Source organism: Mirounga angustirostris, unplaced genomic scaffold (assembly GCF_029215605.1).
Source record: "Mirounga angustirostris isolate CCGP_5_RB_7025 unplaced genomic scaffold, mMirAng1.0.hap1 SCAF_9, whole genome shotgun sequence".
Classification (NCBI taxonomy): Eukaryota; Metazoa; Chordata; class Mammalia; order Carnivora; family Phocidae; genus Mirounga; species Mirounga angustirostris.
The window spans coordinates 83,072,888-83,176,047 of NW_026991717.1; the positions used below are offsets into that span (position 1 = coordinate 83,072,888).

At 41.3% G+C, this 103,160-nt stretch overlaps 2 protein-coding genes and 3 non-coding genes across 7 annotated transcripts; 4 read left to right on the plus strand and 1 right to left on the minus strand.

Moving 5' to 3' along the window:
- Positions 1-756: 756 nt before the first annotated feature.
- LOC123841924 (histone H3.3A-like) lies at positions 757-1,337 on the plus strand. Its single transcript, XM_045871380.3, has one exon. It carries the CDS (start codon positions 861-863, stop codon positions 1,245-1,247), a length of 387 nt encoding a protein of 128 aa, XP_045727336.1. The 5' UTR covers positions 757-860; the 3' UTR covers positions 1,248-1,337.
- A 3,381-nt stretch (positions 1,338-4,718) lies between these two features.
- Positions 4,719-4,882, plus strand: LOC123842531 (U1 spliceosomal RNA). Its single transcript, XR_006790434.2, has one exon. It is a non-coding gene; the product is annotated as a U1 spliceosomal RNA (small nuclear RNA).
- A 3,470-nt stretch (positions 4,883-8,352) lies between these two features.
- On the plus strand, positions 8,353-8,516 carry LOC123862742 (U1 spliceosomal RNA). Its single transcript, XR_010405356.1, has one exon. It is a non-coding gene; the product is annotated as a U1 spliceosomal RNA (small nuclear RNA).
- A 1,997-nt stretch (positions 8,517-10,513) lies between these two features.
- On the minus strand, positions 10,514-67,168 carry SNX6 (sorting nexin 6). 3 transcript variants are annotated; one of them, XR_008508105.2, is made up of 15 exons: positions 66,902-67,168; positions 66,698-66,745; positions 52,489-52,593; positions 51,581-51,691; positions 49,196-49,317; positions 47,150-47,273; positions 42,058-42,153; positions 39,794-39,899; positions 33,918-33,993; positions 31,731-31,770; positions 25,379-25,465; positions 20,002-20,161; positions 19,832-19,917; positions 13,100-13,254; positions 10,514-12,228 (listed from the first exon to the last, which is right to left on the minus strand). XR_008508105.2 is itself a non-coding variant. In XM_045900694.3 (14 exons), exons 1-14 carry the CDS (start codon positions 67,148-67,150, stop codon positions 12,175-12,177), a joined length of 1,464 nt encoding a protein of 487 aa, XP_045756650.3. In that variant the 5' UTR covers positions 67,151-67,161; the 3' UTR covers positions 10,514-12,174. The 3 variants fall into 3 exon arrangements, 2 of the variants coding, with proteins under 2 accessions (XP_045756650.3, XP_064427009.1); XM_045900694.3 differs by lacking the exon at positions 13,100-13,254 and having other exon boundaries at positions 66,902-67,161; XM_064570939.1 differs by lacking the exons at positions 10,514-12,228; positions 13,100-13,254; positions 66,698-66,745; positions 66,902-67,168 and adding an exon at positions 14,345-14,591.
- An 18,650-nt stretch (positions 67,169-85,818) lies between these two features.
- Positions 85,819-85,891, plus strand: TRNAK-CUU (transfer RNA lysine (anticodon CUU)). The gene has a single exon. It is a non-coding gene; the product is annotated as a tRNA-Lys (tRNA).
- Positions 85,892-103,160: the final 17,269 nt, after the last annotated feature.

The following is a 103,160-nucleotide window of genomic DNA, read 5'->3' on the forward strand; positions in this document are numbered from 1 at the left end:
AGAATGAATGATGGAATTAGAAAGTCAACATTTGTCGGGGCGCCTGGGTGGCTCAGTCATTGGGCGTCTGCCTTCAGCTCAGGTCATGGTCCCAGGGTCCTGGGATCGAGCCCCACATCAGGCTCCCTACTCTGCAGGAAGCCTACTTCTTCCTCTCCCACTCCCCCTGCTTGTGTTCCCTCTCTGTGTCTCTCTCTGTCAAATAAATAAAATCTTAAAAAAGGGGGGGGGGCGCCTGGGTGGCTCAGTCGTTGGGCGTCTGCCTTCGGCTCGGGTCATGGTCCCCGGGTCCTGGGATCGAGCCCTGCATCGGGCTCCCTGCTCCGTGGGAAGCCTGCTTCTCCCTCTTCCACTCCCCCTGCTTGTGTTCCCCCTCTCGCTGTGTCTCTCTCTGTCAAATAAATAAAATCTTTAAAAAAAAAAATCAACATTTGTCAATTATGATGCAAGAGTCATCAATGGATGCTAAAAAATATTGTGTTAGGCGTGCCTGGGTGGCTCAGTCTGTTAGGTGTCCAACTCTTAGTTTCGGCTCAGGTCATGATCTCATGGGTGTTGATATCAAGCCCACCCCCCCCCCCGTGGGCATCCACACTCAGCGGGGAGTCTGCTTGAAGATTCTTTTCCTCTGCGCCGCCCCCCCCCCCAGCTTGCTGTGGCCAAGCGGACTCCCCGCTGAGTGCAGAGCCGGGTGGGGGGCTCGATCCCAGGACCCTGAGGTCATGACCTGAGCCAAAACCGGGAGTTGCGGTGTTCGCAGCCGCCGCTGCAACGCCGTAGCTCGCCAACGCCAGCGCCGCCTCTAGCTCGCCGAGCTCCAGCCGAAGGAGAAGGAGGGTAAGTAAGGAGGTTTCTGTACCATGGCTCGTACAAAGCCGACTGCCCGCAAACGGACCCGTGGTAAAGCACCGAGGAAGCAACTGGCTACAAAAGCCGCTCGCAAGAGTGCGCCCTCTACTGGAGGGGTGAAGAAACCTAATCGTTACAGGCCTGGTACTGTGGCGCTCCGTGAAATTAGACGTTATCAGAAGTCCACTGAACTGATCCGCAAATTTCCTTTCCAGCGTCTGGTGCGAGAAATTGTTCAGGAATTCAAAACAGATCTGCGCTTCCAGAGTGCAGCTATTGGTGCTTTGCAGGTGGGCCTCTTTGAAGACACCAACCTGTGTGCTATCCATGCCAAACGTGTCACAATTAGGCCAAAAGACATCCAGCTAGCGCGCCGCATACGTGGAGAACGTGCTTAAGAATCCACTATGATGGAAAACATTTCATTCTTTAAAAAAAAATTTTTTTCTCTTCTTCCTGTTATTGGTAGTTCTGAACGTTAGATATTTTTTTTCCCGTGGGATCAAACGTACCTAAGTATATGATTGCAAGTGGAAAAATAAGGGACAGAAATCAGGTATTGGTAGTTTTTTCATTTTCATTTGTGTGTGAATTTTTAATATAAATGTGGGGACATATAGCATTAATGCAAGTCAAAATGTTTCAGTGAAGGGGCGCCTGGGTGGCTCAGATGGTTAAGTGTCTGCCTTCGGCTCAGGTCCTGATCCTGGGGTCCTGGGATCGAGCCCCACATCGGGCTCCTGACTCAGCGGGGAGCCTGCTTCTCCCTCTCCCTCTGTCTCACCCCCTGCTCATGCTCTCTCTCTGTGTCTGTGTCTCAAATGAATAAATAAAATCTTAAAAAAAAATGTTTCAGTGAACACGTTTCAGCAGTTCAACTTTATAGCAATTATAAATAAAACTGTTAAATTTTTCGGGTGCCTGGGTGGCTCAGTTGGTTAAGCGACTGCCTTCGGCTCAGGTCATGATCCTGGAGTCCAGGGATCAAGTCCCGCATCAGGCTCCCTGCTCAGCGGGGAGTCTGCTTCTCCCTCTGACCCTCCCCCCTCTCGTGTGCTCTCATTCTCTCAAATAAATAAATAAAATCTTAAAAAAAAAACACTTAAATTTTTCTGGACAATGTGAGCATTTGGATTTTTTTAAAACAAGTAAATTTCTTATTGACGGCAACTAAATGTTGTTTGTAGCATTTTTTTTTTTTTGAAGATCTTATTTATTTATTTGACAGAGAGAGATACACAGCGAGAGAGGGAGCACAAGCAGGGGGAGCGGGAGAGGGAGAAGCAGGCTTCCCGCGGAGCAGGGAGCCCGACGCGGGGCTGGATCCCAGGACTGTGGGATTATGACCCGAGCCAAAGGCAGACGCTTAACGACTGAGCCACCCAGGTGTCCGTGTTTGTAGCATTTTTATCATACAGTAGATCCATCCATTCGCTATACTTTTCTGAGTTGTCCTACATGCAAGTACATGTTTTTAATGTTGTCTGTCTTCTGTGCTGTTCCTATAAGTTTGCTATTAAAATACATCAAACTATAAACAAACAAACAAACAAAAAACACAAGAGTTGACACTTAACCGACTGAGCCACCCAGGCTCCCCTAAGTAATCAATGTTAAGACTACTAATAATTGAACAAACTGACTTCATGTGCCTCCGAATGTGACGCCCAGAGGAAGGCACTATTAATTTGTTAGGTCTGTCATAATAAAGTACCACAAATTAGGTGGCTTAAAAGAACAGAAATGTGTTCTCTCTCATTTCTAGTTCTGGAAGCTAGAGGTCCAAAAGCAAGGTGCCAGCAGGGCCAGGTTCTCTCAGACTTTGAGTAGAATCTTTCCTTGCCATTTCCTAGCTTCTGGTGGTGACAGTCAATCCTAGGCTTGCAGCTACATCACTAAAATCTCTGCTTATGTCATCACATAGTGTTCTGTCTGCAAGTATCTTTAGATGGCATTTTCTTCTTACAAGGAAAACAGTCACATTGGATCAGGGCCTACTCTAGTGACCTCACCTTTTTTTTTTTTTTTTTTTTAAGATTTTATTTATTTATTTGAGAGAGAGAATGAGATAGAGAGAGCATGAGAGGGGGAGGGTCAGAGGGAGAAGCAGACTCCCTGCCGAGCAGGGAGCCCGATGTGGGACTTGATCCCGGGACTCCAGGATCATGACCTGAGCCGAAGGCAGTCGCTTAACCAACTGAGCCACCCAGGCGCCCTCTAGTGACCTCACCTTAAGTGGATGGTACCTGCAAAGATATTATTTCCAAATAAGGTTATGTTCATAGGTACCAGGGCTTAGGACTTCAACATATTTTGGGGAGGGACATGAGCAAACCCATAAAAGACAATATCATTTATGTGGTCTTCATGTCAAAAATGCATACCTGAGGGGCGCCTGGGTTGCTCAGTCGGTTAAGCGTCTGCCTTCGGTTCGGGTCATCATCTCAGGATCCTGGGATCAAGCCCTGCATCAGGCTCCCTGCTCAGTGGGGAGCCTGCTTCTCCCTCTCGCTCTCCCTCTGTGCGCGCTCTCTCTCTCAAATAAATAAATAAAATCTAAAGACAAAATGCATACCTGAATGTACTTACGAGGAAACAGGACAACTCAAAAACTGAAGGATATTCTATAAAATAACTGGCCTGTAGTCTTCAAAAATGCCTACATAATGAAATGCAAAGAATTACATGAGAGCTATTTCAGATTAAAGTAGGTTAAACAGACATGACAACTGAATGCAACACATGATTTTGAATTTTCCTTAGCTATAAAGGACATTACTGGGACAATTAATGCAAATGGAATAATGCTTGTAGAGTAATAATATTGTATCAATGTGAATTTCTTGATTTTGATAATTCTCCTTTTTTCAATCAAAAAGGATGCTTTACTACGTTTCCTTGGATCTTTTTGCTACTAGAACCTCAGGGAAGCCTTTGCTGACCCTATAATCTCCAGTCCTGTCTCTTGCCTTGCTTTGCTCCAGAGCAGCGATCACTCAGTGATATATAACAGTTCATTTTGCTCATATCTGCAGAGGATATTTACATTTACCTCCACTTGATATCCAGAAAGGATCTTCTTGTATAGAAGAAGAAAAGACAAATCTAGGCAGCCTGAAAGAGGTAACCTAACCCCGCAGGATGGAAATCTGACATTTCTGTTCATTTGGTTTTCCAGAGACCATTCAACACCCTCCCCAGTCCACGCATCTACTCTGTGAACGGACTCCCTGCCCTGATGCTCTCTGTTCAAATGTTCTTTCAGTGTTGCAAGATTAGGTTGCCACGTAACCTGAAAGGTCATAATGAGGGTTAAAACAATTTTATGTTAAATTGGTGACAAAACTCTCATCTTGGTATTTAACGTTTAGTTGACTCTCTGTTGTGTATTGCGTGCAATTTTTGCTGAAAGGAAGGTGAGACCAACCCGAGCCCGACTAACCCACTCCCAATGGGTCCTTCAACTTCTGGGCGCCTCGGGACCCCGCCTTCTCGGATCTCCCCTGCAGGTCCCGACACCCTCGCCGCCCGCCCGGCGCCCCGCGTCCCTGCCCCCCAGGCATCCGCGGTGTCCGCGAGGACTGGGACGGCCGGCGTCCCAGAGCGGGAGACGGGGCTCGGGGGACGTCACGACGAGGGCGTGGCGTATGCAGAGGAGCAGGCGCGCAGAGGCTGCCGGGCCCGCCCCGCCCGGGCGCGCGGGTGCCGCGTGGGGCCAGGCGAAGGCGCCCGCGGGGTTGTGCGGGCGAGCGAGGTGGCGGCGGGGGTGGTGCGGGGCGCGGGGGTCGCGGGGGCGGCGGGAGGGAAGTGACCGTGTGTAAGGAGCGCGGCGAGCGCGAGCGCGAGCGGCGAGGCAGGGCTGGCAAAGCATACTTACCTGGCAGGGGAGATACCATGATCACGAAGGTGGTTTTCCCAGGGCGAGGCTTATCCATTGCACTCCGGATGTGCTGACCCCTGCGATTTCCCCAAATGTGGGAAACTCGACTGCATAATTTGTGGTAGTGGGGGACTGCGTTCGCGCTTTCCCCTGGTTATTTTCGTTCACCAAAAAAAGATTTTTTTTTTTAGTCTTGTTGTTTGAAGGCTTTTTTTTGGAAGCGGTACTGCTGTTAAATAAGCTAGTTTTGTCCAGTGTAGTTAAAATCCTTTTTAAATTGGTGTTTGAGTACCACTCGTATGGATGTCATGTTACTTGCTCCGCGTTTCTTTTTTTTATGGCATAGGGATGTATTCCCGGACCAGAAACGGGTGGAGACTAGCAGCGAAAGCTATGGTGCTAGTTGGCTCCGCTGACCCTCCTCTGCTCACCGCTTGGGGTTCCCAAAACAGGTGAAAATTCTCTCGGTTTTCTGGAGTCGAGAGAAGAGAAGAGAACCCCACTGCCGTTTTGAGCTCTTTGCACTGGTTCCGCGTATCGTAACAAGCTTTTCAGACCCCATCTAGCGTGTTTCCCAAAACCACTACCCACCCAGAGAGTCCCGCCTTTTAGGGATACCTTTCAGCCATGAGATGCTGCAGTAATGGGAACTCACTCTGTACGTTTTCTACAATGCCTTTTCAGATTCTCCCTCTGTAGGGGATGTTTCTCTGCTTTGAACTCGTATGGGATAATGTACCATTCACATGCCATGGGTTTCTCTGGTTTTCAACTGTTGTTCCACCCAACATTTTTGAGAAGTAGAATACTCTCCCCGAGTCACTCTCCCCGATGTCGAGGAGATACCTGTTGGGGAACCCATTTTCTCTTTTCTGGGACTCATGGCTCTCCTCAGGGGGATATGCCTTTACAGTATGTTCGTTCGGCTCCTCAAAATTGGGTCATTATTTACTGATTCCCATAAACGTAAAATCGAGAGTTAGGGGTTCTAAGGAGTTGGCTATGGTCGTAGGACCTACAACAGGACAAATAAACTCAGGGAATTGCCAAATGAGACTGCCATTTTGGAGTGGCTGTTGGGGAGTTTTGTGTGCACATGACGAGCAAGCAAAGAAAAGTAGGAGTGTGTAGCAGAGAGGCTTTCCTTGACTCTCTTGTCAAAACCTTTAAGCCCTCAACCCCAGTCCCTTCTCTCCATCCCATCTTCTCTATCCCTTAACCACTTTTTTTTTTTCCCTCTTCTACTTCATATTACTTGTTTGCTTGCTTCTGTCTCCCTGTTCCATTCCCTAGCACGGCACAAAAACACCACCCCAAAACCTGAGAGCTTTGAAACAATAACAGTCATCTAGTTTGCGCACAAATATGCAACTTTGGCAGGCATGACTCTGCTCCCTGTGTTTGGGGCCTCAGTTTGAGATTGAAGCAGCTAGGGACTAGCTATGCATCTCCCTTTCTATGCATCTTTCTCCACAAAGCCTTGGACTTCCTCACAACATGGCAGCCTCAAAGTAATCAGCCTTCTTCCATGGTATCTCAAGTCTCCCAGACAGGGTTCCCAGAGACCCAAATGGAAGCGGTAAAGTTTCTCCTGACCTAGTCTCAGAATTCCCTGAACACCACTTGTGCCACATTCGGTTGGTCAAGCAAGTCACTACATTCCAGTTTCCAGGGGAAGAAATAGACCCACCTCTCCATGGACAGAGTAGCAGAGATAGGAAAGTTACCGGTTTACAGTCTAAAAAATTGTGTCCGCCTCACCATCTAAAGGCAAAATTCTCACCTGGGTGGCTCAGTCGGTTTAACTTCTGACTCCTGATCTCAGCTCAGGTCTTGATCTGAGGGCCATGAGTTAAAGCCCAGTGTTAGGCTCCACACTGGGCATGGAGCCTACTAAAAAAGAGAGAGAGACAGAGAGAGAGAGAGAGAGAGAGGAAGTTGAACAGATTAAATGGAATGTTTTGGCAATTGTGAATAGACTAGAAAACATAATAGTATACCTACGTGTTTTCAAGTGTTTTAAAATACTTTCCCTTTTAGCAGCATTATGTACTTGACCACTGCATGATTTGCTCAGTGGATGAAGTTTGCACTTTGTCCTGGTTTTCTGTCTTCGAGGTTAGACTTTCTTTCTTTGACTGTTATTTTCCTTTAGGGTGTTTTGGTTTGTTGTTGTTGTTGTTTAAAGAGGCAGCGATGGGCAGAGGGAGAGGTAGAGAGAGAGAATCTAAAGCAGGCTCCATGCCCAGGGCAAGCCAGACTTGGGGCTAGATCCCACCACCCTGAGATCATGACCCGAGCCAAAATCAAGAGTCAGCCGCTTAACCCACTGACCCAGGCGCCCCTCCTTTAGGTTTTACTAGGCTCATTTGTGTATGTTGAAGAAGTTCATATATTGAAGTAGTTTATGACAGGCTTACTCAGGAAGATACCATGAAAAAATGATCCTTGTTAAGTTGGTAGGGGGGAAATCCTATACTTAAGCGCTTAAGTGGGGGAAGTGTAACTGGACCCACGTCCATCTCTGCCTGATGCATACAAAGCCAATCACTGAGACATCAGGTGTGCTGTAAGGAAAGGGGCTTATTTGAGAGGCAGCCAAAGGAGGAGATTGGAGAGCAAGCCACAAATCCGCTTCCCTGAAGGGGGAGAGAACAAGTTTTTTATAATCATAGGGGCTGCATTACATACATATTGATGAAAAGAGCAGAGAAACTTATGACTATGCAAGAGGAAAGATGGAGCATGCGCCTTTAGGAAGTGTATATGTAACATACTCCCCATGTCCACTTTGCGTGGAGACTTACCATCAGAAAAAAAGCAAACTTCAGCCCCTCACGTCAGGAGGTTTCTCAGGATATGGAGAAGGGACTCTGGGCATGCTCCAAGACTGGATGGGGTCTTGGGTTGGTTACCTTGGGTTAGCAATACAGGTCAGAGGCTAGAGAACCATATTAGTTGACCTTGAATCCAGGCTTCTGCAGAGACAGCTAGTAGATTTGTTCGTGGGGTTAGAGGGAGAAACTGTTCCCTGATAAACAAGCTTTAAATTTTCTGCTAGCTTCAACCTCATGAATCGTATAGGACAGGTTTTCAGGAGGGGGAAATGTCCTCATAATAATCTCTCCAGTGTGGATGAGCTAGCTAAAACAAAATAGACGGAAACTTCCTTTTCGCTTAAGGGAAGGTGGTGGGGTCACTGTCTAGTTGGGCCCTCGATTGCCCAGAGCTGGGAGACCAGGCTTCTCGGGTCTCCCCTGCAGGTCCCGACACCCTCGCCGCCCGCCCGGCGCCCCGCGTCCCTGCCCCCCAGGCATCCGCGGTCTCCGCGAGGACTGGGACGGCCGGCGTCCCAGAGCGGGAGACGGGGCTCGGGGGACGTCACGACGAGGGCGTGGCGTATGCAGAGGAGCAGGCGCGCAGAGGCTGCCGGGCCCGCCCCGCCCGGGCGCGCGGGTGCCGCGTGGGGCCAGGCGAAGGCGCTCGCGGGGTTGTGCGGGCGAGCGAGGTGGCGGCGGGGCTGGTGCGGGGCGCGGGGGTCGCGGGGGCGGCGGGAGGGAAGTGACCGTGTGTAAGGAGCGCGGCGAGCGCGAGCGCGAGCGGCGAGGCAGGGCTGGCAAAGCATACTTACCTGGCAGGGGAGATACCATGATCACGAAGGTGGTTTTCCCAGGGCGAGGCTTATCCATTGCACTCCGGATGTGCTGACCCCTGCGATTTCCCCAAATGTGGGAAACTCGACTGCATAATTTGTGGTAGTGGGGGACTGCGTTCGCGCTTTCCCCTGGTTTTTGTAGTTGAACAACAGTCTTTTCAGCTTTCGCGGTTTTCTTCAAATGTGTTTTTTTTAAGTTTTTGGTATGTGTTTGCCATTATTTGCTCTTATTTTGAATGGGAGCTGTTTACGTAGTTTCATGATGCTTACATAACGCCCTGGTGGCGGTTAGAAATCTTGGTGCTTTTTTTTTTGTAAAACCTGTAAGTTTATAGTTTTTTACAGGTAAAAATATATTATGGTGTTGAAAACACGTGTTTGTTGAGTGGGTGGTAAGTAACCGTGTTCAGTGTTCAGGTTGTTCCGTGCTTAAATGGAACATGAAAAATAGTTTGTTTGGCTGGATGGTTTTAGTGCCTTGAACCACTCCTCCGATTCCCCCGCTCCCCCCCCCGTTTTTTTTTGTCTTACTTTATTTTTTCAAAGTGATCAGTTTGAGCTCAACTTCTGTAGTTTTGCTACAGTACATTAATATTATATAAGCTTTTCCAAACTAGGTGCAGACATTTTACCCAGCCTATGAAGCTATTGATCTGACCCTTTTTTCCCTTTCCTTTCAAAATTTTAATTCAATTAACATATAATGCATTATTGGTTTCAGAGGTACAGGTCTGTGCTTCATCAGTCTTAATACCCACTGCTCATGACATCACATGCTCTCCTTAATGTCCAACCTCCAGTTACCCCATTCATCAATCTCCCTCCCCTACAGCAACCCTGTTTGCTTCCTATGATTAAGAGTCTAATGGTTTGTCTCCCTCTCTGGTTTAGTTTTCTTTTTTCCTCTCTTCCCCTATGACCCTGTTTTCTTAAATTCCATATATCAGTGAGATCATGTAATTGTCTTTCTGATTGACTTATTTCACTAAGCATAAAACCCTCTAGTTCCATCCATGTCCTTGCAAATGGCAAGATTTCATCTTTTTGATGGCTGCGTAATACTCCTTGTATATATACACTTCTTTATCCATTCATCTGTCAATGGACATCGGGGCTCTTTCCATAGTTTGGCTATTGTGGACATTGCTCCTAGAAACACTGGGGTGCAGGTGCCCCTTCCCATCACTACATTCGTATCTTTGGGGTAAATACCTAGTAGTGCAATTGCTGTGACCCACTTTCTTCTGCAATTTCCTTTCTTGCCATCTTCCACCCTCACCACATAAAACCCACAACCTTCATTCCCCTGGTTCCCACCCCACTGTTCACACCCTGGGTCATTCTCACTGCCTAGGTCGCTTTCTTCCTGTCAGAGCATAGTGTCCCCTGTAGGAAACCCTATAGCAGGGCTTTGTCTCTGCTCCCAGGTGTCCTCCTGTTTCTCCTTTGTGCCCCCAGGCATACGACAGCCAATAAATGTTAAATGAATGCCACAGCTCAAGAGCAGTGAAACCAAGGCTGGCTGGTTTTTTGTTTTGTTGTTTTTTTTTTTAATCAGGAACTAGCAGTGAACTATGGAGTATTTCAATTGTTCTGGAGGTACGAAGTAGAATCTCTCCTGAAGTAGGTCCTTGAGGGAATAATATACGTTCTTTATCTTAGTGTTTTATGAGAAGGCCCTTGCATAGTGTAGTCAACTCATTTATAGGTGTATTTATTAAGCACCCTCCCACACATGCTCTAATATGTAACTGCTGCTTCCAGTCTACCCCCGCCCACACACACACTGTAAAAATGTAAACCAGGGACCAAGGGATCTACGAAGCACTCTCCTACCCCTTTCCCCAAAAAGACCTTTTTGGTACAGATTAGCTGATGGCTATGTGGAACATTGTATATAGCTTTCTGCCCTGTACTTGCTATTTTGATTTTTTTAAAAAAAGACTTTGAGAGAGCAAGCGAGCATGAGCAGGGGGTGGGGAGAGGGAGAAGAAGCAGGCTCCCCCGTTGAGCAGAGGGATCCAGGACCCTGGATCATGACCTGAGCTGAAGGCAGATGCTCAACCAACTGAGCCACCCAGGCGCCCTGTGTACTCACTATTTCTTAGCATTTACACAGCATCTTCACATTTCCAAAGCACTGTACCAATGTTTATTAATCCTCACAACACCCCTGTGAGGTAGGTCAATATGTCCTTTGTAGTAGAGAAACTGAGGCAGAGAGAGGTCAAGCGAACCTGCCTGAGGCCACAAGGGCAGTCAGCGAAGGGACTGCACCAGAATCCAGAAGCTAGGGCTCTCTGGCCCAATGTTCACCCACTGGAGAGCATCGCACGGGCATATTTTCACCAGGGAAGGAGACATGAAGGAGGACAAAACACAGAGATTTCTCAGGCAACAGAAAAATCAAGTTCAAATGGCATCAGGGAACAACATCAGTGAAAGAACATTAACCAGCACACCAGTAAGGCAAGAGAACATGCAAGGCCGGAATCATGGTGACTACCCTTAAGACCTAAACCAGGGTTTGGGAAAATTTAAACGAGGGGTGACCAACCCAAATGCTTGTGGTTTCCAACTGGAAGAGAAGTTAGTGAAAAAAATCAAACCACACAACCTAATTTTAAATTAGAAGTGACTTGATGTTAATTTACATTAAGAAGACCAGTAATATTTGGAATTGACTACTGACAATTAGTATCCTTTTTGGACCCTTTTTAGTCCAAATATTCCAATTTTTCCCCCACCAACAAATGCTGTTCCCTATATACTCTTTCTCTCTACATACCAATTTATACACTAGTGTAACGATCAAGTGGGCTCAATGGCACGTCTCACGGTTCCTTGGCTGAGCCAGAGATAGAATTCAGGAAACCATAACAGACTGTTCTGTCTGCTCCTGTGTTTTAGAAATGGCTGTTTCTAACTTGCCTCTGCTCAATTCCACCTTCTATAAAAGGCTAAAAGCACACAGAGAAGCAGTTCATCCTTTTGTAAAGGGACTGGTGAACTTCATTCAATATGCCATTTAAAAAAAGAAAAAGGAAAAACTAAGACCTGCACTGTAAAGCAGAATAAAGGAGTAGATTTATTATAGCTACTCCAAATTTTAGAGTGATACAATGACCACAGAGTTAAAAACTATCACTGTTATCACTTTATTTGATAATAGTTGGTTTAGTCTACAAGTTTAAGGCAAACATACTAATGCATTTGCTTTTCATCAGAAATCATACTTACAAAGATTACATAAAATCTGTCCCAAAACTTCTAAGAAATGTTCATTAATTAAAAATAAGTCCGATTAAGATGCTTTACCAGGATACATGAATGAACTAAGGTGGTATACAATGTTTTTTAAAAACAAAATTCAAAAAAAGGTAAGGGCAATCTTTATCTTGTTTGAACAGTGTGTTTTTAAAAGGGTTAAACTTCAGAGAGTACTTAAAAGTAAGACTGGCAGCCAGAAGGAATACTATTCATAAAATAAACACAGTTACAGAGGCTACTTAAAACAAGCCTGAACTTGGGGCTTCAGGAGAGGAGGCACGCACGGCGAGGGCCGACGGCCAAAGGGGCGCACAGGTGCGGGGGCGCGGCGTCCCACCACGCACGCTGGCAGAGCCCAGGGACAGCGCCGCTCCGTGGTTTCTCGGAAAAAAGGAGAGTAGATGCACTTTGACGGCTGTTTCTTTTGTTTCCAGTGAGCAGTAAATGCTTAATACCATTAAGAAAACAAAAATAAAATCTGAAGGAAGGCAGCCCTTTTTAACTGTAGGTGGAGTGTGGCTTATGTGTCTCCGTTGAACACCGCCAAGCAGTTCTGCAGCAACTGTAGGTTACCCTAAAAAGAAAGGGAGAATAAACGGTGACGCTCAGAGAGCTTGGAAGAACTGTACTGAAAATATACAGCACTAGAAAGCACGTAACTTTAAATTTATTAAGACAACAGAATTTGGGTTAACAGCTACTCATTATACAGAAATAACTGTTTAGAGACAAAATTATATACTTTGTTTCATGTACAATATTTTCCACATATCAGATTCTTCAGGAAATTTCCACCTAGACCACTAATTACTGTTTGGAATTACCTGGCATGATCTAATGAGAGAGAAAATATGCTCTTTGTGTCCAAGTTAAACTACTGAACATTTTTTTTTAAAGATTTATTTATTTTGAGAGAGTGAGAGAGCAGGGGGAGAGGGAGAGAGAATATCAAGCACACTCCCCGCTGAGTGCAGAGCCCCACACGGGGCTCAATCCCATGACCTGAGATCATAACCTGAGCCAAAATCAAGAGCCAGACGTTCAACCCACTGAGCCACCCAGGGGCCCCTGAACATTTCTGACTGTAAGCCATTAAAATATGTGTATTATATTACATGATTATATAATATATAACATATATAATGTATATTTTAATGATTAAAGTGATACGTTATAGCAATTTTTATAAAAATAGTAATAAGAGGGGCACCTGGGTGGCTCAGTTAAGTGACCAACTCCTGATTTCGGCTCAGGTCGTGATCTCACGATTATGAGATCAAGCCCCGCATCAGGCTCATGCTGGGTGGGGAGTCGGCTTGAGATTCTCGCTCTTCCTTTCCCTCTGCCCTTCCCCACCTTCATGATCTCTCTCTCTCTCAAAAAAAAAAAAAAAAAAAAAGGTAAGTAATAAGATCACATACAAAAGTATTCTATAAAATGCAGACCTGGGGGTGCCTGGGTAGCTCAGTCGGTTAAGCGGCTGCCTTCAGCTCAGGTCATGATCCCAGGGTCCTGGGATCGAGCCCCGCATTGGGCTCCCTGCTCAGTGGAGAGCCTGCTTCTCCCTCTCCCTGCCGCTCTGTCTACTTGTGCTATCTCTCTGTCAAATAAATAAATAAATAAAAATCTTAAAAAAAAATAAAATGCAGACCTGTGTAGCCATCTGTAAAACATGTGAACTGGCCTCCAAATTCAGATGTGTAAAGACAAATATAAGCATATAGGTCACAACTATTTATTTATTAAGATTTTATTTCTTTATTTGACAGAGAGAGACACAGCGAGAGAGGGAACACAAGCAGGAGGAGTGGGAGAGGGAGAAGCAGGCTTCTGGCCGAGCAGGGAGCCCGATGCAGAGCTCGATCCCAGGACCCCGGGACCGTGACCTGAGCCGAAGGCAGATGCTTAAACAACCGAGCCACCCAGGCACCCCGGTTACAACGATTTATAAATGGGGGTGAAGGAAAACTTCTTCCTTAGAGTAGAAAGCCAACTAAAATGTATACAATGATGGAATTAGAAAATGACCATTTGGCAACCATCACAATAACTGACTCAGGAAGTCATAACTGGATGCTAAAAACAATATAATGCTGAAATGCTAATACTGTGGTCATTAGGTACATGCAGCTACAGAACATTTAAATTTCTGTTAATTGAAATTAAATAAAAACTCGGTTTGAGTTTCTCGGTTGCACTACCCACATTTCAAGTGTTTGGCAGCCACATGTGGCTAGTGACCACCATACTGGACAGTGCTGATTATAGAGTATTTCCATTATCACATAAAATTCTGTGGGACAATGCTGGTTAAGTGCTGGGTATTTAATTGACATAGTCCCAAGTATCTCCCCACAGAATACTTAATTTCAAAGTGTAAAATAATAACTTTGCCACTGAGAAACCTGTAGACATCACTTTATTTTTTCTCTAAAGATTTTATTTATTTGACAGAGAGAGACACAGCAAGAGAGGGAACATAAGCAGGGGGAGTGGAAGAGGGAGAAGCAGGCTTCCCGCCGAGCAGGGAGCCTGATGCGGGGCTCGATCCCAGAACCCTGGGATCATGACCCGAGCCGAAGGCAGACGCCCAACTACCGAGCCACCCAGGCGCCCCCGAAGACATCACTTTAACCAAATGATCAAGATCATACACTGCCAGTAAGGCAGCTAATCAACAGCATGTGTCTCTTGATCTGACGTAATAAGGAGGTCTGAGCAACACTTTTGTGGTATTCTTGCCACAAGTGGAGAATCTAAACTCAATAATTAGACAAACCCAAATTGAGGGAGATTTTACAGACCTGTGCTTTTTAATAGTGTCCAATGTTATGAAATATGAAGATTCAGGAACTTTCCAGATTCAGGAAGTCTAAAAAGACGTGGCGGGGGGCAGTCAGGCTGGCTTAGTCAGTAGAGCATGTGACTTTTTTTAACCTTTTTTAAAAAAGATTTTATTCATTTATTTGACACAGAAAGAGAGAGAGAGAGAGAGAGATCACACGTACAAGCAGGGGGAGGGGCAGGCAGAGGGAGACGCAGGCTCCCTGACACTGACGATCCCAGGGTCCTGGGATCATGACCTGAGCTGAAGGCAGACGCTTAACCTACTGAGCCACTCAGGCGCCCTGTCTGTATTTGTGAAATTATCTTCTTACAGGTATATTCCTCAAGTGGGACTAAGTCGAAAGACACACATCCTTCATTTGATATACTGCCAATGCTCTCCAGAAGGGTGTGCACGAACCCACACCCGCCAACAGGGCATGAGGACTCCACACCCTCATAGACAGTATCATCACTTCCTTTTTTTGCATTTGATACATTTGACACTTTATTAATAAGGTATCTGAGACTAATTTCAAGGACACAAAAGTGACCTAACTACCTAATTTTCTGTTATAACCAGATTTCAATTACATGGCAAGACATACCCTAGTTGTAATAAATGAAATCCAAAATAGTTTCAAATCATCTGGCTCTAAGTTTAACTAATGTCTAATCTTTTTAGAATATTTCATATGGATTCCTGGGACTAACATGGGACTTTGTTCAGATTTACAAAATCATCAAGAAGAAACCTGACACAAGAGAGCAGGGTTTCTCAACCTTGGCACTTTTTTTTTTTTTTTTTTAAGATTTTATATTTAAGTAATCTCTACACCCAATGTGGGGCTCAAACCTAAACCCTGAGATCAAGAGTTGCATGCTCCACCGACTGAGCCAGCCAGGCGCCCCTTAATCTCGGCACTCCTGACATATTTTGGGCTCTGTAATTCTTTCTTATGGGGGCTGTCCGATGCACTGTAGAAAGTTTAGCAGCATCCCTGACCTCTACGCACTACATACCAGTAGTATCCCACCCACCCTTAGTTTTGACTACCTAAGTGGGTAGAGACATTTCTACCCAAGAAATGTCTCCAGAAATTGCTGTCTCCCAGGAGGCAAAACTGCCTCTAGTTGAGAGCCACTGGACTAGAAGACCTATCAGAAATTTCAAGACAGGGAACACTTTTCAGAAAGGATTTGAAAAGTACAATATCTGGAAGTCAGAGGCTGATATGAATCTATGTAGTAGGGGTCAGCAAACTTTTTCTGTAAAGGACTAAATATGTAGTAAACATTTTAGACTTTAGGGGCGCCTGGGTGGCTCAGTCGTTAAGCATCTGCCTTCGGCTCAGGTCATGACCCCAGGGTCCTGGGATCGAGCCTCGTGTTAGGCTCCCTGCTCAGTGGGGAGCCTGCTTCTCTCTCTCTCCCTCATTCTCTCTCTCAAATAAATAAAATCTTAAGAAAAAAAAAGTTTTTAGATTTCGAGAGACATTTCATCTCTGTTTTAACTACTCAACTTTGCTATAGTAGTATGAAAGCAATCACAGACAAAGCATAAATGAATGAGCTTCGGTGTATCCTAATAAAACTTTATTTATAGATTAAATATAAATTTTGTAAAATTATCACATCATGATATTCTTTTGCCTTTTTTTTTTTTTTAAGATTTTATTTGTCAAAGAGAGCACAAGCAGGGGGAGCAGCAAGCAGAGGGAGAGGAGAAGCAGGCTACTTGCTGAGCAGGGAGCCCGATGCGGAGCTCGATCCCAGGACCCTGGGATCATGACCTGAGCCAAAGGCAGACTCTTAACCAACTGGGCCACCTAGGCATCCCTCTTTTGCCTTTTTTTTTTTTTTTTTTTTAATTTGACAGAGAGACACAGAGAGAGAGGGAACACAAGCAGGGGGAGTGGGAGAGGGAGAAGCAGACTTCCTGCTGAGCAGGGAGCCCGATGCGGGGCTCGATCCCAGGACCCTGGGACCATGACCTGAGCCGAAGGCAGACGCTCAACGACTGAGGCACCCAGGCACCCCTATATTTATTCTTTTTAAAGAGGTTATAAACTATCAAGGATTTTGTTAATAAATTAAAGAGAGGCTGGCAAATTACAGCCTATTTTTGTATAGTCTCTGAGCCAGGAATGGCGTTCATATTTTTAAATGGTTATTTTTACTCCTTTATTTTATTTTACTAGTTTACCACTCCCCCTGCTTGTGTTCCCTCTCTCGCTGTGTCTCTCTCTGTCAAATAAATAAATAAAATCTTAAAAAAAACCACAAAAAACAAATACAGTGAACATTAGAAACCAACACAGGTGCAATAAGAATAAATCATGCCAGCTTTATCAAAACATTTTCTTTTGAGAGGGTTATTCGACCAGGAAATCATAACATGTATCTTGATTTTAGTGAGGAATTTGATACTTATATCCATCATGGATAAAGTGGAGAAAAAATGGTTGATGACAGTATAAGTAGGTGAATTCATAACTATCCAAATAACTACAAACAAATAATATTAATTAATAAGTTATTATCAGTTAGTATAGAAAGAAAGGAAGGGAACTAAAATTTAGCCTTTTTTGGGTTCTATGTACTTTTACAATTAGATGAACAAATATTGATTCCTTTGGTCCTGATCGATCCCTCCCTCCCTCTCTCTCTCTCCTTTCTTTCTTTCTTCTTCCTTCCTTCCTCTCTCTCTCACTTTCTCTCTCTCTCACTCTCTTTCTTTCCTTCCTTTTTTTTCTTTCCCTCTCTCTCTCTCTCTTTTTTTAAGAAGGCTCCACACCCAGTGTGGAGCCCAATGCAAGGCTTGAACTCATGGCCCTGAGATCAAGATCTGAGCTGAGATCAGGAGTCTGACACTTCACCCACTGAGCCACCCAGGCATCCCCTGATCAATCTTTTAAATTAAAACTTAGATAAGGACATAAAAGGGAAGTTCATACAAATTACATATGTCTATCACTTTGGAGCAATAACCACTCTAATAGTCAAGTACTACTATATGATGAAATTAAAGTTTCCAAAGGATCTCATGCTAGGCTAAAACTAGCAAGCTAAAATTTAATAGACACAAATATGGTCTACAATTACATTTTAAAACTTAAATGCTCAATAAATGAAGAAGTTCTAGAAACTGTTGCACAACAATGTGAATATATTTACCACTGCTGAACTGCACACTTAAAAATGGTTAAGACGGTAAATTTTATGTGTTTTATACCACAAAAATGAAAAAGATTACTAAAAAAATGAAACACACAATTATAGGCTGGAGCTCAAGAAAAGACTTTGAAGAAGAAGAGAAGGTGTGACTATAGGCCAAAACAAGCTGGTACGAGATGGCACCTTAAACCCTTGTAAATACAAAGCACCCTGTAAGAAGAAATGTGCACAATAATCAGCCTGTGTACAGGGGCGCCTGGGTGGCTCAGTCGGTTAAGCGTCTGCCTTCGGCTCAGGTCATGATCTCAGGGTCCTGGGATCGAGCCCCGCGTTGGGTTCGCAGCTCAGTGGGGGAGCCGGCTTCTCCCTCTCCCTCTCCCTCTGCTTGCCGCTCTGCCTATCTGTGCTCTCTCTCTCTCTACGTCTCTGTCAAATAAATAAATAAAATCTTAAAAAAAAAAAAAAAAATCAGCCTGTGTACAGAAGTGTTTCCATTTCCAGGTGTAATATTTTAAAACAGCAATGACAGGAGGTCAATAATATAAAAAGCTTATTGAAATGTATAAGATAAAAAATATTTAGCCCAAGGATATCTAGCCTGGAGGAGACTATATATACAAATATAAACTATATAAATATTTGAGGGTAAACTGTAAGAGAACTTATCTTTCTTAATTTAGATGACAAAACTTTGACCAAAGTGTCAAAGTTACACAGAAGTAGATTTGTGTTCATTATGGGGTGCCCCAAAACTCTTAGTGCAGTTTTAAGCTTTTTAATGACTTTCAAAGTATAAATGCTATCAATATATCAAAAAATAAACACTTAAAGTTTATTTAAATTTCTTTAATACTTATAGTTTGGGGAATTTTGAATATGTTTTTAGTTTTTAGTCCCTCTGAAGACAGCATATGTTAAATAAATTTTTAAGTTTATTTTTTTTAAGGAATTATTTATTTATTTGAGAGAGAGAGCGAGAGAGTGGGGAGAGGGGCAGAGGGAGAGGAAGAAAGAATCTCAAGCAGACTCCGCACTGAGCCGAACTCAGGGCTCGATCCCACAAACCTGAGATCATGACCTGAGCCAAAACCAAGAGTTGGACACCCAACTGACTGCACCACCCAGGCGCCCCTAAATTTTTTTTTTTTTAAGATTTTATTTATTTATTTGACAGAGAGAGACACAGTGAGAGAGGGAACACAAGCAGGGGGGAGTGGGAGAGGGAGAAGCAGGCCTCCCACGGGGCAGGGAGCCCGATGCAGGGCTCGATCTCAGGACCGTGGGATCATGACCTGAGCCGAAGGCAGAGGCTTAATGACTGAGCCACCCAGGCGCCCTAAATTTTTTTTATTAATGAGAGATTTATTTTTTTTAGCTAGTCAAAAAATGATACTGGTTTCCATATTAGGTACTAAAGTCTTACAGAGCTGACCATTTAGAGAAACTGTAGATATTATTCTTGTTTGAATTAGATGATTTGTAAAATCCCTCTCAATTCTAAGATTTTCTAGTTTTAAAATTACAGTAAAGTTTGGGCCAACCTTTATCCTTTAAAAAAAAATAGAGATTTATTTATTTATTTTAGAGAGAGAGAGACAGAGAGAGAGAGAGGGAGAGAGAACACGAGCAAGAGGGAGAGAGAATCCCAAGTGGACTCCACGCTAAGCCAGGAGCCCAACGCAGGGCTCAATCTCCCAACGCCAAGATGACCACCTGAGCCAAAACCAAGAGCTGGATGCTCAACCAACTGAGCCAGCCAGGCATCCCCGAAGCTTTCTATTAACTACAAGAAAGGGCTTAATTTGAAGTAAATAAACACTATAAAACCCTGGAAGAAGGATGTTTATTTCCTAAAACCAAGTTATTTTGAAGCAGTAAAATAACCTTCAAAAATTATAATTCCAATTGTAATTAATTCTAATTCAGGAATACTTCTTACAGTACGCCTGTAGAAGGAAACTGTCATTAAAGAATTATTATCAATTCCATAATGGACTCATTTCTTTCTTTCCTTTTTTTTAAAAGTAATCTCTATGCCTAACATGGGGCTCAAACTCATGAACCTGAGATCAAGAGTGACCTACTCTCCCAACTGAGCCGGCCAAGTACCCCATAACGGACTCATTTCTAAATTATAAGTCACTTAAATTATTAAACCTTTAATATGACAATACCTTTGCATGCTTCAGTTCTAACTCTGCCAGTTCCACTAAATTTTTCCTGAATGCAGCAACTCTTCTTGTCTTAAAATCTATAAGTTCTGTGAACAAAAGAAATTAGGATTAACTATTTAATTTATATATTATAAAGTATACCTTATGATTAAAGGGTAAGGTAACAGTACCTTGTTTTGCAGACTCAGATATTTTTTCAAATTTCTGACAACATAATTGTTGGGATGTTTCAGCCTGCAGAACATCTTTATTTTTCGCTCTTGCTTTATCCAGTGCTTTATTAGCATTTTCATAATCCACTAGTGACCTAGATCTTCGATAGAGGAGATCCTATAAAAGAGAATGCTTCACAATAACATACGCTGCACGTTTCTAATAGTTACCCGCAACCACCACTACCCCATCACCCCCATCATCATTAGAGTGAACACTTAAACCATGAATACCACACATGCCAGCTACTTTCTAAATGGTTTTTGTAACAGCTTTAGTGAGATGAATTCACATACGTATAACTCAAAGTGCACAATTCAACGGTTTTTAGTGTGCTCGCACAATTGTATAACCATCACTACAATCAATTTTAAAACAATTTTGTCACCCAAAAGGAAACCCCATATTCATCAGCAGTCATTCTTCATGTCCTCTCCCCCGCCCCCTCCCCCCCACCTGCTTTCTGTCTCAACAGATTTGCTATTCTGGACATTTCATTAAAAAAAAAAAAATGGAGGGGTGCCTGGGGAGCTCAGTTGGTTAAGCGACTGCCTTCGGCTCAGGTCATGATCCTGGAGTCCCGGGATCGAGTCCCGCATCGGGCTCCCTGCTTGGCAGGGAGTCTGCTTCTCCCTCTGACCCTCCCCCCTCTCATGTGCTCTCTCTCAAATAAATGAATAAATAAAATCTTAAAAAAAAATGGAATCATATAATATGTGGTCTTTTCTGTCTGGCTTTCTTTACTTAGCATAAAATTTCAAGTTCATTCATGTTATTGTGTAAACCAGTACTTCATTCCTTTTATTTCTAAATATTTCATTGTATGGAAATACCACATTGATTTATCCACTTATCAGCTGACAGACATTTGGTTTGTTTCCACATTTTGCCTATTATGAATAATGCTATTATGAACATTTGTGTATAAGTTTTTGTGTGAACATGTTTTCCTTTCTCTTTCATATCTCATTACTTAGGAGTGGAATTGCTGGGTCACTTGGTAATTCTATGCTGAACCTTTTGAGAAACTGCCAGACTGTTTTCTAAAGCGGCTGCACCACTACATTTCCAATGACTCTGTATGAGGGCTCTAATTTCTCCCCATCCTTGGCAACACTTACCTGTCTTTTTGATTAAAGCCACCTAGTGGATGTGAAGTGGTATCTCACTGTGGTTTGGTTTTGTTTTTAACAATTTTATTTTTTAAGTAATCTCTATACCCAATGTGGGGCTGGAAATTACAACCCCAAGATCAAGAGTCGCGTGCTCTACCTACTGAGCCAGCCAGGCATCCCTTGCTGTGGTTCTGATTTGCATTTCCCTGATAGCTAATGTTGAGCATTTTTTTATGTATTCACTGGCCATTTGTATATTTTTGGACCTTTGGAGAAAGGTTTATTCAAGTCCTTTGCCCATTTTTTAGTTGGGCTATTTGTCTTTTTACTGAGTTATAAGAGTTCTTTATATTTTCTGGATACCATTTGCTTATTAGGGACTCGTATGATTTGCGAATATTTTGTCCCAGTCTATGGGTTGTCTTTCCACTTTTCTTCACAGTGTACTTTGACACACACAAGTTTTTACTTTTAATAAAGTCCGTCCAATTTATTATTTTTTCTTTGGTTGCTGTACTCCTGGTGTCATATCTGAGAAACCAATGTCCAATCAGAGGTCAAAAAGATTTACATTGTTTTTTTCTAAAAATGTTATAGTTGTTACATTTAGGTCTTTGATCAATTTTGAGCAAATTTTTATACACAGTATGAGGAAGGGGTCTAACTTTACTTCCATGGACTATTCAGATGACACAGTACCATTTGTTGAAAAGTCTATTCTTTTCCCCCCAAAACTGTCTTAGCACCTTATTAAGAATCAACTGACTAGGGGTGCTTGGGTGGCTCAGTCATTAAGTGTCTGCCTTTGGCTCAGGTCATGATCCCAGGGTTCTGGGATCAAGCCCCACATCGGGCTCCCTGCCCAGCGAGGAGCCTGCTTCTCCCTCTCCCACTCCCCCTGCTTGTGTTCCCTCTCTAGCTGTCTCTCTCTCTGTGTCAAGTAAATAAATAAAAAATCTTAAAAAAAAAAAAAGAAAAGAAAAAAGAATCAATTGACTGGGGCGCCTGGATGGCTCAGTTGGTTTGCCTTTGGCTCAGGTCATGATCCTAGGGTCCTGGGATCAAGCCCCACACAGGTCTCCCTGCTCAGCAGAGAGTCTGCTTCTTCCTCTCAGTCTGTCCCTCCCCCAGTTTGTGTTCACATATGCTCTCTCAAATAAATAAATAAAATATTAAAAAAAAGCAACCAATGTGAAAAGGCCCAACTATATGACATTCTGGAAAAGGCAAATCTATGGAGATGTCACACACACATACAAAATCAACAGGGCTTAAGGGGAAAGAGGATGAATGGTGGAGCACAGAGGAGTTTTGGGGCAGTGAAAACTATTCTGTATGATACTTATAATGGTAGATACGTATCATTACACATTTCTTCAAACAAAAAAACAATGTGTAACACTAAGAGTGAGCTCTTGTGTAGACTATGGTCTTTATTGTTTGGCTTCTTTCACTCAGCAAAATTATTTTGAGATTCTTCCATATTGTTGCATATTATCCATGGTTCATTCCTTTTTACCACTGAGTAGGATTCCACTGTATATATACACCACAATTCATCCATTCAGCTGCTGGTGGACATTTAGGTTGTTGCCAGTTTTCAACTATTACAAATAAAGCTGCTGTGAATATCCGTGGGGACACATGCTCTCAAATACCCAGGACTAGAATGAATGGACTACAGGATAGATGTATGTTTAATTTTTTAAGAAATTGTAAAACTTTTCCAAAATATTGTATCATATTCCAACTAACAGGGTGTGAAAGTTCTAGTTGCTATAATTTTTGTCAGAATTTTTCATTTTAGCCAAATTCTTGTTAAGGGGCGCCTGTGGTGAGGGGCGCCTGGGTGGCTCAGTTAGTTAAGGGGCCGACTCTCAATTTTGGCTTAGGTCATGATCTCAGGGTCCTGGGATCGAGCCCCCATGATGTGCTTCACGCTCACTGGGGAGTCTGCCTGAGGATTCTCTCTCTCACTGCCCCCTCCACATGTGCATATGCATGCTTTCTCTAAAATAAATTTAAAAATCTTTTTTTTTTTTAAGATTTTATTTATTTGAGAGAGAGAATGAGACAGAGAGAGAGAGCATGAGAGGGGGGAGGGTCAGAGGGAGAAGCAGACTCCCTGCTAAGCAGGGAGCCCGATGTGGGGGATCATGACCTGAGCCGAAGGCAGTTGCTTAACCAACTGAGCCACCCAGGCGCCCCTAAATAAATAAATCTTAAAAAAAGAAAAAAAAAGGTGTGTGGTGATATCTCATGAGTTTTCCCCCCCAGCTGTTTAATAAATATTGAGTATTTTTTAATTTTTTTTTTTTTTTAAGATTTTATTTATTTATTTGAGAGAGAGAGAATGAGAGACAGAGAGCATGAGAGGGAGGAGGGTCAGAGGGAGAAGCAGACTCCCTGCCGAGCAGGGAGCCCGATGTGGGACTCGATCCCGGGACTCCAGGATCATGACCTGAGCCGAAGGCAGTTGCTTAACCAACTGAGCCACCCAGGCGCCCCAATATTGAGTATTTTTTAAACAGCTATTTACTTATTTAATTACTCACCTACATTCAAGTATAGTTGGCTCCCAATATTACATTAGTTTCAGGTGTACAACAGTGATCTGACAGCTCTATGTTATGCTGTGCTCAGCACAAGTGTAGCTACCCTCTGACACCATACAACGCTATTACACTACCACTGATTCCTATATTCCCTCTGCTGCATATAGTTTTAATTTTTGCAATTAAATTTCAATTCCTTCTTGTGGTCACTAAGAAATATGGATTTACTTTTAAAGCCATGTTCTAAAAAGTTATGTATTAACAACTATAATATTATAATAAAATAATGAATTTAAGGTCTTTATACTGAATAATTCATTTTATCCCTGCCTACCCAATGTAAACGGTTTATAGGACACAACTGGATAAAATAATCTGATATGGATAGTATATTTACAAGTACCTAAGTCCTCAAAGTTAAAAAGGTTATTTATAATTTCTTTTAAGTTTATTTATTTATTTATCTCTTCACTCAACATAGGGATTGAACTCACAACCCCAAGATCAAGAATCAAATGCTCTTCCAACTGAGCCAGCCAGGCACCCCTATAATTTTTTTTAAGTAAGCTCTATGCCCAACATGGGGCTTGAACTCATGACCCCAAGATCAAGAGTTGCATGCTCTTATCAACTAAGCCAGCCAAGTGCCCCAAGGGTTATTTATGATTTGATAAGGAATGAAAAATTGGTGTTCAAAGCACCACTGATCACATGGGAATTTTCTGTACAATGTATCAATTCATAAATTAACACTGAATTTATAATACCTTTTTTTTTCCTTAAAGATTTTATTTATTTATTTGTCAGAGAGCAAGACAGTACAAGCAGGGGGAGCAGCAGAGGGAGAGGGAGAAGCAGGCTCCCCACCGAGCAGGGAGCCAGATGTGGGGCTTGATCCCAGTACCCCAGGATCATGACCTGAGCCAAATGAAGGCTTAACTGACTGAGCCACCCAGGTGCCCTGAATTTAGAATATCTGAGCCACTGAGTTTTTAGTGCCTTTTCAGATGTTTCTGTTAAACATTTTTTGGATTAGTAAGAGTTTTAGTCTTGCAGGTAGACAGACTTCCAAAAGGAAATTTGAGTTACCTTAAAATAAAACATATCCTGGTTTTACAGCTCTCTCACCCACAATAGAGGACTTAGGAATCCTTTAGCTACACCGACTGTTATTTGGGGTTTTACTTCTTGTTTTGTAGGCATTTTATCTGAATGAATATACCAAATTCATTAAAAAAAAAATAGTTCTAGATTATACTATATCAGAAGTTTATAGAGGAGGGGCGCCTGGGTGGCTCAGTTGTTAAGCATTTGCCTTCTGCTCAGGTCATGATCTCAGGGTTCTGGGATCGAGCCCCGCATCGGGCTCCCTGCTCAGCGGGTGGCCTGCTTCTCCACTCCGCCTGCTTGTGTTCCCTCTCTCGCTGTCTCTATCTCTGTCAAATAAATAAATAAAATCTTAAAAAAAAAAAAAAGTTTATAGAGGAAACTTTTATGTGGGGTTCCCTGACCAACAATCTGTAAAAGGAGAACAAAAAATTCACACGTGAAAATCTAATTTAAAATCAAGAGATAATCATTAACAATCTTAAGCCTAACAACCTCTAAAGAGATGGCTTTTTGTAAAATAGTCCATTTTAAAAAACAATGAACAATCAAATTACCTTAGCAGCTTGAGATTCCCTTAAGTAATATTTTAAAAGGTCGGAAAGTTTGAGGTCCTCATCAGCAGATACTCGTGCTTCTATTTTCTGAAAAAGGGGAAAAAAATCCGCCATTTAATTAGCACTTATATTCTACAGCCAATGTTTCTTTCATAATTACTGTAAAAAAAAAATTAAAGTTACAAATGACTACAGTATCCATTCCTATTTAATCTAATTTTCCTTGCCTTCTCCTTTCTACTAGCCTATTACTGTACTTCAGGACTTTGACCAAAAATGAACAGAAAAAAGAATGAAATCAAATGAGACTTAGTGAATTTATGGAAGGACTCTATGTTTGACTCAAGTTCTTGGCAATAATGAGTTTCAATATTATCTTTCAGCATCACTAACTACATGTACATTACTAATATACACTTATTACATCTCTTGTTACATCATTTCAATGACATGTACACATGATTTCAAAGTGATAAAGGATGGGGCTCAAGGGTGGCTCAGTCAGTTAAACATCCGACTCTTGATTTCGGCTCAGGTCATGATCTCAGGGTTGTGAGATGGAGCATGTGTTGGGTTCCACGCTGTGTGTGGAGCCTGCTTAAGATTCTCTCTCCCTCTCCCTCTCCCCTGAAATAAAAATAAAATGATAGGGCGCCTGGGTGGCTCAGTTGGTTAGGCGACTGCCTTCGGCTCAGGTCATGATCCTGGAGTCCCTGGATCGAGTCCCATATCGGGCTCCCTGCTCGGCGGGGAGTCTGCTTCTCCCTCTGACCCTCCCCCCTCTCATGTGCTCTCTCTCTCTCATTCTCTCTCTCAAATAAATAAAATCTTAAAAAATAAATAAATAAATAAATAAATAAATAAATAAATAAATAAATAAAAAAAATGATAAAGGCTAACAATGAAAGACTAGGTAATTCAAATCAATCTTCCTACTGATAACAACCAGAAAACGTAGTCAAAACATTAACAAAATGTGCCTGAAGACACAAAAGAGTAGTAAACAGATGTGGTTAGTTTGAGTTGGGATAAAATGGGAAGCAGCCATGTCAGACTAAAAAGATGAAACTATTCAATTCAGTTTGGAGAGACAGAAAATTAAAAAAGATGTATTATGTCAACCAAATACAATATAGGGACCTTGTTTGAATCCCAGCTCAAACGAACTCCACTGTAAAAAGCCATCTGAGGCAAATGGGAGCATCTATATACTCAATATTTGATGATTTAAGGGGAAATCATTGATAATTGTATTGATTATATTAAAATTTTTAAAAAGTGTTCATTTTTAAGATTTTATTTATTTGAGAGAGTGGTGGGGAGGGGCAGAGGGAGAGGGAGAAGCAGACTCCCTGCAGATCAAGGAGCCCAACGCAGGGCCTGATCCCTGGACCCTGAGATCACGAACCCGAGCCAAAGGCAGGTGCTCAAAGAGTCACCCAGGCACCCCATGACTATATTAAAATTAATTCTCATCTTTTTAAAAAAGAGATATGCACAAAGGGCAGAAAAAATGAATATGGACTTTTTGGGAAAAAGCACTTTAAGCAATGTAGAAAATGTTAACATTCAGGAAATCTGGATGACACATGTACAGGAATTCTTTGTACTATTCTTTTTTTAAAAAATATTTTATGTATTCATTTGAGAGAGAGAGAGAATGAGTGTAGGGGAAAGGCAGAGGGAGAGGGAGAAGCAGACTCCCCACTGAGTAGTGAGCCTGACGTGGAGCTCGATCCCAGGACCCTTGAGATCATGACCTGAGCCAAAGGCAGACGCTTAGCCATCTGAGCCACCCAGGCTCCCCTCTTTGTACTATTCTTGCAACTTTTCTGTAAGTCTGAAATTACTGTTGAAATAAAGTTAAAATTTAAAAACCCTGCACATCCAGCAGGATAACTAAAATAAAAAAGATAAGTATTATAAGCTTGTGTAGCAATCCAATGCTCACATTTATTGTGGTAGGAATGTAAATTGGTACAATCACTTTGGGAAACAGTTTGGCACTGTCTATGAAAGCTTTTCACATGGAGACCATATGACCCCTAATTCTCCCCCTGGTTATACACACCCAACAGAAATACATACTTATTTTCAGCTGAAGATATGCAAGAATGGTCTTAGAAGTACTATTTGTAAACAGCCACAAACTAGAAACTGTCCAAATGCCTACCAACAGTAGAACAGATGAATAAATTTACATATATTCTTGCAAAGGAAAGCTATATAGCAAGAAGAATGAAGGATCTATACAAACATGCAACATGGATGAACAGTATGGACGTAATGTTGAGTAAATGAAACCAGACATAAAAGCATACTGCATAAAACATTTATATAAAATATGAAAATAAAATTAATCTCTGCCGTTAGAAGCTAAGGTAGTGGTTACCCTTGTAGGAGGTGGTGACTCAGAAAGCAGGTGAAGAGGGGCAGGGCATCTGGGTTGCTGGTAAGAATTCTATATCTTTTTTTTTTTTTTTTTTAAAGATTTTATTTATTTGACAGAGAGAGACACAGTGAGAGAGGGAACACAAGCAGGGGGAGTGGGAGAGGGAGAAGCAGGCTTCCTGCCGAGCAGGGAGCCCGATGCGGGGCTCGATCCCAGGACCCCAGGATCATGACCTGAGCCGAAGGCAGCCGCTTAACGACTGAGCCACCCAGGCGCCCCTAAGAATTCTGTATCTTGATCTAGGTGTTCATTATATGAGTGTGTAAAATTTGTAAAATTTCACTGAGCTGTATACTTTTTTTTTTTTAAGATTTTATTTATTTGAGAGAGAGAGAGAGAGAGAGAGAACACAGAGGGAGAGGGAGAAGCAGACTACCCACTGAGCAGAGAGCCCGAAGCAGGACTCGATCCCAGGACCCTGAGATCATGACCTGAGCCGAAGGCAGACGCTTAACCGACTGAGCCACTCAGGTACCCGTGAGCTGTATACTTCTTTTTTTTTTTTAAAGATTTTATTTATTTATTTGAGAGAGAGAGACACAGCGAGAGAGGGAACACAAGCACGGGGAGCGGGAGAGGGAGAAGCAAGCTTCCCGCTGAGCTGGAAGCCCGATGCGGGGCTCGATCCCAGGACCCTGGGATCATGACCTGAGCCGAAGGCAGACGCTTAACGACTGAGCCACCCAGGCGCCCCTGAGCTGTATACTTCTGATATGTGCTCTTTCCTATATATATAATATGCTTCAATAAAAAAACTTGAAGCTTAAGAAATATTCCTTTATAAGAGAAATAAACTTAGGAAATTTCTTAATCTAACAGATAAATGCACAAAGTATATTCAAAACTGACTTAGATAAATTTAGATAAACTGATTTAGATAAATCTAGGGAACATGCTAGATGATGTTGGGTGCTTTTAAATATGCCTCCTCTCCTTCCATTAAGAAGTAGGGTAGGTCAGGGCGCCTGGGTGGCTCAGTCATTAAGCGTCTGCCTTCAGCTCAGGTCATGATCCCAGGGTCCTGGGATCGAGCCCCGCATGGATCTCCCTGCTCAGCAGGAAGCCTGCTTCTCCCTCTCCCACTCCCCCTGCTTGTGTTCCCTCTCTCGCTGTCGCTCTCTCTGTATCAAATAAATAAAATCTTAAAAAAAAAAAAGTAGGGTATGTATCCCCTCCCCTTGAATCTGGACCCTAAGACTGTATGACCAATACAGAAGTGATGCTGTGCCAGTTTCCAGGCCTTAATGAAACTAAAAATGTCTGCTTCCTATCTTTTGGGATGCTTCCTTTTGGAACCTAGCCAGCACATTGTGAGGAAGCCGAAGCAGCTCCCTGGAAAAGCAACATGCAGGTGTTATAGCCAACAGCCCTGGCTCAAGTCTCGGCTGATAGCCAGTATCATCCCCCAGACATCTGGAAGAGCCTTCATATGTTCCCCGTTGAGGCCCAGACATCATGGAGCAGAGGCAAGCCATCTCTGCCCTGTCTTTTCTGAATTCCTGACCTAAAGACTTCATTAGCATAATAAAATGGTTGTCGTTTTTAAGCTACTTATTTTAGGATGGTTTGTTATACAGCAAATAACCACAACACTACAAAAACACTGAAAGAAATAAAGATAGTCGTGGCAATGGCAATGTGCCACCTAGAGCTCCTTTAAGAGCAACTGCTTGCTGTAAGGAGCACATATGGTTCAGAGTCTTACTTGCAATCTCTCTAGATCCAGAACAATATTCATTCCAAGGTTATGCTGATCTTCCCATGCCTGCCTTGGCTGCACCCCATGACAGAGCATGGGGCAGCAGGGCCAGCCCCTCCTGCCTGACGCAGTGCTCCCTCTAATGAGCCACTCTGGCTGACCTACACAAAACTTCCTCGGAACTATGCTACAGGCTGAAACTCTTCCTACCCAGTACCCTCTTCCTCTGCCCTCTCCTTTCACAGGTATAGACCTGCACTATGGTCTAAAGCCTCTTCATGTCTATCCTACTCCTTCCTCTTTGTTCTTCCCAATGAATCTCTTGCATATCTGATTCCATTTTACATCTACTTGCACATCTTTTGACACATAAAGCTATTTTGTAATAAATCCCTGTTCTTTTGATGTAAACACATAGAAAAACAATGATATCTTCCCAGAAAATGCTCATTGGTACAAATACCAAAAGCAGAATAATGGACCCCAGTATACAACATTTATGTATTTAATGACTCTTTCCTTTGTGAGAAAATCTCTTTTCCTTTCCTTGTCTTCACTACACATTACTCAATTGACAAAGTCCTGTTGCAATCAGATTTCTACAATGGACTAGCCACCTCCACCCTCAGTTAAGTACCCTTAAACTTCTAATAAACTTTTCACTTTTCTATCAACTTTATTAAAGTGTTTAAATATTACCGCATCTAAGACTGATCCCTGAAAATCAAGACTATGTCAACATGAAATTATTACTATGATCACACCTTTCTGCAGTTGCATATCTGTCTCGTATTGATACAACTCATTTTTATTTTTAAAATTTTTTTTAAAGCTTTTATTTATTTGAGAGAGAGAGAGCACAAGTGGTGGAGAGGGAGAAGCAGGCTGCCGCCTGAGCAGGGAGTCCAATGCGGGGCTTGATCCCAGGACCCCTGGATCACGACCTGAGCCGAAGGCAGATGCTTAACCGACTGAGCCACCCAGGCACCCCTATTTTTTAATTTTTAAAAAGATTTTATTTATTTAAGAGAGCGTGAGTGAGTGAGAGAGAGAGAGCGCAAGAGCAGGGAGGGGCAGAGGAAGAGGGAGAAGCAGACTCCCCACTGATTGCAAAGCCTGACACCGGGCTTCATGCCGGGCTTGAACTCAATCCCGGGACGCCAGGATCATGACCTGAGCTGAAGGCAGATGCTTAAGCAAGTGAGCCACCCAGGCGCCCTGATACAACTCATTTTTAAACCAGTGTCATGGGGGATCAAAAGCACTATCATCTTGGTAAAAGTATAATGAATCTAAGACTTTCTTCTAGCTTACAAAGCCCCAGAAAAAGATCATTCTTCATAAAAATAAATGCTGTTTCATAATGAACATGTTCTCTGATCAAAAATATGAACTTTCGGGGGTGCCTGAGTGGCTCAGTTGGTTAAGCGACTGCCTTCAGCTCAGGTCATGATCCTGGAGTCCCGGGATCGAGTCCCGCATCGGGCTCCCTGCTTGGCAGGGAGTCTGCTTCTCCCTCTGACCTTCCCCCCTCTCATGTGTTCTCTCTCTCTCACTCTCTCAAATAAATGAATAAAATCTTTAAAAAAAAAAAAAGAATATGAACTTTTGGGGAGCCTGGGTAGCTCAGTCAGTTGGGCGTCTGCCTTCGGCTCAGGTCATGACCCCAAAGTCCTGGGATCAAGCCCCACGTTGGGCTCCCTGCTCCTGGGAAGCCTGCTTCTTCCTCTGCCTGCAGCTCCCCCTGCTTGTGTTCCCTCTCTTGCTGTCTCTGTCAAATAAATAAATATTAAAAAAAAAAGGGGGGCGCCTGGGTGGCTCAGTCGTTAAGCGTCTGCCTTTGGCTCGGGTCATGATCCCAGGGTCCTGGGATCCACATCGGGCTCCCTGCTCCGCGGGAGGCCTATTTCTCCCTCTCCCACTCCCCCTGCTTGTGTTCCCTCTCTCACTGTCTCTCTCTCTGTCAAATAAATAAAGATTAAAAAAAAAAAAAAGAATATGAACTTTTACACAAATACCAGAAGGCCATAACAAAAAAATTTATTTCCTGAAAAAAACTCAAATTTTCAAATCTAAATCTGTCTCTTCATCCTTCTGAAGTATAGCTCATCTTTCTCAATAAAGTTTAACACAACCACAACAGGTTACACACTACTGTATGCAAAGATTGAGACTCTCAAAGGTTAACCAATAGTACTTACTCTTGTTTTATCAAACAGTTCTGAAACTTTGAGAAAAAACCTGGAAGGGAAAAATATTTCATCAGAAGCCAGCTTTGAAATGACTTTTCATTTCAAATGTTCAGAGCATATACCCCCAAAACCATATTAATAATGAACTTTCTTATTTCACTGCAGTAATATTTAATGGTCTTGTTCACCACAGACTTCATTAGAACAACACCTCTATACTTCCATATAACAGATTGAAAACTGTTAAAAAAAATCTTCCCATTTCAAGGTAACAGTCTAAGCCATACATTTATTTATGTATGTAATATATACTTTTTAAAGTAACCTCTACACCCAAGGGGGGGGTCGAACTCACAACCCTGAGCTCAAGAGTCACGTGCTCCACTGACTGAGCCAGCCAGGCACCCCAAGCCATACATTTAAATTAAAAAATTTTTTCTTTATATTCTTTAGCAGAATGTCACATAATAGTAAATAAAGCCTGTATCTTCAAAATTACTATAGAAGTATAGAACAATCGGATCCAAAAAGGCTGACTTAAAAGGAAAACACTAAAGTTGGAGCAGCTCTTGAAGTTATCTGATACTTATGTGTTAAACATCTTCAAGTAGAGCTGCTTTGTTTTAGAAAATAACAGAAATGGGGGCGCCTGGGTGGCTCAGTCGTTAAGTGTCTGCCTTCGGCTCAGGTCATGATCTCAGGGTCCTGGGATCGAGTCCCGCATCGGGCTCCCTGCTCAGCAGGGAGTCTGCTTCTCCCTCTCCCTCTCCCCCTGCTTGTGTTCCCTCTCTCGCTGTGTCTCTCTCTGTCAAATAAATAAAATCTTAAAAAAAAAAAAAAAAGAACAGAAATGAATAACCAATTTCTATCTCTGAATTCATGTTCACTTTTAACTAAATAGCCTATCTCTCAAATGCTGACACCAACTAAAAAATATTCCAATGCCAAACCATTAAAGGGGTATTCTGTGAAATTATATGTAATTACCGGTGACATTATAACTGGATTGGGCAAGTACTACTAAAAGCTAAAACACGGGCACCTGGGTGGCTCAGTCGGTTAAGCGGTTAACCTGGAGTTCCCGGATCAAGTCCCGCATCGGGCTCCCTGCTCAGCGGGGAGTCTGCTTCTCCCTCTGACCCTCCTCCCTCTCGTGGTCTCTGTCTCTCATTCTCTCTTTCAAATAAATAAATAAAATCTTAAAATAAATAAATAAATAAATAAATAAATAAATAAAAGCTAAAACACTATTTTATGACCTTTGTTTTACCAAAAAGAACTTGATTTGACAGGTTTATGTCCAATAACTCATGGCAAGGTTGGCTTTTTCTTCTTATCAAAGAGTTAGAGACTAACTCTTTGGGAAGATAGCATGTTAATTAATGTAAGCTATATATAGTATCTTGTTTTGCCAAAACACCTGGATCTTACATGTCTACTAAGACGGGATATACTAGAAAAAAGTTCAAGGATATGGTTTAGAAAAAGGCATAAAGTATGAAAATAGTTTTGCCACTTAAAATTGAAAAAAAAGTTGGATTATTTTTCAATGAAGAGTTGGGTTTAAACAATATTACAGGAACAACTAAAATTAACTATGGTTAGATTAATGTGAAAAACCAGTATAAAGTAAATAAACAACAGCTATGTATGCAAACATCCAGAGAGCATTTCTATACTAACATGCATAATACTTCCCCATCAGGTCACTCTAGGACTGCCCTAAGATTCATTAAACTTATAATCTAGAATAGCCAGCCTCTTTAAAAAGTATAAACTGATAACATCACATTTTACTTTAAAAGTCAATCTGGCCTCCAAAAAAATACATACAAATATATATTATATTCTAATTCCAAAACATTTATTTATAATAAACTTCATCAAAACCTAAGAACATTTTGACATAAATTCTGTCTTCCTCTTCCTTACATACATAAATCAGCCAATTTTCATCAAATAAAACTTTGCAAATGTTAAAATTATATAAAGCCCATTTTTACTTTTCAGATTTAAAAAATAAGAGAGAAATGGTAGAGAAAAAAATGACACTGATCCAAGTTTATAAGAAGCGCCTTATTATTGATGTATTTTGAAGAAGATATTCTAAATGACTCTCGGGTCAGAAATATTCTGTGTGTCCAGGCTGCCAACGAAATTTTTGTTTTATTTAATGTTTCAAATCAGAATCCTTACTTGCATATATCTGTAGAATCCTGAGTTCCTAAAGCATATAATGAAGAACCAATTCTATTGTAATCATCTGCAGCACCTACGGAAAAAAATTTTTAGAATATATTTATTCATTGATTCCAAAATACTTACTGAGCACCTACCTGCCAAACAATGTGTATGCAGTATGAAATACTCCAAGTCTGGTGAAGGAAATGACAACAGCTATATTATAACTTGATGAATATTATATTAGAAGTAGGAACAAACTACTCTGGGAGCCGGGGAAACAGATGATTCCACCTGAGTAAGTTAGGGAAGGATTTACAGACACTACTGAATGAGTCAGAACTTGTAGGATAAGCAAATCTTTACCAGGCAAAATGGAGGGGACAGCATGGATAAAGGCCAATGAGACATAAAAGAATACAGTATATTCAAACAGCCTTCTAGGAAGAAGGCACTATAGGGTATAGAAGACAGTGGACAGAGCTGAAGATGGAAAAATAAACTGGAAGTATCCTGGGGGGAAAAAACAGGTTTTTGTAAGACACAATAAAGTTTGGATTTGATCTTGTAAGAATGGGTATTATTAAACATTTTAAAATAACAGTAGTGGTAAAAACAACCATTAAGGATTTTAGATAAAAAATTCTGCTGCCTGGAATAAAGATTAGAAATGGAGACACAGAAGGCTGAGTAACCAACTAGGAATTTGTTGTGTCAGATACTGATGGTCAGGATCAAGTTAGCAAAAACAGTGACAGCAGAGAGGAACAAGAAAGCTAGAAGATATTTAGGAAACCTAATAGGTAGGATTTACAAACAAGAGACCTAAGGTAGGAGGGAAAATTATGGAGCTTGGGAAGCTAGATGAATGGTGGTAGCACCATTATCCTTGGGTGCTAGGAAGCGAAGTATTCAACTTCAGCACAATACTTTTCCCAGGGCTCACCCCATGGGACAACTTGTTGAGAAAAGATTTCTCATTTCAGAGAAAGGATAGTATAAGTGCAATGGTTAAGAGCATAGAACTGGAACCAAACTGCTTAGGGTCCAATCCCAATTTACCAGCTCTACGACCTCGAGCTTATCACTTAACCTGTGTATGCCTTGCTTTCCTTATCTGGAAATGGGGATAATAATGGTACCAGCTCCGCATGATTACTTGGACTAAATGAATTAATAAATGTTACTATAGGGGCGCCTGGGTGGCTCAGTCGTTAAGCGTCTGCCTTCGACTCAGGTCGTGATCCCGGGGTCCTGGGATCGAGCCCCGCATCGGGCTCCCTGCTCCACGGGAAGCCTGCTTCTCCCTCTCCCACTCCCCCTGCCTGTGTTCCCTCTCTCGCTGTGTCTCTCTCTGTCAAATAAATAAATAAAATCTTAAAAAAAATAAATAATAAAAATAAAAAAATGTTACTATATACCTGGCACATAGCAAGTACAGTATTATACAAACGTTTGCTATTATTAACGAAATCCGAGACATGCCTATTTTGTATGGAAATTCCCACTTATGCCAGCAGTATTTTACAAGGTTTAATGTGTTTATTCTCTAACAAAACAGTAATCCTTACACTGTACTTTCTTATGCTGTACGAAGTTACATTCAACAAATAAGACTGAAATCTGGTGACTCTATTTACTTTTTAAAATTATTCAAAACAGATCTATTTTGATCTTTCATAAAGAATTTTTTTGGGGGGCGCCTGGGTGGCTCAGTTGTTAAGCATCTGCCTTTGGCTCAGGTCATGATCCCAGGGTCCTGGGATGGAGCCCCACATCGGGCTCTCTGCTCAGCAGGAAGCCTGCTTCTCCCTCTCCCACTCCCCCTGCTTGTGTTCCCTCTCTCGCTCTGTCTCTCTGTGTCAAATAAATAAAAATCTTTAAAAAAAAAAAAAAAAGAATTTTTTTTTAAAGTGGGCTCCATGCCCAACATGGGGCTCAAACTCACACAAGAGTTGCATACTCTACTCATCTGAGCCAGCCAGGTGCCCCCATAAAAAAACTGAACACAAACTTCAGACTCTGAATGGTAACTTCTACATATGAGATTGTTCACTATTATCCTAAAAGTTTAAGTTAAAAAAAAAATAACACTTAAAAATCACAAAAAGGTTGGTTTATTGAGGCAGGAATCACAAATGATTTGTGTTTAAAATCAAATACATTAATATTTTATACTTAAACTGACCCTGAAATTATTTTTTAGAGCAAGACATTCCTAGATCCTAATATCTGGCCCTGAGAATACTACCCTCTTTAGCTGTTACATCATTATATGATCACAGAAAATAAGCAAACTGCCCTGATTTTATACATTACAGTGATGTTGAAAACTTAAGTTTTCATAGTCCAGGCTAAGTTCATGCATCATGAAAAAATAATTTTTACTTTATAATTCTGTAAAATCGTATGTTATATAATTAATTATATGTAATAATTATGATTTTGTAAATAGGTTCACAACCATCTTTCTTAAAAGCACTGTTGCAGGGGCGCCTGGGTGGCTCAGTCATTAAACATCTGCCTTCGGCTCAGGTCATGATCTCAGGGTCCTGGGATCGAGCCCCGCATCGGGCTCCCTGCTCAGCGGGAAGCCTGCTTCTCCCTCTCCCACTCCCCCTGCCTGTGTTCCTTCTCTCGCTTTGTCTCTGTCAAATAAATAAATAAAATCTTAAAAAAAAAAAAGCACTGTTCCATTTGGTCAAATAAATAAAGAAGAATCACTAATATTTTCTTCAGTTTTCTTAATGGATGACTGTCTACCTTTATAGTTCTTTATGTTTCCATAGCACGAATATGCACCTCTCTTACAGGACTGATTATAGTACACTGTAATTTTTTGCTTTTTGTGTTTATTTCACCTGCAAAATTTTTATTTTTTTTTAAGATTTTATTGATTTATTTGAGATTGAGCACAAGCAGGGGGAGGTACAGAGGGAGAAGCAGACTCCCCACTAAGCAAGGAGCCTGACACAGGGCTCCATCCCAGGACCCCAGGATCATGACCTGAGCTGAAGGCAGACATTTAACCAACTGAGCCACCCGGGTGTCCCTATTTATTTATTTTTAAAAAGATTTATTTATTTGAGAGAGAGACAGAGCATAAGTGGGGGGAGAGGCAGAAGGAGATCCCGATGGAGGAATGATCCCAGGACCCTGAGATCATGACCTTAGCCAACATCAAGAGTTGGCTGCTTAACCAACTGAGCCACCCAGGCCCCCTGAACTCTATCACATTTAAATTCCATTGGTATAAGTGATATTTATCCCAAGAACATAAGGTTGATTTAACATTTGAAAATATAATTAATCATACTAATAGACTAAAAAGGAAAAATGATATGATTATCTCAACACTGTAGGTGCAAAAAAGAACATTTGATAAAAATCCAACATTCATTCCTGACTTAAAAGAAAAAAAAAAACTCCCAGAAAACTAGCAATTTACAAGAGAATTTTCTCAACCTGATAAAAAGCATCTAGGAGAAACTAATGGTTTAAGAATGAATGCCTTCCGCAGAAGTTAAGGAACAAGGCAAAGACGCCTACTCTCACCACTTCCATCCACACTCTACTGGAGCTTCAGTACGACGGGGCAAAGACAAGAAATAAATGGAACCTAAATTGGAAAGAAATCTAATTGTTTCTATTAGCAGATGATCATCTATGTAGAAGATCCAAAGGAATCTACAAATAGTTACTGGAACCAGTAAGTGAGTTTATTAAGACTGCAAGATATATGATCAATATAGAAAATACATTGTATTTCTATATATTAGCAAATAACAACTGGCAACTGAAAAATAAAATACATAATTTACAAGAGCATCAAAAATAATTAGGAATCAATCTATATACAAGATAACTATGTATAAGATCTGTACAATGAAAGCTATAAAATATTGCTGAGAGAATTTAAGGAAGACCTAGCTAAATGGAGAAATACACTATATTCATGTATCAGAAGAATCAATATTGTTAAGACATCAATCCTCCCCAAATTGACCTACAGATTCTACACAATCCCAATCAAAATCCCAGACACCATTTTTATAAAAGTGACAAGCTGATTCTAAAATCCATATGAAAATGTAAAGAACCTAGAGGGGCCAAAACAACTTTGGTATAGAAGAATAAAGCAGGAGGACTTATATAAGAAAAGATATTCAACATCATCAGTCATTAGGGAAATGCAAATTAAAATCACACTGAGACGCCTATGAGAATGGCTAAAAGGAAAAAGAGTGAGTATCCTTGTTGGAAAAGATGTGGAGGAATTGGAACTCTCATGCACAGCTGGTAGGAATGTAAAATGGTACAGTCATTTCATTTTGGGAAAAAAAGTTTGGCAATTTCTTAAAAAGTTAATTATACACTTACCACATGACCCAGCCACTCTACTTTTAGGTATTACCCAAGAGAAATGAAAGCACATGTCCATACAAAGACTTACAAATAGATGGTTCATGTCAGCTTTATTTATAACAGTCTAAAGCTAACAATGACCCAAATGTCCACCAACAGCTGAATGGATAAACAATTGTGGTATATCCATACAACAGTATAATACTCAGCAATTAAAAGGAATGCCCTCTTGATACACACAACAACTTGAACTAATCTCAAAATAATTTTGTTGCATTTTAAAGCCAAATAATAAAGAGTACATATAGTATGATTCCATTCATATAAAATTCTAGAAAATGCAAATTAATCTATAGAGACAGGAAGCACATCAATGGTTGCCTAGGGACAGGGAAAAAGGGAGGGAATACAAAGGGCTGTAAGGGAACTTTTGGTGGTGATGGATATGTTCATTATCTTGATTATAGTGATGATTTTACACATACGTCAAAACTTATCAAACTGTATACTTTGAACATTGCAACTTACTGATACCAACTTATACCTCAATAAAGCTGTTAAAACATTAGTCTATCTTGAACTTTGAATGAATCTTTTACATACATGATTTTGTAACATCATGTACTTGATCATTTAGAAAATATTGGCTCAATGAGTTATGCAGATCTTCCAAATGTTGACACACTTCATTATACATAAACAACATCAAAAATACCACATTGACATATGATCATCAATCTCCTCAGACAAGTCTTTATTGTGAAGCAAGTTCATGAGGATGGATACAAGTTTTCAAAAATTCTAATTATTGCTGGGAGCTTGACTTTTATCATTGTCAACAAATACTATCAGTTGTTTTCCTTAAAGTGACAGATTCACTTAATTTTTAAGAAAATGTCTACCAAATACTCAAATCTGAATAATCATAGTTTGGCAGCTTTTCTCTCAAGTAGAAATGGTGGTTTTTTTTGGGGAAAAAAAAAAAAAGGCAGATAATTCAGTTGCAACTAAAGTGCTTTTCTAAAGAGAACCATTATATTTCAGTACGCAGAGTGCTTTATGTATACCTTCCATTTCATCATTCAGAATATTAAAAAAGTGAACTCAAGGGAAGTGTTTATTACAATTAGTAATTTTAACTGCTTTATCGAGGATATTCTTAATTGAATTTGTTTTTCTAACTGCAAACGCACTGCAGGAAAGAATATAGTGACTCTTAGCACAGTTTGGTGCCACTGTCTTGCTCTGTGCTAAGGCACCAGTAATCTTATCCACCATGGCTTCTGCTTTATCAGTGTAAATGTCAACATGGTGAAAAATACAAAAAGCATCATGGATTGTTATGAAAATAGTTTTGACCTCACAGACTTGCTAAAAATAAAAAGAGCCTTAGGGTCAAGACTTCACAGACCACAGTTTGAGAACCACTGTTCTAGAGCAAGACTTTTATAAACTATAAGTAACATAGTAACTTTATAATTATTCCATTAAAAAATGTAAGCTTTAGCCACAGAGAAAAACCTTACTTTTGTGGGATCTTGTCATCCTATCAGATTTAGCAGATGCATCCTTAACTCGGTTATGATATTCTAAAAGGAATGTTCGTTCATGCTCAAAGAAATCATCTACATCCTATAGGGTTAAAAGAAAATATAATTTTTCACTTATTTACTTTAGTGTAATACATAAATCACTTTACCATTATAATCATAAAAGATCAGTAAAACAGCACAGCTATCCTCTAATAATCAGATGTTCTAATGATTTCACCAACAAATTCAGACTTTATACAGACATGCACTTCTATCTATCCAGGAAGAAATCTGCAATGGTTTTGCAGTTGAAAGCTTAGATCTTCCATAATGGTTCACGTTCACATGTTGTACTCTGAAATACGTTCCTACTCGTGCTCTGTGTCTACAGTCCAGCCTCTCCAACAAATATATTACTGCCGGGGGGAGTAATCAATTGCTTTTGAGAAGAAACAAATTCTGATAGACAAGTCCGAATCTATTTCTCTTGGTCTATTAAGTATTCTATGAGCCATTCCTAAAGGCTGCCAGGCCTTCGTCATTACAGCCCTCTCTGCTTGCTTTGGGGAAACATGGCCAAACTAGCTTTCTGGGAGCAATTATTGTATCTTTTTTGAAACAAAGCTAGATACACATTAAAAATAAAAATTATTAAAAGTACTTTCCTCCTTTCTAAAACAACAATCATTTTTTGAAACAGCAGCAGCTAAAATGATGTAATTCACATCCACATCAACAGAACATGGGAAAGAAGTCAGTACTAACAAAATGTCCTTTAAAATCTGTAACTCATGTGTACCAATTTTCTTAACTGTTAAAATGGGGATAAAACTGAGGCGCCTGGGTGGCTCAGTCGTTAAGCATCTGCCTTCGGCTCAGGTCATGATCCCAGGGTCCTGGGATCAAGCCCCGCATCGGGCTCCCTGCTCCGCGAGAAGCCTGCTTCTCCTTCTCCCTCTCCCACTCCTCTGCTTGTGTTCCTGCTCTCGCTATCTCTCTGTTAAATAAATAAATAAAATCTTAAAAAAAAAAAAGGGGGGGGATAAAACTATCCAACTTGTAGGGTTGAAGAGTAAACAAAATGTGGATTAACAAACACCACATTGTAAATGTTCAAAAAATGTTACTACTTTACCAAAATCATAATCCATATAGTGGATTAATGCTAAGGAAAATGTTCAATATTAATGTGTAAGTAGCATCAAAATGGAAGGAAGTGGAGTCCTTATTAGAAAGTAGCCATGGCACATGCACTGTCAACATACCAGCTGACCTGTCTCTGAAAAACTGAAGTATGAATCAAATAAATAGTACTTCCTACCTAAGTTTTACTGTAGATGTATCTATAAAAATAGGCAATGATGACAAAGCAGCATTATTTATCTTTCTTAGTATCTGTGTGATAATGTAATATAAACACTTTTCTCTTTTAATGGTTAAGAGTTTTCAGATAAATCAATTCTTGTACCATTTTTAGAACATCATTAAGAAATACTTAGGTGCTATTTATTTTAATTTTAAATATGCCTGTTTATTTATTTATTTGTAAGCTCTACCCGCAATGTGGGGCTTGAATTCACGACTCTGAGATCAAGAGTCACATGCTCTACTAACTGAGCCAGTCAGGCACCCCACAACAAGACTAAAACCTCAAAGGAGCTCTTCTAACTCCAGATCTGAACCCAAGTGTGCCCCTAACATTTGTAAGGCCGAGGGCAAGTGCACAAATGGAGGCAGGCCCTCTTCGTGCCCTATCCTGCAGCTCTGTACGGCACCAAGAGAAACCTCACGTGTGTATGTAAGCGGATATTCTATCCTGCACACTGATCTTCTCCCCTGTGCCCTCCCTCTTCCCAGCTGTTCCATGGTCACCCTTGACCACCCATGAAATGCACACACTGGAGGATGAATTCAGGGAAGAGGCCCACAGAAGAGAAAAAGTTGGAAGTAGGCTTCAGATTTGGGCAAGGAAACATGGGGTTCCAGACCCCTAAAGCATGGTCTAGTTTGGAGGGAAGGGGTATACACTCCAGGTGGGCAAATCCCCTTGTACCTACAGACCTCTCACCCCTGGGAGAAGGAAGTTCTCTAAAGAGTAGAATCGAGGGCAGGGGGCCCAGATTCCCAGGCCTAAGCATTCTACCGTCCAAATTCTCTTTTACTCTAATAAGTCATCTGCACATCTGAAATCTCAATCTATCTTCTTAAAAGAAGTAGATTCTCAAACCAATACCTCTGTTAATCAAATAGAATCTTACCTTTACTCCTGAAACAATTACTCCATCTGCTGATTTTACCATGTTTTTGAAGAAATCTTCAAGTTTTTCTTTTTTATTTTTTCCTCTCACACTCAGCTGAAAGAAAGGTAAACTTAAGTTGGCAATTTTTTTAGATTACAAATGGAAAGTAATGCCTCTTTTATTCTCTGACATCAAAATGGCAACCACAGGGCGCCTGGGTGGCTCAGTTGGTTGAGCGACTGCCTTCGGCTCAGGTCATGATCCTGGAGTCCTGGGATCGAGTCCCGCATCGGGCTCCCTGCTCGGCAGGAGTCTGCTTCTCCCTCTGACCCTCTTCCCTCTCTTGCTATCTGTCTCTCATTCTCTCTCTCTCAAATAAATAAATAAAAATCTTTAAAAAAAATAAAATAAAATAAAAAATAAAAAAATAAAAAAACAAAAAAACAAAATGGCAACCACAAAAGGATCCTGGTTTTTAAACTTTAATAAAGTGGCAGTATCATTATGTGTATCCGTGACTTTCAAACTTTAGTGTATTAAAGAGGAGGCTGGCCTCTCTCAAAGATTCAGATTCAGGTGATCTACAATAATGCCTAGATATCTCAAATTTTATAAGTATATTTGATAATCCCATTGCAAGTAGCCTTCTTATCCCATATATAGTAATATATAAAGACAACTAAAAATTTAATCCAGGAGTTCCTTTAAAGATGTAAAATTTATTGGAGTCTAATATACCATCATAGGACTCTATAAAAACTTTGAAAATATATTGTGCAAATTCTTTTTTTTTTTTGTAAGATTTTACTTATCTTATTTGAGAGAGAATAAGAGAGAATGAGTGGGGTGAGAGGCAGAGGAAGAAGCAGACTCCCCGCTGAGCAGGGAGCCTGATGTGGGCTCGATCCTGGGACTCGGGGATCATGACCTGAGCCAAAGGCAGATGCTTAACCTACTGAGCCACCCAGGCGCCCCGTATTCTGCAAACTCTTCACTCTGAACTCATCCAAATATCATGTCTTGTCCTGTTTTGGGGATCAGCAACTTATAGTATAAGGGACACAAAAGGTGACTCCAGATGGCAAAAATGGTTATCTAAAGGCAAAACTGAGAAGCAGCTAACTCTTTGACTTTACCACTTACTGCATCACGGTGTCCCACAATGTAACATCCCATCTAATTTCCGTATCTACTGCCATGGCTTCAATGTTCACCATTATGTAAATGATTCACAAATCATGATCACTATCCCTAAGCTCTTTCCTGAACCTCAGACCCTATTTCCAATTGCCTATATTATATCCCTATATGGAGATTCTGCTAAACCCACATTAAACTAAGACAGTATTCATTATAATCTAATCTAATCTCCAAATTTTTCTACTTGGTTCCCTGTCCATGGTCCCTCCATCCAACCAGTCTCTCCAACATATTCCCTTAAGCCCCATACCTCTCATTAAAAATCTTGAAATAATCTACAACTTTTTTTTGTCTCTCACAGCTCAAATTCTACCATCAAATCCTGAAATCTGTCCCTTTCTTTCCCACTGTCCTAGTGAAAAACCTCATTATTTCTTGCCTAACTACTACACTGGACTACTAGTTAACATCTCTCATTTCCTCAATTCTATCCATTCTGTTGATGACTTCCAAAATCAAATTTTGAGCATCTCCTCCTTACTCAATACCTTTACAGAGTTTCACCATGTTCAGAGTTAAGAAGAAAACTCAGTCAGAAGAGATCCCAAAGATGTAGAAGTATGTGGGATCCAGGACAGCTAGAAAGATATCTTCATCAAAATGGAAAGGCACAATGTGATACATCATATTAACAGAATAAAGGACAAAACCACATCATCTCAATAGCTATACTTTTTTCATAACAAAAACACTCAACAAACTAGGAACAGAAGGGAACTTCAACTTGATAAAGAGCATCAATGAAAACCCCACAGCTAACATCATACTTAACAGTGAAACAATGAATGCTTTCCCCCTAAGATTAGAGACAAAACAAAGATGTCTGCTCTTGTCATTTCTATTTTACATAGTACTGGAGGTCCTAGCCAGGACAGTTAGGCAAGCAAAAGAAATTAAAAGGGTATCCAGATTAGAAAGGAAGAAATTAAAAAAAAAAAAAAAAAGCTAAAACATGATCATGGCTGCCATGGTGATTGAGAGTTGTGGGACACACATAAGAGTTGTAGGATTTGATTTCTGACTGGCTTCCACTTCCCAGTGAACACGGTCATTTTCTCATCTAGAGGAACTGCTGAAAGTTGAAATGAGCTTTTATGGAAAATGGGAGAGAGCTGTCTAAAGTCATAACCTTGTTATAAATGATGGAGCAGGCAATCTAGACTAGATGAGAAATAAGTAAAGACAAAAGGGCTTCTAACAGGGTCAAAATGCAGGAGAGGTCAAGGGTCTAGATATACCAGTGAGTTAAACAACAACCAAAATAGGAGTAGGGAAAAAGAGAGTTATCTATGTTTGGAGTCTAGCTGTCAATGTTTGGAGTCTATTAATACTAGAGTTTAAGAACTCAGATAAGAGAGAGGGTCCTGGGTGTGGCCACTGATAAGGTAGCAAGAATTGAATGGACATTAGGGTGTTTTTTGTTTTTTTGGTTTTTTTTTTAAAGGTTTATTTGACAGAGAGAAAGACCGCCAGAGAGGGAACACAAGCAGGGGGAGTGGGAGAGGGAGAAGCAGGCTTCCCGCTGAGCAGGGAGCCCGATGTGGGGCTCGATCCCAGGACTCTGGGATCATGACCTGAGCCGAAGGCAGACACTTAACGACTGAGCCACCCAGGCGCCTTGTTTTTTGTTTTTTAAGATTTTATTTATTTATTTGACAGAGAGAGACACAGTGAGAGAGGGAACACAGGCAGGGGGAGTGGTAAAGTAGTAAAATAAAATAAAGGAGTAAAAATAACCATTTAAAAATATGAACGCCATTCCTGGCTCAGAGGCTATACAAAAATAGGTTGTAATTTGCCAGCCTCTCTTTAATTTATTAACAAAATCCTTGATAGTTTATAACCTCTTTAAAAAGAATAAATATAGGGGTGCCTGGGTGCCTCAGTCGTTTAGCGTCTGCCTTCGGCTCAGGTCATGATCCCAGGGTCCTGGGATCGAGCCCCGCATCGGGCTCCCTGCTCAGCAGGAAGTCTGCTTCTTCCTGTCCCACTCCCCTCGCTTGTGTTCCCTCTCTCGCTGTGTCTCTCTCTGTCAAATAAATAAATAAAAAATCTTAAAAAAAAAAAGTTTAAAAAATAAAATTAAAAAAATACAGATATGTAATTTTACACAGCACTAAGGGATTTGGCAATGGGCTAGAGTATGTGGAGCACGAGGCTCCTCTGGCACAAGTCACCCTGAACCGATAATACCACACCCCACTGTATACAGACTTATGCTGCTCTACCAATTATTATTAAGGTTTTGGCCCAGGCCACGAATAAGGTTGAGGAAAAACAAACACATAAAGGTAAAAAATTGATGACAGCATTCTGTATCATGTGTTCTTTGGCAACCCTACTCACGAATTGTTTTCACTTCTTATAATTCATAATATAGCCAGCATTCTTTACAATTAATTCCTAGTTACAAACGACCACATGCCAGTATCACATACCACATTTATGCTTGTCAAAGTACCCATGCTTAAGTGCTATGTTTCTGTGATCTTGAGTTACTTCATACCCTTTTAAAAAAATATGTACTCTCTACTGCTAGACTTAGGACACTTTATTGTCATTGTCATGTCTACTAAAACCAAACCAGAAGGACAAATTTATATATACAAAATTCTTTGATCTTGATGTTAACTTGTAAACAAACTAGCACTATGCTACATTTGGTTTTTTGCTAAAATTATGAGTTAATCTCGTCATCCGAATATAAATCCCAAGATCTGTATCGCCCACCCATTAAAATTTTTGCCAGTACTACAAATGAAGAAATCTTTGAAGCTCAATTGCATCAATTTTTCTTTTCTTTTTTTTTTCAAAAGATTTTATTTATTTATTTGACAGAGAGAGAGACACAGCGAGAGAGGGAACACGAGCAGGGGGAGTGGGAGAGGGAGAAGCAGGCTCCCACTGAGCAGGGAGCCCGATGTGGGGCTCGATCCCAGGACTCTGGGGTCATGACCTGAGCCAAAGGCAGACGCTTAACAACTGAGCCGCCCAGGCGCCCTGCACCAATTTTTCTATTTGCACTGTAACAGTTTTCAGGCAGGGAGGGAGGAAGGTTAGGAGCAATCGCACTGAAGAAGGTCAGTTAAACAGATCAAAACTCAATGATTAACCCAAAACTAATCTGGAATTCTTTAGTTCAAACACCTCGCTGGGATTCCCCATAAGGCTTCAGAGGACTCCAAACTCAAATTTAAGAAACAATCAAGTTGATGGGACGCCTGGGTGGCTCAGTCGGTTAAGCGTCTGCCTTCAGCTCAGGTCATGATCCCAGGGTCCTGGGATCGAGTCCCGCATTGGGCTCCCTGCTCTGCGGGGAGCCTGCTTCTCCCTCTGCCTCTGCCTCTCTCTCTCTCTATCTCTCATGAATAAATAAATAAAATCTTTAAAAAAAAGAAAAAAAAAAAACAATCAAGTTGATAACCGTGTTTCTTAAAAAGTTCACAATTCAGGATGAAAATCAATATCCCATGTAGTAACATGATTTTCCCTCATTTCTTCAATTAATCTCCTCAAGTTCTACTGAAATACTGTATTACCACTACAAAAGTATCATTTTATTTTATTTTATTTTTTATTATTTTATTTTTTTAAAAGATTTTATTTATTTATTTGAGACAGAGAGAATGAGAGAGAGAGAGCACATGAGAGGGGGGGAGGGTCAGAGGGAGAAGCAGGCTCCCTGCTGAGCAGGGAGCCCGATGCGGGACTCGATCCCGGGACTCCAGGATCATGACCTCAGCCGAAAGCAGTCGCTTAACCAACTGAGCCACCCAGGCGCCCCACAAAAGTATCATTTTAAACTGCCTTGAAATAGAAGAATGTTACAAAAAAGGGTCATCTAACTATTCCCTGCCTTTCCCAGTAACTCTAAAAATAAACCTTGATCACTACTTTAATCAATACTCACATCTTGATTATATTCCAAGAAGACATGAAAATTTAAATCTTTTCTCAAAATAGGATGTGCTGCCACACGACATAGGAACACTTCATGCATTGCAACAGTCTTCTTGAATATTGCCAAATATTCACTAGAAACAATACACAAAATTAAAGGTAAAACACTGCATCAACTAGAAAATCATCTGCAACAATTTTTTCAGCAAATACTCTGAATTATACTAAAAGCAAAATTAAAGATATAAAGATATAATCCACATAAACAAAGATTTTAGTTGAACTGTTAATAAAATATATAAAACCCAGCTCTGAAAAGGCTTCATGCTAGTTAATAGTATTTATTATATTTAAATGTTAATATTTTTAGGTTTTATGAACCTTTCTTCCTATGCAAGTTGATGTTAAAGTAACTATAGAGGGGTTCGTTTTCAGCTCCAGAGAAAGTATACTACAAGTTATTCAATACAATTTTATGACTCAATTTCTAGATAATTACTGCATTTAAACACTTTTATAAAAAAAATAAATAAAACCCAATCCTCAGTAAACATATTTTTGACATTAATAATTATTTTCATCTAATGACCCAAACACACAAGAAAAAAGCATACCGCAGAGAGACTAATTTTTGTCATTACATTGAAAAACTGTGTTTAAAATAGTTTAATATCATCAGTGAATCACAGCGATCGTATAGTAATATATGTCAGTTTGAAAAAAAGAAACACTCAAGGAAAAGGCCCAATATTCTTGCTTCAACTACGTGCAAGGAGGATAAATTTTACATACCAGCAAACCAGCAGGACCAATGTTGGGAGAAGTTTGATCTCTGTGAGGGTAGTCATTCAGTGAAGACAAAAAAGAAGGATGCAGAGGATGGAGGTAGCAGTAGAATAAACCCAAGGTTCTCTGTTATCCAACCCCTAACCAGACCACAAAAGAATCATGATCAGGGCCACTGGAAAACCACAGATTCTTTAATATTAATGTGCTCTGCTAATTTCCAGTTTTCAGTCTTATAACTATAAAAGTATAGATTTCTGTCTGCTCTCAAGACTATTGCTTGCACCCAGCAGGGCCAAAAATCTTAAAATACCTAGCACCTCACACTTTGACAAAAAAGATCTACTTTGCTAATTTATCTTGTCAAATGAGTTTAGCATTCTGAAGAGGAGTCTAGTAGCCATGTGGATAGACGCTTAAAAGCCAAAACTAAGTGGAAGAGGAGAAAAGGAAATGCATGAAGAGGAGAAATGGCCAGAAAAAGAGTGATGGAAGTGATGATGATGCAAGGAAAGTTATTTCCTTGTATAGCTCCCAAAATATAGAAAAACAATATACTGCAAATCTAAAATTATTCATATGTCTAGTAAAAGGGGAAAGATTTGGTATTTTTAGCAAGTATGCTAAAAATAAAATAGAAACTATCTCAAATTTTTTCAAGGATTGAATACAATTTCTAGTATATGTGAAACTAATAATCATTTAATGAAAACATTTTAAAAACTATTCTCTTGTTACTTTGTTCCTATTCTTTTTCCTTCAGCCAGAAGCCAGAGACAGAAAAAAAGAGGGCAAAAATTACACACACATGCACACACACATTTTTTAAAAAAGAAAATAATATATGCAGAGTTGCTCAGTGCATATTTCTACGGGAAATAATAGAAGTTTGGGTAGTATGCACATATCGAAAAAAGAAAACTAGGTTGGCAATGACTAAAACCTTGTAAATAAAAAACAAAGCAAGTTACATTCTGCTTTAAAAAGTCGTATTTCCCTTTCTACTATTTTTAAATAAAGTTTTGGATCCTCTGTTTTTAATTTTCAGAGTCTATTTAAAACATTAAAGAATTTTACAATACAGACAATTATTCTATAATTTTCCTGTAGGCTCTGATCATGACCATTAAAACTGGTTGTTTGGCTTAAACCTGCATCTTTCAGAAAGGGTCACTGTGGTGAAATGATTAAAAGGATGGGATATCAGAGAGCACAGAAAAAGGCATTAAAACAAGCACAATTAACAAAAGCAACAACAAAAATCACATACGCTTCCAGTTCCTGTTTCATCTTTGTGAATTCTTCCTTTGTCATGGACCCTTCTCCTTCTCCAAGCTTCTGCAGTTTTTCCCTTGAAGCATCAAAATCAGGTCTTGGTGGTGCCGGTGGGATCTGTAAGAGAACCAAGTCCCTAATTTAAAGACTATTTTCTTTTTCACAGCAGTTGTACTACTGCCACCATAAAAGACTGTATCTGGGAGAGCTAAAAACATCCTGAATGAACACGACACCAGGAACATCCCAATTCAGGATAGAGAATTTGATTAGGTCCTTTGCACCAAGGAAGAAATACAGCAGAACACTATTTTCTAGTATAAGAACACTAGTTTCCAAACTTTAATCTGCAGATTCCTATGTGGCAACTTAGAGTCCTCAAATGTATATGCACATTAAGCTCTGACTATACACTAAAAGAAGATGCATACCATTTTTCAGAAGTATGTAAATGGTTTGATTAAATACAAATATATTTTTTAATTAAAGAATTCATAGTAGCTTTATGCTATGCTATGTTTTTAAAATTCATGAATGCCAAGAGTATGCTCTAGCAAGGAATGTTAAAAAGGGTTCCTGAATTGGAGGAGTGTTATAAGAAGAAAGCACTGACTTAAAACCAAGAGAACAAGACAGGGATTAATGACTAACATCATTCTATTCACTCACAGTGGGTACGTAAACACTTACCTTAAATAAAAATATAAGATCTAGAAGAGACATATCATTCAAGGGAAGGATAAAGAAAAAGTTTATCTTAAGAGGAAGGGCCTAGAAGAACAGTTAAGGGGAAATGATGGAAAGTAAAGAAAGCAAGAAGATAAGAGGAAGAACAGGTAAGTAGGGGAAAGCTAAAGAATGAATACAAGAGAAGGGTTATACTTGAGGAAAGCCACAGGGAAGGAAGCATCAAGTACAGCCGAGCACACATTCATGGATGCCCATACACCACATCTACTATGTGCCAGGAATGATGCTGAACAATGTGCATATAAAGATAAATAAGACATGGCCCCTTTTTTTTTTTTTAAATCCAAGAAGGGGGAGCTTCAGGCAGAGCAAGAAGCAGGCTCCTCGATGAGCAACGAGCCTGATGAGGAACTTGATCCCAGGACCCTGGGATCATTACCTGAGCTGAAGGCAGGGGCTCAACCAACTGAGCCACCCAGGCATCCCTAAATAAGATACGGTCTTGATCTTTGAGGAGTGTTTAGTGTGTAGAAGGACATGGTAGTAAGAAAATGCCATTAGGTGAGCACTGTGAATTGTGTAAGACGGTTGAATCACAGACCTGTACCTCTGAAACAAATAATACATTATATGTTAAAAGAAAAAAAAGAGAAGACAGTAGGAAGGGGAAAATGACAGGGGGAGGGAATCGGAGGGGGAGACGAACCATGACAGACTATGGACTCTGAGAAACAAACTGAGGGTTTTAGAGGGGAGGGGGGTGGGGGATGGGTTAGCCTGGTGACGGGTATTAAGCAGGGCACGTATTGAATGGAGCACTGGGTGTTATACGCAAACAATGAATCATGGAACACTACATCAAAAACTAATGATGTAATGAATGGTGACTAACATAACATAATAAAATAAAACTAAAAAAAAAAAGAATTAGACAAGATGAGGAAGAAAAGGTGGAAATAACATGGGAAGAGAAGGAGGAGCTTCCAGGTTGGCGAAGACACTGACATGCTGGAAGGTGGAAGGTGGTACACCTGCAGAACATGAAAGTTCTGCACCAACCCCCTCTCCCTGTACCTTGTCCTATGCATCTCTTCCTTTTGGCTGTTCCTGTGTTGATTCTTTATATAAACCAGTAATTTTTTTAAAAGAAAGAAAAAAAAGAAGGCACTGCCAGTGGTCCACCAAATTCTGAGTTTTACAAAGAAAAAGCAAATGACTGAGAAGGAGTGTTGCCATAAGGATGGAGACAGAATCAGTTCAGGATGATTTCAAGGAGATCATATGAAACTAAATTTCAGGAATCTGAGTGTGGTCAACAGCTGAGGCACAACACCTAATGCATACTTAGATTAGATAACCTCTTAAGGAACCCTCCAACTCTAAATATCTGTCTACCTAAGGGTTCAAAACGGGTATGGTTTATAACATCCCCTTAATCTCTAGGAAAAGCCCATTTCAATTCCAATAAACAGTAAGAATTTAAGTTTAAATGAAGGAGCACAAGATATCCATATCTCCACACTCTCAAACTAGACAATTCAGGATAAAAGGTGGTAGTCAATTGCGTTTTGTAACTGACAATTTTTAAAAATCACATCAGTTCACTAAAATGCTAAACAAGATTTAACACATAACAAAGTATCTAAAAAGTTCCTACAAAATGGGATTAAAATGGAACCCCAACACTTACAATGTAACCCGCATAGTCTTCATTTTCAACGAAGGAATCATGAAGCCAGATAAATTCCTCATGTTGTCGAACAACAGAAAACTCATTTTGTTTAAAATTTGGCAATGAACTCTGCAAAGACAGAGATTCTCTTGAAGAAAAATCAAAATTGCACTAAAAAGCTTTTAATAAACATTTTTAATCTTATTTTCTTAAATTAGTCTTATATGAATGATTATCAGTACTTTTAAACTCTATTATGAAAACTCTGAGACACCCAGAAAAAATTATCCTGGGATCTTTAAGAAAGTAAGCTGACAGCCTCTTATTATATTGTATTGCTACCATTACTTAAAAGTTATTAATATATATCAAACTCAACTACTCAAAGGAAAATAAATTTAAGATCTGAAAATGTGCCTGAGAACTAAAATCCAAAAAGAAAATAATTTTTAAGACAGTAATTTATTTAGTTTTAAAGTTTTATTTATTTGAGAGAGAGAGAGAGAGAAAGAGGGAGGGTCGGTGGGGGGGAGAGGGACAAGCCTGAGATCATGACCTGAGCCGAAATCAAGAGTTGGAGGCTTAACCAACTAAGCCACCCAAATGCCCTCTAAGACAATAATATAATTAACTGAAAGAACAAAACAAAATTGAAAACAAGAATACTGAAACATGTTAATAAGTCTAGAGAAAATTAAATTTGCATTACATCTGTGATTAACTCTTAAATGTTAACCTTTAAAAAGCATATTAAAAAAAGTACATTCCCTAAAACTGTTTGTTAAAATAAAAGCAGTGAATTATAAGCTAAAATATGGTTTCTTTCTAATTTGTTCAAAACCAAAGTTCCGGTCAATATATTATTACATATGTAACATTTGCACAATAAATAGCTGTTAATAATACAAGTACAAAATCACATTTACCTTTGTATGAACAGTGAATTTTACTTTATCTCTCTCACTAAGAGCATCAGAAATGTCCACCTGCAGAGCAGCATCACTTTGAAGATCTACGTTTATTGCTTTAAGCTAGAAAAAGATAATACCTTAATGAAAAATTCTGTGGGCTTATAGAGAATTTCATTCTTTTCTCAGACATTCAGATAATGCAAAAACGAACAAAAATAACAAAAGAATCTTAAATCTAAAAGTTCATTTAAACCTCATATATATTTTGGGAGGCAGGTGCTTTGGCTATGTTATTATCTTCATTTTCATTCTACACATTTCAACTATGCTTTGTATGAGTCGATGTGCTAACCATGATTCATTATAATTTCACTCAAAAAGTGAACTATTTTTTCTCTCTCCTATTTCTCTGCCATCATGGTGTGTATGGTTGACTGTTCCTCACCATGGATGACAGCAGGGAAGTCTGGAAGGCTCCCTAACCTAGGAGCTTGGATGGCCTGGGTTTGAATCCCAACTCTGCACATTAATACTCTGATTTGGATCTTCTCACAAGACCCATCAAGCAATTTCTGGCCAAGAAACAAAAGCATAGTTGTCCCATTCCCTAGTGGATTCAGATGAAAACCGGTATCAAAATTAGGTACAGCTTCAAGAGGCACTGGAAAAGAACCAAGCTGGTCTATTAGGAACAGCACATGGATGGCACACATATTTATGCTGCATGGTCACATACTCATATCCTATCACTCTGTAACATCACTACAACCTGAGCAATAGACATGTTTTATTAGGGAAATGATTCTTCTCTGTTACTATGCTTCTGCACCAGTTGGTTGGTTCAGTAATAAATATGTGAGACCTTTTGTTTGAAAAAAATACATAAACTATAGTCCATTAAAGTTCAAGTGCTCTAAAATTAAGGGAAGTATCTACCTTTTCTTCTTCTTTTAAGATTTTATTTATTTGTGAGACAGAGAGCATGAGAGTGGGGTGAGGGGCGGGGGGGGAAGCAGACTCCCTGCTGAGCAGGGAGCCTGATGTAGGGCTCAAACCGGGGACTCTGGGATTATGACCTGAGCCAAAGGCAGACGCTTAACTGACTGAGCCATCCAGGTGCCCAGGAAAGTATCTACCTTTTACAACAAGCAAAATAATGAAAAGAATATTGGCTAATAATTTTAACTCTATTGCTTAATTCAGGAATAAACAATGAAACTATTATAGTTTATATATTATAATATATAGTTATATATATTATTTACATAGTTAAATATATTACATATAACATATGTAAAATGCTAAGAAAAATGGTAACATATAGTAAATACTCAACTACCACCTGTGATATGAATTAAATCTCACATTTTACTCTACAAGCTTTACTATGTTCCAAGAATTGAATATGTTCTCTATTTAGTGCTTTCATTTACTTGTCTATGAGAAGACTTCTCTACTTATAATTTTTTTTTTAAGATTTTATTTATTTATTTGAGAGAGAGAGAATGAGAGAGAGCAAGCACATGAGAGGGGGGAGGGTCAGAGGGAGAAGCAGACTCCCTGCCGAGCAGGGAGCCCGATGCGGGACTCCATCCAGGGACTCCAGGATCATGACCTGAGCCGAAGGCAGTCGCTTAACCAACTGAGCCACCCAGGCGCCCTACTTATAATTTTTTTTTATTTTAAAATAAACTCTACACCTAATGTGGGGCTCAAACTCACAACCCTGAGATTGAGTCACATGCTCCACCGACTGAGCCAGCCAGATGCCCCTCTACTTTATAATGCTTACCATTAATTCTATTTATAATTCTTAAATTTCATCAATTTTTCTTCCCTTTAAACAAATATACATTCTAAAATGTTTGACTAATTTGGAGACTTATTAAAAAAATCAAATACACTATAAGATGAAAATAAAGTCTTAGCCAGCTGCAAAGATATGAAATAGTTAAAGCCTAATTATCTACCTAGCTTACTTCAAATACTGTAGTTGTAAAACCCAGGACTTATTTTGGGAATCTCACATAGTCATTAGCATTTCATTTTTTTTTTAAAGATTTATTTATTTGTCAGAGAGAGTGGGTGCGTGAGCGAGCATGAACAGGGGGAGTTGCAGGCAGAGGGAGAAGCAGGCTCCCCGCCCAGCAAGGAGCTCAACGCAGGACTTGATCCCAGGACCCTGGGATCATGACCCCAGCCAAAGGTAGATGCTTAACCAACTGAGCCACCCTGGCGTCCTGTCATTAGCATTTCAAATTTTAATTACAATGTAAATGGAAAAAATGCTGGAAGCAAAATTGTTTATACTCTCCGATCTGTCATATATTTAAAAATGCATATATGGGGACGCCTGGGTAGGGCAGTTGGTAATCATCTGACTCTTGATTTCAGTTCAGGTCATGATCTCAGGGAGGTGAGATCAAGCCCCACTACTCGCTCTGTATAGAGGATTCTCTCTCCCCCTCTCCCTCTGCCCCTTCTCCTGCTCGCACACGTGCATGCACTCTAATAAACCTTTTTTTTTTTTTTTAAGATTTTATTTAATTATTTGTCAGAGAGAGTGAGCACAAGCAGGGGGAGTGGCAGGCAGAGGGAGAAACAGGCTCCCTGCTGAGCAAGGAGCCAGACTTGGGGCTCGATCCCAGGACCCTGAGATCATGACCTGAACTGAAGGCAGACACTTGAACCAACTGAGCCATCCAGGCACCCCCTGGGTGCTTGTTAAAAATACAGAACCCCAGGCCCTACCACAGACTTATAACAATCTTCAGAGACTCTTAACTATAGAAAACAAACTGAGGGTTGCTAGAGGGGAGGTGGGTGGGGGGATGGAGTAAATGGGTAATGGACATTAAGGAGGGCAAGTGATATAATGATGTAATGAGCACTGGGTGCTATACGCAACTGATGAATAACTGAACTCTACCTCTGAAACTAATGATATACTGTATGTTAATTGAATTCAAATAAAATAAAAATTTTAAAAATCTTCAGGGAAAAAGCCTTAAAAACTGTGTTTGGGAACCCTAGCCTAGATTTTCAGGGTTGCTTTGTCTTTATATTCTGTCAAAACTTCATCTCAATTGTTAATATTTTTTTATTTTTTAAAAATATTTTATTTATTTGACAGAGAGAGACACAGCGAGAGAGGGAACACAAGCAGGGGGAGTGGGAGAGGGAGAAGCAGGCTTCCCGCCGAGCAGGGAGCCCGATGTGGGGCTCGATCCCAGGACCCTGGGATCATGACCTGAGCCGAAGGCAGACGCTTAGTGACTGAGCCACCCAGGCGCCCCTAAAATTGTAACTTTTATTAATAACAAACATTCTTATATATTTACTGCTTTTGTTTTTGGATTCTTTTTAGGTACACCTTACGTACAATGAAATGCAGATTTTAAGTATATAGTTTGAAGACTTTTGAAAAATACACAGATTACATCCCTGTGATCATAACCACAATCATCTGCAGGAGTTCCTCCTTTACTTTCACATTTCTACTTCTTTATTTTCCACCTCTTCTGTAAATTCTCTCTTGTATGCCTTATTAAAGCTTGTAGCCATTCACATATTGCCTTAATGGCCACAATCCAATCTATCATTTGTCTTCTTCATTCTTTTAGAAACTGTTCTAGAATTGATCTTAGGAAAAGTGCATGAATCATAAATATGGTCACAGCAAAATGCTGGTGGTAAGATTGTGACTCCTTTATATTTCATAGTAAATTCAAAATATCAGCTGAAGTGTTCATCCCGATATTGCATCTTTCTACAGTCAGTTCTGGTATACACCTCACACCTCAATTTTTTTTTTTTCCATTTCCTGAGTTTACATAGAAAAGGAGACATAAAGAAATTATTTTGTTTGGCAGTAAGATTTGCTTCACACACATTAGGGTTTTTTTTTTAAGTCCTGTTTCTAATAACTAAGATGTATAATGGAAAAGCCAGCCAATAAAATGAAATCATCCCCCACACAAATATAAAATTTCCACTGAAAGCTAATCTGCTCTATTTCATCAATTCTAGATGCATATTTTGCATATTTTAACATTTGAAATAGGAATGCCTTGCAACTGATGACAAATTTCAGTTTAACTGAAAATGTTTTTTCTTTCTTGGTGGTACATAAAAGAAAGTATACCTTCCAAACAATTTTGCCTTCGATTTGATAAAGTATCATATTGTAAATTTAATGTTAATTACATAAAATGTACACAAGATTTTTCAGGCATATTTTCTTCTTTCTTTAAAGTTAATAATGTTAGAGAGTTTTTATTAAGGGAAAATGAAAGCAAACAACTTGTGATTCATCAACATTTAATTGAAACTAGTGAGGTCGGAGTGAAGAAATTCTCATTAGATGACATTCACTGGTTTAATCCTTATCTGGGCTGATAAACTTTGTATTCTTTTGTCAGAGACTGACTAGGTTAAACATTTGTGTCAAGGTCAAGAGAAAGACTTGGCAGGGAAAATGGATTAAGCAACATAAATACATAACATTAGAAAGATAATTTAGGGGTGCCTAGGTGGCTCAGTTGGTTCAGTGTCTGACTTTAAGCTCAGGTCATGATCCCAGGGTCCTGGGATTGAGTGTGAGCCGCTGAGTGGGGAGTCTGCTTGTCCCTCTGCACTCCCCTCCCCTTGTGCTCTCTGTCTCTCTCAAGTAAATAAAATCTAAAAAAAAAAAAAAAAAAAAGATAATTTAAAGACGCTGCCTTATTGCTGATTAATTTTCCACATATAATTACTTAGTAAAGAAGACATTCACTACTAATTTACTATACTGACTCATTTACTATAATGTATCTACCCTAGAACATTCCTAAAAAATTAGTTGTTCATCTTTTGCCAGAAAAGCGAATGTACAGAGATAAGTGGATGGATGGAGGAAGAAAAGGAAAATGACTCTACTGCAATAGCCTCCCAACTGGTGTCTTGTTTCTACCCTTTACCCTCTTCAATCTACTCCTTACAGAGCTACCAGAAGATCCCATTAAACTAAAAATCATTCCTCTGCTCAAAACCCAAGGGGTCCCCGCTTAGAGAAAAGCCAAAGTCCTACCAGGGGTCTCCCAGGCCCTACAAAATCTGTATCTGACATCATCTCTCAGGCTAATCTACTATTCCTCTGGCTCACTGTAAACATGCAGATGGCCTCCTTGTTGTTCCTTAAACGCTGGGGCATGCTGCCACCTCAGGAGTCTTTGCACTTACTCTTCCCCCTACCTGGAATATTCTGCCCCCAGATATCTATCTGCATGACTCACTCCTTCATTTCCTTCAAGTATTTACCAAAACGTCACCTTCTCAGGAAGGCCTTTCCTGGCAACCCTAAGACTACTATAGCTCAACTTCTCTCCACTCCCAAACAATCCTTATCCCTCCCCCTCATTTTTTTCATATCACTTATTTACCATCTACTATATTTTTTTTAATAGTCCTCCCTAACTAGAATGTCAGTTTTTTGAGGACATAGATTTCTGTTTTGTTCATTGCTATATTCCCAGTGGCGGACTTCAATAAATAACATGTTGAATGGAAAGGAGAGAAGCGTAGAAAGAAAGGTGGTAATCATAACTGGGCTGAGAGGGACGCCTGGGTGGCTCAGTTGGTTAAGCGACTGCCTTCGGCTCAGGTCATGATCCTGGAGTCCTGGGATCGAGTCCTGCATCGGGCTCCCTGCTCGGCAGGGAGTCTGCTTCGCCCTCTGACCCTCCTCCCTCTCATGCTCTCTGTCTCTCATTCTCTCTCTCAAATAAATAAATAAAATCTAAAAAAAAAAAAAAAAAAAAAAAATAACTGGGCTGAGAAACTGTAATTACAGTACAGTCAATGGAAAACCTCTGAGACAGACAGAAGTAAATTCCATTAGGCTCACTAATTCAGGCCAAATTTTAAATGTTTAACTCCTAGCCCAGATATGATTTTGGAAGTCCTGTAATATATCATTTTTATTATTATTGTAGGTCTGATACTGAGCAGTCAAATCCGTGGTTGATTATATATATTTTTTCTGGAAACTGGCATTTGCAACCAGATTTCCTCTCATATACTACACCAGAAACAACAAAACATTACTAGGGTCACATGATATGTCACTCCAACGCCTTTTTTTTTTTTTTAAGATGTATTTATTTACTTTAGAGAGAGCACAAGCACGTGCACAGAAGCGGGCAGAGAGAAAGGGAAAGGGAGAGAAGCAGACTCCCCACTGAGTGCAGAGCCCAAGGCGGGGCTGGATCTCAGGACTCGGAGATCATGACCTGATCTGAAATCAAGAGTTAGGCGCTTAACTGACTTGAGCTCTCCAGGAGCCCTATCCAATGCCTTTCTTGCTGGTCTCACAACTCCCACTGCTCTTTTGCCATACCCAGCTTACAAATTCTCGTAATTGGTATTAATCCAACCATCAACTCTGCTTTTACACTTTGAGCTGCTGCGTGTGGCTAGAGAAAGTCCTAACTGGCATCTGCAACCAGATTTCCTCTCACATACCGTATCAGACACAATTAAATATTACTAGGGTAGTACTAACGGAGTCCACTTCTGCATTCCCTCCAAGTCAAAGTTAATATTACTGGTAGTACAAATATAACACTTTACTCTTTAGACAATATGCGAATGTGCATTTATTTAATAAACTTTTTAAAAAGATATCTATCTATTTGTCAGAGAGAGAGAGAGAGAGCACAAGCAGTGGGAGTGGCTGGCAGAGGGAGAAGCAGGCTCCCCACCGAGCAAGCAGCCCGATGTGAGACTCAATCCCAGGACCCTGGGATCATGACCTGAGCCGAAGGCAGCCGCTTAACTGACTGAATCACCCAGGCATCCCTTTAATAAACTTAAAAAAAAAAAAGATTTATCCACTTATCTGAGAGAGGGAGAAAGCATGAGTGGGGGGTGGGACAGAGGGAGAGGGTGAAAATCTCCAGCAGACTCCTGAGTGCGGAGCCCAATGGGGGCTGGATCTCATGACCCTGAGATCATGACCAGAACCAAAATCAAGAGCCAGGCACTTAACCAACTGTGCCACCTAGGAACCCCTTCCCTAGTACTTTTAACCAAATAATCAATTTTTCATCTTATTTTAATAGATTTCAAACAACTGTCTTGGGTGAATAAAAAGCCTTGCCTTCAAGAAATCGGTAGTGAGGGAGACAATCAACCTTATGTAATAAAACACAAAATTAAGTACTTCCCATTCTCTTTTTCCTCACCAACTGTACTCTGTGTACAATTTAACCTTATCAATATCTCCTGTTCTGTGACCTTTCCGTATGTCTGCAGTCTGTTACCCTCTCTGCTTCCCTCCTCTTCCACTCCACTGCATGACATGTCACTCCAATATCTTTCTTACTGGTCCCGTCAACTCTCATAGCTCTTTTTGCCATACTTGGCTTGCAAATTCCCACACTCAATTCAACAATCATCTTTGCTTTCTGAGGTGCCGGTGTGGCTAGAGAAAAGTCACAACTGTTTATATTGGTCTACTACAAATTAATGGTCTTCAAATTGCATTCAGCTCTTAAAACCACTCAACACACCTGAGTAGATCTGCTCAGCTCTCCTTCCAATTCCCTTCAGCTACTACTCCAAACTTTTACTACCTCAACCCTCTACATTTCCATCCCCACTCGCAACAAGTGACCTGGTTTCCCACATCCCAAAGAAACAAACACTAGCAGCTGTTTTTCCCTCAGACCTATCAATAAACTCTCCTACAAATAAATCTAACCTCATCATCCTTTCCACTTTTTCACAAGCAGTGTCCATCTGTCCACCTGAGCATTTAATTGTGCTGTCTGCTTCACAACCCTTTCAGACACTGCTCTTCTAGTCAAGGTTAGACTCGGTCTCACAAACTCTGTACACACCGAATACCTAATTTCCAAATCCAGTAATTTTTTATTTTTATTTTTTTTAATGTTTTATTTATTTATTCATGAAAGTCAGAGAGAGAGAGAGAGAGAGAGGCAGAGGCAGAGGGAGAAGCAGGCTCCCCGCCCAGCAGGGAACCCGACGCGGGACCCGATCCCAGGACACCGGGACCACGACCTAGCCGAAGGCAGACGCCCAATCATCTGAGCCACCCAGGCGCCCCAAATCCAGTAATTTTTTAGTGTTCTTGACCTCTCTGCAGTATTTTGCCTTGATGATCATTCTAATTCCTTTAAACTCTCTCAACTTCTGGAGACTTCTCTCATATCCCTCCTACCTCTCTCAGCCCTGTCGATCGATCGATCTATTTCTTCCCTATAACCCTTAAATGTTGGTTTCCACAAGTGCTATCTAGCCTGGGCAATCTCAGCCATTCTCGACTATAACTCCTAAATATTTATCATCAACTCAGACCTCTTATTTTAAATTCCCAATCATACTTTCACAGTACCAACTAGACATATCCGCCCAGATGTAGTCACTTATTTATTTTTTTTAAAGATTTTTTATTTATTTATTTGAGAGAGAGAGAGAATGAGAGACAGAGAGCATGAGAGGGAGGAGGGTTAGAGGGAGAAGCAGACTCCCCGCTGAGCAAGGAGCCCGATGCGGGACTCGATCCCGGGACTCCAGGATCATGACCTGAGCTGAAGGCAGTCACTTAACCAACTGAGCCACCCAGGCGCCCCCAGATGTAGTCACTTATTAAGCAACTGAGTGCCTTCAATGTGCAAATCACTGTCCTAGGAGCTAGGGACAGAGCAGTGAAAAGGCACAATCCTCACCCTTACAGATCTTTGGCAGGAAAGGGATTAGACACCTTACAGGCACTTCAAATCCAACATATATGAAACCAAACATATGATCTACCTAACTCTGTTCTTCTCGCCTGCATTCCTCATTTTCTCCTTCTCCTCTCCCCAGCCCATGTACTTACACAGTCACTATGCCCTGTCAATTCTATCTCCTCAACAGCTCTTTGCTATGTCCCTTCTTTCATCCTCTCTTCCACTGCTTTAGTTATACCTTCATCATTTTTCATCCAGACTGTTACAACAGCCCGTTAACTGGCTTCTCTGCTTTGTGAAAGGAAGAATCAACCCATCCTCCACATCAGAGTAATCTACAATGCTATTTTCATCTGGGCATAGGGCTTTCCCAGCTTAAAATCCCCAAGGACTTCCCACTGCCTAGAATCTTAATTATTATGCACTTTACACTCATGTGTACTATCCATTATCTACCCCTGCTTCCTGTGAGAACAAGTGCTCCAGGTGAAACCAAATTACCTACCCAGGCTCTCCACTCTGCTGGCAAGCCTTCCCCTTCCCTGAGAGGCTACAAAATTCCTGGTCAATATTTAAGGCTTAGCTCATTTAGGTGATAGCACAGTGGTTAAGAGTGCCAGACCTAGAGCTAGACTGCCTGAGTCTGAAACCAGCTCATACTAGCTGTTATAACCTTGGGCAATTTATTTAATTTCTCTGAACCTCAGTTCTCCTTTCCAAACTAGAATAGTAGCAGCTACTTAACAGGGATTTGAGAATTGAGTTAATATATGGAAAGTACCTGGCCCACAGTAAATGCTACATAGGTATGTAGCTATCATTGTCTTCACTACTTCACCTTCTCCCAAAGGCAAACACTCCCTCCTTTGTACTCCCATGGCACTTTATCTGTCACCATACTGTGATGGTTTTAGGGCAGGAACTTTCCATTTTTCCTTTGCCAACATTCATCTTCTCATCCTCTGCCAACATAATCAATGTCACATTTTTATCTAAAATAACTATCAATAAATTTGGAATATGCTCAAACTAAATGCTGTGTAGGTACAAAGGAAAATGCAAACATCTGGCCAAGTCTTCAAAAATAAATCAAATTTCAAGTGGAAAAAAAAAAGGTGAGGAAAAAAAGCACTCTACCACATTAATAAGCATGCATAAAACAGACATTAAAGTGCCTGGGCAATGACAAGCAGACCAGAATGTGTCTAGCAGGAAAGATATACTGAGAAATGAAGCCAGCCTGAAAGTGTCATGAACGGTGTTTAACGCTAGCCCAAGGAGTTTGAACCTTACTGCAAGACGAACTGGGTCCAAGAAAATACTTTTGACTAGTGTCGTTATATGATTTAGTCATTTAAAGTTAGGTAACTTTAAATAATGTGAAGCCTGGATTGGAAGGCAGACAGAAAGGAGACACGGACCAATGACGGCATTGCTACAATCCAGGCAAGAAATAGCAAGGACAAGTGGGGCCAGACAAATAGAGATAGGATAAGCAACATTTTTGAGATGAAATTAACTGGCCTCAGGGACGTCTGGGTCGGGTAAGTGTCTGCCCCCTGCTCAGTTCATGATCCCAAGGTCCTGGGATTAAGTCCCTCATTAGGCTCTTTGCTCGGTGGGGAGCCTGCTTCTCTCTCTGCCTTCCACTCCCTCTGCTTGTGCTCTTTCTCTCTGACAAATAAATAAAACCTTTAAAAAAAAAATTAACTGGCCTCAGTGACTATTCTGATATGGAGATGAAGGACAATTCAGAGGTTTCTTGCTTGCATGACTGGAAAATGATAACATGACAAAGATAAGGAACAGAGAGGGAGGAGCAAGGTTAGGAGTCCAGGAGAGGTGTAGTTACTCCACCTGAAGTAATTTTGAAAACAATAAACATATTATTTATAATTAAAATCAAATGCTAAGAGAATTATGCCAACACACTGGCACCCACGGCTCTTATTTAACAAGCACATCAGAGCAAAATGTGTCCAGTTCAAAGGGCGCATTTGTTTACTAAATAATATGTTACTGTCCTTCATTTTGGGGAAAAAAAAGCCTATTATGTAGAGGTATGGCTGAAGAGTAGCCAGTAATTTTCAATATTGTGTATTTCTTAAAGCCTGCTTTTTAAGTTTTTCACAAAACAATATTTTTTTAAGGCTATAAGATTCTCTTCTGTTCCAAAAATCATGATGAAAATTTAAGGCTGCTTAAGAATGTATTTAAAAATATAGACTTTAATTTTGCTTACTTGCTGCTCTGTATGAAATGCTTACAATTATTTTTGAATCTGTGATTTATATAAAAATTCCTATTGATACATGCACTTCCTGCTTTTTCTCTCTCAAGAAAAAGGCTGAACAAGGGGCACCTGGGTGGCTCAGTTGGTTAAGCGACTGCCTTCAGCTCAGGTCATGATCCTGGAGTTCCCAGGATCGAGTCCCGCATCGGGCTCCCTGCTCAGCAGGGAGTCTGCTTCTCCCTCTGACCCTCCCCCGTCTCATGCTCTCTCTCTATCTCATTCTCTCTCTCAAATAAATAAATAAAATCTTTAAAAAAAAAAAGAAAGAAAAAGGCTGAACAAGATAACCTAAACTAAAAGTACAATGTCTAAAAGTTCTAATTATGGCAGTCTATTTCAGAACAAACACAATATAAGGAAATTTAAACAGGCCAGATATTTCTGTTCCTGAAATGATGGACAGCAGGGTAACTGTGCAGCTGTAATCAAACTTCAGTGCACAACAGAATCTTCTTGGGTGCTTGCTGAAATAGTAGTGTAGGGCAATTACACTGGATTTAAAAAAAGAAGAAGAAAAAAAGTATTAAAAAAAGTAGTTATCAGTCCTTCTCCCTACTTCAGGAGAATCTGATTTCCTAGGGCATGACCCAGAAACTTTTGTTTTCCAAACACCACAGGTGATTCTGAAGCAAATGTTTCAGGGCCACTTTGAGAAATATGGGTACTGGCTCTGATATCAGAACCATGGTTTAGTTTAAAGTCCACTTCTCAGGGGCGTCTGGGTGGCTCAGTCGGTATAGCATCTGTCTTCAGCTCAGGTCATGATCCCAGGGTCCTGGGATCCAGCCCCACATGGGGCTCCCTGCTCAGCGGGGAGCCTGCTTCTTCCTCTTCTCCCTGCCTGTGCTCTCTCTCGCTACCTCTGTCTCTTTCTTTCAAATAAATAAAAAAATCTTAAAAAAAAAGTCCACTTCTCCCACTCATTGGTTGTATGACCTTACACCGCTTACTCAGTTTCTCCAAGGTACAGATTTTTTTTTTTTAAAGATTTTATTTATTTATTTGACAGAGAGAAATAGCGAGAGCAGGAACACAAGCAGGGGGAGTGGGAGAGGGAGAAGCAGGCTTCCCACCGAGCAGGGAGCCCGATGCGGGGCTCGATCCCAGGACCCTGGGATCATGACCTGAGCCGAAGGCAGATGCTTAATGACTGAGCCATCCGGGCGTCCTCCAAGGTTCAGATTTCTAACCTGTAAAAGGTGAATACTAAAAGTTTCACAAGGATAATGAGAGAATATAATGAAACAATGCTTATACAGTACTTAACACAGTGCCCACCTATAATTATTACTATAATTCACCCAGTTCCACAGGACAAAAAGTAAGGAAGAACTGGACATATATACATATTCACTATGACAGTCTAAATGCTTTGTAAAAAAAATTCATGGTAATGTTTTTTCCATTTTCTCCTGGTCAGGCATGCTCTTTGTCTCCCTTTCCCTTTAATTTTGTAATACATGAAAAAAGTTTTTGGACACATTACATAAGTGCTTTGAGTTTCATAAACAAATCTTACCAAAGGCATAAAGCAATGAATGCAAATATTAACCAGAAAATACTCTGCTTTTCATATCAAAATAAATACTCAAAAAATTAATACTTTTACTGAACATTATTCAGATTTTACAGGAGGGCAAATCCTGTTTGCAAATCCTGTTTGCTTTTTCTGGTAGACCACAAAAATTAGAGACAAAGTTATCTAAATAAAGAGTGCCAACTGCTTTATATTTAGAAAAATCAGTTTAATTATACTATTATCAATTCCTCTCCTTTCATTACACAACTCTACTGGCTTCCCTATTTTAAAATCCAAACGTAATTTTTTTTTTTTAAGATTTTATTTATTTGAGAGAGAGAGAGAGTGCGATCACAAGCAGGGGAGGCAGAGGGAGAAGCAGGCTCCCAGCTGAGCAGGGAGCCCAACGCGGGGCTCGATCCCAGGATGCTGCAATCATGACCCAAGCCGAAGGCAGATGCCCAACCGACTGAGCCACCCAGGCGCCCCCCAAAATGTAATTTTTAAGTGGCCATCTAACGCTACTACGGTCTTACCCCAGAAGATACAGATACACACCTACACAGTTTTTAAAAACTCATTAGAAACTAAACTTTTTAGAAATAACCAGAAATCCTGTATGCTTTCACACTAACTAGAAATTCTAAATGATGCTTTTGTGTAAACTGAGAAATTTATAAAAGTATGCAGCCCCCTCTGTATCCTTCTTACCATTTGAAAACTTTATAAAGCTCATCAGTTAATACTAACTACCTCATCTTTTATTTAAAAAACAGTTAATATCCCACAACAATATTTGGCACTAACTGATGTGTCTCTCATATTATCCAACATGAATAAGTAAAGGTAAAATGGAAAACTGAAGTGCAGGCTGTTAAATGTGATGGACCCAAGGAACCTTGCTGAGCTGCAATCATCACATATCAATATTTTTCAAGGGCTCACTTGTACAAGGCACTATACAGATTACCCCCCTTCGGCCAAGGCAAACAGAGGGAGAGGGGGGAGAGTGGGAGGGAGGAATCGGAGCCTGGAGGCCCTTTCTTAAGTGGCAGGCAACTGGCCTCAAAGCATCACCAAGGGAACTCCGCAAAAGATGTATTTTTTGGACATTAAGAAACGTGAAGGTATCGTGAGCTTCCAGCACTTTGCAAAATCTGGTAGGATACTGGATACGAGTTAAGGTTCGGCAACTGTAAAATTCCTTGCAAAGGGGCAATTTAGAAAAAGCTTGTACTATGTCTGTTTTAGAAGGTTAGAAGAGTGGGCGGCAGCGGGTTTGAGGTCCACAACGGGAGAAAACTGAGGGTGCCGCCACAAAGGTCGCAGAATGTGTTTTCATAGCCCCTCCAAGGGTCGGGGGGTGAAGGGTAAGGACCCAGCTCCGGCCTCCACTTCCACTTCCCACCTGCGCCCCGAGCCGGGCGGGGGAGGAGGTCCAAGGGAGGGTCCGAGGCGGGGCGGGGGACAGGAAAGCGGCCGTGGGTCCCCGGGAAATCAGAACGGAGCGGCCCCGCGGGAGGAACGGCTGCAAGAGGGCGGGGCGCGGTGCAGCGAGGAAACCGAAAGGAGGACGCCGGGGAGAAGGTGCCGCGCGACAGGGGACCCTTCCTGGTACCACACCCAGGGGCCAAGGCTGGGGCGGAAGGGTCCCGGGAGCGAGAAAGAAGCAGAACTTACTCCGCGGTCCTCCTCCGAGAGGAAGTCGGGGCCGTCGTCCAGGCCTTCCTGCGGGGTCGCCGGGCCCGGCGCACCAGGGGAGAAGATGGAGTTGGGGAGACACAAAGGGAGACATTAGTTGTAGGCCGGCGCGGCCCCCGCTCCCGCCCCGCGCCCGCCGCCCCCACCGCGCGCCCGGGGCTCGGCGCGGCTGAGAACACCCACCATCATGGCTGCTCCGAGGCCAGGGCCAGCGCAGGCGCGCACCGCACCGCGGGGCCGGAGGGAGCCGGCAGCAGCGGGAGAGGCGGGGCTGGTGGCGGCAGGAGGAGGCGGGGTCTCGGAGCAGCCTGCCCCGCCCCGCCCTGGCGCGGGGGGCCGGGGGCCGTAAGCCGTAGGAAGCAGGCAGGCAGCGCCCTCCGCCCGAGGTTGGAGCGCCCGGGTCGGAAAGGGCCCGAAGGCCCAGACCCACATGGCTGCGGGCAGGTCGCGGCTGGCCGGCCCTGACCCGGAAGGGGCCGAATGCCACCTGGGGAGCTGTCCAGTTTCCTTTCCCTGAGGGCTGCCGCGAAAAAGCCAAACAAACGCCCTCTAGAAGCCACAATGTATCGCCTAGTCTTTGTATTATGCCGCACAATAATTAAACACAATTAATATTTTGCCCATAGAAATTGTGGGAACGAAGGGCCTTCGCACGGTGAGCTGTAATCCAGCTTTTACTGTTGGTGAGGTAATAACCTCAGGGTTTAGGGCGCTAATGGTGAGGACTATAAAAATGACCTGTTCGGGCGCCTGGGTGGCTCAGTTGGTTAAGCGACTGCCTTCGGCTCAGGTCATGATCCCGGGGTCCTGGGATCGAGTCCCGCATCGGGCTCCCGGCTCGGCGGGAAGCCTGTTTCTCCCTCTCCCACTCCCCCTGCTTGTGTTCCTGCTCTCGCTGTCTCTGTCTCTGTCAAATAAATACATAAAACCTTTAAAAAAAAAAATGACCGGTTCGCGTTACAAGAGGATTCCTTTCCTTTTTATGAACAAGCGCCTCCAGACCTACTCTAACTGTCCAGCTGGACAGCACCACATGGGCGTCCACAGGCAATTCAAAAGACGGGACAAAATCATCCCTTAACCTTTGCCCCATGTCACCTGTTACGCACGCGCACAAACGCACGAACACACATGCCATCCTTGTGCTTCCAGTCACTTCATGGCATCAGCCTCTTTACATTTCTCAGACCAGAAACCTCAAAGTCCTATTCAAATCCTCCTTCTTCTCCCTCACTCATCACACCATTTAGTAACAAATTCTATTGCGTCTGTAATTGATTGTCTGTCTCATCTCTTAAATTGGAGTCCTCCCTCTCCTCCCTTCCACAGTATCTGTCTGGACCTTTGCAATACTCTCTTAACTTTTCTTATTTCCATCTCTCTCTCCTCCATTCTACCTCCTGCTGCCGGTTTTCCTCCTAAGACAGACATCGATGATAAGGCTGCTACGATAATCTTTACACATCTTTATTATATTAAGATCCAACTCCTCGGCCTAGCATTTAAGGCCCTCCCCACTAGATTCTCTCCCTATTTTGCCAGGCCCTCTGTCTTATCTTGTTGAATTGAAGCTCTCAAAACAATAATGTCAAACTATTAATCTTTTCATGAGAATTTCTTGTAGCTTTCATTTTGTATGTAGGGAGAACTGAGGCATAGAGACGTTAAGTTACTGCCCAGACAAGGGTTATTCTCCAAGTGGGTGGGGGTGGCTTTATTTTTTGTCTTTTGTTTCTTGTTTTCCAGTGCATTGTAATAACCACTGGAGTAGTGTTTTTCCCTGGGAGTCATGAGGCATCATGCGGTGTCACTGTAGTGTGATGAAGTGTCAGGAGGAATGTTCTGGTAATTTGTTGCTGATGAAAAGTGCCAATATTTCCCATTATTTCCTATTTTGTTTTTGGATTGAAAGTAATGCCTGTAGAGCTCTGCTTCCTAGATGGAGAGAGGAGTGAAGCTACAATTAATGAGCAGGATTTGCATACAACTGATAGGAGGGGAAGTGTGTCCTATGGACAAAGGTTGAGAAGTGCCACCTAGGACCACCTAAATGTCTCTGATCATTAACCAAGGGTTTCAACATTTAAGCCAAGTCCGGAAACATTGTACAGAAACACTCAAATTATCAAACGTCAAAACTTAGAAATCACTAGTTAAAAACAAGTTTTAAAATATGAGTAGCCAAATAAAATTATCAACAAAGGCATTTAGTAATTACTGCAGTTAAAATCAATGGCTGAAAACTCACATGAATAGAGAACCCAACCTTGAAATAATAAAGTTATTCATTAATACCTGAGCCTGTCTATCTGGGTAAAGGTCTCAAACTATATTTTGTAAATGATAAGAAGGAATTATCAGTAACGGATACTAACAACTATTAAAAAGGCAGTTTCAGATTTAAGGAATATCAAAGGAAAAGAAATTAAAACAAGCTCACACAACAGATTTTTCTGCTACTTATAAGATAAATCAAGAAGATATTAAAACTGAACCACTTCTCTAGTACTTTTTTTTTTTAAGATTTATTTATTTTAGAGAGAGAGACACACACATAAGTGGGAGGGGCAGAGGAAGAGAAAATCCCAAGAAAGCTCCACACCAAGCATGGAGCCTGACATGGGGTTTGATCCGAGGACCCTGAGATCATGACCTGAGCTGAAACCAAGAGTCAGATGCTTAACCGACTGTGCCACCCAGAAGCCCCTTCCCTAGTACCTTTAAGAAATTGCCTACTTCTGTATAAATTTCATGAGCAAATTGTGTTGAATCACAATCTGATTATTTCATAGATTTAGCTACATGAAAATAAAATACTACAATTGGGAGTAGATACCCAATAGTGTGCTTCAGAAACAAATGTATTGGAAAATTTTAGAGAAAAGTTAACATTTAGAGAATAATAAATAAGTCACTTTTAAGTTTTGAAATCAAAAAATGTGTTTGCTTTGAACATTTTTATCAAACAAAAGCCAAGTTTTTTTTCTAGAAGAAAAAATTAAAAAATATGAAATGGTGATATTTAGTTAGATTTAGAAGAAAACTGTTTAATTCCTTTTATCATGTTCTGATCAAAGAAGGTTTCACCAAAATGTATTTTTACCAAATCCTCAGTTCCTCAAATTCTAGATCATTTTTTGTTTTGGACAACCTTTGGGTCCTAATTCTTCCCTCCTCCCTGGGAGTTATGTTACAACAAAATTCTCTACAGGAAGATAGCTGAACTCTGTTTTTTCCAATTATGTCAATCAGGATGTGTTTACCTGTATGTAGCAGAAAACATCAATTTGAATAAACTGAGCAGTATAGAAATTTATGCTCTCACAACAAAAAATCTAAAAATAAGGAGGGCACCTGGGTGGCTCAGTTGGTTAAGCAACTGCCTTCAGCTCAGGTCATGATCCTGGAGTCCCGGGATCGAGTCCCGCATCGGGCTCCCTGCTCAGCGAGGAGCCTGCTTCTCCCTCTGACCCTCCCCCCTTTCATGTACTCTCTCTCATTCTTGCTCTCTCAAATAAATAAATAAATCTTTAAAAAAAAATCTAGAAATAAGGAGTCTCTAGGCATAGTATAGATCTTCCTCACTTTATGATGGTGTTACAGCCTGATAAACCCATCATAATTGAATGTCATAATTGTCATTATGAATTTCATTATGAATGTCAAACCCATGTCATAATTGAAAATGCATTTAATACACTTAACTTATTTAACATCATAGCTTAGCCTGGCCCACCTTAAACATGCTCAGAACACTTATATTAGCCTACGGTTGGGCAAAATCATCTAGCACAAAGCCTATTGTACAGTAAGTGTTGAATATCTCATGTATTCATTGAATTCGGTACTGAAAGTGAAAAACAGAATGGTTGCATGGGTACAGAATGGTTGTAAGTGTATTGGTTGTTTACCTTTGTGATTGCATGGCCAACTGGGAGCTGTGGTTCATTGCCAATGTCTAGCAATAGTAGCTCTGGCAAAATGAATCACTTATAATCCAGCACTTGGAGATAATCACTGTTCATATTTTGGTAAATAAGCCTTTAAATGTTTTCCCATGCATATGCCTCATCTAGTATTTTTTATTTTTTATATTTTATTTATTTATTTATTTAAAGAGAGAGAGATTGAGTGTGCATGAATGGGGAGCAGGTACAGAGGCAGAGAGAGAGAATCTCAAGCAGACCATGCTGAGCAAGGAGCCCAACTCGGGGCTTGATCTCACAACCCTGAGATCATGACCTGAGCCCAAATCAAGAGTTGGACCCTTAACCTACTGACTCATCCAGGTGCCCCCCCTCATCTACTATTTTTTTTAAAGACTTATTTATTTATTTGAGAGAGAGAGAGAACGCGGTGGGGAGGGTCAGAGGGAGAGGGAGAGAGGATCTCAGGCAGACTCGGCACTGAGTGCAGAGCCAGACGCAGGGCTCAATCCCAGGACCCCGAGGTCACAACCCGAGCAAAAACCAAGAGTCGGATACTCAACTGACTGTGCCACCCAAGTGCCCCCTCATCTAGTATTTTTATTGATATAATCAAGATCATGTTTTATATTACATCATATTATTAGATATATTTCTATTCTTCAGCATTAATTTTAATAACTGTATAATATTCTATCAGCTAGATGTATCAATGCATTTAACCAAACCCCATTGTTTGAAATTGACATTGTTTGTATTTTGGTTTGTTACTTGAAAACAAAAAAGTATAAAACACATCGTTTTTTTTTAATTTCTTTTTTTTAACATTTAAAAAATTTAAATTCTTTTAATTAACATATAATGTATTATTGGTTTCCGAGATACAGGCCTGTGATTCATCAGTCTTATATAATACCCAGTGTTCATTACATCACATGCCCTCCTTAATGTCCATCACCCAGTTACCCCATCCCTGCATCCCCCTCCCCTCCAGCAACCCTCAGTTGTTTCCTATGATTAATAGTCTCTTATTGTTTGTCTCCCTCTTTGGTTTCGTATTGTTTCATTTTTTTCCTCTCATCCCCTATGATCCTCTGTTTTGTTTCTTAAAAAAACATATATCAGTGAGATCATATGATAATTGTCTTTCTCTGATTGACTTATTTCACTTAGCATAATACCCTCTAGTTCCATCCAAGTCGTTGCAAATGGCAAGATTTCATTTTTTGATGGTTAATATTCCATTGTATATATGTATACCACTTCTTCTTTATCCATTCATCTGTCGATGGAGATCTGGGCTCTTTCCATAGTTTGGCTATTGTGGACATTGCTGCTATAAACATTGGGGTGCAGGTGCCTCTTCGGATCACTACATTTGTATCTTTGGGGTAAATACCCAGTAGTGCAATTGCTGGGTTGTAGGGTAGCTCTATTTTCAACTTTTTGAGGAACCTCCATACTGTTTTCCAGAATGGCTGCACCAGTTTGCATTCCCATCAACAGTGTAGGAGGGTTCCCCTTTCTCCGCATCCCCGCCAACATCTGTCATTTCCTGACTTGTTAATTTTAGCCATTCTGACTGGTGTGAAGTGGTATCTCATTGTGGTTTTGATTTGTATTTCTCTGATGCCGAGTGATGTTGAGCATTTTTTCATGTGTCTCTTGGCCATTTGGATGTCTTCTTTGGAGAAATGTCTGCTCATGTCTTCTGCCCATTTCTTGACTGGACTTTCTGTTCTTTTGGTGTTGGGTTTGATCAGTTCTTTGTAGATTTTGGATACGAGACCTTTATCTGATATGTCATTTGCAAATATCTTCTCCCATTCTGTCGGTTGTCTTTTGGTTTTGTCGACTGTTTCCTTTGCTGTGCAAAAGGTTTTTATCTTGGTGAAGTCCCAATGGTTCATTTTTGTCTTTGTTTCCTTGCCTTTGGAGATGTGTCTAGCAGGAAGTTGCTGCAGCTGAGGTCGAAGAGTTTGCTGCCTGTTTTGATGGATTCCTGTCTCACATTTAGGTCTTTCATCCATTTTGAGTCTATTTTTGTGTATGGTGTAAGGAATTGGTCCAGTTTCATTCTTCTGCATGTGGCTGTCCAATTTTCCCAACACCATTTGTTAAATCCTTTTTTTTTTTTAAGATTTTATTTATTTACTTGCGAGAGAGAGTGAGAAAGAGAACACAAGCAGGGGGAACAGCAGAGGGAGAAGCAGGCTCCCCACTGAGCAGGGAGCCTAATGAGGGACTTGATCTCAGGACCTCGGGATCATGACCTGAGCCAAAGGCAGACACTTAACCGACTGAACCACCCAGGTGCCGTAAAGATACATGTTTTAATTAACTTTGCCTTTTAAGTTTTACGGTATGATATTGACACCATAAGTTTTTAAATTTAATATACTTAGATCTATCACTGTTCTCCTTTAGCCTTCTATTTCAGTGATAATACCAAGAAAGGCTCTACCTATTCCAAGTACATAAATATCCACAATTTTTTTTTCTAGTAAGTTTTTAGATTGAAAGTTACTGACTTAAGTTAATGGACCACATCGGATGAGCAAAAATAAATTTGTCAATGTTATTGCTCTTTGATCCTCCCCCATAACTTCAGAGTTAAAAAAGCAAACCACACTTTATTTAAATAAATCAATAAACAAGCAAACAACACAGACACCATATATAGAAGATCAAATAAATAAATAAATAAAAGTCATGTCTCAGGAGAGTGAGGGTGGAAAAGTCAATGTTCCAGAGATGAAAATTACTCTTAGGGAAACAATTAACTCCCACTTTCCTGGGATTCAGACCTGGGAATCAGTACCAGTAGTGAACTAGCTAAACTGATCTTGACCATAGTGCCTGAGGGCCAAGAGAAAAGGTGACATAATCTCTACAGAACCCTGATCCCAGAGCACATGCAGATTTATTGATTAATGTCAGTACCTCTAATTTTATTTGGAAGAATTCCATTTAGAAGCCAAAGATCATTACACTGAAGTCTAGCACGCTTTCTTTTGCCTATTTTAAACATGAGTTGATAAGGATAGAGACTTTGCTCCATGCCTAGGACCAAAGCAGCACATATATTATGGTTAAATCCTTACTAAGTCGTATTTCAATATTGATAATTTGATGACCTCATTCCTCCATCAGAGAGCTGCAGTGGAAGCAAAAGACAGAAACCTGCAAGAAATATAGGGAAATGCTTAACCCATGACACGCATAGGTAGCCAGAAAAATTAAAGTAATATTAAAATAATTCAAGATTTCCCACCCCCCTAGTCCCAGGTGTTAAATGCTTTAGGAGAAGGGAAACCAAGTTGTGTTTAGACATATTTTCTTTCATCTTTTGTAATATTCCATTATCTCACTTGAGGATTCAGGCCCTACAGGAAAAGCGGAAATAAAGAGTGCAAATCTTTCAAAAAATTTTTGAAATAAAACATCTAGTGTAATGACTTTACTTGCATTCTCGGCACAGTAGAGCAGCTAAGAACCCTACTGTTTATTACCTGTCAGAAGACTTCTACCCAGACATCATTCTGACTTTTTTTAAGTCAGAAGACTTTCAAACATCTAAAATACTGGGGCGCCGGAGTGGCTCAGGCGGTTAAGTGTCTGCCTTCGGCTCAGGTCATGATCCCAAGGTCCTGGGATCCAGCCCCGCATCGGGCTCCCTGCTCAGCAGGGAGAGCCTGCTTCTCACTCTCCTTCTGCCTGCCTCTCTCTCTCTCTGTGTCAGATAAATAAATAAAATCTTCAAAAAAAAAGAGTCTTTAAAAAAAAACCTAAAATACTTAATTTCCAAAAATTACATTTTACTCAGATTTTCAAGAACATACCTATTATGCAACATAAGGTAGAGCTGTGTTTTTTTAGATCATACAAAAAAAGGATTTTAAAAGATTTAACAAAATTGTTGGACGCTATGCTGCGTTAAGCATGTTTTTTTTTTAAAGATTTTATTTCTTTATTATTTTATGTCTTTATTTCTTTATTTGCCTGCCGCTCCCCCTGCTTCTGCCCTCTCTCTCTCTTTGACAAATAAATAAAATCTTAATAAAAAAAAAAAGATTGAACTTTGGAGCTGAGAAATCCCATGTCTTCTCTCAGTCATATCAATCACATTAACTTTTAGAGCTGGGTCCTTTCATTTTTTTGATTGACTAACAGATAATTAACCTTAACATTGACAATTACATTCACTATGCTGACATAGATGGCTTCTTTTTTTTTTTTTTTAAGATTTTATTTTATTTTATTTTGACAGAGAGAGACCCAGCGAGAGAGGGAGCACAAGCAGGGGGAGTGGGAGAGGGAGAAGCAGGCTTCCCGTGGAGCAGAGAGCCCGATGTGGGGCTCAATCCCAGGACCCTGGGATCATGACCTGAGCCAGACGCTTAACGACTGAGCCACCCAGGCACCCCGACATAGATGGCTTCTATAATTTTTCAATACCAGATGAGGTTTCCTGGATGAAATTTCAGTTTGGTAGTTGCATTGAGCACTCTTTTTTTTTTTTTTTTTTTAAGATTTGTTTGGAGAGAGAGCATGAGTCAGGGAAGGGACAGAGGAAGAGGGAGAGAATCTCAAGGCGACTCCCTGCTGAGCCTGAGCACAGAGCCTGAGGCAGGCTCGATCTCGCGGTCCTGAGACCATCACTTGAGCCGAAATCAAGAGCTGGTGCCCAACCAACTGAGCCACCCAGTGCCTCTGGATTGAGCCCTCTTATGTGCAACATTGAGTGAGGTACTGCAGCTTTAAAAAAAAAGTTCCGGGGCGCCTGGGTGGCTCAGATGGTTGAGCGTCTGCCTTCGGCTCAGGTCATGATCTCAGAGTTCTGGGATTGAGTCCCGCATCGGGCTCCCTGCTCCTTGGGAGCCTGCTTCTCCCTCTGCCTCTCTCTCTCTCTCTCTCTGTCTCTCATGAATAAATAAATAAAATTTTTAAAAAAAAGTTCCATGGGACTATTAACAGGTTTCCATAAAAATGCTTAATTTTTTAAAAATTTATTTTAAGTAATCTCTATCCCCAAGATGGGGTTCGAACTCACGACCCGGAGATCAAGAGTCGCATGCTCCTCCAACTGAGCTAGCCGGTGCCCCTATAAACATGCTTTATAAAGCATTAGTTATAAATGTGCTCTGCCAGATCTTTTTTTTTTTTAAGATTTTATTTATTTATTTGAGAGAGAGAGAGCACATGAGAGGGGGGAGGGTCAGAGGGAGAAGCAGACTCCCTGCTGAGAAGGGAGCCGGATGTGGGACTCGATCCAGGGACTCCAGGATTATGACCTGAGCCAAAGGCAGTCGCTTAACCAACTGAGCCACCCAGGAGCCCGTGCTCTGCCAGATCTTACCTGATGTGCTTTTTAAGGAGAAAGATCAGAATAAAGTGAAATTGTCCCTTTACACATATATCTCTGAAAGTAAATAGCAATTGCCAGGGGCCGGGCAGGGCTGGGGCAGAAATAGGGAGTGACTGCTAATGGGTATGTGGTTTCTTTTTACAGTGATGCAAATGTTCTGGAATTGGATAGTAGTGATGGTTGCACATGGTGAATGTACTAAAAACGACTGAATAGTGTACTTTAAAGGAGGGCAGTTTCTAGTATGTGAATTATATCTCAATTAGAAAAAAAAAGAATGAAGTGACTTTGGGGAATTTCTTTCTTAGGAATTTAGACACAGTTTTAAAGAAGATATTTCAAAAGGTCACTGCATTCTTTTCTGAAAAGTATCTGCATGTTTGCATAAAGGAGAATGAGTAACCTATATAAGCCCCACGCCTTGTTTGGAAAACCTGCTGTCTCACCCTACTGCTTTAATCTTTCTAGGAGTAGCTTATCCTTTTGTTTAGGATCAAAGGGTAGCTGGGCAAGAAACATTGTCCAGCAAAGATTAATGGGGTTAAGTCCCAGGAAGCCTGGAAGAGGGCCTCAACCTCTGCCACAGGAGTCCCAAGAAAGGAAATATACAGGGTTCAGGGAATGATTCTAGCTCCCAGAGCAAAAGGCCTAGAAATACCCCGTGGAATCTCAGTCATAGGCCCTGGGCACCCCCTTCTATTTGTCCCTTTGGTACTGTTGCTCAGACATAACTGGGCCCAAGAGTTCCAGAAACACAAAGCTTTCCAATTCAGGAGTGGGTGTGAACAGTGTTTGGTCATTGTGTTCCATAGAGAATAAAATGGCAGGTCCAGGAAGCCCTTTGATTTGTGATGCTAACTTTCCTCTCATTATACTGAGAAAAGACTCAAAGTTAGTCTGGTCTAGAAAGGGGAGCTGCCCAGATTTCGTTATGTGTAGGTAGTGTAAGGTAATTCTCTGATCGCACTGCCTGAACTGACTTCTCTTCTTGTCTTTGCCTCTCCCAATCCTAGTCATCCTTCAAGATTGGTCCAGGAGTGGCTTCCATCACCACTCTTTCTTTACCGGTAATGGTTGAGAGAGGATGTGGACGCTGGGGATAGTCTCCTGTGTTCAGATGCTGGCTCTGCGACTTGTAACTGTGAGCGAGCCATTTTCTCTCTCTGCGCCGGTTTCCCCATACATAACAATACATAGTCTTTGGAGTCAGACTTCCTGAGTGTGAATCTAAGCTTTGCCATTTAACTATTGTGGAACCTTGAACATTTTCCTAAACGGTTTTGTTCTTTTTTCTTTTAGGATTTATTTATTTATTTGAGAGAGAGAAAGCAGGAGCAGGAGGGGCAGAGGGAGAGGGAGAGAGAGAATCTCCAGCAGACTCCCTGCTCAGCACAGAGCCTGATGTGGGGCTCGATCTCATGACCATAAGATCATGACCAGAACTGCAATCAAGAGTCGGAGACTCAATCAACTGAGCAACCCAGGCTCCCCAAGGTTTCTCTCTTTAAAATGGGGATAATAAATAACATGTACCTCTATCTCAAAGGGTTTGAGGAGGTTTAAAGTAATCCATATACAGCATATAGAGGAGTATCTGACATATGGCAAAAACTAAGATGTTATAATGATATTGTTTTCATTTTCTTAGAACTACCTATCCCACTCCAGATAAGTGGGTCCCCCAAAGCCATGTGTCTATCATGGACAGTAAATCCATGTTACAACTGATTGGACCAGAGGAGAACAGCTGACTCAAACTGGCTGAGCCAATCAGATTCCTCTGCATGAGAATTTTAACAGGGGAGGGGCACCTGGGTGGCTCAGTCAGTTGAGTGCCAGACTCTTGAATTCGGCTCAGGTGGTGATCTGAGGGTTGTGGGACTGAGCTCCATGCTGGACTCCGCATTCAGCAGGGAGTCTGCTTGAGGATTCTCTTGCTCTCTCTCCCTCTCCCTCCGGCCCTCCCCCCACTCTCACTCTCTCAAATAAATAAATAGATAAATCTTTTTTTAAAAAAAGAATTTTAGGGGCGCCTGGGTGGCTCAGTCGGTTAAACGGCTGCCTTCAGCTCAGGTCGTGATCCTGGGGTCCTGGGATTGAGCCCTGCATCGGGCTCCCCACTCTGTGGGGAACCTGCTTCTCCCTCTCCCTCTGCCTACCACTCTGCCTACTTGTGCTCTCTATCTATCTGTCAAATAAATAAATAAAATCTTAAAAAAATAAAAAATAAAAAAAGAATTTTAGCAGGGATAAAAAAAGGAATTTTAGCAGAGACATGTAGAGACAGAGTTGGAAGCTGAGTCACTTTAATGGCAGGGCTTATCATAAGATACAAGGACCCCAAAATACTGCTGCTGAGGTTCCTGGTGCTGCTCTGACCCTTTCCCTTTAAGAAGTCTCATGATTTGACTTCTCTTTGTATTGAGTGAAATACTCCAGTACTTTTCTAGTAACATCTCCCTTTTTGATGAAGCTTTTGGTTACTTGCAAAAAAAAAAAAAAAGTTTCAGGGCGCCTGGGTGGCTCAGTCGGTTGGGCATCTGCCTTGAGCTCTGGTCATGATCTTGGAGTCCCGGGATCCAGTCCCACATCGAGCTCCTTGCCTGGTGGGGAGCCTACTTCTCCCCCTCTCTCTACTCCCTCTGCTCCTGCTCTCTGATTCGCTCTCTCTCCATCTCAAATAAATAAAATCCTAAAAAAAAGTTCCAGTTAATACTAATATATGTACTTTTGTATTAGTTATTGTGTGTGTGTGTGTGTGTATCAGGTTTAGTGGTTAAGAGCTGTATTTATTAGTTAAGATCATGCTAGGTGCTTTGGGTTAGAAAAACCCAAAACCCAAATGGTGTAACCCTGTGTGATTTATTTCTTACTTATGCAAAATGTATTCAGTAATAGGGTAGAGTTTGGGAGTGGATTCCCTGCTGTATGTAGATATTCAGGAACTCCGTCCCCTCCCATCTTATTGTTCTGCCATCCCTTTTAAGACAGCCACGAAGGTCACAGAATTCAGAGAATCTGTAACCTGGATGGGAAAGAAATTTACATCTTTATTTTCTGTAGCTTTTATTGTAGGCAACAAACCACAGTAGTACTCATGACTTTGCCACCAAAAGAAATCACAGATTTTCATGTTATATTACAGATGTTACAAAATCTTGAAATAATGTTTATACTCACCACTATTTAAAAGTTATGATAGGGCGCCTGGGTGGCTCAGTTGGTTAAGCGACTGCCTTCGGCTCAGGTCATGATCCTGGAGTCCCTGGATCGAGTCCCGCATCGGGCTCCCTGCTCGGCAGGGAGTCTGCTTCTCCCTCTGACCCTCCCCCCTCTCATGTACTCTCTCTCATTCTTGCTCTCTCAAATAAATAAATCTTTAAAAAAAAATAAAAAAAATAAAAGTTATGATAGTTACTAGACTTACCACTAGTTCTAATTATTTAATGTGTTAATAAAAAACCCATATGATATTATATCACAATTAAAAAAAATTCCAATGCCTATATTTCAATATTACTTGTTTTCTTTATAATCCTATTTTATGCATTTAAAACATTATTCTGGAGTTCTACAAAATACTTGACTGATACTCCTCAAAAGTATCTGTCAAAGGTCATGAAAAAAAGGGAAAACACAGGTGCCTGGCTGGCTTAGTCAGAAGAACATGTGACTCTTGACCTTGGGGTCATGGATTTGAGCCTCACATTTGGTGCAGAGATTACTAAAAAAAAAATAGTAAACTTAAAAAAAAAAGGGAATTACAGACACTATCGCAGACCAAAGGACACTGAGAAGACTTTTTTTTTAAGATTTTATTTATTTATTTGTCAGAGAGAGAGCACAAGCAGGGGGAGCGGCAGGCAGAGGGAGAAGCAGGCTCCCTGCTGAGCAAAGGAGCCTGATGTGGGACTTGATTCCAGGACCCTGGGATCATGACCTGAGCTGAAGGCAGAAGCTCAACAGACTGAACCACCCAGAGATCCCAGACACTAAGAAGACTTAACAATTAAGTACTACATGGTATCTTGGATTAGATCCTGGAACAGAAAAAGGACATTAATGGAAAAACGAGCTCAATCTGAATAAAGTCTGGAGTTTAGTTAATGATAATATACTAATATACTAATATTGGTTTCTTAGTTCTGGCAAATGTACCTCAGTAATGTAAGATGATAAGACTGGAGGACACTGAAACTGAATGGGGAATATAAGAAAATTCTCTCTACTATTGCAATGGACTGAATGTTTATGTCGCCCACCCCCACCACCCAATCATATGTTGAAATCTTAGTGCCCCATGTGATGGTATTAAGAGGTGGGTTCTTTGACAGATGATTAGTGCCTCCCATGAACGGGAGTAGAGTCCTTATAGAAGAGGCCCCAGAGAGACCCCTCACCCCTCTGCCATGTGAAGTTACAGTAAGAAGACACCTGTCTATAAGGAAGCAAGCCCTCACCAGACACCGAAAGTGCTAGTGCCTTGGTTTTGGACTTCTCAGCCTCCAGAATTGTGCGAAATAAATTTCTGATTTTTATAAGCCATCCAGTCTATGATATTTCATTATAGTGGCCCAAATGGACTAAGACACTATCTTTGCAACTTCTCTGTAAATCTAAACTTATTCCAAAATAAAAAGTTTATTAAAAACAGGGTAGTTTGTGCCTGGGTGGCTCCATTAGTTAACCGTCTGACTCTTGATTTCAGCTCAGGTGATGATCTCAGGGTTGTGAGATCAAGCCCCAAGTTGGGCTCCGTGCTCAGAGGGGAGTCTGCTTGAGATTCTCTCTTTTTCTCTCTCTCCTTCTTCCTCTGCCCTTCCCCCGCTCTCTCTCTCTCTCAAATAAATAAATAAATAAATAAATAAATAAATAAATAAATAAATAAAATCTTTTAAAAAAAAGCATGATTCTGAAAAGGGATTCAGGTATCCATGGCACAAAAGGATAATGCCTGCCCTAGAGCCTCAGATGCTATTGCACAAGGGCAGAGAGAGCGCCAGATCAAGTGGGAAGCTTCTGTGGGCCAGGCCTGGTGGTAGGAACAGCTCTTCTGCCTATGTTCAGTCACACGGTCTGTCCTGACACAAGAAGGTCTGGGAAATGACAGTAACTCCCGGACTGGGCAGCAAGTCTGCACTGTGGAAGGGCACACAACTCAGCTAGCCACCTACCATGTGAGTTCTGGCAGGGGGAGTTATGGACTTCCTGTCTCTCAGTCCGGATTCTAATAGGAAACAGATGTCACACTCAAGAGATTCAAGGAGGGTTCGCTTACAGAGGGAAAAAGTTCAAACGTGAGGGTGGCAATAATGCAGGACCAGGGCCAGCAGAACCCAGGCCGGCAGAAGCCCCGAAGGACTGAGAGCTCGAGGGCGGGAAGTCAGCCATCACAGTAGCATAGTAAGGAGTCCTTAATGAATCCTCAACAAATAGTTTTAATTAAGTTGCAATAAAATGGAATGAAAAAGCTGGGAAATATATTACAAAGCCAGGCTGGCCTTGTGTGGAAAAGTTTAAGAATAACTTCTGTAAGTGCAAACACTTGAATCAGACAGAACTCATTTGAGTTCTAGCTTCTCCACTTTTTTTTTATAGTTTTTTTAAAATAGATTTTTTTATTTATTTGAGAGAGAGAATGAGAGGGGGAGTGGGAGAGGGAGAAGCAGACTCCCCACCAAGCAGGGAGCCCGATGCAGGACTCGATCCTGGGACTCCAGGATCATAACCTGAGCCAAAGGCAGTCGCTTAACCAACTGAGCCACCCAGGCGCCCCAGCTTCTCCACTTCTCAATAAAATAGGACTTGCTTCTGTAAATATTAAAATATTGACTATAAATACATTCCTAAGTTTTATTACCTATCTTTCCATCTCTGGCCTGAGCCTTGAGGCTGACTGCCCCAGAGCAAGAGAGAGCAGTCAATGCCCTTTGTTGCAGGATACTTGGCTGATGGAGGAGTTCGAACATAGAGCTCCCCTGACTGTAAACAAGAGATTCCTGCCTGCTCCTAAGGCCTTGCTGGGTGGGAGGCTGGAGTGGAGACGGAGACAGTGTCTCCAGCCCTCTTCAGCCCTGATGGGGGAGAAGGGAAAGCAAGAGAAGAGCGGGGCATAGATAGACACTCACGTCCTGATTTCCTTTCTTCAGAGTTTAGGTCTGAAGGGAATAGGGGCATCAGACTCACTGATGCATATGCTGATAATAGGGAGACACTCTTGTTCTTTTTTTTTTTAAAGATTTTATTTATTTGACAGAGAGAGACACAGTGAGAGAGGGAACACAAGCAGGGGGACTGGGAGGGGGAGAAGCAGGCTTCCCGCTGAGTAGGGAGCCCGATGCGGGGCTCGATCCCAGGACCCTGAGATCATGACCTGAGCTGAAGGCAGACGCTTAGCAACTGAGCCACCCAGGTGCCCCCCCCCACACTTTTTTTGAGTAGACTGGGCATGGAGCCTGAGCTCAATGCATGGCTTGAACTCACGACCCTGAGATCAAGAGTCAGATGCTTAACCAACTGAGCCACCCAAGTGCCCCAAGACACTCTTGTTCTTGATCAGTTTGAGGACTCTGAGATGAGTTGTCCGAAAGGCTGCCCCCATGCTAACCTGGCAGTTCAGCCCTATCCGGCAGAGAGAAGTCTTGAGGTAGCTTTCCTTGCAATATGGTCGAGGCCCAGAAGTTTTCCCACTCCTCAGCCCTTCCTCAAAGTCAGAAGGCAGCTAAGTTGAGAAGAGAAGACACGCAGATCTTCCGTGTGTAAGGCACCTAGCAGATATTTAATATGTTAGCTACTTTAGAGGTATTCTGAGGATTCAGACAAAACTTTGAAAAGGTCTATACAATGCTTTCTCCATTCCTAGAGATCGTAGAACAGAACAGATCCTACCCCCGCTCTCCCCTTCCTGTCTCCATCCTTCCTCCGCCCCACACCCTGCCCTTGCCCCAGCTGGGATGATTTTGGTCTGAGCCTTCCCAGAAGCAGAGAGTTGGGCCAAACGACCTCTTGAGGTTTCTTTCTGCTTTTTGACTCAGCAAATGTATTGAATTATTCCCTCTTTTGTATTCTACAACCACATTTTTTTTGTCACTTCTCTGACCTTGCTATTTACACAATTTCCTTTGCCTTGCAGTTTCTAAAAAGGAAAGCCAGAACACGTGCATCCCCATTTTAAAGGCATATTGGCAGCATCCATTAAATTCTAAACTATTAAAGATAATTCTCTCCCCCTCTCGCATTTAATGAACCCATACCTTGCATAAACTTGCTATGGGAGGGTCTCAGAAATTTGGATGAAGACCACCATCACCTGCCACAGGATTCACCAAAAGATGGCAATTGCAGTAATTGTAAAGGTCTGGTCTGGGGCAGGAGTGTGGTGCCCTCGAGGAGGTGAGAGACGTTCAGTCTGGCTGGTGGATCCATGAGGGGCTGTGGAGGAAGTATTCACCAAATCCTCTTCTTCTTTTCCCTGGCCACTCAAAGAGACGACATTGCCCAGACCCCATAGAGATAGGAGCAGCTGTGCGACTAAGTCAAATAGGATGTGAGTGAAAAAGATGCACACAGGGCTGCTTGTGAAAAACCTCTTTTATGATTGTATTAGTTTTCCTCCTGCTTCTGTGACAAATTACCAGACTTAGTTACTTTTACTTAAAACAACACGGTTTTGTTCTCTTCTAGTGGCTGTGAGTCAGAAATCAGTTTCCCGGGGCTAAACTCAGGGTGCTCACAGAGCTGGTTCCTCTTTGAAGATCTAATGGGGAATCCATTTCCTTGCCTTTTTTAGCTTCTGGAGGCTGCCTGGGCATGCTCTGGCTCATGATCCCTTCCTCACCCCAACATATTTTTTTTTTTTAAGATTTTATTTATTTATTTGACAGAGAGAGACACAGCGAGAGAGGGAACACGAGCAGGGTGAGCGGGAGAGGGAGAAGCAGGCTTCCCGCCGAGCAGGGAGCCCGATGCGGGGCTCGATCCCAGGACCCCGGGATCATGACCCGAGCCAAAGGCAGACGCGTAACGACTGAGCCACCCAGGCGCCCCTACCCCAACATCTTTGATCCTCACATCTTCTCCCTCCTCTGACCTTCTTGCCTCCCTCTTATGAGGATTACATTTAGGGACCGCCCAGATAATCTAGGATAATCTCCCCATCTCAAGATCCTTAATCACATCTACAAAGTCCCGTTTGCAATGTAAGATAATGTTCCCAGAGTCTGGAGATTAGGATGTGGACATCTCTGGGGACTCGTATTCAGCCTACTGCAGTGATCCTCCTACTTTGTCTTTCCACACCTGCAGAGAACGATGAAGCTGAAAGAGATGGGAAAGTCCCATAAACTGAGTGACTGGGTAGAACACAGTTCTCCTGCTGACTACACTGAACTGTGAAATGAGAGAGAAAAATATTTTTGTTGTGGTGAGCCACTGTGGTTGACCGAATTATTGGCCCCGATATTTTAACCACCGGCCCCCATGTCAACACCTTTGCAAAGACCTCCTTGTGGGCAGAGTGTACTTCCGGGCCCTTTGACTTTGGGCTTGACAATTTGACTTGCTCTGGCCGGGAGCATGTGAGTGGAGGTGCCTGACAGCGTGCTCAGGCCTTGAAGGTCACTCGAGCCTCCGCGTACTCTCGTTTGCCTCTGCCATTGCCACGGACCTAGGCTAGTGCTTCATAATGGAATGGTGGTTGTTTTACACCAATAAAGGTTAGGATGGCTTCCTAGATAGCAAAGGTTAACTAATATAGCTATGGAGATTTTAACTTGTTTATGACAGGCAGTTCGACTAAAGCAGGGGCTGGGAGAATAACGGAGTCAGGGAGATGGAAGAATAGAATGTCCTGGCCAGAGGGGCGCCTGGGTGGCTCAGTCGTTAAGCCTCTGCCTTCGGCTCAGGTCATGATCCCAGGGTCCTGGGATTGAGCCCCGCATCGGGCTCCCTGCTTGGTGGGGAGCCTGCTTCTCCCTCACCCACTCCTCCTGCTTGTGTCCCCTCTCTTGCTGTGTCTCTCTCTCTGTCAAAAATAAATAAAATCTTAAAAAAAAAAAAAAAAAAGAATGCCATGGCCAGAGAGTGGGGCGTTGGAATCTATTATTCCAGTGGAGTAGCACTTCCTGGTGACAGCAAGGTCAGGGTACAACCATGAAGGGAGGGGCTAAAACCACATGGAGGCATTGTCCATGGAGATGAGCAGAGCAAAGAGAATGACAGAACTTGAGTTGACAGAACTTGAGCTGGAATGGAAGACTGACTATAAGCCAAGGGCCTGAGCCACCCCTGAATAAAGGGGGCTGGTCTTGAGACTGGGAAGCTAAACATCAGGTAACTTGGGAAAGAAGAAAATTCAGAAATGCTAGAATGACCCCATGAAGAGTACTAAGAGTGGGAGACCTCCCTCCAAACTTCTGTTGTCTGGAAACCAGGGAAGGGTGAAGCAATTGGGAGGTGACGTCTTGCTTGGAAAGATGAGCTGTGCTTGATCTCAGTTGTCTGATTTAGTCCCCCAGGAGAAGAAGAAGAAGGGCAGTGGGGATGGGAAGGCTTCATTAAACCACAAATGTTGTGAGATTATACTGAAGCTTCTGCTAAGTGAATCAAAGCCCTGTGGCACTGGCTGGGTACCTCAACAAGGCCTGAATTAGGTGCAAATGCAAAAGTATCTCCCACTGGCACATTTATTGGATAACTGCTTTTGTATCAATTGGCTCCTTATTTTATAAAATTTAGGATAAGGCATAATGCATGTCAACTATATAATACAATAATAAATATTAAAAAATAAAAACGGCAAGAGGGGTGCCTGGCTGGCTCAGTTGGTAGAGCATGTGACTCTTGATCTCAGGGTCATGAGTTCAAGCCCCATGTTGGGCATGGAGCCTACTTAAAAATAAATAAATAAAAATAAATAAAATAAAATGTTTTCTCAGGGCACCTGGCTGGCTCAGTTGGTGGAGCATGCAGCTCTTGATCTCGGGGTTGTGAGTTCCCATGTTGGCTTTAGAGATTACTTAAAAATAAAATCTTTATAAATAAATAAATAATAAAAGGGAAAGGAATAGCATGAGAGTATGTTGCATGTCCTTTGTAGAAATCGAGTGTACTAATAATACAATAATAAATGGGCTTGATGTTTAAGTGCTCCTAAAAAGGATCTGGAAGTGCTCAAAAAATTCTTCCTGCAGCTCTAAAGACATCTTGAGGATATTAAGTTCATTTTTCAAAGTTGCAAAAGCTGCCCTCTGAAACAGACTACAGCTTCCTGTCCTCCTTATGGAAGGCACTACAGTGGTGAAATTCTAATTCCAAATAGTCTACACTGTGTGGTAGGCAGAGCGATGGCCTCCGACGATATCTGTGTCTTAATCTCTAGACCCTGGGAATGTGTTACCTTCCAAGGCGAAGGGGAGTTAAATTTGCAAATGGACTTAAGTTTGTTAGTCAGCTGGCCTTGAGAGGCAGAGATGATCCTGAATTATATTAGGTGGGGCCAACATAATCAATCCCAAGGCTTCTTGTAAGTGAAGGACAGAAGCAGAAGAGGAGACCCAGAGAGGTGGCAGTGTGAGAAAGACCTGGCCCAATATGGCTGAAAGGGGGCCAGGAGCCAAGGAGTGCAGCCAGCCTTGCAAGGGAAAAGGAAAGGAAGCAGATTCTTCCCTAGAGCCACCAGAAGGAATTCCACCCTGCTGACACCTTGATTTTAGCCTCATAAGACCCCTTTTCACTTCTGAGCTCCCAAACTGGAAGATAATAGTAGTTTCCTCACATGTGCTTATCAGTACTCAGCTGAAGACTTGATGGGAACCCTCTTCAGATCTTTGGAGCTCTCTCTTTCTGTGCAGCCAATCTCTCTGGTCTCTGCCCTGCAAATTCCAGCCACCCGAGGCTTCTCAAATTCTCAACTCTGTCTCCTTCACTCGGGAGACTGCAAGGCTTGACCTAGCTTCCCCCTCTCTGTACCACTCCCTGGAAACATCCCAGGCAGTAAGCCAGAGCGACTGTAGACCTCATCTTTTTATTTCCCTTCAGAGATCACGTTCTCTGCTGCCTCTTGTCCAATGTCTGAAACTCTTGTTTCACAGCTTTTGCCCAGTTTAAAAAAAAAAATGTTTTAAGGCAGGCAGCGGATTTGGTTCCTCTTACTTCATCATGGCAGAAAGCAGAAGTCGCGGGAGCCATACTTCTGTCACAGATGGGCTGTTTTTCCCTGAACAAGTTTGTTAGCCTCTCAGACCTCACTTCCTCCAGTGATTCTTTTTCAAAGTAAACTACTTTTTTTTTTTAAGATTTTATTTATTTATTTGAGAGAGAGAGAGTGAGAGAGAGCATATGAGAGGGGTTAGGGTCAGAGGGAGAAGCAGACTCTCCGCCGAGCAGGGAGCCCGATGTGGGACTCGATCCCAGGACCCTGAGATCATGACCTGAGCCGAAGGCAGATGCTTAACCAACTGAGCCACCCAGGCGCCCCAAAGTAGACTACTTTTTAGAGCAGTTTTAGGTTTATACCAAAGTTGAGTGGATGTTACAGAGAGTCCCCATATACTCCCTGCGCCCACACGTGCATAGCCTCCCACATTCTCAACATCCCCCCCCAGAGTGTGATGTTTGGTACAACTGGTGAACGTGCATTGACACGTCATTACCACAGGGTCCAGAGCGTACAGTACGGTTCACTTTTTGTGTTGTACGTGCTGTGGGTTTGGACAAATATATAGTGACAAGTATCTACCATTATGGTATCATACAGAGTAATTTCATTGCCCTAAAAATCCTCTGTGCTCCACCTATTCATCTCTCCCCACATCCTCTACCCCTGGCAACCACTGATCTTTTTACTGTCTCCGTACTTTTCTCTTTTCCAGAATGTTATATAGATGGAAATCATACAGTATGTACCTTTCCTTTTCTTTTTATTTGAGAGAGAGAGTGAGTGAGAGAGAGCACACAAGCAGGGAGAGGGACAGAAGGAGAAGCAGACTCCCTGCTGAGCAAGAAGCCCGATGCAGGGCTCGATCCCAGGACCCTGGGATCATGACCGGAGCCGAAGGCAGTCACTTAACCAACCGAGCCACCCAGGCACCGCACACAGTATGTACCTTTTCAGATCGGCTTCTTTCATTTAGCAATATACACTTAAGCTTCCTCCATGTCTTTTCATGGCTTGATACTCCACTATCTAGATGTTTCACAGTTCATCCATTCATCCACTGCAGGATGTTTTGGTCGCTTCCAGGTTTGGTCAAGTATGAACAAGCTACTATGAATATCTGTGTGTAGGTTTTCGTGTGTGCATAACTTTCATCTCCTTTGGGTAAATAGCAAGGAGCACTATTGCTGAATCGTATGGCAAGAGTATTTTTAGTTTTGTGAGAAACTGCCAAACTGTCTTCTAAAATGACATTCCCACCAGCAATGAATGGGAGGTCGTTTTGCTCCGTATCCTTACCACCATTTGGTATTGGAAATGTTCTGGATTTTGGCCATCCTAATAAGTCTGTAGTGATAGATCATCGTTGTTTTTAATTTGCATTTCCCTGATGACATAATGATGTGGAGCGTACAGATCATATACCATTTGCATATCTTCTTTGGTGAGGTATCTGTTAAGGTCTTCGGCTCATTTTTTTGATCAGGTTGTCTATTTTCTTATTGTTGAGTTTTAAGTGTTCTTTGTGTATTTTGGATAACAGTTTTTTTTTTTTAGAGAAATGTCTCTTGCAAATAGTTTCTCTTAGTCTGGGGCTTATCTTTTCATTTTCTTGACAGTATCTTTCATAGAGCAGAAAATTTTAAATTTAATGAAGTCCAGCTTATCGATTTTTTCTTTCATAGATTGTGCCTTTGGTGTTGTATCTAAAAAGTCATCAGCAAATTCAAGGTCCTTTGGGTTTTCTCCTATGTTACCCTCTAGGGGTTTTATAGTTTTGTATATTACATGTAGGTCTATGATCCAATTTGAGTGATTTTTTTGGTGAAAGGTGTAAGGTCTGTGTCTAGATTGATTTTTTTTTTTTAAGATTTTATTTATTTATTTGAGAGAGAGAATGAGATAGAGCATGAGAGGGGGGAGGGTCAGAGGGAGAAGCAGACTCCCTGCTGAGCAGGGAGCCTGATGCGGGACTCGATCCCGGGACTCCAGGATCATGACCTGAGCCGAAGGCAGTCGCTTAACCAACTGAGCCACCCAGGCGCCCCTAGATTGATTTTTTTTGCATGCAGATGTCTAGTTGTCCCAGTACCATTTGTTGAAAACTCAAAGGATCTTAGGTGATATTTGTGTAGGTATAATATAAATGTCAGCTGCATGGATGTCCTCAAACTCTTTGAAATTCAAATAGCAGTTAGTTCAAATACTCATCCCCAATGTCTCTGAGGATTCTCTGGAGGTTAGGCTCCTCTTGGTGTCCTCTGGTTGAGGTCGTGTTTCCAGCCACATTACAGCCCCTCAGCCCAGTGTTGCTTCTGTCTTTTCCTCACCTCATCCCCTCACTAGAGACTGCCTCAATCTCTTCCTCTGAAGCACTGCTCACCTATAATGTACGTGAGCAGATATTAACAAAGGAAGAGAGGCATAGAAGAGATGATATTTAGGGCAGAATGACCTAAATTGGATTTTAACATTTCTGAACTTAAAAGTCCCTGGTCCGTTCTTTCTTACGAAGAAATCACTCTGTATCTCTTCCTTTGAGGTTGCAGTCTCTTGGCATTATGCTGGGTCCGTCTTGGGGTCACTGCTGACCCATATGACATCTTTGTGCACATTTAGAAAAAAAGCAGCTCTCCTTTAGCAGGCCTCGCAATTCACAGCTTGACAGCAGAAAGTGGGCCAGATTTCAGCCCCAGTGCCCCCTCATCTTGCTTAGCCTTCATCCTTCCCTAACCTATTTTTGTCCTTAATCCCCCAAATTCTTGTTCATTTCTTTTCTTTTTAAAGATTTTATTTATTTATTTGACAGAGGGTGAGAGAGAGTGAGAGAGAGCACACAAGCAGGGGGAGGGGCCGAGAGAGAGGGAGAAGCAGACTCCCCACTGAGCAGGGATCCCAATGCAGGCGCTTGATCCCATTGTCCTGGGATCATGACCCAAGCCGAAGGCAGAGGCTCGACCGACTGAGCCACGCAGGTGCCCCTCTTGTTCATTTCTTATAGAGCACTGTAGCTCTTCCTTTACTGGCTCTAGGTCATCCAAGTTATTCCTCGAAGTCTCCTCTTCATAATTAATTTTAAAATGTGCTCCTAGGTACCTCAAAAAGTTAAAAACAGAACTACCCTACAATCCAGCAATTGCACTACTAGGTATTTACTCAAAGGATACAAAAATACTGATTGACAAAATACATGCACCTGATGTTTATAACAGCATTATCAATAATAGCCAAATTATGGAAAGAGCCCAAATGTCCAACGACTGATGAATGGATAAAGAAGATGTGGTATATGTATACAATGGGATACTACTCAGCCATAAAAAAAGAATGAAACCTTGCCATTTGCAACAACCTGGATGGAGCTAGAATGTATTATGTTAAGCGAAATAAGTCAATCTGAGAAAGACAAATAGCATATGATTTCACTTGTATGTGGAATTTAAGAAACAAAACAGATGAACATAGGGGAAAAAGAAGAGAGGCAAGCCAGACTCTTAACTATAGAGAACAAACTGAGGGTGGCTGGAGGGGAAGTTGGTGAGGGGATGGGCTAAATGGGTGATGGGTATGAGGGAGGGCACTTGCGATGAGCACTGGGTATTGTATGTAAGTGATGAATCACTTAATTGTATACCTGAAACTAATGTTACACTGTATGTTAACTAGCTGGAATTTAAAGATTTGTTTGAGAGAGAGAGAGAGAGAGAGGAAGCATGAGCAAGAGGGGCAGAGGGACAATCTCAAGCAGACTCCATACTGAGTGTGGAGCCCAACTGGGGCTCGGGGCTCAATCCCACGACCCTGAAATCATGACCTGAGCCAAAATCAAGAGTTAGTTGCTTAACTGACTGAGCCACCCACGCACCCCTTACCTAACTGGAATTTAAATAAAAACTTGAAAAAAAGAAAGAAGAAAAAAAATAAAAATGTGCTCCTAAACTATAACAGTTTTAACTCTGGAAGGAACAATGGGGTGTTAATTTTTCTCCCCCTCATTACACATACATTGTAATGATGGTGATGGTGATGATGGTGATAATGATGAAAGGACTAACAGCCCTGAAGTAAATGTGCTTAAGTTATTATATGAAGAGAAAAAATGTTTTTCCAGGAAAATCAACAGTCCTTTCTTTAACATGTAAGAGATTGCATATTATACCCATGTTAACTACAGAATAGAAACCAGAGTCTCTAAAGTGCTTTTCCCCCTCTCCCTCCTCTAAAGTGCATTAAGCTCTCAAGATTAAAAATGCTTAACTCTGCAGATGCATTTTGCAAATGTAGATATATGGCAGAAAGTCAGGAAGTTCCTGGAAGACAACAGGATGTCAGTCCAGCTTTACAAAGCATATGTAATTGTCATAGTCATCACATTCTTTTTTTTTTTTTTTTAAGATTTTTTATTTATTTATTTGACAGAGAGATAGAGAGCACAAGTAGGCAGAGAGGCAGGCAGAGGGAGAGGGAGAAGCAAGCTCTCCACTGAACAGGGAGCCCGATGCAGGGCTCGATCCCAGGACCCTGGGATCATGACCCGAGCCGAAGGCAGCGGTTTAACTGACTGAGCCACCCAGGCGCCCCTAGTCATCACATTCTTGAACAGGCCACAGGGAAGCAAGAGACATGGGCCACATCTTTGACAATGTATTTCTTCAATTCTAGGATATACTGGTAGCATATTGGGGGAAACAAAAAAGGCAGTGTATTAAATGTGCACATCAACAATAACCTACGTCCTATAAAAACTTTATATTTTTAATTTTTATTTATTTATTTTAACATACCACAATTACTTGTGTTGATGGCTTGGCTTTAATTTAAATTTTTTAAAAAAATTCCAGTGTAGTTATCATACTGTGTTATCTTAGTTTCAAGTGTACAATATAGTGACTCAACAATTCTATGCATCACTCAGTGCCCACTATAAAGGGTGTATTCTTAATCCCCTTCCCCTATTTCACCCATCCCTCCCACCCACCTCCCTTCTGGTAATCATCAGTTTGTTCTCTATAGTTAAGTTTGTTTTTTGGTTTGTCTCTTTTTTCATTGTTCTTTGTTAGCAAGGGGCCTAGAACACAAGAGTGTCCCCTGCTCTGCAGAAATTCAGAAGGAACTGCAAAGGAAAGGCTGGGGATTATTTACTCCTTGTATTATTCAATCTAACTCAACAAATATTTAATGGCCATCTACTTTATACCAAGAATTGGGCTGGGACCTGCTATAGGAGGAAATGAATGTTGTGATTATCTTGTCTTAGGAAAAAAGAGATGAGAAATATTTAGTAAATTTAATTAACTGAATTTTGGGTTTAAATAGTAATTAATTAATTAGATTTATTTATTTATTTATTTGACAGAGAGAGAGAGCACACACAAGCAGGGGGAGCAGCAGAGGGAGAGGGAGAAGCAGGCTCCCCGCTGAGCAGGGAGCCCGATGTGGGGCTCAATCCCAGGACCCCAGGATCATGACCTGAGCCGAAGGCAGAGGATTAACCGACTGAGCCACCCAGGCACCCCTGATTATGTTATATTTAAATTGTCAAATACATTAAATGAATTAAACTAAATATGTTAAGTATGTTATGTTGCTCTAATGTATCTATTTAATTTAATGTATTGTTTTATATACCTGACTTAAAGATAATTTTGCATTTGTCAATAATACTAACCAAAGAACGCTTTATTTTTTAAATTAAATTTTATATTTTTAAAGTAATCTTCATGCCATTCAATGTGGGGCTCAAACTCACAACACTGAGATCGAGTTGCATGCTCCACTGACTGAGCTAGCCAAATGCTCCAAGAATGCTTTATTTTAAGTGGCACTAACCCAGTTTCCCCAAGAAAATTAAAATAAATGAATCACTAGAGTATACACCTTACCTCTAATTCCTGGGACTGAGGAGTAAATGAGTCAATTAAGAAATACCTCTTACTTCTAAAATAGCAAACTTGAGACGTACTAGGACATGGCAGGTCCTTGTTCCCGATGACAAGAGTGAATGGCCCTGTAGGACACCTTAGGATTAGACGTTGTCCAGGTATGTGTCATAGCCAGTCTCCAAGATGGCCCCAGGGATTCTTGTCTCTGACAACTGCAGGCCTGGCCAAAATCTGATTGCATCCTCATGACAGAATCCAAGGCCAAGCCCTTTCCAAATTCCTGACTCATAGAAACAATGAGAGAGAAAACATGATTATTGTTGGTTTAAGCCACTACATTTTAAGATAAATTATTACTGATACAGAATGCACTGAGGTGATTCAAGTCATTGAAGGGTATTAAGCAGAGAAATACATAGCCAGACTTGCATCTTAGAAATAATACCACCTGTGGTGTGGAAGTTGGGAAATTAAAGGCAGGGTGCTAGTCAGGAAGCTATCATCCCATCCAGGTATGATGTGGTAGGGACCAAAACTAAGTGAGTGGCAATCAAGCTGGAGGTTAGAGAAATGGATCAAAAAGTGTTTATAAAAGACAGGACTGCCTCCATTAAGTCACTGATTGGCTGTGGCAGGAAAGGTAGAGACTAAAATGATTTGTGTTCTTTTTTTTTTTTCCTTCTAGAATCTTGGTGTAATACCCAGCTCTGACTACTTGCTAAATTGTATAACTTTGTAGAAAGGATATCCATTTGCCCTCCAGATCTACTCTTCACCCTTTGCCCTCTGTAGAGTGACTGACCCATATAATCTGTTCAATGTCTTTGACTTCCAGTTGGGTTCAACCAGTGAAGAGTTCCAGCAGAGATTGGAGGACGAGAAGACAGTGAAGGTGGTGTTATAGTTATCCAACTGCATCCCTGAAAGGTCACCTTGGGCTGCCTATGTCCCTTGACCAAAGGCCACACTCCTCTTCTGGCAGAGTCCACGTCTCTCTGGATTGTGTGCTCCCTCTCTGGCCAACAGGTAGGACTAGCCCTGATACTGTTATCGCTGGTGGTCTCCCTACACACTGCACACACTTGTGTAAATTGTACCTTTATTACCCCACCTTGAATTATCCTAATTTGAGTGTGCTGTTTCCTCCTGACTTAGATACATCTTTTTTTTATTTTTTTATTTTATTTTTTAAATTTATTTTATTTTTTTTTAAAGATTTTATCTGAGACAGAGAGAATGAGAGAGACAGAGAGCACATGAGAGGGGGGAGGGTCAGAGGGAGAAGCAGACTCCCCGCCGAGCAGGGAGCCCGATGCGGGACTAGATCCCGGGACTCCAGGATCATGACCTGAGCCGAAGGCAGTCGCTTAACCAACTGAGCCACCCAGGCGCCCTACATCTTTTTTTAAAAAAATATTTTATTTATGGGGCACCTGGGTGGCTCAGTCATTAAGCGTCTGCCTTCAGCTCAGGTCATGATCCCAGGGTCCTGGGATCGAGCCCCACATCAGGCTCCCTACTCTGCAGGAAGCCTACTTCTCACTCTCCCATTCCCCCTGCTTGTGTTCCCTCTCTCGCTGTCTCTCTCTCTCTGTCAAATAAAATCTTTTAAAAAAAAAAAAAAGATTTTATTTATTTGAGAGAGAGAGAGAGAGAGCATGAGCGGGGGAGGTGGGGGAGGGGGGAGGAACAGAGGGAGAGGGAGAAGCAGACTCCCCGTTGAGCAGGGAGCCAGATGCGGGGCTCAGATCCCAGGACCCCAAGATCATGACCTGAGCCAAAGGCAGACGCTTAACCGACTAAGCCAGCCAAGCGCCCCAACAGATACATCTTGATAGAAGCAATTTACCAAACTATTGTTGGCCGTAAACATCCAATTATGAGATCGCTTTTTAAAAAATTTTTATTTTTTATGTTTTGTTAGTCACCATAAATTACATCGTTAGTTTTTAATATAGTGTTCCATGATTCATTGTTTGCATGTAACACCCAGTGCTCCATTCAGTATGTGCCCTCTTTAATACTCATCACTGGGCTAACCCATCCCCCTACCCCTCTCTCCTCTAAAACCCTCAGTTTGTTTCTCAGAGTCCAGAGTCTTATGAGATTGCTTTTTAAGGAATAACTACCTAAAGTTGTGCTTGGAAGGAATGAGACATAAAACAAATGAATCTTCATAGGGACAAAAAAAAGGAAACAATACAACACAACCAAAAGAGCAAGGGGTGTGGAACCTGGAGATCTCAGCTTGAGTTCCAAATCAACAGTTTAGAACACTTTTGGTCTCATTTTTCTCATCTGTAAAATAAGAGTTTTAAAATAGATTAGTGGCCTTGTTTCTTTTTAAGATTTTATTTTTAAGTACTCTCTACACTCAATGTGGGGCCCAAACTCACAACCCCAAGATCAAGTCGCCCGCTCTTCTGACTGAGCCAGCTGGGTACCGCTAGATCAGTGGCTTTCAACCTGTATTTCACAAAACATCACAGTTCCAAGTGGTACCTCAATGGCCACCAACCTGGGAGGGGAGAGATACAGAGAAAGGACAGGAGGAAAGAGACAGAGCCCCATCCCTACTTCAACAAAGGCATCTCTGTTCTCTGCTTTATATGGAACAGAGTAACCAAGGATGTGACTGATAATTCCAGATCAAAGACAGGCTACTTGATTTTAAAGACTTCGGAGGTCATGCATGCAAGACTGGGTATTCTAGCCGCCAGGGGAAGTCTGGGCTTTGGGCCGTGTGTGTGTGTGTGTGTGTGTGTGTGTGTTTAAAGAGCAGTTTGGGATATCTGCCCTTTGTGTGCATTAAACTGGGTGGGAGGGTACCTGGGTAGGTCAGTCATTAAGTGTCTGCCTTCGGCTCAGGTCATGATCCCAGGGTCCTGGGATCGAGCCCCCCATTGGGCTCCGTGCTCGGCGGGAAGTCTGCTTCTCCCTCTCCCACTCCCCCTGCTTGTGTTCCCTCTCTCGCTGTGTCTCTCTCTGCCAAATAAATAAATTAAAAAAAAAAATCTTTAAAATAAATAAATAAACTGGGTGGGGAAGGACATCCTCCTTCCCTCTTCTAGGACTCATTGGAGCTGTGTGTGTGTGTGTGTGTGTGTGTGTATGTTTGTACAATCCAGGGCAGTGCTGGGGGTGGTGGAAACTAGTCCAAATCTGAGTCTCCACACTCCCAGCAGAGACCAGTAGGCAAGCAAGAGGAAGACTGGGTCCCAGCCTGAGTCTGCTCCCTGGAGTTCATGGAGGTATTACAGAGAGGAATTCTGGGGAAGGAAAAAAGACACGGTCCTGGGATTGGTCTGCACGTGTGTGCATGTGGTAGAGTTGTTTAGTTTTAATGTTAAAAGGAATGTGATTATATTTTGGACCCCCATCTGGTAGAAGCGGCACATACTCATGACATATGGACAGTGCATGGTCACAGAATAGGTGCTCAATAACTGGGGAATAAATGAATGCATGGATGAATGAAAAGTGGATGAATTCTGGGTTACACTGCACTAGAAGATAAGGGTTCTGCTTTTAAACGCATGTGTGAAAAGCAGTGAGCTAGTTCACATTAGAAGTCCAGTTAGCTGTGATAACCAGTGAGTGTGGGCATACCTGTTCTTGCTGGACCCTTGCAAGTCCTTCAAAACATCAGGAAGGGCTACTGGCAAAAGCAGGGAAAGAAAAATAGTAGAGAATACAAATCTCAAATGATGCACATTTTTCTATCTCTGTCATTGGCATTTTCTTTCTTTTATGGTTCAACAAGTTCAAAGAAAGATTTCAATGATTTAAAGCTGCAAAGTAGTCACTAGATTTTTTTTTCAACTTTTTATCTTGCAATAATTACAGGTTCACAGGAAGTTGAAAGACAAGTATGGAGAGACTAGTGTACATTAAAAAATGCGTACCTTACAACAAAACATATTTCTAAAATGTAAAATCCAGTTAAATATCTGGGGATCACTTTGTTGCATTTAGTTCTTCTGACATGTTGATTATTTTAGAAATTAGGATCTAGCAGGTAATTGACATTTAAATGGCATCTCAGACACACTTCTGATTAAGGAATCAAGTTGGTTCCAAGAAAAAAGTTATTGCTCTCTTTCAGAGGATAAGCCTTCAGAAAAAAAAGTCACTCAGTAGGGAAGTTGCAGAGAGAAAGGGTTATATTTACGGTGTTTCAAAAACTGGGAGTTCTCCGTGAAACCATTAGCTGCCTGGCTCTCTGGAAGGTAACCAGTAGAGGGCACTCCAGGCTTCAAAGACTGCAGAAAACCCTCGTGGATCAGTCCAGAAGCCGTAATCTCTTCACCTTATTATGAGCTTGCCCCTTGGATGATCGTAGTTTTCTTGGTGACAAAAACCAAAACTTCTGAACTCCCAAGTAGCCATGTTAATATTACACGAATAATTAAAAAATACCCAATGTTCTTGCATCATTGTTGCCCCATTATTCAACTTCTTTGAATCAGTCGCTTAATGATACAGGATTCCAAGAGGTAACAAACCCATGATTATCAGGATTTCTTGATCCTGGACGCTCTTGCCTGAATCCACCACATACATTGCCTGAACCCAAATGCAGTGCAGAGCTATTTCTACATTAGCCTCTAAATAAAAACACCAACGTGCTTTGAGCAGCTTGGCAGGAGAGCAAAGCAGGCTCTTTTTCACCTTTTATAAACAGTGTACAAATAGAATTATAATTTTCCCCATAAACATGGAGACATAAGTAGAACTTCAGCAGAAATAAACCAATGTGTGCTCTAGATGCAGCAAAGTCCCTCTGGAAGTGGGAGGAAAACTAGTATTTGCCAAAAACTTAGCAGTCCTCAGGCACTTACACACAATCTCATTTCATGCTCCTACTGACATGCCTACCTGGGGAAACAAAAGTTGCTCAAGGATATCCAGTTAGTTCAAGGACATCCAGAACCAAAACCCAGGTGTTCCTGGCTCCACGTGTCTGTTTTTCAGGGGGCGGGGGGGGGGCTCCCTGATCTGTACTGAGTCACTCTGCCATGACTTGTCCTGGCACTTTCTGAGAATGTGTTCCACAGTGAGGTTCATGTTCAGTGATTTCTGATTGCTTATATTTTGGAATTTGCCTGTTGCTTACAATATGCCATCTGTTGTTATGAAAGTGCCCCAAACTGTGGTAATAGAGGTTTTTTTTTTTAAAGAACTTTTTTGTAGGGGCTGAATGGTGGGAGAGGAGGGTTGGGCGAGGGCAATGAAGGGAGACCTTTGTTTTTCACTCTGTATGCTTTTGTAATGTTTGAATGTTTTAGGATTAGAACATACTCATGTATTACTTTTTTTTTAATAAAAAAGGAAAAAAACTTTCCAGGAAAATATGAAGAAACAATGTAGAAAGAACCACAGTGCAGTATTTTTTATGATATATTTATGATATATTTATAGTAATTTGAAGATAAAGACCTCTTTTGAGAGAAGAAAAAAAGAGGACCAAGATTTCATTATATGGCTATTTTCTTCTCTTCATCCCTCACACCCTACACACAGAAACACAAACAAAAGCCTCTTATTGTTTCCCCTGATGGAACAACGATGACTAAGTGAATAAACCATCCAGTCACCAAAACTTCATCCCCAGTCATTTGACACCATGTAGGGAATACTATGTTGGAAATGCTCAGCTGTTCGAATCCCGAGCAGCACCACCCCTGGAGGTTAGAGGGTCTGAAGAACAGGGAAGAGCTAGTCAATACTACTAGTCTCTAAATGAACTACGGCTGTCTCATCTAAATGGTTGAGGGCGAGAGGGGTGAAAATATACATCCCCCTTTCTTCTCCATAACTCCAGAATAGGCTATCTTCACAACACGTTGAAGGAAATAAGTTTGAAAATTTTACAGTTGAATTTGTAAACTAGAGCCTGTTTTCTTTATCATCATTATTATTATTAACATATACCGTATTATTTGTTTCAGGGGTACAGGTCTGTGATTCATCAGTAACTAGAGCCTGTTAAATTCATTCACGGTCCGTAAACAACTCTGCAGTAAAACTGTACCAGTACATTGAAATACTCTGGGGTTAATTGTTAGACACAAAAAGGGCTCAGTAATCTCCCCCTGATGATTCAGGATCTGCTGAGAAGAGTTGACCGCAGAGAAGCACGACAGTGGGAACAGTGCGGGACGCTTCCCCTCAGTTACTCCCGCTGCTTTTGAAACCTGAAAACTGGAGCATTGTGAAAGCTCTATTTATTCTAGTTATTCTGGCAAAAATCCCCTCATTAGGTGGCAAGAGCACCTTAAACTTTTCAACCTCCAGCGGTGGGTACCCTGCTTTCCCTGTCACCACCTGAATCATCAGAACTGCTTATGGATTCATCCATGCCTCCTGTGCAGGGTAAATTTTGTGTGTATATACATATAGAGTGTATTACATGCACATATGTGTATGTATGTGTCGGGTATACGTGAGTGTGTGCACATATATGTAGGTGTATTCACAATAAACACATTTATGTATACTTATACATAGATGTGTATATATATTCATATGGTTTGTCTTAAGAAACTGAGGGCCTATATAGCAGATTTTCCTTTTGTTGGCCTTTTCTCTCTGGTCCTTTAAAAATCACTGAGGGGAGGCTCCTGGGTGGCTCAGTCGGTTGAGCTCGTCTGCCTTCAGCTCAGGTCATGATCTCAGGGTCCTGGGATCAAGCCCCGCATCATTGCATCATCTGGGCTCCCTGGTCAGCGGGGAGCCTGCTTCTCCCTCTCCCTCTGCAGCTCCCCCTGCTTGTACTTTCCCGCTCTCTCAATAAATAAAATCTTAAAAAAAAAAAAAATGGAGGGGTGCCTGGCTAGCTCAGTCGGTGGAGCATGGGACTCTTATCTCGGGGTTGTGAGTTTGAGCCCTACACTGGGTGTAGAGATTACTTAAATATAGAAATTTTTAAAAAAATAATAAAAAATAAAAATCACTGTATTACTGCCTAACAGGCTTGTTCTTCATAAACTTTCAAATGTAATTGTATGTATAAGATAGAGTTCCTAAGCTGAGAGGATTTGCTGCAGTCATTGTGACTATGTTCTGTTCACTTATTTGATATTTTTCCTTCATTCTCTTGGTTCTTAAGACTTTCTGGTAAATACGCTCTTTTGGGGAGTTCCTTACTCCAAGGACTTAGGTTACCTCGTTTTTTAACAGTGCGGAAATGTATTATTTTACATAACAAGAAGTTCAGAGGTGGGGCGGCTTTGGAGTTGGTTAATTTGGTGTCTCAATGTTGTCAAGGACACAGATTCTTTCCATTTGTTCTCTGGCCATCCCAACTGAATTGGCTGTTGTCCCCCAGCTTGTCCCTTCCCAGTCTCCTCTGCAACTTCCCTTCTTGATGATTATTCTTGGTTCTTTTTCTGGTTTTCTTACCTAAAGGAGTTTTGCCCCAGGAGATCTGAGGCTTTGCACCTCTAGGCTAACCTCCACCCTGTTCCTCCAGAAGGTTACCTGATCTGACTCCCCAGCTGGCATAGCTCTGAGTCCCCCAGCCCCTCTCCCAGCCTGGTCTTGAGAATTAATTTGCACCTTGAATTAAAAACCATAAGCAGCTCAGGGGTGGGATTCGTTGTTTGTCCCTCATTACCTCTGTACCCCAGTCCCCTCGTTTTGCTGGGTGTCCAGCATACCCTGCTGCTTTGCCTCTCCCCAGTTTCAGACTAGCCTCCTCAAGAATAGTCCCTCTTCTGGGGAAGTCACCCATTCTGTGGCTTCCCCTTGCACTTCTCTGTAAGTGACTTTCTTTACCTTACCTAGGAAGAGGATCAGGTTCCCATCTCTAATCACATCCTATTGGGCTTGTCACGGGAAAGTTCTGTCATTACTGTGACTTGAACATGCCCCAAGCGGAATGCCCCATCCTTTCCCTCCTCAGACCTGTCATTGTGTAGATGCCGTTAACATTTGTTACTCCATGTAAATAGGCTAAGAACTGAAAAAGCTAAGAACGAAAAAATAATGGGATTATTTTCAGGACAAGCCACCTTTTTAAAAAAGTATAGGGATCAGAAATGAAAATGAAACATTGCTGGGGCCCATATTTAGTTATGAGGCCCAGTATATAAATAAAAATTAAGAGGAAAACAACAGCTTTAGCACCAAAGGGGCAAGTGCTAAACTTTAGAATAACTGGATGAGACATGACAATTAAATGCAATGTACGATTTTTTTCCTTTTTGCTTTTTGAAGTCTATATTTTTTGTAAACCTGTGGAGGATATTATTGGGATAATTGGGAACATTTGAATATGGACTATATATTAGATAATACTAGTGCATTTATGTTAAATTTCCTGAGTGAGATACTCATTCTGCGGTTATATAGGAGGAATGTCCTTCTTCTTAGGAAATACACACTGAAGTATTTGGGGATGAAGTGTCACAGCATCTATAATTAACTCTTAAATGGTTCAGCAAAAAGTTAAAAATTAAAAACAGAACAAGAGAAAGCAAATGCAGTGAAATTCTACTCATAAATCTAACGGAACGGCATATGGTGTTCATTGTACCGTTCATTTAACTGTTCTGTATGTTTGAAATTTTTCAAAGTCAAAAGTGGGGGAAAAGCTGTGACTGGTAATGAAAATCACTCTTCTGATTCAAGGATTCTGTGTGTGTGTGTGTGTGTGTAAGGATTATCATGGTTTAAGTTTATATTTAGAAATTTTGGAGGTATAATCATTCAAGAAAGCAGATGTGATCATTGTCTATTTAAAACTAATAACAGTTTGAACTGTTCTAATGGCTGGAAGGGCTGCTTAGGAATGTTGCTTCCTGAAGGCGGGGGTTGGCGGCGATCCCCTCTCTGAAGGCCTCCACCACTTGGCAGCAAGCCCTTTGGCTGGACATGTGCCCTGTGAAGAAACTGGGCCGTATGTCTCCCTGTGTTCAGATATAAGCATGGTGCTCTTGGTCCTGCCCCACGCACAGGGTCACCACTGGAGGTGGGAACTTAACACATGGCTCCTGCCAGCTGTCAAGCTCTGTCCTAAGCTTCTACATACATCACCTCCCTCCCTCTGCACAGCCTCCTGCTGAGGTAGGAATTATCATTCCCAGCCACAGGGGAGAAAACAAAGCTCATGAGTGATTACATTTTAGCCCCAAGTCGTAAAACTGGGGAAGCGTGGGAGCTGAGATTCAAACCAGGTCTTTCCACACAGAAAACCTAACCCTTGTTACAAAGTTGGTCTCTGACTCCACACTGCCCTTACTGGAACGTGAGGCACAAATTCTGGACAGCTTACATTTTATCCACCCGGTGGTGGAGCCAAACTGCCATCTGCTATGGAGAAGCTGGAGGTTGTGTAAGTCTGTACCCATCGAGTCGGGGGTTACCCGGCTTCCAGAGCTGGCCACGATGTTGGCCAAGTCAAACAGTTGGGCTGAATTCTTTCCTGCTTGAGAGCACGGTATGAACAGCTCTGAGGGGCTCTGCTCTAGCAGCCATACTTCAGTAGATGAATCCATTCCAAGCCGCCTTTCTCACCTCTCTTTAAGTTGGCAACATAAGGGTTTTGTTTTTGCTTTTCAGAAAGTGACTCAGGACTTAATTTCCTGAATTTCAATGATCTTGCTTCCTACTGCTGATCCTCCAGGTCTAGCAGTCCTTAACTTTTGCAATGTTCATTCTTTTCTTTTTAAAAATATAATTGAAACTAGTGTGGGTTTTTTCATTTTTTTAAAAAAGATTTTATTTATTTATTTGACAGAGAGAGAGAGCACAAGCAGGGAGAGCGGCAGGCAGGGGGAGAGGGAGCCTGATGCGGCGCTCGATCCCAGGGTCTCAGGATCATGACCTGAGCCGAAGGCAGATGCTTAACCAACTGACCCACCCAGGCACCCCTTGTTTTTCATTTTTTCTTTTCCAAGGAAAGCCTTTTTTTTTTTTTAAGTTAACCTTTTTTATCAGATCAAAATCTACAATAAGAGCTGCTATTTATTGATGTGCCGGAAATTGTACTAAGTGATTTATAAGTATTATATCGTTTGCTTCTTGCAACAACCTTGTGGGTAGGCATTCTTCTGAGGGGAAGTTAAGTGACTTGCCCAGGTCACTCAACGTCTAGGTGGCAGAGGTA

Coding starts and splice junctions, on each gene's coding strand:
- LOC123841924 (XM_045871380.3), top strand. CDS start 861: ATGGCTCGTACAAAGCCGACTGCCCGCAAACGGACCCGTGGTAAAGCA.
- SNX6 (XM_045900694.3), bottom strand. CDS start 67,150: ATGTGGGTCTGGGCCTTCGGGCCCTTTCCGACCCGGGCGCTCCAACCT. Junction 19,918..20,001: donor ATCTGAGTCTGCAAAACAAG/GTACTGTTACCT, acceptor TTTTGTTCACAG/AACTTATAGATTTTAAGACA. Junction 12,229..19,831: donor TAGAACTGAAGCATGCAAAG/GTATTGTCATAT, acceptor CTTTCTTTTTAG/GGTAACCTACAGTTGCTGCA.